Source organism: Mustelus asterias, chromosome 3 (genome assembly GCF_964213995.1).
Source record: "Mustelus asterias chromosome 3, sMusAst1.hap1.1, whole genome shotgun sequence".
NCBI classification, from domain to species: domain Eukaryota; kingdom Metazoa; phylum Chordata; class Chondrichthyes; order Carcharhiniformes; family Triakidae; genus Mustelus; species Mustelus asterias.
The window spans coordinates 52,393,875-52,538,053 of NC_135803.1; the positions used below are offsets into that span (position 1 = coordinate 52,393,875).

A 144,179-nucleotide genomic window follows, 5' to 3' on the forward strand; every position below is an offset into this window, starting at 1 on the left:
ATGGGGCCTAACCAGTGCTTTATAAAGCCTCAGAAGTACATCCCTGCTTTTGTATTCCAAGCCTCTTGAGATAAATGACAACATTACATTTGCTTTCTTAATTACGGACTCAACCTGCAAGTTTACCTTTAGAAAATCCTGGACTAGGACTCCCAAGTCCCTTTGCACTTTAGCATTATGAATTTTGTCACCGTTTAGAAAATAGTCCATGCCTCTATTCTTTTTTCCAAAGTGTACGACCTCGCACTTGCCCACGTTGAATTTCATCAGCCACTTCTTGGACCACTCTCCTAAACTGTCTAAATCTTTCTGCAGCCTCCCCACCTCCTCAATACTACCTGCCCCTCCACCTATCTTTGTATCATCGGCAAACTTGGCCAGAATGCTCCCAGTCCCGTCATCTAGATCGTTAATATATAAAGAGAACAGCTGTGGCCCCAACACTGAACCCTGCGGGACACCACTTGTCACCGGTTGCCATTCTGAGAAAGAACCTTTTATCCCAACTCTCTGCCTTCTGTCTGACAGCCAATCGTCAATCCATGTTAGTACCTTGCCTCGAATACCATGGGCCCTTATTTTACTCAGCAGTCTCCCGTGAGGCACCTTGTCAAAGGCCTTTTGGAAGTCAAGATAGATAACATCCATTGGCTCTCCTTGGTCTAACCTATTTGTTATCTCTTCAAAGAACTCTAACAGGTTTGTCAGGCACGACCTCCCCTTACTAAGTCCATGCTGACTTGTCTTAATCCGACCCTGCACTTCCTTTAACCTATCTCATTCACAAAACTAGAACTAAAACAGCCTGTTGCCCTCAACATTATTATTCTAGAAATCAGTCTTGAATGCATCTTATGAAATTGTTTACCAAACTACTTTTGTCAATTTGGGTTGCCTGATCTTTATGAAGACTAAAGTCTGCCATAATTATTGGTAAAGACTTATAAACTGAACAGTGGTATTCAGCAGGGTAATAACCAAATGTGTATTTGTGGTCCCCCTACGTAGAGGAGATTGTACCATGAACAATGAATACAGTATAGTAAATTGGGAAAAGTGAAAGTAAATTACTGTTTCACTTGAAAAAAGCATTTAGGAGCCTGGATGTTGGGAAGGGGACAGGTGGTTTGGCGAGTGTTGCCGTATTTCCAGCATTTTCTGGTTTTATTTCAGGTCAGCAGCATCTGCAGTATTTTACTTTGTTTTGTATGAGTTGAAAGAGGGGAACTGCAATGGATAGCTAGCAGGAGGATTTAGGATAAGAAGATTAAATGTCAGATTAAGCTGAAGCATTGAGCCGGTGTTTTCACACTGGTTATGTATTAGGATGAATAATAAGTCAGTACGTGATACCAGGCAGGGTTTCTCATGACAATACATGAAATTTAATACTTGGTAGAATACCACAAGTAAGTAATTTTCAGTTGATAAGCACGCCCTCAAATACAAAAGTTTCTAAAATCTGGCATTAATCTATCACAAGACATGCATATTTGTGAATGGGATGCATATTGTTGTGAAAAAAAGCTTTTGCCTGAAGTTCCTCCTCTGTGTGAGAAGTGTGATGACTTTTAAACTGTGTAAAGAATTCTTGACAAAGAGTTGGTCATATCATGTGAGGAGCTGCCACAGCTTCAGCATTGGTTTATAAGAGTTGAATCTCTAATGCAGTCTGGGGTCTATTATGTCCCCTTTCCTCTCACGTACTACCCGTACCACCCAATAATCCCCACAAGAAATTTGCCACTCTATTATTGAACTTCATTTGTGACCATTGGCACAGGGAGGGAATGAATATGACCCACAATGCAAAATGAGTGAGTAGTCTTGACCTATCTACACAATAAATAATTACATTTTCTTTTAATTTTAATTCAAAAATATGGGGGATGGAATCGAATATTCCCATGGAGGTGGGCTGGGAGACGGGGTGGTCCACATAATCGAGTTGCCCTTCTTCAGAGGCAGTTGAGAATCAACCACATTGTTGTGGCTCTGGAATCATATGTAGGCCAGACCAGGTAAGGAAGGCAGTTTTCCTAAATGAAGGACATTAGTGAACCAGATGGTTTTTTCCAACAATCGACAATGGTTTCACGGTCATTAGTCGATTCTTAATTCCAGATAATTTTTGTTGAATTCAAATTCCACCAACTGCCATGGTGGGATTTGAACCCAGGTCCTCAGAACAATCGCTGAGTTTCTGGATTAATAGCCTAACGATAATACCACTAGGTCATCACCTCCCCTTCTTAGTTTAGTATAATCTGTAAATGTAACTAAGTTAGTTTCTGAAGGCAAAATAGGATCAGCAGTGGTTACATGCAGCACTTTGCCCACTATTCTATCTCACATTGACCTGATTATTCTAACAGGTATTTGTGGTTTTCTATCCTTCAGCCAATTTTGTATTCATTCCCAGGGTTTATCATGTCTCTTTAGCAATGTGAGATAACTAACCTATCATGCGGAGCTTTGTCAAATGCCTTACAGAAACGCAGACAAACTATACTGTCGGATTTCCCAGCTGGGTGTCACTTTCTCAGAAGTCAAGGAGATTGATCATACAGGATCTATTCCTCTAATGCCTTGCAGTTGCTGCTTACTAGATCATTGTTGTACAGTTAAATCTTAAATTTACGACTGGGGAACAATTCTAATATTTTACATGGAATCTAAGAAAGACGAATTGATTTGTGGTTGCCTATGCCTATTTTGTCACCTTGGTTGTATTTGAGTCCCACCTTAGCCTGTTTCCAATCTAATATTTCCCCAGTGTCCAGCAATTCTCTCATAATCATTAATAACGTTCCTGTCTTATTTCTCTCAACACTGGAATAAATATCATCTGTCCCTGGGAATTTGTTTTGAGCCCTTTTAGTCTGTCAAGAGCTTCCATTTAATTTATATCAAGGTTATTCATTTTGCTTTGGATATCACTTGTTAGAGACAGAGTGTTATTCAGATCTTCCCTAGTGAATACTCGGAGGAAGGAATCATTCAGAATATGGGCTACTTTGTGCTCACTCCTCACTTTTGATCCTAGTAATTTTATGTTCTCACCTTGGCCAGGGTTTTCAGTTGCCCATGGGGGCAAAGCAGATGCCCTCTGAAAATAACACCCTGGGATGGCATTTCAGTCTCTGACACTTCCATGACATGCTTGAGTTTTTAAAGAGAGGAAAGAGATGAGAGAGCCAGCAAGACACACGCTTCTAATTAACTTGGTATTAAGCTCATTGAAGAACTTGTTAACAGACTGGAAAAGGACAGAATCAAACTTTCAATGTTAACAAGGGGAAGAAGGAATGGTCTGGGACATGTTAGCGCACAGCTGTCAGGAGTAAATTGGGGAACCATCATTCATTATAGCCGCAGATGAAATATCTTGTATTAGAAAGGGATAGTCTAACTGAGGTGATCGTGCAGTGGTACAAAGAACTGGATTTCACGGGAACGGGGGTGGTGGGGATGGGTGGGAGTGGAAATAGACTGTGTTCCCTTCTAGAAGGAAATTCAGTCCTTTTAAAAAGCCTTTTCCCCACAGTGACAACATGCTGCGAGTGGACTAAACAGGCTGAGGGTCAGACTTCTGCCCATCAGTGGACACGAAGTCTCATCCTTGACAGCTGCTGGCCAATCTGCATGGCTAGCAGCTCTAGAAGTCCCAGCAGTGCCAGAACTCAGGAGTGGACACTGCTAGGACTGAAAGGAGGCCCTTTGAGAAAAGGATCATGGCAACCAGAGGCTGGCAAATCCCTGGTTTCTATGGTGGGGAAGGATCAGAAAACATAGGACAAGGGGAGAGGAGGTGGGGGGGGAGGGGGGGGCTGGGTATTGGAGGAGAGGCATGGAGGAACGAGAGGGTGGCATGTTGGGTGGGGGTGTTGCCACTGATGCGCACTGGGCACTCCTCAGTTGATGAGCCCTCGCATTCTTCCCACCTTTTCGAAGAAGCCTCTTCCAAAGCAACCGCTGCACACTGGCCCACTTGCCATTGCCCAGCATTGCCCAGAGAGGCAGATTCAAGCCCTCAACTGCCACTTGACTGGGCATCTAACAGCTTCAATAGGCCTAAGAGTAGGCAGCCTATGGGCATCGTACCCTGCTCCCGAATTATGGAGAATAGGTTGGGGACTGGGCAGGAAGGAGTTGAACATGTTTTATGAGGCCTACCTTCTGAAAACAAACGCGATGCCCAACAATGCCATCACTTGGGCAGAGAGGCTTGACTCCCTGATGAGTGAGTTGGCACTTAAGTAGACCGTGAGGCTGCCAGCCCTCTGTGCTCCTGCCTGTTCCATTCCTCTAGGCAGCAGAAATGACGGCCGTTTGCCTTTTAAATTCATCCTCCAGAATTAACTCCCACCTCTTCCCTGCACCCACTGCCCTTAATTTGGGCACCAAATAGGGCTGCATACAAATTAGAGTCTTTTTCATTGAAAATTGCATCACATGACAGATGCTGACTGAGTATAGGATCGGGACATGGAAATGGACCCAATGTTGAGTAGTGCAAATTCTGACCCTCCTCTCTGACTGTCCTCCTATTTTTACACCACTGAAAATAATTTTGCTGTTATTTTATTTGCCTTCCAGTTTTTTATTCTCTAGATCTTCCTTTGCTCATCTGATGATCATTTTATTGAGGCCAATTTTATTTTGTTGCCGTAATTGAGTGGACAGCAGGCTTTGCACAGGAGAAGCACAAACCATGTTGGTGACCACTTCTCATTAATTTATGACCAACAACCTGAGAGCGACAAACGACTGCTCCAAGTGAGCTCCCTTGCCAGGAAATGTGGGAAGTCAGCAATGCAGATATTGAGAGGGGAGTGTGGGTCTGTGCAGATACTAGCCACAAAACCCCAGAGGAGTCAGCTTTTTTACCCTAGAAAAATAAGAGACAAAAGTAAATGGTCCATTTACAGATTGGCTTGTGTTAGTCCCTTTAAGCATTGCTGGGAAGGCCAGTTGGTGCCAGGGGCCAATGGGCAAGGCACACACAGTGAACCTTACACCCAGTTCAGGTAGAAGTTGAAGATTAGTCTCCTTGTTTCCTTCAGCAGTGTTGTTGTACCTGTATCTATTGGTTGCTGTTTTGTGTTGGAATTCTTTACCTAGTGTCACAAATTTTCTTCCCGTTCTTGCTTCTTTTACCAACCTTAGTCTGTCCATTATCTCCAAAGCTTTGGCTTTTTTCAGTGCTTGGCTCCATATCTTGATTGCCTTGTCTCTGGTTGTATTGACTTTCAGTTCCAATAATAATTGTCTGATCAGTCTAATGTTAGCTGATAATGTTTGACTTCACTCTGGCCGTTTCACTTTGTTGTCTGACCCTCACCAGTGTTCCTTTTCACTTCTGCTTTCCTTCACTGGTCCTCTTTAACAACAACTAAAAGAATAATGTCCCAAGGGGCTTCATAGGAGCAATTTCAAATGAGGTTCGACTTATAAGGACAGCTTAGGGAAAATAACCAAGAGCATGGTCAAAGGGGAATGCTTTAGTTAGTATCTCAAAGGAGAAAAGAAAGATAGAGAGACGGCAAGGTTAAGGGTGAGAATTCTAGAATTTAGGACCTAGCAGCTGAAAGCCCAGGAACCAATGAGTGCAGAAGGGACATGAACTAGAGGAGCACAGATATCGTGGAGGATTGTAGATCTGGAGATAATTACAGAGATAGCCAGGGTGAGTCAATGGAGGGAAAGGATCTTCAATCCTCCATTGGGTGCACTGTATGGTTTTCACAGACCATAATCTCCATTGCAATCGCGATTTGATGAAAATCTCAAACTCTGCACTATTAGTCTCACTGTGAAACCCCTGTGAAAAAGTTACACATTGTTGAATGAGATGCAGTATAATTGAGTTTTTAATGGCATGCTACCTTCATAATCACTGCTAAACACACTCACTGAAAGCGAAAAACAATTTTATATTTGTGGAGTTTTGAATTTATCCACAAGCATTAAAACAAATTCCACGTATTTTTAAGAGCAATTTAAAATAAAAAGTGAATTGCCTATCTTTACTTTAGCTTCTATCCTAATCTGATTGTGATCCTTTATTTCACCATCTGAAGATTTAAATTAAATGTGAAGGAATTCCATGCTTTTTGATTCCTTGATGTGGAGATGCCGGCGTTGGATTGGGGTGGACACAGTAAGAAGTCTCACAACAGCAGGTTAAAGTCCAACATGTTTATTTGGTAGCACAAGCTTTCAGAGCACTGCTCCTTCATCAGGTGAGTGGAGCGTTGGGTTCACAAACAAGGCATATATAGACACAGACTCAATTGCAAGATAATGGTTGGAATGTGAGTCTTAACAGGTAATCAAGCATTTGCAGGTACAGACAATGTGAGTGGAGAGAAGGATAATGACAGGTTAAAGAGGTGTGCATTGTCTCCTCTTCACACCTCTTAAACCTGTCATTATCCCTCTCTCCACCTCGTATTGTCTGTACCTGTAAAGACTTGATTACCTGTTAAGACTTGTATTCCAACCATTATCTTGCAATTGAGTCTATATGCCTTGTTTGTGAACCCAATGCTCCACTCACCTGATGAAGGAGCAGCTTTCTGAAAGCTCGTGCTACCAAATAAACCTGTTGGACTTTAACCTGGTGTTGTGTGACTTCTTGCTTTTGATTCCTTGTTTGCTGTCTGAGAGAGTGTCATTGATTCCTTGCCTGCTTACAGACATTACTGCTGTTGTATGCCAAGACATGCCCTTGGTCTGGCATCAGATTTAAATTGCCATCTGCAAAGTAGAAAACCCACTACAGAGATTGCGACACCTTTATGGGCAGTTTCTTCCCAGTCAGCGGCAAGCACGCTTGTTGGAGCTGACTGCAAAATATAGGCCCATATGTTTGCAAGCTATTTTATATCAGCACTTCTATATACCTTGTTTGTGCACAAATGTAACATAGCCCATATAGTAGCAATACCTGAATGGATGTGTACTTAAGTAGTTATTATCATATTTCTACTATCTACTGCTATGGGTACAAATTAAATAGGCTCTCGTGTTGTTCTATTTTTCTACATTTTTGAAGTCATTGTTCTCTTCCCCAGAGAACAAGAATTTATAAGAGTCCAGTGATGTTAAGGGGGAAATGTTTTTTAAAGTTAATGGTGTATTTAGTTTTGATACTGTTGTTGCATTTTATGATATTTCTAAAGTCATCGTCCTCTTCCCGAGAGAACAAGAATTTTTAAAAGTCCAGTGAAGTTAAGGGAGAAATGTTTAAGGTTCATGCTGTATTTACTTTTAATAACTTTTGCTAAAATTCCCAGTGCATAAAACAGGGCTCCCCAAACTGTGGATCGAGGCCTCCAGTGGGGGGGTGGGGCTGGGGGGGTGCGGTCACAGGACGAGCAAGTGGGGTCGCAAGGTCTGAGGCAGCAATAACAACTGTGAAGTGGAGACCCAGATTCTACAGCCCAGCGATCGATTGCAAGGTTCCTTTTTTTTTTATTCATCCGTGGGACATGGGCTGGCCAACATTTATTGCCCATCCCTAGTTGCCCTTGAGAAGGAGATGATGAGCTGCCTTCTTGAATCGCTGCAGTCAATATGCTGTGGTTTGACCCGCAATGCTGTTAAGGAGGGAATTCCAGGATTTTGACCCAGCGATTGCGAAGGAAAGCGATATATTTCCAAGTCAGGATGGTGAGTGGCTGGAGAGGAACTTGCAGGTGGTGGTGTTTCCATGTATCCTTCGATATGAAAATGGTCATGAGTTTGGAAGGTGCTGTCTCAGGATCTTTGGTGAACTGCTGCAGTGCATCTTGTAGATAGTACACACTGCTGCCACTGAGCGTCAGTGGTGGAGGGAGTGGATGTGGTGCCAATCAAGTGGGCTTTTTGTCCTGGATGGTGTCAAGCTTCTTGAGTGTTGTTGGAGCTACACCCATCCAGGCAGGCAAAGAGTATTCCATCACACTCCTGACTTGTGCCTTGTAGATGGTGGACAGGCTTTGGGGAGTCAGGAAATGAGTTATTTGCTGCAGTATTCCTAACCTCTGACCTGCTCTTGTAGCCACTGTGTTTATGTGGCAAGTCCAGTTGAGTTTCTGGTCAATGGTAAACCCAAGATATTGACAACATGCACAATTTTATTTTGCCTGGCCTAAACCAATGAGCTCTGAGGCGCAATCACTGACACCAACAGAGACTCAGTTGTGCCTGTAACCCTGTTTGTACCTCCACCCCACTCAACAATTCTTCTCCTGCACCCTCCCCCTCTGCAACTTTCATGCTGGGGTGGCACCAAGTGTGAACATTAAAATGGGGTCACAACGGAAAAAAGTTTGAAAGCATAAAATGATGCATAGTCCTTTCCTTGGCAATGCATTTAATCCCAGATCACCCTTATCAACCCAGAGGTTAACTACATCTCCATCCCATTTGCATTTCTAAGATAGTACCCAGATTTTGCTGTAAGTGATGAAGGAATGGCTTGCCGTTCATCTTGTGTATGGTTGCTCAAAGACAACAGCAGGCTTGCAGGCCTCCAGTCACTTGGTCGCTTTTTGAATGTGGCATCCTCCACAGAATGCTCTGTAAGCAAGGCAAGGAGCAAGGAGGCTCCATAACCCAAACAGATTGAAGAATACTTACTGTGACACACAGACTGCAAAGCAGGAAGTAACAAAAGGCAGGGTGAGTAAGGAGCCATAGAAATGAACCATAGAGGAGAAGCATGAGATAAAGAAAATATCGTTGACCATGTTCAAAGGTACAGAGAGGTTAAGGATGACACAGAATGCTGTTTTTGACTTTGAACAGGACATTCTCATTGCTATAGTGTGGATGGAATCCAGACTGAAGGGATTCAAACAAGGAATAACTAAAGAGGTGAGGATGGAAATAGATAATCATGACATGTTCCACAATTGTAGAAAGGAAGGGGAAACTGGAACTGGCGTTGTGGTTTTCAACAATAGAGTGGCTAAGAGAAGGAGTATGGTGATTACAGTAAAGAGGCCTTGAAGTAACTGAAGAAAGAAAATTGACAAAAGCAACACTCCGGTGGTGGGTCAGATAGGGGAAGTTCAGTAGCTCAGATTTATGTTGTCAGAGACTCAAAGGTGCATCAAATGAGCTCTTGTTGGAGATGAGTTTGGTGAGGAATGAGATAGGAATAGTTGAAAAACCATTGAATATTGTGAGGCCTGATCTGTGGAAGGAGGTGATCTAAGAGTGATTGAGGTAATTGGAGCATGCGAACAGAAATCCACAAGTGTGTTGCATCGTATGTCTTGTCTAAGGACAGAGCTGACAGAGGGGAGGGCTCAAAGGAAGTGGTTCAGAGTGGAAAAGAAGAGGTTGAATTTGTTGCATACAGAAACACAGGAACCTACCAAAAGTGCTAAGTAGAGTCTAACCAGCTACAATAGTTTCTTCAATGATGTAGAAAGGGTATTTCAGAACAGGACAGTGTTGGTAGTGTGAGAAAGATGATTCATTTTGTAAAACACTTATCTATGCTTCCTTACTATTCACTGGTGATCATTAGCTCTGATTATGAAAATTGTTTCTATGTAATGCAGTGTGATAGATTTTCAGCTTGCACCTTGAGCATAATACTAGCATTGCAGATAAGATGCCATTACAGAAACCAGCTGAATTTTACCCCCAATTCATTCACTAATATGTTGTTTTCTCCATAGCATTATGACAATTGCACTGGAATAAGGCAGTTCAACAGGTCAAATATTATTAATACTTCATTGTATTTTATGTCAAACCCATTAAAATGTTAAAACAAGAGATGAATGCACAGGACAAGCAATCATCACTAGGATAGCTTGATCACCTCTAGTAATTGACTGAAGAGTAGAAAGTTTTATAACCATCACAGAAGGGATGACTAGAAACAGAAAATGGAGGAGTGGAATCAAAGTATTATAGAAGGAGCAAAACATAACAATATAGAGATCGCCAAGTGCTGGATTGCACTAGGTATTGATATCCATTTGAAAAACAATTTTCTGAAAATATGATAAATTTATATGTGATGTTATTTAGGCAGTCCTCTGCAATCATCTACTGAGGCTAAGGCGGAGTGTGGCAACTAAGGAATTTTCACAATAACTTCATTGCAGTGTTAATGTAGGCCTACTTGATGACAATAATAAATAAATAAAATTTAGAATAGTAGGGCTGGGATTTTATCTGATAGGTTTCTGACAGGGATGTAATGCTTTTTGTGATATTCCTGCACTGCATTACATAGAAACAAAATAACCGTCAGGGTGTCATTAACCATGATTTACATATTTAAGTAAGGACTTTGTGGACTGCAGACAGGTTTATAGCTACCTGCTCAGACTAACAAGATCAAAGACAACAGCATCCAGGCAGAACATTAGCAGGTCAATCATCGAGTAGATTTTAACTGCCTACCCACCCGGTTTCCCAGCAGGTAGGATTAAAAGTTACCCTGAAATACCAGTTTATATTTAAGCCAAATCAAGACCAGATGCACTCTGGTGAATTTTGAAACCCCGCGTTCAGATCAGCTCCCACACACACACATACAAACGGGAATAGAACTTGAAAGCTTCCTGGTCTGTTTGCTCAGTTCAACAGTATGTCATGAACTTACCTAACAAGTCTTTGGAGAAGTCCAATTTCCTATTTTACCTTGAAGTGGCTGCAACCACCTTTATATTCCTAAAAGCACACCAAATGCCCTTCCCCTCTCCCTGTTTAAAAGCCCACCGCAAGTCAATGAGACCTCCATTCATTGCTGAGCATAAAACCAGCGTCAATATTATTTGACATCCATTGCTCTAACATTGTATAATAAATGGGACTCACATTCTGTTGATTGATTTTCTTAGCTGTTTATTTTTTTATTATAAATAGTAAATATTCACTGTGTTTGTACAGGAAAGAGAATCTTTACATCAAGGCTGTATTTTGCAGTCAAATGTCAAACAGAAGGTTGGATGACAGACACCACAAAACATTCAGTTCCATCACCCTTTAAACCAACATATGACAGAAGAGGTCATATTATCTAGATCATTGTACTTAATGGCAGTAATTATCTAATTTGTTACTACATGCTAAGCAAAAATGTACATATCATGAGATACATGCTAAATTCTAAAATAGTTGGATATATAGGAATAAATAATAGCCTCTCTATGAATATCTATGTCGCAATGCAACAACTTAACAGGTTGATATCATAATCATAATTAAGTTTATGGACAAAGTCATGAAAAATGTTACCATAAACTCCTACAAGGATATAAACATCAAGCTACCAATCTTTCTGTGTGATTCTGGAACCATATTTGTAAAAGGTTATATGGAAATGTCCAAATTGCCACTATATTTTAAGCACTTAGCAGAAAGGTAGTAACAGTCCATTATGAACAATTTCTGAGCCTTCTGCTTTCTACACATACCATTCCTCTAGTCTTACTAAAATAAGATATGGTTTTCAGTTTGTGATATAAACATTACAATGTTGTTCTTTCTACACATCAGATTTTACAGTTAAGAATTTATGTACAATATGAATGTATATTTTGTTCAGCTCTTGTATATCCTTAGCAATACCCAAAGCACCTGCCAGTAAACATATGGTCAACCAATTAAATTACAATGATGTCAAGAAAAATAGAATACAGTACAATACTTTCAACAAATACCATGGTAACGCAGAAGTACTTAATATTGCACATTGCTGTTTCATCACTAAAGGTGGAGTTAATTTGTTGCTTTTGTTCTTTCTGCACTGAGGATATTTGATAGTGGGGTGTACCTAATTATGGAACTTTAAACAGCTCCATTTATTTCTGAAAAGAAAAACCCTTTCTTCATATTACTTGGTCCTTTATTTGAATAATGTTGATCTATTCATCAGCAGAGAGATAGAAACCAGAATGGCTCTTACGGTAAGCGTGTAGATTTTATGAAGAAAAGCTGATTGTTTAGATGTTGTTTTGGCATTGACTACTATTTCAAAATACTTCAGTTGTAACAGTTTAATCTATTTACATGACAAACAACCCTTCAGTAAATCGGTGAAGTATGCCCTTAAAGTTAATTTTGGAACTAAGCCACATAGGGATGTCACAATGTAATGAGAATCAATGAGGCATTGTTGACTAAGTGAGTATTGTTTGGTACACTGGTAATCAGCAAATAGAAATTAATACAGTAAATGGCTACCACAAAGTAGATAGGATTCCACTAGCCAGGTGGTTCACACTTAAAGGAATAGGATGTTTTAAAGAAAAATTGTTTTTCTTCTTTGAGAGTTGTCCGTATGAAGACTTACTTGAACGAACTAACGTTCACTAGTAGAGTTGGTTGTAAATCAGTCTTCAACTATAATCAAGTTACACAGAAATGATTAATATTGAATGCTTGAGAAATGCACAATATTTCATTATTGTGGCAAGAACTTGGAAAAAGCTCTTACTCATCATCATTTACTGAATGTTTGCCACAAATCCTGTGTGGGCCCCAAATGGGAATTAACTTTCTCCTTCTTCTCTGAATAGAAAAGCCAATGTCTAAAGGCAACAGAAGTAATATTTATACCAAAACTTAGAACAAAGGACTCTTCCTTTGATCACAAATGAAAACCATTATCAGAGAAAGACAAGAGTTGGCTTGTTTCTGGGGAACAGATCCAACCGTTGTGGGTACCATAGTCCCATTATGTTTGTGGGTCCAGAACAAGGGTCGTTTCAACTTTTTATGGACATTTTCATTCATGCTATATCTGGCTTCAGATAATGAAAGGCACCTGTAATGGAAGTAAAAGAAACTTAGGAATGCTTCTTGTGACAACATCGTAGCAAGGGGCCATGTCAAATGCAGGTACAATGTTGTCAGGGCTAATCATGACCTGCCAAAACTACGAGGGTTACTTTGTTTATATTAGGACAAGTTTGACAGTACCACACGGATCCAGGAATATTGTCCAAGATGATGCCTGATTTGGTTTTTATCGGAACATGTGTTTTTAATAGTGACATTCCAGTGGCTGTTTTATTTTTTGACAGACCTTGGCCTTAGGTTCTATATAAATGGCAAGCATATATTAGGTCTCGGCAATTAATCATATCAAGATGCTGCTGGCTGCACTGAAGATAATTACATATAGTGCTTTAACTCAGCCTGTCAACAAAATTGTTTTATTAGAAATAGGCAGAACTTTTAAGTGCGTGGCAATTTTTTTTTGTGGATATTTTGTACCCATTATCTGAACAATCTAACTCAATTTGTGGACTTTCCAGAGAGCACATTATGTTGAGGCTTCTTCATTCTAACATGAACTTTTATTCCATTCGTGCAAACTCTCTTTTTTACACCAAGAGTCGCACTGTAATCGCAACCACAGATCTATTCGGCTTCTCAGTTGTGGAGGAAGGGAAGTTTAAGAGGAAGGATTTACCAATTAATGTGAACGTATCATCTGCAGCAACTTCATAAGTATAAAATAAGCATAATGTGCAAAAATCGTTAACCAGTTGAAATGCCACTCTGCGCACTGGTTAATGTGTCCTCGTCAATTTCTTCTGCATGTTTTCTTAATGGAGTTGTAAACCTGTTGATTTTAAAGGAGTTGGTGACTGATCAAGTAGAATTTGACTGAATGCATTAACCAGTGCATTAACCAGTGCATTAATAAAAAAAGGCAGAGAGATTTCGATTCCATCACTGAATTACTGAATAAAACGTAAAATAAGTTGCCATTTATTAAATTCCATTCCAGTGAAAATTAGAATTAAAAAAATAATGGGGTGAAGTTTCCGATTGCACATCAGCTAAAACAAATATTATGTCATGTAGTTTTTAAGTCTTGACAGGGTGGATGTGGAGTGAATGTTTCCTCTTGTGGGAGAATCTAGAATTAAGGGTCGCCGATAAAAAATAAGGGGTCACCCATTTAAGACAGAGATGAGGAGAATTGTTTTCTCTGTGGGTCATGAGTCTCTGGAACTCTCTTCTTCAAAAGGCGGTGAAAGCAGAGACTTTGAACGTTTTTAAGGCAGAGCTGGACAAATTCTTGATTAACCAAAGGGTGAAAGGTTATCGGGGGTAGGCAAGAAAGTGGGGTTGAGGTTACAATCAGCCATGATCTTATTGAATATCATGGGCAGGCTCGAAGGGTTGAGTGGACTACTCCTGCTCCTAGTTTGTATGTTCATATGAAAGGAATACAACACGCGCTGCCTGGATTGTCCAGTCCCACCAAAATTCAATAGACTTTTGGCTGGCTGTTGGGTCATACGCCGCAACAGGGCTGGAAAATCTCAGCCGATGTTGACTAAGCTGTATTTAGCATAGTTCAAAGTAAGCATTTGTATGAAAAAAAACTGGCTTAAAAATATGATAGGGCAGCCTTTAAATAATTAAACAGCAATGTTCTTCATTCATTAATTAAAACTATACCCCAGCTAATATAAGAAATAAAGTATCATCTGGCTGCATGCTATAAAAGACAGATGTTTACAGCCATGAGATTAAAGTATTTTCTTGGTAACAGATTTTTGGCAACCTAATAGAACTAGAGGGGGGGAAAGCTGAATGTAGTCTGGCCAGAATGTGGTAGCTTCCAATGTCTAGAGAATACTATCCTAACACAGGGCAAAACGTTACATTTTCAGATACCACAACAGCGCAGTATAGAAAAATGTCAGCTTTTCTTTTGTTTTTCAAATTCAATACAATTTAATACTGAAATCTCTCTACGGTGATATTGGTCCCTCCCCTCATCATAGCCTCTCTGAATCAAACTAAGATATTGACCGAATACTAACTATTTTCCTGTTAACGTTTGCATGCTCTGCTTGTGCATATGGCTGGGATGTTGCACTATGTGCCAAAACATACTAAGTCAGCAATATATTTTGCAATTATTTCAAAACATATTTGTACACATGACTAATAAGCCACTCTGAATTTCACATTCATCATCAAAGTTTGTACACTGAATCACACATTTTAATACAAATCGAAGAAGGATGGGGTGGGTAGGCATTTTTATAGCTAAAGCTATTGCTTAGATTTACATGGCACTTACTTTGCCCATATTGTCCATACTGGTAGCCTGCCACTGATTCCATGCTGTAACCTGAGGAGCTGTAAGTTGATGGGCAGTATGACTGGGTGGTGGGCAAGCTGTCAAGAGGTTTCATAGGGTCCAGCCGCTGACTGCAGCTGGCAGAAACTGAAGTGGAAGGTTCCAGACCTCCAGTTAATGGTGACAGAGCATAGTCAGTTTGTGGTTGATGCGGAACACCACCAGGATTTGCCAGGAGTCCCATTACCTGAAAATATAAAACAAAGGCACCGTTAATAATATAACAAGATCAAACCTATATTTTATTTGGGTCATGCATCACTCTTTGCTATTTGTACAGTATTTTGGAACCTCTTCTCACTCATGCATTGAGATTGTAATGTTGGTAATGTAATCTTGCGCAGCACTGCAATGAAGTTCCCACAATACAAGCACAATAAGAATCACAGCACATATCCACAGGTGGGTTTTCAATCCTATATTTCATTTTCACTTCAAACCAGGAGAAAAGAACAATGCGATCTGATTTCTAATACGAGGAAATGGTGCAGGAAACAGGATCAGTGAAAGAAGAGCAGATTTGATTCTGATGGAGGATGAAGCTGACATTGAGGTCTGGATTTTCCTACACTATCCCACCTCACATCAGGCAAGCCAGGCATCGAAACAGTGAGGAAAAATTAGGTGGTACGGCCGAACATTGCCTTCTTGCTCCAACATGATTTCCTTCCATCACCAATCTTTGCCAAGTCAACTGTTGGTCGTCTTTCTCCTGCACCTTGTATATAAAAGCCAATGGAGATTGTCCTTTTTCCTCTTGCCAACCACTCTTGCCACTTTTCCCCCACATCTCCATTTGAAATTTCTGCAGTAACAGAGGAAAAGCCGCAAAATCCCCTGACGGAGGAAAAGGGACTAGGAAGACCTTTTTACCCTCCACTTTCATTTAATCTCCTGCCCTTCGAAGGTCTCAGCCCCAGTCTTCTGTAAGCGATTAGTTGCAATCTTGCCCTTTAAAATTACCATCCATTTCGTTTGGTGCTACGCAGGTTATCGGACTGCAGTATTATCTGGATTTTCCGGGTGGCCTCTCCTGAGCTGAGCCTTTCCCACCATTAGTGGATAATAATACCTGACCCATAATATTGGACTATGATACACTGGGACAGCAGGTAGAAGTCCTGCCCCAATCTATTAGAGACATATCAAAAAAAATCCAGCACAGCACAATGCCAGAACCTGAATCAACACCAAAGGAGTAAGCTGAGTAGTATACATGATAATTTTTTCTTCATGTTCTCTTATGGAGCATGTAGAAAAATGAGACTGGTTGCTCATGAGTGCAGCATTGGAGTGTTCAAAACTGTAAGGGATAATATAGGACTGGGGAAATAGTACCACCCACATCACAATGTAGAGAGTCACAAGGGAGTAGTATAGTGTAGCAGTGAGTCTGGTAGAAGTTAGCCTGGAGATAGCACCTAGTTGGGACTGTACCGTGTGTACATATGTATATATAGTTATGTGTTATTAATAAACAGTTATTGTTCAACCATACAAGCCCCTAGACCACTTCATGAGACAGCATACAATTTTACAACAGGATGGCAATAGGTGAAGGACCCCAAAACCCCAAAAGAATGAAGAAGTAAAAAACTACAGTCCAGCCTAAAGAGAAGTGTGCCTAACTTGAACACACAACTGGAGATCGCATCCGAAGCTTCATTACAGGTGTGGAGGCTGAAGGGCAGAGAATATCTGCTGTGCAGTTTAAGAGGACACCACCAAAGCACATGGAAGTCCATTTCGTGGTCCAATCAAAAGTAGAGTCAAAGGACTCGGCCAGATCGGAAAACGGTGAGCAACATCCAAAAAAAGGCTGACATAAGCTTTTAAATTTTCCCCAAAAATCAGGCAGCACTGGTAGACCAATTGCTTTAATAAGCGTGGCTTGAGGAATGCTGTAGCTTGGACCACACACAAACAAAAAAAGTTTTAAAAGAAGTCAGTGCAAAAGAGTTTCATTTTGATTTTCCAAGTTTAGGAAAGCAACCCACTGGCCAAAATAATCAGTTCAAATATTTTCTGCATAATTGCTGCAGTTCAAAATAGCTCTGTAACCACGATGGGAGCCCAGCAAATCCTGACAAGCGCAGAAAGAGAAAAAAATGAGTGCCATTAAAAAAAATTAAACCTGTATTCCCCTCTGCTGAAAATAGCCTTGGATGGTAATTCAACACTGCCAGACTAATTAAGGCAGATGGAAGGGCTAGACCTGGCACAAAATTGGGTGTTACGGAGAAGATTTTAAGATATACTATATCATCAGGTTTGAATACAAAAGCAGAGGGTGAACAAGTGAATACATTATTATATTCAATAGGTCCAATAGCCAATGACATAATTGCCAGATGAGGAATAAATTAATCTTCCAATAACTTTGAAGAGGTCATGAAGTCCTTTGACACCTACTTTAAACTAAGAAGTAAAAAAGGTTTGGAGCAAGCAAAATTTAACAAGAGACTCCAAAAACCAGGGAACCAGTAGACTCTTTTATAAATGAGTTATAAAGATTGTTTTAAGACTGTGACATAGTGACCTTTAGCTGGAGCTCATAAGAGCTCGAATAATAATGGGAATGGATGATGATACTCTTCGGATGTACTTCAATCTAAGGAAGTTCTGACTTTGGAAAAAGTCATCCAAATGGCCAGACAATCAGAAGTCTGCCAGCAAAACCGATCCATTTTGCATGGTGAAGTTAAACCATAGTACAGAGCAACGCCAACAATCCAGCTCATAAAACAAAAGGACAGGGAGACTCCAGTGCAAGGAAAGCAATAGTGAAGCAAAACACAAGATGGTGGCAGAGCATGTCAGCACTTTTGGCACCAAAAGACCTCACAGGAGCGAACATTGTCCAGCATTCACTGTGCAATGCTTTCACTGCAACCGCCTGGGATATTTTTGGAAAGATGTGCCAATCCAAAATTTCAAAATGTTCAGGGGATCCCAAACAAGTCCGTGAGCCACACCAAGAAGCCATCCAACTATACTTCACGGGAGAAGCTAAGGACCCAGATTCACATTTTGAAATGTTGACGTATCTGTAAATTTCAATGACAAATTTCAAGTTAGACACAGGAGCCAGTATGATGGTCCTGTCAGGTCAGGAACCATGACTAAAAGACCTCTGACTAGAGATGACAGACACACCACTGTATGGTTCTGGAGGAATTCAACTACCTGTCATTGGCATGATTCAAGAGCCACTCTGGTATAGCAATAAGCAATTAGTTTAAAATTCTTTATGTCATCCACAATCAATCCTTTTCTCTTCAGAGCAGAGATGCTTGTGTTCCCTCAACCTCCTCAAAACAGCAGAAGACACCAAAACAGCCATGTGGTCAACAGCACTGAATTGGAGACTCCTCATAGGCCCACTAGTGTGGATGATCTCAACTGGGACTTCAGTTCAAAACTGGACTCACTCTTGGCAATTATTCCAACTCCTTTGCACTTGGCAGAAAATATTTTTCTTTGGTTAGACCAGCCAAACCTCCAGATGAGCACCAAAATGCTTAAAACAGAAGATACAGAGGAGAAGGAGGAGCATCAGAAGGTTGAGTCTCAATTGCAAAGTCAAACAGTTGCTGTCACAGAACAAGGAAAAATTAAAGCAACAAAGCTGAAGCTTCAAGCTGGCAGGTCCCATAAGACCATAAGATGCAGGAGTAGAAGGAGGCCATTTGGCCCACTGAGTCTGTTCCGCCAGTCAATCAGATCATGACTGATCGGATGGGACTCTCCTCAACTCCACTTTCCTGCCTTATCCCAATAACTCTTGATTCCCTTACTGATTAAAAATCTGTCCACAACATGATGTCGATCCTGGAGCAGGAGAGAAGCAACCATCAACACACCAAAACAAAACTCAAGGAGGCACAAGTGTACATGGAGAAACAGAGCACAGCATTAGAACCTAAATTGCAGTTTGAGGAACATACAAAGGAAAATGAGGTAAACCTTCAATTTCCAGGAAGAACATGGTGGACCCCACTGAATACCTGTGCCACTCCATGAATGAACAGAGTGGAACATTCCTTCTGGAAGGAGAGGATTAAATCCAAGGTATCCAACCAAGGAAGACAGAAAAATACAACACTAAGGAGCGCAAGAAGATACAAATCACATATTGACACCTGAAACACCAAGAACTACAACTTCAACTCGAGACCAACAGAATCAGCCCAAAACAGTTGAGACAACCACACCTCCAAACTTGAAAAGAACAAGATCTGGAAGAGCCATAAAGCCTCCAGACTTTCTGAACCTGTAAAATCCGAGACTTTGAAAGGGAAGGGGTTGTATGTAAATATTATTGTAAATACATTTGGGTAAAGACTTGAGGGAAAGGTGTAGTATTAAAGTGCACGGGTGTTCGCATTATGATGTAGAAAGCCATAAGGAAGTGGTAGAGTGTAATGGAGAGTCTGGCAGAAACTAGCATGGAGATAACACCTAGTCAGGACTATATAGTTGCGCTTTTAATAAACAGTTATTGTTCAATCATACAAGCCTCCAGACCTCTTCGTGAGGCAACATACAACTTTACAGCAATGAGTGACTTGGAATTTTGGCAGGTATCCATGTCATCGTGCCAGGATGTTGAAGCCAGGAGTACACACAAAAGTAAAGAAAAAGACTAGCTGATCCATCAAACTTGTTCGTTTGACTTTGACACACATCACCCTATCAACCCTCCCCCCACCTCCATCCCAAACTCACCAATAACAAGGAAGAATCGCCACTTGAACTAAACTAATGTTTCTATATTTTCCAGATGTTGATAATTTAAGAAAGACTGTTGGATAATACATGATTGGTTTGTATTCAAGGTCAACTTCTGTGGTTCAAATTGCTGACTTTCGAAAACACTTTTCAAATTGCATTTTTTTTTAAAGAAATCCTAGTTTCAGGTGAAACTTTCAGACACAAAAGTAAAAGAGAACTCCTGCAGTTTTCCATCAATTTTTGAACAATTACAGTGGATTTTTTTTGCTTTAACTTTGCACAGTATCATCTTGCATTAACATAAAAAGCAGCACTCAAAAATAAAATTTCTACCAGTTTATAGACAGGTACAGGGCAGTCTGCTGAAGACTAATTCCTTGTCAAAGGCAATTTACATCTGTGGACCAATTTTGGGATCAAATAACAGTGAAAAGGTGAAATCTTCATAAGAATAACTTTAATTGAGAGTAAGTTTTTTGCTCCAGAAGGAACAATGCTACTTTTTCTGAACAGGAACTCGATACACTCCACTTAATATTTCTATAACCTAAGGCGTTGGTAGTATTCTTTCAATTGTATGAATCTACCCACAGGCAAAACCTTAATATGTTTGGAGGAATGCCAGTGAAAGGATTAAATATTTTAAAGTTTCCTGTTGCTTAAAAAAATCAGTTTGTGGCCCTGAATGTCCACCAGTGCAATTTATTAAGTGCTAATTGTTCTTTGGCATCGTTCGAGCAGGGAAAACTTGCAAGGAAGATTTTGCAACCTCCATTTCTGTGCAAGTTGTTAAATGCTGCTGCATAAACGACCAACCTTGCGGCCTGGATATTTAGGTGACTTATTGTAAAATCAACACATTCAATTTTAAACCTGTCTCTGTTTCCTAATCAGTGCAGTTAGACCAAAATATGTGCACTTGGCTTTCTATAAACTAAAAATTCAATTTAAAAAAAAATTCAGAATCTTTGTACTACAATCAGATCATTCAATTGAAGTGAATGTTAAACAAAATTACATATTTACACAAAATTGTTTGAACTTTTAAATTGAACCACTCCCTCCAGGCACAGTTTTGATAGTGGATTAAACATATTTAGTTTGCTGAGGATTAAAATGAGATAAAATGGGAAACTTTGATGCTCAGAGGAGGATTGTATATTTAAGTGTCGCGTTTGGAGTCCAGATACCAAATTAAGCAGTCAATGGGAGCTGACTTCCTATGTTGAAATTCAACGTTTGAATGAGGATTTTACTCATAAGGTGAGATGAATCTCCCTGAAGCTGATTTTGTACTCTTAATTTTTAATACTTTTAGCAATTGATGTTTTTACACCCCCTTGGGCTCAATTGTTAAATACACTACCCAGTACAGATCAGCAAGATCGCAGATTTGATCTTTGGTGTTTATTTGGTTAACTGATCTCAGCAGGGAAGTTGTGCATTATAATTGTCCACTGTGCCACTGGAATAGATAAGAGATTAGGGGTGGCTGGTATGATCAAGAGGAGATACTTTGATCCTATCATTTCTCATTGGTCCTTTTGTATATTCATTCACAGCATGTGGGCAGCGCTGGAAAGGTCAACACTTATTTGCAATCCCTAATTGCCCTCCAGAAGGTGGTGGTAAGTTGCCATCTTAAACTGTCAAAGACAGTGAACCTGCTCCCATAGATGTGTTAGAATCAGAGAGTGGAAGCATTGATTTCCTACTGTGCGGAAAGAAGCCATTGAGCCCATCAAGCCTGCACCGACAACAATCCCACGCAGACCCTATTCCCATAACCCCATGTATTTACTCTGCTAATCTCCCTGATACTAAGGGCCAATTTAGCCTGGCCAATCAACCTAACCCGTACATCTTTGGTCTGTGGAAGGAAACCGGAGCACCCGGAGGAAACCCAAGCAGATATGAGGAGAATGTATAAACTCCAGACCGACAGTCAGCTGAGGCCGGAATTGAACCCGGGTCCCTCGCGTTGTGAGGCAGCAGTGCTAACCACTGTGCCACCCGGATTAGTTAGGTAGGGACTTCCAGGATTTTGATTCAGCAACGATGAAGGAACAGTAATATATTTGCAAGTTATGATGGATCATGACTTGAGGGGGAGCTTGAAGGTAGTAGCACTCCCATGCACCTGTTCTTGTCCCTCTTGGAGGTAAAGTGTATCTTTCAATTGCTGGAGGAGGAGCCTTGGTGAGTTGCTGCAGGACATTTCATAGATGATACACTATGCAGACGTGGGCCAAGACTTTCCAGCTTAGCCCACCTTGGAATCATCTGGTCCTTCAGAAAGTCCGCTGCATCCCCCACAGCGGGTCCCGCCACAGTGGGGGGGGGGGCAGCAAATTCCAGCCATGGTCCGATGGTAGTGGAGTCAGTGAATAAATAAGATGATGGATAAGTTACTGGTCAAATAGACTGCTTTATCCTGGATGGTGTTGAGATCTTGAGTGTTGTTGGGCTTGCATTCATCCAGGCATGTAGAGAGTATTCCATCACACACTTGTGTCTTGTAAATGTTAAAAAGATTTGGAGAGGCAGAAGGTTAGTTGCTCAGTGCAGAACTCCCAACCTCTGACTTGCTCTTGGAGGCTCAGTTTTGATGTTGGAGACCTAGTTAGGTTTCTAGTCAATGGTGGCCTTCTGGATGTAGTGATTTGGGGATTAGGTGATGGTAGTGGCATTGAAAATCAAAAGGAGACGAGGCTCTCTCTGGTGAGAGGTAGTCATTGCCTGACCCTTGTGTTACATGTCTACAGGTGTACGGTGGAGTACAATGTGAAACTCAGCTCTAATACTACCAAAAGTTAAATAACTTGTTAACACACAGTGTAAACTCACACTTAGAATGCCATTTCGGACAAGGTTCTGAAGAGTGATTAGTCCCTGAGGAACTACAGTCAAGTTTGAGTCAGCACCTTCAGGAGGAGAACATAGTTTATGGGTAGGTGGAAAATGTTTGAAAACTTCTAGAAACAAGTAGCATCTTTTATGTTTGGCTTTTGTTGAATAAGTTTGGTAACTTCATTCGCTGAATTTGTCACAGGGCTATTTTTTTTCTGAAAACATAACTCAGATTAATTTCCACAATTTAATGCAGAATTTTATACAATCGGATCATAAAAGTTTTTTTCAGGATTAAATGCACCTATTGTGTGTTTTAAGATAGTGGTTGCGCCTGGGCCATATTATCACAAGTTAACCATCTACCAGTGATAGCCATTTCAAATGCATGTTGACCATGGAGTCCATTAACTGTTTACATTGATTTCCAATAATATTTTAGCATAAAAATTCAGAAAAATCAATTCTTTTGGAACAATTTGTGATAAACTCATACATGTCTATTGAGTAACGTTTTCTGCCCTGAGTGGTTTACTGTTGATAAGAATGCTCCAGGAATCAACCTGCAGTTGATTAACAGCAAAATAATTAGATTTTAGTAATTTCTGCATGGTTCTTTGAGAACAAGAAAAAGAAAGTAGCCTCGAGGCACAGTGTGTCAGTTAAGGTATTTCAATGTGACCTTCTCACTTAAAGCATGGAGTTACAGGAAGGGCAGAACTAGTCTGCAGAAAATCATACTGCAAGTTCTGAATGAAAGCAGGACTAGTGGAGAGCATCCACCCCCTGCCTGTGGTACCAGGGTGTTTCCATCCATAAAGAGATGATTCTCATATGCCCGAGAGTAAAAGTTGGATTTCCTGAAGAATTGACAATTTTCAGTTTTGAAATTTGCAAAAGCTTTATGAGACAGGGTACAGACAAAATAACTAAGTATGTATGTTGGCATTCAATCAACAGTGCAGTCATTACTGCTTCTCTCTGAAAAAAGAACCTTTCCAACATTTTCAACCTCTGGCCTCTCTCAGATGAGATTACTAAGAAAGCACCATTTTATTCCGTAGACTAATGTCCACTGGGAACAAAGTTAAGACGGCAAAAACTAATTTAACTTGGTATTAAGTGCTGAGATGAATTCATAAATTCATGGTGAAATTTATAGTGAATGGGAAAGAAACTAAAACCTTCTGAATAGTTGAAAGACTGTATTGGTTTTCAATTTTATGGCAATTTAACCTCAGATCTTTTTAAAAACACTAATAATTTCATAATCTGCTTGTATAACATTCTGAAAGAAATCCTGGAAATGCATTATCTACTTATTAAATTGTATTAATGAGAAAAGAATGAGATATGTACTTTTATTATGATATGGAATGAATTGCATTGATCTTTGGTACATTATAAAATGGCAAGCTTCAATGCACATTCCAATTGCAAAGGAATTTGCATTTCTGACAAAAATAGCCTATGATTTGCCTTCTTTAAAATGTGATATTAGAGTCTGTTCATTATTGTTTAACTGTGACTACAAGGGAAATTTGAGATCTATACTAGAAAGCATTAGCAAAACAATGTTTCCTATCTGTAAGTGCTGTAACTTGTGTGCAAGGAAAATGCTGTCGGAATCAGTTGAAATGCTTTTGCAAAAGCTAAATCTTCGTTTACTCATTGTGTCACGTTAAATGTATCTTCTAGCGAAAGGCTAGAGGTTCTTGTTCCAAGAGAACCCTTGTTTACATGAATCTATACAGTGTTTCATATCAGGAAGTGACTGATCATTGCTTCAACTGAAGGCAGGAACAAATTCATGTTCAGTTATGGTTAACATCTCAGCTTGAGATTGAGCAAAACTATACCTTAATGCTGCAACTTTGGCAACTGTACCTTGTTCAGAATTTGAGTGTGTAAATAAAAAAGTTATTGCTCACACAGCTTGATTTCTATCCTATTTTTAGTATTCGAGAGCGACTACCTGCTTGGCTTGTCTCAACAAGTAAAAATTGCATGAGCAATCAGAGGTCAGTCTAATAGTGACTTATTTGCTCACTCCACAAATGTTCTAAAGCACAGCATTAAAGAACATTGGCCCCAAAAACATGCAGGTCTTTTGGCAAATTCTTTCATAACTTCAGCTTGAGTTCGGCAAGAGGTCCCACAAAATATGCCGGCCACAGCCTTCCCTGTAGACTTTGGGAAACCCTCCTGAGTTCCCTACATGTGGTCTCTTGCAAAGCAGAGGGAAGGCAAGGAATGGGAATTTCTGCTTCTCCTGTCTGCTAACCCAATGTTAATTTGGTGCTCTTCCACTGACCTAAGTCATTTTGGCAGCACTCATTGGGTAACTGCTGGGATGGTGGCCTGTGACAACTCGGAATCAAGTGTGTCAGCTTGGAATAATCTAAGCTTAACCTGAAATTGACTGCATCTGTAGCCCGTATATACAACCGTGAAAGCATTTCCTGTGGCTGGAATAGAATCAAAATGTTTTAAAATGTGTCACAAATACCATAAATATACTTTAGGACCTACATCACAGCTGATCTGTAGAAATTATTCCAGAAATCTAGAGTTCTGGTCATGTTTAGCATGTGCGACAATGCTTGTAAAAGATTATGCTGCATCACGGCATGCTTTTAAAAGATCTCCACTAGCTTCCTGTCGTGATTTCATTTCTAAGATTCACTATCTTGTCAACTTTTTCTAATCACTTCGAAGTCTTTCTGGTAGCCAGAGGTCAGTACCTAACAACTTGTGCATATGTGTTTGTGCATTTAAGGCATTTCCGCTACTCTGCCACAGTAGAACTGCACAACTTAACTTTACCTCCCTGAACACATTACTGTTCAAAATGCAACAAATTGTAGATTGCTTGCTACAGTATATCTTCAATATAAGATTCAGTGAGAGTTCAGATTACATGCTTTAAGATTCAAGACACTAGTGTCCATTGAGCTGTGCGATACATCAACTCCACTTTATAGGCTAACAGTGGAGGATTAGCTCTACCATGGTAGGTAGTCACTTCATTATATTAAGAGCTGTATTTCCAAATTCATTTAAATGATAAGTGAATTGAAAGACTGGAATTGTTTCACTCTAAATGGAAATTCACTATATTGAGTTCACTTTAAGCAAGTTCCACTGGATAAGCCTTAATGCTGCAAGTGTACTGATTGCTGGAAGGTGAAGCAGTAAAAGCTGAAATGATACGAGTATTAAATTTAGTCATTTGACTTAATTATATCCAAACCTCCATTATAACAAGGGAAAAACACCTGAAAACTGAACTATGGAACTCTTCAAATAAGCGTTATAAATTCTCCCTAATTAACAATTGACCCAGAACTGAATGGGGACTGACAACACCAAAGAAGAAGTATACAATTTCTCTTTTCCTGGCCAATATTTTGGACTGGCCCTACAGCTGGCTTAAAGTAAATAAGCAAATAAACTTGAAAACATCACAAACTGCTCCCGGTGCATGAACTGTAATATTTGTCGTCATGGTTCACAAAATTGCTCATCTATGCAAACTTATTCCAGCTGCTACTGGCTAGGACAATAACCAGAAAACAAATCCACACTTAAATTCCAAAAATTAGACAAAGATCAGTATGTTAAACTTAAACAATCTGAATCTATATAACAAATGTGTAACCTTCAAGTGTAGTTGGCCAACAAGGATCAACTCTCACCAAACCTAGGTAACATTCTCATCATCATTGGTACAGTAATAAAATACTTTGATGTTAACAGCGCCTTAGGTGCATTTACTATCAACTCACATAGCATAAACTTCTTTGCGATTCTGTGAAACAGTGCTTTTGTCAACTACAAGTTTTATGTGTATTTTTTTTAAGTATCTGATACCATATTATTTTGTCTCCAGTTTGTAACAGAACTTCTAAGGGCTTGAGTTATATGTAAATCTGAGGATTGAAATGAAATCTGTTCTGTGACCCTTTGTAACTTTAAATTTAGAGTGTACATATCTGATTGTGCATGAGTACACCCAAATGAGTTACTGGTAAATTGAAGTTTTTCATTTTCTTATCAGTGGCATTTAAATATTTTTCTCTCTTCTGCTCATATGTTCTCAATCATCAACCTTCATAATATTTTCATATGAAAAAAAATTACAATGAACTATGACTATACAACGTAGGAAAATGATTTTTTTTAACCATTGTATCATTTTACATTTTTAATATATCCATTATGGCCTTTACATAACTTGAATGCGTACCTGTTTGGAATAAGTCAAAATATGTCTACATAAAAAATTGTATCAATTCTACGTCAAAGAAAGCTAAAGAGGGAAATTGTTAGTATGAAATTTAGATCAATGTAGGCATAAATTCCAATTCAAAATCAGATGGAATTACATAAATAAAAATTAACACTATAATGCATTGCAATCACTAAATTTTGAAAAATAATGATTAAACTTGATAATCTTACCAAAAAAGTATATAACATGCTGGATTTCTTTTGTATGCTATATTTTACATAATATAGTTGCAAAATACACTTTTACTTTAGATAGTTTTCTCATTATTAGTTTGTATTCCATATCAAAGTGTATCAATTTAATATGCTAACAAATCACCTGATTGTGGTATTGATAAATGAGCAAAACAGATATGAACATTTGGATAAATTAGATTTTAGTTATCCTAAGACAGACTGGGATAAGACAAAAGTTCAGACTAAAAGAAGGAGGTGCTCTTGGAATTCATCCAGGATTGTTACCTTAATTACTATATTATGCATTCAGTAAAGAAAGATGCAGTCCTGGATCGAGTTCCAGGTAATGCAGCAGATAATAAATGGGATAGATTCTATAAGTGGTATGGAAGCCATTCTTCTTCAGCAATATTTAACCAGACAATAAAGGCTAAAACCTAACTAAAATGTAACAAAGGAGACTGACTGTTTCAACTAGCTGATGAATTAGTAACAAGTGGGTATAGACTGCATAGTTCCTTGCAGAATAAAAGGAGAAGTTAAAGCATTATTTTCACAAAGACGCTTAATAGAACATGAAACACTTTATCAAATGAGGCTATTACCAAGAGACTTTGTGCCAATTTTTTTCCAAGCAGACATGCATACAACAGGGAGGGCGGTAGCAGGCTGGAAACTTGTTTGTGCTGTCAGTCTGTTTTGCTTTGCCTCTTTAACCCTATCCACAGCAAAGAATCATACTTCTGGGTTTCGCCAACAATCAGAGGGCATGCAGGATGATAAAGGGATTTTTATAGTTAAAGGAACCCTGGCAAGACCAGAATGGCTGATCTGTTCACTGACACCTGAGGCTTCAGTGGCTACCACAATGGAAAGGAGGCTTAGGATGTCAGCTCCCTAGTCTCCCACTCTTACCTGGAGGTCCTGCTGCAGGATTTGTAGAACTGAATGAGCTAATGTTTACTACGGATGGGAAGAACAGGCCACCCTGTCCAATTTACGGTCTTTTGACTAAGATCAAGCATTAGATCAAGCCCAAGATGTGGTGAAATGCCTTATCTTGCCAGCTTGAATCTTGCTTGTCTCTCTTATGGGGACCATGAATTGGATTCAATTAGATTGTGAATTTGATTTATGGAGCAAGTGAGGAATGGATTTGGGTCTCGGTCCACTCTGAGCATTGGCTTTGTAACTTTAAGGATGGAGTAGAAAAAAATGGAATTGATTGAGGAAGTGACCATTGGTCCCTCCAACCTGGAGACACTGCGTTCAGAGGGTTCAGGAGGCCAAAAAAGGTAAGTGCAGTAACAAATTTCAGGTGTCAAGCTCCACACCCTGACTTTCCCACCATTCTCCTACACAGTACTCCTCAAACCATCACATATCACAGCTCCACTCATTCCTGTCTGCCAAGGCAGCTCCATACAGCCCCATCTGTGCAGTCAATGGGCAGATTTACCTTCAGATTTGTGTCATTTCATATTCATGCCTCACTCATGCTCCGCAAATGTTGTTCTTCCCCAAAGCCATTCTGAACATCCCTTGGAAGAAAAGAGAGCACACAGAGGCAGAGGCCAAGAATGGGAGGGCAAGACCCTTCAATAATGGCTATCTTGGCAGCCATCAACAGTGCTTCCCCATCTAGTCCAGTCCAGTAGGAAGGAGGTCTTGTTCCAAGATGCTGGAGATGTCAGAAATGATCTGCCTTGAGATCCTGAGCTGATATGTTGAAAAGCATGTTCCACAGCCTTTAGATCTTGCGTTGAGCGTCTGGCCTCCTTATAGCCATATCTCAGTGCCCATCCCCACTGCCCTGTGTAACAACAAGTGGCTACATAAGCTGCTCCCACGCCACAGTGAAGGCTGATAACAGGGAAGTGAAGATAAAGGTAAGTGAAGTCCCAGACAGGTGAACTGACATCCAAGAAATTGGAAATCACCTGTCAAGTACTGAGAGCACACTCTGAGGAGGAATGTAGTGTGCAGTAGCCATTCACCGAGGCATGGCTGCAGCTACTCACTTTCACTGTTTGTAGGCTTCCCAGACTATCAACTTCACATTGTGGCCCTGACACAGCTCAGGAAACCCGAGTGCTGGTTGGTAAAGGCAGAATGCTGGGTTAAGTCATAAGGAGTTGACTGACTTGGATTTTCACAATAACATAGAGCATTTGGAAGCAGTGGCAGCAGCTGAAATCTAGATCTCCTGCTCCCAAAAATGGCACCGACCATTTTCACATGACAGGAATGGATCTGGGTTGGGAATTGCACATGCACATTTCACAGAGACAGCTGCATTTATAAATTGCCAGTGCGTCCACTCATGTCTAACTTTGGTGACCCAGGTGTATGAAACACCATGTGCACAGATTAGACTGAGTAGCAGCATGTCTAAAATTTGTGGAGTTCTTTGGAGAGGTGGGCTACCATTTTGAGGAGATAGGATGCCCATTTTGATTTGGTCCCAGGACACCTTTCACGGAGGTCAGGTCCCTCTTGGGAGAGGTAAGGTGCCTCTTGGGATTGTTAAATGTAGATTTGAAAGTGTATTTCAAGTGCATAAGCCCATTAACTGTCAAGATCCTTGGAACTGTCACATGTGTTGAAATGAACTGTTAAAGGAAAATGTCAAAAGCAACTAGCAAACTGTCAAGGTATTTACAACTTCTGCCTTTTAAATCTTTGAAAAAATGTCTGGAGTGTTTTTTAAAAATGCTTGCCTTTTCAGTTTGTTGACATAAGCCTGAGGTTTGCCTTTACTATATTAGTGCTGCATGAGGAATTTCACAACCTTCCATATCACAGTAGGGTGCCTGCCATTTCACAGTTTGATTGATAGATCCAAGTGTTGGTATGAGTTGCTATTAAGTTGGCATAGGGGCTATAAAGTGCTATTGGAGTAAGAAGGGCATTTGGGGTAACATAGGAGCCATAAAGAGCTATGGCATGTGTGGGGAGACTGGGTTTGCATGGATGGAGTATGGGAAGTGTGTGGGGATGAGGAGTGAGGTTGGAAAGACATTTAATGTTCTACTTTTTTTAAAAATTTCAATACAATGCTGGAACCCAGAGGCAGGCCTTTTGCCTCTATACCCAGCAGACTCCACACTCATTCTGGGGCCACTCAGCCCCACCCCCAGAGAACTCCACCAGCCCAGAACCAAAATTCCAACTTCCGGGGCACTCTCTTGCAATGTCAGGTTTGGGGATCAGAAAATGACTTAACTCCGTGTTCCCAACCTGGGAGCAAAATCCAGATGTGTTATATTGTAATTGCCTATTCCATAGCTCCACAGGGATTTCCCACTCACCTGCAACCCACCCAGGGCTGGAATTCTTCAACTGATCACACCGGCAGGATCTTCTGGTCCCGCCGATGGTGCATCCCAGTTGCGGGTTTCCCAGCGGTGTGGGGTGCAGTCAATGGGAAATCCTATTGACGGTGGCAGGACCAGAAGATCTAGCCACCAGTGAATGGCGCCCTGCCTCCTGCCATGAGAAACACGCGGAGGGGAGGCCAGAGAATTCCCCCCTAGGTTAAATCCATCTTGGATTCATGACTGAACACCATTCTTTGGAGCTTTAACCCACTCCGCTGTCTACACCCAACTACATCCCCCCTTGACAATTAAATCTCTGTCCTGTGGCACCATTTAAAAAAAATAATTGTTTAAACATTTTTCAAGGACAGAATAAAATGTAGGATAATGGAATTGCAGTAGTGAGCTCCAGTTCATCAGTTCACACTAGCTGAACACAACAGAACAACTGGCCTCCTTCCATGCTGTAATTTCTATAAAAATCAACAATCTTGTTTTAAGTCACCACACACTACAATAATTACCCTGACATATTTTCCAATATTTAAAGTCTATGTTGAACATCATCAACAAACCTGCCTTGAATGACTTCAACTCCGTGGAAAATGTAATCAACAACTACACAACTTGCCACCAAGTGTTAAAATTAATCTCAAATACGATGTGCCTATCAGATCTGTGTCATTCAACTGGCCTATGGTAAGTGGCTCAGTAATAGTTCAATACTATAATGAGATGGTTGTAGCTTTGAATGAGAACTATAATTTGGACACACTCCACGGCTATGTTAATCATTTTTGGAATATTATAAGAATACTGTACTATCAACAGATGCAGAATATCTTAACTTTAGCCAAATAACTTAAATATCAATTCATAGCAATTTGAGCAATTTATTCTCTGAAAATTCCATTTTCTTCACCAAATTCTCTGGCAAAGATAAATAATTAAAAGGTGTTGAAATTTTTTCTCGTTTTTCACTTGGTTCCTTTTAACATGATAAAAGAATGCTGTAAAATATTTGTTTTTGATGGATTGAAGACATTCATTACAGATTTTACAGCATTTTGTTTACCTATAAGTTTAAAGAACGACTTGCACAGTAGTCAGCCACATTATAGAAAAACTTAAAGCTTGATAAATGGGAAACATTGTCCAGGGGGTTGTGGGTTGTGGACTGCTCCACTCCTGCCCCGCCAGGTGGTGCAATAAGAAAGGGGGGGCTGACATCTAGAGGGTTGCCATGATGCACGCAGGTCAGCCCCCCAAATGAGGTTCCCTCATTCTTTCCTGACCTTTATCATTTAGGCCATTAGAAACAGTCTGCCCACTCTCGCCTGCCTGCCCATGCCAGCCATACTATGGCATGAGCAGCATAATATCCAGATCAATAGACTTGCTAGCAAGCCTATTGTTGGATGGGTGGGCTGCCAATTATTGCGCCCACCTGCCTACTGTTGAAGGTGGGCAGAAAAGTGTTGGGCTTCCTGACCTATTTTATACGCTTTCTCCTACCCTATCCTATCAAAAACATGCCCAGCGGAAGCATGTAAAATCCAGCCCTGGGTAAGAAAGCAGCTATCTGTACTTCTAGTTTTAACTGCGTTTTAATAAGTGAACTTGAAACAAAGCAGCATAAATATTTTACTATGGGGCCATTCATGCCACACTCTGCTGCAGCCAAGTTGGAGAATTTGACGGCCAGCCAAATCTCTGTTCACTGCGGCAGGATGGGAAAATCCCGTTGGCTGTGAACGGTGGTATGATTTCCAAGACTTTCATTTAAAAAGTTATACACCAGAATTTTCCCATCCCACCTACCAAGAGAATTGTAGCAGGCAAGTCACGGACTATGCAAAGGTCTGTTGACCTCAGGAGAGATTTTCCAGACTTTGGGTGAGCGTAGCTGGAAAATCCCACCCATATTCTTTTTAACCTTGAACATCAAAAGGAGGAAGTAAAATAACTTTTTTTATTTTTAAATCCGTGATCTTTAAATCCTATATTAAAATATTTCCATATTTTTTGAAAATCCAGGAAATAAAGATGGTACAATGGCAAAAAATAGCTGGAAACAAAGGCCCTTACATTATGCTGTGAGGTACTGATACATGACTGATTAACTCTGAAATTCTCCTGCTAATTTAGCACAGGCACTAACACAGTTAAAATAAATGGATTAGGTTTTTCCCTAAAAGAGCAGGGGGAGGAATTTCAGACAAACTCTGTGTCTTGGGCCTCATGGCCTGCAGTATAATTTCAGAGCAAATTAAATTGTTAACCTGGCTACTTGAATTACTGTCAGGCAAGTGGCATTCAATAGATACAAACAGAAGCTGGAAAATCAGTAAGCAAGGATACTAACAATTTTTATTAGCATAACTACGGAAAAAGATCCAGCGAAGTGTCACTCATTTCCTCCAAGCCAAATTAGTATCCTTTACATTTACATTTGAAAACTAGGGCAATTCAGACTTCTGCAAAAGAGATGGTGTTGATCTGAATAGGCAGGCATGAGCAATAAATGTACCTCTTCTAAACTTAATTAAATGAAAATAAAAATGGAAATCCTTGGCTCTCACCCTCAAAAACACACAAGGATTTCTCATGCACACTTTCCAATTGCCATCAGCTGATGCTAGAATACAAGCTAATATTTGATGACCTAAGGATTTTGTTCATTTCCTGGAATTAAAATTTCATAAATATCATAAATCAGAAAATTCTTCAGAAGTAACGAGAAATCATTAAAAGATCTAGGGTGTGAAATTGGGTCTTTGGCAATAATTTTCAAAACAGGTGATTAAGAATCAGTAGCACATTTTGCACTTTGCCTGATTCTTTCACCCTGATTATTTTATCTTTTCCTACTAGCAACTAGTAATTGACAGTTAGAATCAATACCAAATAAGCAAACTAAAAACAACTAGTAGTAGAATAACTTGAATTTAATACACCAACAGGAATGTAAACTAAAGAATCACTATGTTATTTGATTCAAATAAATGCTCTTTTGTTTTCTACTGCTAATATTTTGTACATTGGCGATTTGTAGAAAAGTGCTTTGAAGATGGTGAGGCTAAGGTACTTTCTTTATATTTAGATTTGGTGTCTAGATATATATCTAAGTAAAATGCACAACCATCACATAATTCACTTCTGGTGGTGCCAATTTAACAATATTCAGGGTTGAGACTGAGCAGCATTTTAATAGTGACAGAGAAACAAAGGGCTCTTAGCATAAAATTTGTGAAATCAAGTTCTAATTTGAAGTAAATGAAACAGTATTGCAATGCCCGCACAGATTCTGTGAGGGAGTGTTGAATTAAATTGCTCCTGACATCATTAAAATCGCAGCCGTTAAGAGTAATTTGATGTGAATAAACAGTAAAATATTTCACAGCGAGATATCACACAAAAAGCCCATGGTACTGGTAAAGTCAGTGAAGGAATGCTGCCTTTAATACCAAAGCCCATCTGTGAAAACCATAGACCATGTTAAGTGAATCAAATTTTCTGATGGACGATTATATTTCATTTCTCTTTCCTCTGAACCAGAAAACTGCACTGTATTAAAAAAAATACATTTTATTCACAGATTAATAATCCATCTTTTGCCACTGTGGTGCATCATCTCGAGAATCAAATTGCTAGCAAAAGCTATACCGTATTTCATTATTCTCAACCTAAATAAGGTCTTCCTCATACATATTTTCTTGCAGCGAATTAACATTCTTGTTTCAAACTCCACTGACAGTTTTTAGATTCAGAAATGTATTATACAGGAGCCGACGACATACTCCTTTCTGACCCTTACACATTTGCTTTCTGTCATTTACAGAACATGCTGTCAGTGGAATCCTGATAAATGCTCTTGAAGATGTCACAGCAAAGCTTGGCCTTAATGCGAAACACATGCGGGTCAGTAACCCTCCATTCATCATCAAGAAGAGGGTCAAGCTACTGCTGGATCATTGATGGTCAAAAGCAATTAACCCTTTCATTTACTATTTCTGACAGGAGTATTCGGAGTGGGATTCTCCATTGCCGTGGATTAATCACCAATGTGGGTAGTTTCATCTTTTTTTATTACTTTACAAGCTGTTAATGTCAGACCAAACTTTGACAAGTCAAAATAATAGGAGGAAAGAAAGCACAACTGATTTCCAAAACTGCACTTTGTATATGGTTTAAGGCCATTTCCTCTTTAAAGATCTGTTAAATAGTTTGACATTTATCTTGTTTTTTTTTCATCTTGTATAATCTCAGCACTTCCATTGAAGCCACTGGAAAATAAAATCGGTCGACATGTAAAACAGGCAGCCGACCCAATCCTGTCAATTTCTTGTTGGTCGGGTTAGGTTAAAAATATCCCCAGAGAGTTTTCTTTCTGTGGGTGTCCTTGTGGACTAGTCATCTATGTGGCACTTTATCAAAAGCTTTGCTGCAAGCTGATTAAACAACATCCACTGTGTTCCCCCTTCCAAGGAGTTTGTTATCTCCTCAAAGAACTCTAACAGATTCGTCAGGCATGATCTCCCTCTTATAAAGCCATACTGGCTCCCTATTATAACGCTGTGTTTCTCAAGGCTCCTTCAGGATGCTATCCACTGCTTTCCTGATCATCTTTTTCTCAGTTTTTTTTAATGGATTGTGTGATTACACCAAAGATATTTTTAGATTTAACTTCTCTATGGTCGTTGAATGTTTCAGCAAGGTCTCTGGTGTTCACATTCCCACTTTCCATCACTTTTCCATATAGCTCTGGTGCCTAAGGTGTTGGTCAGTCTTTTTTCCCTTATTGACCTCTCTTCGCTGCAAAATGTTCAGTTGATACAATGATCGGAACTTTACGCTACTTGTATATTGGAAGGGGAATAGTTTTGAACAAGTTCATTGTCACTTTCTCTGGCTTTTAAACTCAACCCTCCATCTATGCAGTTCAAAAATCTTGTTTTTCCCTTTTTTAAAACTGCCACACACTGTGCTAATGTGTTCAGCGAGTACCCCCAAACAGTTCTTCTGTGCTCTATCTTGTAGATAAATCCCTTTTACTTTGTCGGGTTATTTCAATGTTCCCACTTTTGGACAAATTTATTGAGCAGCAACATATAATATTGATTTTCTAACCAGTGCTCCCTTTCAGAGTGGGCCAGTGAATTTAGTCTCCGAATTCAACTTTCCCCAATCTGATTATTTGTATTAATCCATTATATTAAATGGCATTTGCCACTTGCCAGACTAGCTACTTAATTTAACAAAATAAATTACCCATAGTTTTGCATGAAGTTTCAGAAATATTCTGATTTTTTTATACAGTATTGCTGATGTTATTTATCAGGTTCTTTGCCGTTCTTTGCCGTTACCTGTCTTTGGGGTTTAATTTACAGTGTAAGTGGTATTGCATCAATGCTTTTTGAGATTAAAATTAAACATTATAAAAGTCACAAAACCAAGAAATGAAAAGATGAGACAAGCAGTTTACAAAACTTTGTAGTGTTAGTTCTGCCTATATTGCATTTTGCTTTCGACGGACATATTCTCAGATGTCTATGACTCCTTTCCTTATCCACTGACATATGGCTAAATGATATGTAAATTAGAAAAAAAGTGCATGAAATAATGTGTCTCAATTGCATTGTTACTCAATCAGAAGTGAAAAATTGGTTTAGTCCAGTACCTGGGACTAACTATTTAGTTAAAAAAAACTGAACTCTTGATTTGATAAATAAATTTCCAATAAGAAACAGCACATATTGAATAACTATTTTGTTTTTCCTACCGGTTGAAAATACTTCCATTTGAATTCAGAATGTACAAAGCTACAAATACTACATTCTGTGGTGTAATGTTCTCTCCTGCACATCCAGTTGAAACTTTACACTGATATTGCATTGAACTTTTTAATTTTAAGAACATGCATTACATTTTAATGAAAGGCAGCCAGAAAGGGAGAAGAAACTTGTTACCTGCAATCTTTCAAAAATTGAGGTCTTAACAATTATTAAACAGTGGAATCAAATAACAAACGGTTGAGTTGATGTTTCGATGCATTCTGACACAAAGGCAGGATAGGGTTTTGCAATATTGTCTGTACCTTCAGGAGAGGTACCAGTTGAACAATATTTGCAGCATTGTTGGGAAAGGAGAATCATTGGGAAAGTACTCCAGGCAGATTTTATATATCTCCTTATTACAAGCTTTTACATTACAGTAGGGACATGTGTTAGATGTGTTTTAATACGCCAACCAGTCTCTTGTGATATTAGTCAAGGTAATCTGCAGTCTGGCATTAATATTTCACTGATAAGGTAGCATTGTATTTAAACTATCATGTCCCTTTAAGACTATTTCTCAGGTATTCCCTGTGGTATAGCCTAAATAAGCTCATTTACAGGGTAATTATTGGAGATTGGTAACTCCTGCAGTTGTGAAGAGGCAGGATGTCAGGTCAGAAAGAATTGATAGGAAATAACTTTTTTCTCTTTGACTTATACTTTTAATGAATAAAAGCTTGAAGTAAGTGTTTAAATATTAATACATGTTCATAAAGAAACTATTGAGATTTTCCATAATGTATTAATCTTGTAGCATATTCTGGATAATCAAATACATAACAGTGGCTCCTTACTAAAGAAAATGTACAACGTTCTTCTACCAAGTTTTGCCATTTTGTATCATGCGTTGCAATATTTTTGTCACAATGGCTTGAAATATGCATTCATTCAAAACACAGATCAGAAGGCAACAGATCAGCAACAACAAACTCCAGGGACTCCAAGACTGGGAAGTCATTGAGAGTCTTAACCTTTCACACATAAAAACTGCATTCACATGACACTCTCAACAAGGCGGTCTTTGGAAGCTACACAAAAAGTACGTTAGTCAGGGATGAAGTACAAAGAAGTTATTTTACTTGTTCTTATATTAAGAGTCATAAACAATGAGATATTGCAGAGGTAATGATTTTTGAGTTTATGAAAGTATATAGTGATGTATACTTTAAACCTATTTTTAAAATACTTTAAAGAGGCCTCTAACAAAGTTAAATACATTAGCATAACTTTGAATTTCAGATGATGCAGATAAATTGTTCCAGCTTTGGTCTTGTGGTTTACGACATGATCTAAATGCTTCGATACTGTGTGTGCTTTGTAACTCATTCCTGTGTATCCATGATTCTTTATGCATCACATGGAGTTGAACTAGATCTTATTACCTATAATATCACTGCTCAGAATGAAAGGGCACTTAGTTCCCACACCAATATGGACATAAATTCTAGATTCCTTCATGGTTTCAAAACAGTGAAAGACATTTAATCCATACAGTAATAAAACTGAACTTGATGGATTACACACCAGAAGAGGATTTTGATCAAAGACTTCTGCAATATTACTGCAGTATACATATTTTAACAACTGCTTATATTATTATCAATGGGGAAATACAGCTTGCAGAACAATACTCAAAAGTTAAACTAATTTGGAAAGAAAATGCATTATAGCACCTCGTGGAATGATCAAGTAATGTTTTTTAATTGTAATTGAAATGTCGGGATTCGCTGAAAGTATCGAATGACGGAGTAGTAAACATGAGAAAAAATGAAAAGTTCCAAGGCATAGAATGGTCTTTTTAAAAATTCCTTCAACAAAGCTATTAGCTTGCACCTATTAAATTTATTCCAAGAAAGCACCATTTGAAAGAAAATGATTAGCACGTGTAAATGATATATTAAAATGAAGAATGGGGCCTACTGCGATTACACAATTTATATACTACATTCGTCCCATGAGTCAGTGATGCTGTAACAACCCTGGTTTCACTCATCCTTCCTGTGTTCTAAAGCCCTGGGTCATAAAAACAAAGGTCTTTCCTCAGAAGCTAAGGATGAAAGTAGATCAGAGACTTTCAGCCTGTCACCTTTGAGTAGACACTGGCTGATAACATCTACAGATGTGCAACTGAGTTAATTCTTTCTTTATTTATTCTCCATCTAAAACCACGCTAATATTTATTGATTTTTGATACAGACGTTGTAATAAATGGTGAATAAAATTATTAGGGGAAAAGATGTTTCAGATGCTAGTATTTTGAATGTGGAGGTGACAGGCCAAATGGCCATTTCTCATCTTATATATTCCTATGTTCTTATAAAATTAGTAAGAGTTGAAAGAGCAGCTTGGCGCAGAAACCATTTTTTTTCTAACCGATTCCCTGGTGATATTTGTGACACTGATGAGTTCTTTTGAAATACGATGACTTGGGTTCACAACATTTATGGAATTACCAGTATCGTTCTGGCATAACAGGTCTATTGGCATAGAAAGTCTCCTAGATTTGAAATTTGTATTGATTGTGACTGTGTTGGTGTATGACTCAATATTCCCATCACACTTGATTTTGGCTTGACCATGACATTCACATGTGCTGGACTGTACCCCAAGCTGCACTCTCAGCTGGTTAAATGTATGCCAGAGCGAAAGGGAGTGCAAAATACAAAATAAAAAATAAACAGCCAAAGAAAAGTCAGAACTGAAATATCGCAAGTTTTTTGAAAACAGATCTGGATTTTTTTCTCACACGGGCTGGAACACAAAGGACTTAGGCTTCAGCCATAGCCTTGGTCAGACCAAATCTGGAGAACTGTATTAGTTTGGGCCACCACACCTCTGGAAGGATATATCAGCTTTGGGAAAGGGTGGGGTGTAAAATTTCCAGAGTTATAGCAGGGCTTAAAGGATTAAATTGTGTGAACAGGTTGCACAAATTTATCTTATATTTCCTTTCATATAGAGAGGAGTGGGGGGAGAACGTAATCTAATTGAGGTGCTTAAAACGATAAAAGGATTTGATGGGGCAGACAAAAACAATCATCTATTTACTCTAGGTGGGGAATTCAGAACAAGAGGGCAAAATCTTAAAATGAGATAAATCTTTCCTGGGTGTGATTATCAAGGAATATGAGTAAATGGGGAGGAAATGCAGATCAGCCTTGATCTAATTGAATGATGCAACATGATTGAGGGGCAGAATATTCTATTCCTGTTCCCTTATGCTATAATTTTACATAACTTGTGAGCCTGATTTTAACCCATTCAAAACCATTCCACTTGCAAAGAGTTAAAATCAACCTGTGAGTACACTTTCTCATTCCTGGATTATGCAGTGTCAAGATAGGCGCAAGGCAAAAGTGCACAAATATAAATAATTTCTGAATGCTGAACCGCAGCTTGTCAAGAATTATTCTTCATCGCAAACCAACAGTTTCCTCAACAGAACTGAAAGATAGCAATAGATGATGGTGCCGCTGTCCAAAGATGTGCGGGTTACGTGGATTGGCCATGCTAAATTGTCCCTTAGTGTCCCCTTAGGGGGATTAGTGGGATAAATGTGAGGTTACGGAGCTGGGGCCAGCGGTGGGCTTGGATAAGATGCTCTGTCAGAGAGTCGGTGCAGACTCAATGGGCCGAATGGCCTTCTTCTCCATTGTAGGGATTGTATGATTATTTTACTTCAAGGGCGATCTTCTCAGGAAATGACAGTATCAAAGCACCTCCATTGCAATGACATATTTGTCGCATACAGAGGTCACAATATTCATGACAACAGAACCAATAAATGAGATGGCAATGTGAAGAGCTTTTGAGTATTTTCAACACAAGACATTTAGAATTTCTCATTCCATAGTGTTTGATGCAGCTACACGCTTAATCAATTTCTTGTGGAAAAAGAAAATAAGATGTCAATTAATTGTGTGCTCAACGTGAAAATAAACCAGGAAGGTTCCTATTTGCCTTAAGGGGAAATTTGTTTATTCAGTCTTTATAGTTTTACAATACTCTGAACTGTTGGGTCTCTGAGTTATCAGTGCGCTGCAGAAAGCAGAAACAACATTGTGTGATGCAACTGCACATTAAATAAAGAATAAAAAGCCACAGATGCAAGGAGTCATTTTGGCCACCCTTTGTGCCATTAGAATCTAATTTTCTGCCTATTAAAATGTCCCTTACTATTCAGGCGGTAGCAGTAGCCAATGATTGGTGTGTAATTGACTATAATTGTCTTTTCACTTTTCATTTATGTCATTCCGTGCTTCCTTCTGTTCTTCAATTTATAGAAAGATTTTCAAGAAAATCCTACCTTTAACACTCTATCTCCTAGCTTTGAAATGACTCACTTTTAATTATAGATTCCGGTCCCTTGTGACCAATATTAAAAATTAACTGGTGTACATATCAGATGACACCTGTGTCCAACTTACGCTGACAAATGGAGACAGTATATTTTAATAAAACGATAATGTCAACTTTCCACCAGCTGGTAATACATTTAAAAAGTTTAAGGCCTTTCCAATGCTATCTGCAATCATTCCATCTGAGGATAATTTACTGACCCACTGGTAACAAAATGGATGTTCTGCAGAGTAGCAACATTCCGATATTAAATGTTAAAATCGCTTAACAAAGCATTGAAAGATAACCCATACATTTTAATCAAAAGGGCAAGTCAACATTGACAGTTCCTATTTGTGCACCTAATATTATTTCCTGAGCTACATTCAGCAAATAGAGTGGCTATTAATCATGTAGAATCAGTACAATCTCATCTAAAAGAGGTCCTTGTAGAAACAGCTCACTGGGCATACTGTTTGTCAATTACTCTTATGCTTTTTATCAATTCTCTCTTGAAATTCGCTGTTCAGTCTATAGATTTACTATATATAAAGTAGCACTTTTGAATCACACCCCAAACATTGTATGTTGCATATATCAGTCAGTGCCTGAATCAAAATGAAGAATGGTAAAATATACTTGTTAGGCACAATAACAGAAAAAAAACAAAGCATGCATGAAGCAACTGAAATAAAGATGTGAATTGCAAGGTCGGGAACATTTATCAATACTGCTGTTACAGTAACTTTGAATTTCACATTGGATAATAGTTTTAGTTCCATTTGTCAATACTTCTTAGTAGCTATTCTAAATATCATGTTTCAATTATTTTTCCACTGTGTGACTGAATTTTATTTTTTTTCTAAAAAATGATAGATGCAGCAAAATGTTTATCTTCTGAAGTGTCAAGGGAAGCAAGTATCTGAAAGATTAGTTTGAACAATGAGTAGCCACAAACTCACAGTCACATGAGCTGCACAGACAGATTTGTGCAATGATTTAAGTTTAGAAAATGCTTCTTCAGTTTTGCCTTGGGTAGTAAACTATTTGGTTCACAGATACAGTAGACACCCTGTTTTGAATCACAAAACTGACCTGAGGTGAGAGGCCGTTGCTAACTGTTGGGTTCATGGGATTGGTAGAGCCTGTAGGAGACACAAAGCTGTCTGTGTACCCTGAAAATCCATGCCTGCTGGTGGATAAGCAGTAAGCTGAACTGCTGTCTGGAGTAGAAGGGAGGCTGCTCTGGTGAACTGATGTCGGAGGCAGAGGCTGTGGCCTGTGAACTGTGTTGCTTGGATCTGAGATTGCTGAAAGCACAATAACATTTATTGTATCATTAATGCTGCATCATTTTCATTTCGTAAGAAACAATTCAATTGGGTCCAAAGGCAATGTGCGCATGTAACTGTTAAATTGTCAAAAAATACTTTAAAATGGTGATTACGAAAACATTTAAAATTTCAGAATTAATATTATAGTTTGATAATGCACTGTCTGCAGGAAAAAGTGACTGGAAAGTCTTTTTTTATTTGTTTATAAACACACATTGTGGTAATGTAAATGCCATCATTGCCAAGTGGCCCTTACATTTCATGTTACAGTGAACAAAATGATTTGAAGGCAAAGTATAGTGTTGGCATGGAGCCTCACTAGACAGAAAAGCAGGTCAGAGGATCTGATTCATCACCATACCTGATTAGCAACCCTCCAAATTTCCAGTGATTGATTTAAAAGCTGGAAAACCTAGAGTGCTACAAATTGGACACACTGGTCTAGATTTTCCCTGAACAGAGTAAATCCTGATGTCAGGACCATATGTGGGTCCCAAGCGCATAATGTAGGCAGCCGGACTGCAGTGGCAGGAGGCAGCTTCTAATCAGCCACCGCAGGGCTTGCAGTTAAGGATGGCAGAATGTTTCTCCACTGCCAATCCGATCAGTGCCTCTCATGGCAGCACCAAGAGAGATGGCCAACACTGAGGTTGCAGGGAGAATGAAAGGCCACCTCCATTTTGAGGCACCCTTACTGGGGAGTAAGAATTTTTTTTTCTTCTCGTCAGAGTCAGGCAATTAGACTACAACAGTTAGAGTGGTAATTTCTCTAAACCCATTGGCCATGGAGGTGGCCTTTGCAACGAGGCTTGGAGCCTCTGGCTCTGATGCCCGCCACCTCCTCACCCTTCTTGTACCTGGCTTATCCGACAGAGCCCATTCACCACTGGCAAAATGCCAGCAGCCCCTCTCAAAATGCCCCCCCCCCCCCCAAGAGGTCATTAATTATTTCAATTCACTGACCATCTCCAGGTGGGCAGCAGGTTGGCAACATGGCCCAGCAGTGGGACTGCAAGAGGATCCCTCTTGCCATGGCTCCGCAGCATTTTAGGAGGAACCCACCTCCTAGCTTGCCACCTGCTAATTCTGCTCAATGTAGCCTATCCCAAGTCTTCAACCTGTGTTCAATCAAGTAAGGGTGCATTTTGGGAGCATAATCTTACAAAACCTATCTTTTGTTTAGCTTTTTTCCTCTCGAGCAAAAATAGTATTTGCTAAATGTTCTCTCAGAAAGACAACAAACACTCATCCTTCTTACTAGTACAATAGCAATTGCACCTCATTTAACATACCAAATACATGTTACATTAAAGACAGCCTCAATATGATTAAAAGAGATGCATTATAATGTCTTGCATTATATATTGTTGGATTGATCACTCCACACTATAAACAGAACAATATTTAGTACCATAAATGTTCTCTTAAATATTTATGAATAATATTGGACTTCACCTGTACTGAGAAATGTATGCATATATTTTACATCCCCTTGTCATTTTCTATTTGCATGAAGAGTGCAGGTGTAGAAAGGTTCAAAAAGCCTGACTTTTGACCATTCAAAATCCATTCACTTGCATAGCATTAAAATTGAGCCCTTGCATCATGTCTGCCTCGAAATTCTAGAGATTGGAGGGCAATTTCATTCTTTTCCACCATTATGCATCGCTACCTATTTTAGCATCAGTTCCTCTTAACGTGCATTAGCTCTCAGTTCTTTCCACTCTGGGGCCTGGTTTTATATCCTGCCCATGTTGATGGGATGAAAGTCTCCAGTGTCTGCTGGCTGCAAGGGTCCCATATAATAATGGTGAGCCTTCCTGTAATCAGTCCCTAGTGAATGTGGATCCATTCACTAATTTGAGCTAAATTGGACATTTCAAGGTGGAAATAGGTTTTCGGTTGTGGTTTGGAATGAGCAACTTCAATGGAAGAAAAATATGATCGCAGTGTAAAATGGGCTGCTGATTTGCTGTCACTCATTTTACACTCCAACCAAAGAAGAATTTCACTCCACCCTTCATTTCTTATTTAAGATGGAAAAGATAAATGAGAGCAGTAGAGAGGTACAATTACGTAAGCATCTATGAGTGGAAATATTTCCTCCATGGACTATGCTATAATGAAATGCTCAGCATTGTTTATGCAAAAGTTTATGATTTTGTTACACACGGATTGTGGAGGCAATCTTTTACCATGTGGGGAAGTGTAAAGTGAGTTTAACTTCACATTGAATGTGATTGATAGCACTAGGTCCCAAACTGGTAAGTTTTCCATTTCCTTGTGCCAACATCTTGAGGATAAAAATTCACCCCAAAATGTTTCCTTAAATCTACACACTAAACTTGTTTGATAGCTATTTAGCATAACTGGAGGTTATTTCAATGCCATGCAACATCTGGAAAAAATGACTGCAGCAGAAATGTCAAACCGCTTTTAGGAACCGTACAGAAAAGCCTCGTAGGCACAGAGATCAAAACAAATGGAAAAACTTCATTACTGGGGGGTAGAAAACAAATTAATAACAATTATTAAAATTTTGTTTAGTTGCCCCACAATTTTAAAAATGATTGAGCTATTCTTAAATAATTTTGCAGAATAACCACCTTTACCATCAGAATAGGGGATCTCCAATATTTAAATAGCATTGGAGAAAAAATTGTCTTGAGGCATTAGCACTGGATGAGCCAATTGTTATGTCCCACTTGATATTTTTATTTAGTTCTACTGAACTCAATGGGATGAAGCATCAGATTGTAATATTACAGGCAGCCTAAACCATAATAACCATTAACACCACCACTCAAGAAGAATTTCTACCCCTATCTTTATTCTCCCAAGCTAGGGTAATACAGAATGTAGCTGAAGGAAATATCACATCAGATGCTGTAGCTATTGTGAAATTATTTCCTTTTTCTTTCCTTCTGGAACAGTTCACTTTTCTTACTGCACCATTATAATCATAAGCAATAAAGACAAAAGCCAATGCTAAATTCTGGGGCTTTTTTCTGAAAGTTTCTTGGCTTATTCTAAATAATTCAGGAGCACACAGATCTGGGCAGATGCTTTGAATTGACAATTCCGAAATCTTGTGCTGTAAGAGATACAGACATCAAATGTTCACATAGCTTAAATAGGAGGATTTGTTTTACCCTGTGGTATGGATGTAGGAGGATAACTGGCATCAGACAGCTGATAAGGAGACAACGCTGGCATTGCTGTAGGTGGGAATCCTCCAGGGATCAGGTGATTAAATGCCAATAGTTGATTGGCTCCTGCTTGTTTCCTCCAACGAGCACGGCGATTGCTGAACCAAACCTAATAAATTAAACAGGATCACTTCCAGGACAGTTTTAATTGAATTGAATTTATTTTAGCACAATTATCACTATAATTAAAGTGTGAATAATAAAATGAAAATAAACGAGGATGAGCAGAGTAATTCACAGCTCGTGTGCAAAATAAAACGCCCACTAAATGTGAAGTGAAATATTCCAATATACTGATTCAATTTTGAAATATGTTTACTTAAGACTGCATTGGGACTATTGAAAATTAGCATGATGTAACTCAAAATATTCTAATTGAGCCAAATATATATCTATATACCAGTATTAATGATGCATTGAAGATTTACATGATTAGGCAATTATTTGCAGCAATCCTGATGGAATGATTTTGGAAATTAAGCTATTACAAATCTCAAACTCTCCAGGACGATGCCAAAGTAAATGCCAAATGCAAAAGTCTCCTCTATCTTTACCCAAATATTGCTGCAATCAGTGACCTTTAGGCTAACTCAATAGGGCATGCTCAGACTCACTAGGAATAAGGAATTTTCAAGGAAATAAGACTTTCAATAATCTGGTATAAATCTGGGCACGTTCCAGTTCATGTGAAGGTGTCTGTACAGAACCTGAACACTTCCTGAACAAATCCAACATCTATTCCTTTTATTTTCAAAAACATGTACAGCTCCTAATTTATTTCTGTGCAAATGATAATTGTGTGGAATTAAACATGTCGAAGTTCTTAAGCAGTTAACTGTCATCAGGTGTTTTATTGCAGTGCAGATGTTTTGGGATAACGGTCTCGATTTAAAAGGAGCAAAGAACCGTCATATGGCTGTCATTTTTTTTTTAAGTGTTAAAATTTATTACAAGAAATAAAAGTTGGCAGACTTAGTATTCCTACTGTTTGAGAAAAGTTAAATTCCCAACACTGAACCATCGTGAAGAAGTCACTGATTGACTTAAATCTGTCATTCATGCTGGGTTTAGTAAAAGATCCATATGTTAGTTGTTCTGGGGAATTTAGCAGGGAAGTAGATCACAGCAAGCCACATAAAAGATGATAGGCCTCATGAGACCAAATGAAGCTGTGAGGAATGCAGAGAAGTCACAGGGTTAAAGCTACATTGTGGCAGCTGCTGCATTAATGTGGCTCCTGCATGCACTGAAGGGCAAGTACTTAGAAAGTGTTAGTACTCGTACTTCACTCACAATCACTCCTGGAGCTCTGAAAGTTGAATGTTTGTGTAGATAATAAAGATTTTGATGGTGAACGGCAATTACATTATGTGTTGCAGCTCTTGTTATTTTCCAGCACTCCTTTGTGATGTTAGACAAATGCCCCAACATGTGTGAGATAATACATCTATAGAGAGAGGCAACTACCCTAAATTACTTTAACCAGCCCCATAACCACAGCACTTTTCCTTCCTTGTCATGTGATCCCACAGGTGTCGATAGCCCTCTAGTGTCTCAACAGAGCAGCCAGTGTGTTGGATATTGCTTGAGTGTTGGAATTGGTGGACTATTCAATATGGGATTATTGCAGTTGAGTCTGACAGAGTTCTTATGTGATGGCCATTCATGCACATTTTCTAACTGAGTGCCAGGATAATGATTGAGAGTAGAAGCCTGGTTAATTGCTCCTCCTTTTAACCATGCGGCTTTGAGGTCCATTTGTAGTTCCTAACCAAGATCAACAAAATATGGGGATCGAACCTGACACCATTCTGGTCCATCTTACTTAGGATCCTCTTAGGTAGTGCACGACAAGCCATCAGGGCAGCTATCCAAAATTATTAATGCTTAATGTCATAGTGGTGATGAGGTGCAGTCCAAGAAGAAACAAGCCATTGACTCTTGTTCATTATTACTGACTTGCTTAATTTTCGAGATCAGCCATGCTATCAGGGAGAAATAGTGATGCCTATTTTGATATGGAGCATAGGTTCAGCAGGCAGCGAGTGGAAGGCACTGACCATTTTGATGGTCAGGATGCACTTAAAAATATTTGATAGAAGCGCTGTCCATGCTTTTCCAGATCTGATACACAACTTACTGATTGGGCATGGTGGACTCGTGAGAAATCCAACAACTCAGTCACTAAGACAGATCTGGGGAATTCTGCATTATAGGTGAGATCCAGGCAAGGAGTGATGGTAATTGAGTAAGTAAGCAGGCAAGAGAATTTTTGTTGTACAGCTAAATGTACATTTAGGCTAGTCTTGAAAAATGCACCTGAAAGAATGCAGCAGCCATTTCATCTCCAGAAATCCCTTCAAGGCTGCATTCCTAATCTTGCAACTGGATGGTGGTTGCACAGTGCAAATGCAATGTAATTACCCTTCAAAATTGTTGTAGGGTGTTATGTACGTCATATGACACCAGTTTACAGATAGCAGTGAGATAGCCTCAATGCCTTAAATTTGTGCTTTGGGTGGGGAAATATTCTTACTGCTCCCAGCTTTCTACTCCTGGGCCCCTGCAGACATACTGTTCTGAAAAGGTTCCAGCACAATCCCCACGTCTAACTTGCTTGGGTCACCCCTCCACTGGTGGATCCATCAAGAGGCCAGAAATGGTCTCCCACCTCATTTGGAGGCTAATGCTGGGCTTGTGCTTAAGAGAATGCAAGTCCAGTGATGCTGAATTTGAGAAGCACTAAGAATCCTGGAGGCCTGGGAACACATAACTGCCACTGCAGTTTCTGCCTCCACTTTCTCTTCCCTAGGCAAAATGAACAGGAAAATCTTTGATATTTTCAGGGAAAGAGACAGTGAGTGGAAATAGAGCAAAGGGCTCTAGAGGAGGAAATTGGCAATGACACAGACAGAGACACCATGACATTGTTCTCCTATAGTACTGAAGTTCTAATTGTAATGGGGTCATTTCCAACTCACTGCTGGAGCAATGTGGAAAGCAAAATTGGATGATTTCTACAATGATAGTTGTAGCTTATGAGTTTTGAGCAATATGAGTGAACAACTTTCATTCTACATTAATATATTGTGATATAATGCTCTGATTCTTCAAATTTGTTCCCAAGCAAAAGGATAGTTAATGACAATAATCCATAACACATATTATCTGCACGCAAGTTAAATCTGTGCTATAACGAGTATGTATTAATGTGTAGTAATTTCTCCCGTTCAGGTCGTAACCCACATTATTAGTATAAATAAAACTCTTCTGGTGTAGAGCAGTTTCATTTATGTCATTGATAAGGCCTAATGATAAATGCTCTTGGCTATGTTTATCAGCAGCAAAGAAGCCACTCTATGATTACTTTGTTCTCATCTACACTCAGTCACACGCTTAACGTCATTTCATTTTAGGTACTGTGTGCATCTGAGCACAGGTGTATATATCAGATCAATCTGCTTTAAGATGCTTGAAAGCTCCAAACTTATTACATCGCATCCAAAAACTCTTAATAAACAGGGGATTGGTTTATCACAGAGCACTGTGTTCAGTAATGCAATAAATCAGAGTGTATTTATTAAATCAGCCTGAGATTTTTGAAATCCAACAAAAGTACTTCAAAATACATTCAACGAACTAAACTGACTAAACTCAATTTTTCACGTAATGAACAAATCAAATTCGTTTTGAAATAATGCCTTCTATGAAATTTCACAAATGATTAATGTTTAGAATTTAGTATTGCTCTTTGGCGCATAATACACAGACAATGTACAATTTCAGCTGACAAATCATTGTGTTACCTGTACTCGTGCCTCTGTGAGCTTAGCTCTCTGTGCAAGTTCCTCTCGAGTGTAAATGTCCGGATAGTGAGTTCTCTCAAATGCTCTTTCTAATTCCTCCAGCTGCTCTGCTGTAAATGTTGTGCGGCTACGACGCTGTTTCCTCTTTAGAGGGAGGTCAGGCTCCGAGTCGATATCTGATGCCTCGTCTGAATTATTTGCTGTGAGAAACAAGTTAAATTAATGATCTGTAGTACAGAGACATGTGACAACAATTTCACAGTTGGGTTAATTCACAAAAGCAAATGTTTATAACCTGATTTGTGTTTACATGCAAGCCCTTCACAAGATGTCCATTCACAAATGAATTTGTACATCATGTACGCTTCGAGTTGCAGCAGAAAGGAAGTGTGCCACCAATGGCAAAACATCCATGAGCAAGAATTTTGCTTTAGGTTTCTGTTCATTGCTTTATGTACAGTTAAAAAGAAACGAGGACTTGCATTCATATTGTGCCTCTCATAATCTCAGTATATTCCAAAATGCTTTACGACTAATGAAATAATGTAGTCATTATTGTAATGTAGAAAAGGCAGTAGCCAATTCATTCACAGCAAGATTCCAAAATCTGCTTTTTAAGTTTACTTATTAGTGTCACAAGTAGACTTACATTAACACTGCAATGAAGCCACTGTGAAAAACCCCTAGACGCCACACTCCGGTACCTGTGCAGGTACACTGAGGGAGAATTTAGCATGGCGAATGCATCTAACCAACACGTCTTTGGACTGTGGGAGGAAACCAGAGCACCCGGAGGAAACCCATGCAGACACGGGGAGAACATGCAAACTCTGCACAGACAGTGACCCAAGCCAGGAATCGAACCTGGGTCCTTGGCGCTGTGAGGCAGCAGCGCTAACCCTGTGCCACCGTGCCATCCTATTGATTGAGGAATAAATATTTGTTGGGACACAGGGAAGAAATCTCATTTTCTTAAAAAAATGCCATGAGATCTTATACATCTACTTGAGAATGTAGACAAAGCTTTCCTTTGATGTCAATCTGAAAAATGGCATCTTCTCTCCATACAGCTATCCCTCATTTTGCACGCCTGATGTGTTCCAAAAAAGTATGCTAAGGGAAAACGTGCTAAATGAAAATAACTTTCCCATAAGAAAAGGTTACATTTTTGATACCCTGGGGGGAATTCTCCAGCCGTTCACGCCAGCGAGATTCTCCGGTCCCGGGTTTCACGATGGCATTGGGTGACATCAATCGGAAATCCCATTGATAGCGACAGGACCAGAGAATCCCACCGCCAGTGAACAGCACGCCACCTCCCACCACCAAGTAGTACGCAGCTGGGAGGCGGGTGAATTTCCCGCCTCACATAATATTTTATGTATTGACTTAATGTATTTTACAACTATGAGGTTTGTGAGATTATTATATGTTGGAACTGTAGCTTTAAATTTAAGGTAATTGAAGGAGTCATCTGTTCTGAAGTCTGCCTGACTGTAAGCCTGGATGGTTTGATTAACAGAAATCAAAGGAAGGCTTAGATTGTTCCACTGAGAAGAAGGTGCAATGTAGTTATATTTGCAGGCAATGGCAGCTGTCTCTGGGTTTGCAATGAGTACACTCAATCTCCCAAAGTTTCAGAACGGCGAGGAAGGTACCAGTTTGTGCTATAGACGGCCCATTCACTTCTAAAAGGAAATGGAGTTGGGATTAAGGATAGCTAATTAGCATTTCTTAATGTGTTTCGCATTGTCATGGGGAAGAGGGCAGAGGAAGCTATTTTAGAGATCAGATTACAGGCTCCCCTACAAATCAATGAAAATCTCAGCCATCAGAAGTTCTGCATGGTCAGCAGAGGGACTGCTTGGCTTTGTGAGCTGCCACAGCTGGATGTGGGAGGGAGACGGTCATTAGTCAAAGAGGTGATTCCAGCAGCCTTCTACAGAGTCCAGGAGATTTTGTTCTGGCATGGCCGGTGGTGGGGTGGGAAGGAGAATCATCAGAACAGGCTTTACTGTTGGAGATGGATTTAAGAAACTCTGAAAACTGAGAAAGGTACTTGGAGATGGTCACTCAGAGTGGGGATGCGGGAACCCATTGGAAGTTGGGAGCGACTGTGGACCATTTGTTATGATGACCAAATGCAATTCCTGACCCATGCAGAACAACCAATGATAAACTGAAATCTGAGGTCAGGTGGGGTGGCAGCACTATTCAGGAGAGTTCCCGAAAAGCTCAGAACAGAGAATGTTCATATTGCACAGGAGTGCCAGCCTAGATTATCTGATAAAATGTTTGCAGTAGCCTTGATTCCATAACCTACTAGCTCAAAGGCACGAGTGCCATTGCTGACATTCTCTGTACTCTGTAATTAAAGGAAAATATCAATCCCAGAATTGCTGAAGTAGTCTGATGCAAGCAAAAGCCTCTGTAAACCCAGAAGCATGTTTTATGTGAGTGTTGAATACTTAAAGTGTTAACAGTAATTTTATATCAGCAAGCTTTAGAAAACTTGCTTTATGCAAAGATTATTTTTGTTCCCTGTATACTATACCTTCGGTAAAATTTGGGTCCTTTGTGTAAACAGGGACTGAGCAGTCCAACACTAATGCCACCTGTCAATGAAAATAGTTTAACAGCGATGGTCAATTCCAGGAAGGTGTGGTTTGTAACTCTCACCAACTGACCTCTGCTCTTTGACCCCTGGCTCTAGGAACTACAGTTTTAGTGGAGTAAGGATGCAAATTAAATCTTCACAGAATTGACTTCCATAGTAGCATTCGGAACTCATTTTACAGTCACTCAGTCTGGGCACTTCTTCTGCCTGTATACAATAACACTTCAGCATTATGTATGAACAATAAAATGAACTATGATTTTATGCTGAACATCTTTCTTAGCTGATGGTAATTCCAATGAGATTTAATTTTAATTAATGCAATGAAAAATAAAGATGACATTTTGTGCCAATAGTGGAAGCACATTATTCGAAATGAAATTTTAAAGGACCCTGCAGAAGATTAAATTCAAGCCACAGCAATGGCTTTAACTAAGACTCCCAACAGCTTCATTTTAGCAGTTGCTGAAGGGCTGTTGTATGATTGTACCTGTTCTACAAATTCAATTTCAGTTGAACTATCTTCACAAGTGTGTACTAACCTGTTTGCACAGACTTACATGGGAGGAAGTAACAAGATCTTTTGGAGTCAATTGAGCAGCAGTTCTCCTGAATTAGAATTATAAACTTTTCAAGCTGCTTTATCAAAGTTCTGCCGGGTCACCAGGCTTTATGCCGTGTGGGTTACCCAGTGCCAAATTATCACTGACACTGTGTAAGTGGTCGTATAAGGGTGAATGTTACTGAGATGGTGCATGGAAATAACTGCGTTGCAAAGAAATGGAGAAATTTGTGGCAGGGAATGTGGGGTCAGATCTTACAGTTGGTACTCCTGTTCAGTCAAGCTCTCAACACCCTTGTCCTTATCATCATCATCAAAGTACCCCAGCAAGGATTTTCTTCCCTCCTGATCCTCCTCCTCACCATTATCATCACTGTCCTTCTCTTCTTCATCTTCTGCCCCCTGTTGCTTTGATGGACCTAGAGGCAATTAAGGGTATAAACTAAGAATATATGAGCATAACCTCCTTGGGAAAAGGAAAACAGAGAAGGGTAGGGAAGCATTTGCCTATGCGCTGTTCCATAAATTGCCATGGCTACTCTGCAAATGTTCACGCACTTACCTGACACCTGCGCTATATGACCACTCTCACCATGTTTCACAATGAGAGCAGAGTGCTCTTAGATGGAGATAGCTTGCATTTGTACAGTGTCATTTATGACCTCAGGACATCACAAAGCCCTTCAAAGCCAATGATGTACTTTTAAAGTCTCTATTGTAATGTAAGGAAATACGGCAGATACTTCCCACAAAGCAAGGTCCCACTAACATCCAAAATATATATAATTAGATAAGCTATTTTAGTAATAGTATTTGAAGATATATATTGACCAGAATGTTGCTCCCTCAGTACCATGCTAAATATAATGGCTCATCTGCTTTCGGGTGAAAAAACCTATGGCCAGGATGTGACGAGCCATTCAAATGTCTGTTGACTTTGGGTGAACCAGAAGATCCTACTGACGGAAGGGGCCAGTGAATCCCAGCCTATAATTTATTGTTGGGATGCTCATAGATTTCACGAAGGGTTGATTTCTAATAAAGCATCTAGTTTTCAATAAAGGATCAGGTGACCAAGTTGCCTGGGAGATAAGTAATAGAATAGCAAAGGGTCAACAAGAAGTTAACTATAGAGTTGAGTAGATTATGAGTGACTCTGGTCTTGAGCAGTATTTTTAGAACAATCTGGCTGCACAGCAAGGAACATATCTTTCCTGCAGAATTCACTTGAAATTTGGTGCACTGGCTTAAAGAGTTTAAACCTCTTGTTAACTAAAGGATTTCTGACAATGATTTGGACATCTAGGAATATATGTAATAGAACAGAGAATATAGAAGGTGGCAAGCATCTAACCTCAGGCAGAGCAGAAAAGGTGATAAGTATGAGAAAGGAGGTAGTCATTCAGGACTGAGGGTGTTGTACCTAAATGTGCGAACAAGGTAAATGAGCTTGTTGCGCACATTGAAATTGGCCGGTATGATGTTTTGGACATTACAGAGACATGGCTGCAAAGGGATCAAGGCACGGATCTAAATTCCAAGGACAGGCAGATAGGCAAAGGGGGCGGTGTTGCATTGTTAGTAAGGAATGAGGGTAAATCAATAGCAAGAAGCGATATAGGATCAGAAAGCATAGAATCCCTGTGGGTAGAGTTGAGGAATCACAAAGGTAAAAAGACCTTGATGGGAGTTATGTACAGGCCCCCTAGCAGTAGTCAGGATGTGGGGCAGAAAATAAATCAGGAGATATAAAAAAGGCAATATTACAATAATCATGGGGGACTTCAATATGCAGGTGGACTGGGAAAATCAGGTAGGTAGTGGATCCCAAGAAAAGGAATTTGTGGAATGTCTAAGAGATGGTTTTTTGGAGCAGCTTGTGACAGAGCCTACTAGGGCACAGGCAATTCTGGATTTGGTGATGTGTAATGAGGCAGACTTGATTAGGGAACTTAAGGTGAAAGAACCCTTAGGGAGCAGTGACCACAATATGATAGTATTTGCCCTGGAGTTTGAGAGGGAAAAGCTGGAATCAGATTTAACGGATTACAATTAAATAAGGGTAACTACAAAGACATGAGGGAGGAGCTGGCCAGAGTTGATTGGAAAGAGAGCCTAGCAGGGAAGACAGCGGAACAGCAATGGCAGGAGTTTTTTGAGAGTTATTTGGGAGGCATAACAAAAATTCATCCCAAGGATGAGAAAACATGCTAAGGGGAGGACGAGGCATCCATGGCTGCTGAGGGAAGTCTCGGACAGCATAAAAGCAAAAGAAAAAGCATACAAAGTGGCAAGGATTAGTGGGAAGCGAGAGGATTGGGAAGCCTTTAAAAGCGAGCAGAGGACAACTAAAAAAGCAATAAGGTGGGAGAATATGAAATATGAGTATAAGCTAGCTAATAATATAAAAGAAGATAGAAAGAGTTTTTTTCAATATATGAAAGGTAAGAGATTGGACCACTGGAAAATGAGGCTGGAGAAGTAATAATAGGAAACAAAGCAATGGCAGAGGAACTGAATAGTTACTTTGCATCAGTCTTCACAGTGAAAGTCACCAGTGGGATGCCAGAGCTCCAGGATAGTCAGGGGGCACAAGTGAGTGTAGTGGCCATCACTAAGGAGAAAATCCGGGGGAATCTGAAAGGCCTGAAGGTGGATAAATCACCTGGACCAGATGGACTACACTCTAGGGTTCTAAAAGAGATAGCTGAGGAAATTGTGGAGGCATTGGTGGTGATCTTTCAGGAATCACTGGAGGCAGGGAGGGTACCAGAGGACTAGAAAGTACCTAATGTAACATCGCTGTTTAAGAAGGGTGGGAGGCAGCAGACGGGAAATTATAGGCTAGTTAGCCTGACTTCGGTCATTGGCAAGATTTTAGAGTCCATTATTAAAGATGAGATTGCAAAGTACTTGGAAGTGCATGAGAAAGTAGGACTGAGTCAGCATGGCTTTGTCAAGGGGAAGTCATGTCTGACAAATCTGTTAGAGTTCTTTGAGGAAATAACAAGGAAGTTAGATAAAGGAGAGCCAATGGACGTGATTTATTTAGATTTCCAGAAGGCCTTTGACAAGGTGCCGCGTAGCAGACTGTTAAATAAGTTAAGTACCCATGGTGTTAAGGGTAAGATCCTGGCACGGATAGAGGATTGGCTGACTGGAAAAAGGCAGAGAGTGGGGATAAAGGAGTCTTTTTCAGGATGGCAGCCAGTGACTAGTGGTGTGCCTCAGGGGTCAGTGCTGGGATCACAACTTTTCACAATATACATGAACGATTTGGAGAAAGGAACTGAAGACGCTGTTGCTAAGTTTGCAGATGATACAAAGATATGTAGAGGGACAGCTGGTATTGAGGAAGCAGGGGGGCTGCAGAAGGACTTGGACAGGTTAGGAGAGTGGGCAAAGAAGTGGCAGATGGAATACAATGTGGAAAACTGTGAGGTTATGCACTTTGGAAGGAGAAATGGAGGCATAGACTATTTTCTAAATGGGAAAATGCTTAGGAAATCAGAAACGCAAAGGGACTTGGGGGTCATTGTTCAAGATTCTCTTAGGGTTAATGTGCAGGTTCAGTCGGCAGTTAGGAAGGCAAATGCAATGTTAGCATTCATGTCGCGAGGACTAGAATACAAGAGCAGGGAAGTATTCTGAGGCTGTATGAGGCTCTGGTCAGACCCCATTTGGAGTATTGTGAGCAGTTTTGGGCCCCGTAAGTAAGGAAGGATATGCTGGCCTTGGAAAGGGTCCAGAGGAGGTTCACAAGAATGATCCCTGGAATGAAGAGCTTGTCGTATGAGGAATGGTTGAGGACTCTGGGTCTGTACTTGTTAGAGTTAAGAAGGATGAGAGGGGATCTTATTGAAACTTACAGGATACTGCGAGGCCTGAATAGAGTGGACATGGAGAGGATGTTTCCACTAGTAGGAAAAACGAGAACCAGAGGGCACAACCTCACGTTAAAGCGACGATCCTTTAAAACAGAGATAAGAAGGAATTTCTTCAGCCAGAGAGTGGTGAATCTGTGGGACTCGTTGCCACAGAAGGCTGTGGAGGCCAGGTCATTGAGTGTCTTTAAGACAGAGATAGATGGGTTCTTGATTAATAAGGGGATCAGGGGTTATGGGGAAAAGGCAGGAGAATGGGGATGAGAAAAATATCAGCCATGATTGAATGGCGGAGCAGACTCGATGGGCCAAGTGGCCTAATTCTGCTCCTATTTCCTATGGGAAAGCAAAGCTGAGAAGACAGACTGAGATGTAGATGGAGGAGATTTAAAGGGAAAACTTTGCTGGAAATAAGCAGAAGACCTAAGAAATCTCAATCCTCACTCAAATCTTTGAAATAGTACTCAGACAAAGTGGTTAACCCCTCAAATTTTGGTAAGTGTCTTGGGTTCTGAGGGTGCAAATCAAATGGTTGTGGAAGGGAAATTGAGTAAAGTTCAGTTAGAAAATAAATAACTGTTCATTGTGCTTTTAATATCTTTGAGCGGAATTTTGCCATCCCGCCTCCACGGAAATCATAGCAGGCGGGACATGGGCCATGAAGAAGGCCGTTGACCTTGAGTGGAATTTTACGGAGTTGGGGTGAGCACGGCCAAAAAATACCGTCCTTTTTTGTAACTGATCATTTGAAATATGGCATGGTGGCACAATGGTTAGCACTGCTGCCTCACAGCGCCAGGAACCTGGGTTCGATTCTGGCTTGGGTCACTGTCTGTGCGGTATCTGCACATTCTCCCCGTGTCTGCGTGGGTTTCCTCCGGGTGCTCTGGTTTCCTCCCACACAGTCCGAAAGGTGTGCTGGTTAGGTGCACTGACCCGAGCAGGCGCCGGAATGTGACAACTAGGGGAATTTCACAGTAACTTCATTGCAGTGTCAATGTAAGCTTTACTTGTGACTAATAAATAAACTTTTTTTTTAAATGTGGCGTCGTTGTGAATGTTCATGTTCCTCAATATTTTTGGCTAGCAAATTTATTTTAATTTAACCTGTGACTCCTGTCGCTTCATTCTTTCAGTAAACACAGGGTTTTCAGACTCTTAAAAATAGATAAACACATTACAGGTCTCTTCTGAGATCATAACAGCATTATTATGTGTTCAAGTCTCTTAAAGTGGGCTTGAATCCACAACCTATTGACTTGGGTTGTGGTCTTGAAAGTGCTATATAAATGCAAGTCTTTTTTTAAGAGTGTGCTACCACTGAACAAAAGCTGACATCATTCTTTTCACTGACCTGCTCCCTCCTTTTGTGTGACCTCTGCATCTTCCACTTGAAGACATACTTTAAAAATGTCATATAATTACATATGAACCATCCATTACAGCTACCTGAAAGTTAACTGAACTGTGTCAAACACTTTCCTGCTTATCTGCTGTTCCTCCAGCCAGCTGTTTAAAATCTCCCTTATTTATTGCCTTTTTGAAGGTGATGCTCCTAATTTGCAAGCCACCTCCCCATAGGTTACACTTCTGAACTGAAAATGGATATTTAAATTAACTGACCCCACAATTTATGGCAGGGTCAATGCTGGAGAGGATCAGTGAACAAAATGTTTGCCTCCAGGCACAACAGCAATATAAATGGCCCTATTGATTTTCAAGGCCTGTAACTTTACTGAACATGAAGCACACTTATGGGGCTGGATTTCACAAGGGTGGGCATATTATCTGACCACTCTCCCCATCCCCTTGCAAGAGACAGCCGGCAGCTGACACACCTTTCTTTAAATAAAAAGCCCGCCCTGCAACCGTAACACACCGCCAGTGGACTAACCAGGCAGTGAGTGGAACTTCAGCCTCTCAGTGGGAGAAGGTCCTGCCCACAAGAGCTGCCAACCAAGGGCAGTGCCAGATCTCAGTGGCAGAAGCTGCTGGGACTGCAAGCAGGTCCACATAGAACGTTGATCCTGGAACCAGGTAGGTTCCTTGTTTTATAGGGCGGGGAGAAATTGAGCAACTGCTGGAAGGGGGGCAATGGGGGAGCAGGTCTTGGAAGCCAGGAAAGGAGGAACAAAGGTGGGCTAGCATTTTAAGGGCGAGGAGGCTACTCCAACTCACAGCACATCCCATGAAGGATGCTCCCCAAACCCCCAGCTCCCACATACATGGCCTACCTTTTTTAAACAGACTGCCCATACTAACTGTTCTATGGCATGGGCAGCATATTATTCCGGTCTATTGGCCTGGTAACGTTCCATTAACCGTTAATTTTTTTTTTTTTTAAATGCCCAGGTGGGCTGCCTATTTCCAGCACCTCCCCAATCTCCCACCTATCATATCATTGGGGGGAGCTCGGAAAGGGGTACAAAGGTAGTGAGCTTGCTATCCTTCAGATTTTACATGCCCCCACACACTCCCCCAGCAGAGAACATGCCACTAAAATCCAGCCTGTGGTGTGCAATTTTAAAATAGAGCAAATACGTTCCTTTCAAACCTACATACTGTGGATGACATTTAACATGTGCAATTTTGCACATTGGAATTCACAGCAAATGGACAATTTATAAAGGGAAACTTTTTGGAAAAGGATATTTAATACAGCAGAAGGATTTACTGTGAGCAGGCAGTTTACATTAAAGAATATCAATAAGTGTATACTTAATTACATAAGATTACATTGGATATTGGGCTTTTAGCTCAGCCCCAGTCCATGTCATTGTTTATGCTCCAATTAAGTCTCTTCTCATCTAAATCTACTATTGGAACCTTCAATTCCCTACTCCATTACTTGCTTGTCTGCCTTCCCCTTAAATGCTTCTATTCGTTGCAACCACTTTGTGTGCTGGAAGTTCCACAGTCTTATTACTCTTTTCATGAAGAAGTTTCTTCTGAATTCCCTGTTGGATCTGTTGGTGACTATCCTGAATTGATGTCCTCCAGTAACGCTCTTCTCCACAAGAGGATACAAGCAAGGAGGGAAAATCACTGTAAATAGTAACTTTACGAGGAGGAGTTTCAACAAAACTGCACTCTTCATTTACAGTTTCCCTCTCTGCCTAAAGTGTGCATTCGTTGTAAAACTTCCCTACATAAAATGCTCATTTATAGAGAGTGTATCCCTTGGCATAAAGTGTCAGTTTACAGCAAATCTCCTGGCATGGACACTTAATACCCCATGCAAATTATTGTATGTGGGCAAGTTATACAGGCAATTTATTATAAATTGACAATTTCCACAGGAGGTTTGCTGCAAATAGACCACTTATACAGGAGCAATTCACTTTACTGGGGTGCTTATGGGAAGAAGGTTTTATAAATGGACACTCAATATAAAGTGAACTCACTGTGAACAGATACTTTATATGGCATGGAGATTCACTTATTCAGTATATTATACGGGGGCACACAGAGATATTTTATTGAAGGAAGCCTCACAGTCAGCAGATACACCCTATCTGAGTTAAGCAGGGAAGCTCAATATAAACATGTTATTTTATGCAGGGAGATATACTGTAAAGATGCATTTTAAGAAAATGTTTCATTGAGAGGAGGTTTACTGTAAATAAACAGTCAGTGTAAATCAAACTCACTGCTAAGTGGGCACTGAATAGGGAGATTCAATAATTCAACATTTTCAATAGGGATTCACCCATAGTGAGCCTTTACATGGGAAATTCACATAAACAGGGACTTAACACAGAAGAAAAGCTCAGTGTAAATGAATACTTACACATGGGATTTCCAATTTACATTCTGTTGCCAGAAGATTCAATGTGGCATTGGGATTCGCAGTTAACACAGCAGAGAATCAACTGTAGCGGACTGTATGGACAGCTGTTTTCTTTAGTTATATGGGAGAGAGGGAATCAGTTTATTGTACATGGGTTGCCAACTTCATTGTAAATGGACTCTTCTGTATAACAGGCAGATTCACTGAATTGGCACATTATTTAAGGGGGATTTACTATGAATAAGCTTTATACAAGGAGCTGACCTTTAATAGAATATTTTGCAGTCGGGGATTACTGTAAACACAGAATGTGGAAGAGACTCCCTGTAAGTAGGCACTTTATGCCGAAGGATTTACTTTAGTCCAGGATGTCCCAGATATGCCACCTGAACTTCAGCAAATTGACGCATAAAAGCCTGCTGACCTGCTCTCCTCTAACAGTTATCCATCCACTTCTGTTTCCAGTTATAAATTGCATGCTGCTTGTCTGAATTTGGAGAGGCCGGGATTCTGAAAAATCTGTTCCCTGATCTGCCAAGTTTAAACAAGTGCATTCTGCAGTATTAAAATATATAAAGAAAGCAAATTAATTTAACAGACCTGCCAAATTCGACAGCTTAAATTGATAAGGGATACCTTTATACATTCTAAGCTTAAAAAAGTGTAATTAAATTTAAATCAGAATCTTAACTTGAGATAAGCTTTTGTGAGTCCATTTAACTACACAAGATTTTAATTTAGTCGAGATTATCAGTTCGGACAATGGTTTTGCATCAGCCAAAACATCTCCCCCGCTCAGTCTGCAAACATGACCCCGAGCTTCCTGTCGCCTGTCAAAGGTGATAGCGTTGCCATTTTTACACATGGTTCAAAGAAACAAAGTAATAAACCAAGACAGAATGTTTGGATTCCACTCCTTTTATGGAGAGCTCATTGTAAATGGACATGTTTTATACAGATTATACATATTGACTAAAAATGAGTGGAAGCTTCATTCCAACCAAAGAATTTGTAGAGGGAGAATCACCATGAATGAACAATTTACATTGGACTAAAATCAGAAAACCCTGGAAACACTCGGCAGGTCATACCCCAGAGGATGCACTGCCAGCGTCCTCGGAAGTCCCAATGCAAGAACTCTGTGTGAATTGCCTGGAAGTTTCAACTTCTGATGGGCAATTCTCCTGCTTCTCTGGGAACCTCCGAAAAAGTTTTCTACCCTTGAGTTAGAGTTGAAGATTTCAGAGGGTTCTGACTTACTTACCTGGATAGTTATCCAGGAAATATTAGACAGGAAAAAATCGTGTCTAATCTCTGGGAAACTGGACAGCTGGCCCCAAACCCCAAATGCCCTTCACTGCTCCCTCCCCCCCGACCCTCCAACTCACCTTGACCTGACCTAACAACCATGCTGCCACCCTACCCACCCTGCCACCTGACCCACTTAACTTCATTCACACTCATTCACTAACACACTGAAAGGTTATTTAAATGTCCCAATGTTTTTCAACTAGTGCTATTAAAGAGGGGCATGGCTTGGCTTCCCCTGATTACCCTGTACCATGAGGAAGGGCTCCAAGAACAAGTACGCTTCACATTTCTGAAGAGGTCCAGTTTGGAAGTCCAGGCTAGAAATGCGCAGTTCCATTTTAGTGCAAAAAAAACAGGAGTGGAGTAGCAAACTGACAGTGAATGCCACTCCTCAGAAGATTTGGCCCAAGGTTTCAGGTCTGTGATCTCTCATCAGAACTGGCAGTTGTTAAAAAATATAATAGGTCTTGAGCAAATGGAAGAGGTTGAAGGGAGATGCAAGTGGGAAGAAGAACAGAAGGGAAAGTTTGTAATAGGATGGAAGGCAAGAGAGATTCAGTGACACAAGGTTTTATGGTGCAAGATCTAAAGGAATGGTAACAGATCAAGTAATGTCCTTTGGAGGAGGTGTGAATGGCAACAACTTGAATAGCTGTTGGTTGAAAGGAAATTAACGAAAATCAGAGAGAATCAAGCAAAACAAAAACAACAAAGAAAATTAAAAGACAAAAGGTATGCTGACATTATAATCTAATAATGTTGAAATGAACATTGAGACCAGAAGGCTGCAAACTGCCCAAAGGATGAGATACTGTTCATTGAACTTGTGCTGAGCTTCATTGCAACAATACAGCAGGCCAAGGAAAAAAAGATTAAAGTGGGAGCAAGGTGGAGAATTAAAATGACAGGCAACAGGAAGCTCAGTGTCATGATGGTGGACTGAACAGAGGTGATCTGTGGAGCAGTCATCCAATCTATGTTGGTGTCCCCAAAGTAAAGGAGACCACTTCATGATCAATGAATACTGTAGACTAAATTGAAAGAAGCACAAGTGAATCGCTCTTTCACCTGGAAGGATTGTATGGGGCCTTGGAAAGTGAGAAGGGAGGAGGTAAAGTGATAGATGTTGCATCTCCTGCAGTTGTGTAGAAATATATTTAAGAAGAAGACATGCATCTATATCCCTGCTGTTTTCAAACATCCATTCTAACTCCTTGTCCATAAGATTTATTAACAATGCAATAAATATTTTACTCACAGAGGGGACACACAAGTAAATAACTGGTTGTCCCGTAATGGATAGTTTAAAAATCCTGGAACTCATTATTGACCAGAGGCAGGACTTGAGATTTTGTATTGGGGTCTCAATGTCAGAGTTAAATGGGGGTCTCAACCTGACACAGGGTGGAGATAAGTAACCCAGCAGTGGCTTTCCCAGAATTGGCCATCTAGTCCAATTAAGGATGGTGGGTGGATCCTCAAAGCTGGAGGACCAATTGGACACCCTCCTGCAATGAATAATGGGAGACTGTGGGGTAATGGAAATGTCACTGGGCTAGTAATCCAGAAGGTCAGGATGGGAACATGGGTCCACCATGGCAACTGTTGGAATTTAAATTTAATCAATATATCTAGAATTGAAAGCTGGCCTGAGAAATAATGACCATGAAGGTATCATTGATATTTCACTGATGTCCTCTGGGGAGGAAATCTGCCATCTGTACCCAACCAGGTCGACATGTGACTCCAGATCCATAGGTCGACTGTAAACTGCCCTCTGAAATGGCCCAGCAAGCCATTTATTTCAAGTGCAAATAGGGTTGGGCAATAAATGCTGGCCTTGAAAGAATAAAGTAAGTAAAATAGTAGTAGGTTGCCTCTTCAGCTAAGATGGAGAGAGGGGGGCTCAGAATGGAAGAAAGAATGTCTCAAAATGGAGGTTCTCCCTAATTTTTTAAACTTTTACATTAAAAAATAGGCACAGCAGCTGGGCCACCATTGTAGAGGAAGGCTTAGGGCTGCAGCTGGACAAATGGGGCGTCAAAGCCTACCTGAAAAGTTGTCCCTCCCCCCACCCCCAGTCTAGCACCAGGAGGATGTCAATAGGCAACTGACCTAGTATCCAGTGCCTTGGGTGGCTGGGGTGGATGTCGGGAACCAACCTCTGTCAACAGCCTTAATTGGACTTTCGTTCCCATTAATTATCTACCTACCACTTGCCTACAGGTAGCCTCGCCATTTCCCACCCCAGCTAATCTCCAAGAAAATAGCCCAGGGACAGGATGATGCTGGCAAGCTGAAATGCCAACCAGCAGCGCAAATCTGCGTGCCCAATCAGGGGCTAAAAATACTACCCAGGTTCCCTTTGAGGCAAGTCTCAATATGGAAACATGAAAAAATCTAGCCCTTCAGTTTCAAGTTAGTAAATCTGGAATAAGGATTCCTAAACTCTATTTGATTATTGATGCAGGGTGAACATAAGTGGAAATGATTCTTGCTTTCTTTAGGAAAATAATTATCAGTTGTTTAGATTGACAGGCATTTCTTTGAATCATGACGAATTTTCACTAGTTTATAACTGGAATCACTGGCAGTCTTCAAAATTCTAAATAATTATAGAATGATTACACACTTTTAGCCATGTGCCTATGCCAGCTTTTTAGCAAGGCTATCCAATTAATCCCACATCCATGCTTTTTCCCTGTATCCCATAACTTTTTCTTTTCTACTGAGTATTTATCAATCTGTTTTGAATGTTACTATTAAAGCTCTCTACACCACCGTTCGGGCAATGCATTCCAGATTACAGCAACTCACTGTGTAAAAATTATTTCCTTATGCCGCCTCTGGTTCCTTTGCCAATCTCTTTAAATCTTTGTCCTCCGCTTCTGAGTCTTCTGTCATGCGGAAACAGCTTCACCTTATTTATTGTCTCAAAACCATTCATGATTTTAAACACTTCCGTTAAATTTCCCCCTTAGGCTTCCCTGCTCTCAAGAAAACAATCCCAGCTTCTCCAATCTCTCCGCATAACTGATATCTCTCATGCCTGGTACTGTCCTAGTAAGTCTCTTCTATTCCCTTTCCAAGGCTTTGACATCCTTCCTGCCCAAAATTAACATAATGACCCCAGCTCACACTTTCACTGCAGTACGTAACTGTGATGATTTTCAAATTGTTGCTCAATATAGTTTAATTAATTGACACGTACAAATGTTATAAAATTCCAGTATACTGTGCCAGATCACGGAGGGGGGGTGTAATTTAAACTATAAATATAAATACTAGACAAAAATAACTATCTTTCTGGACATTGAAGAGAGTGCAACCAAATGGATACCTAGCTTGAAAACATCTAAGCTGTGAGACGACACTAAAAATCCTGGGATTGTTGAACATGGAGTCAAGAAGACTTGGGAAGATGTTCAAGTGTTCAGAATTCTGTATGGGGTTAAATAATAGGGTAATTGTCAACACTTATGGGGGCACAAAACTTGTCAGCAGCAGGTAGTCCATCTATTATACACCGGTCTGCTTTTCCTTTCTAATAAAGTCAAAGGAAACCAGGCGGGATTATAATGGTGGTAGAGGCTGCTGCTTTGGAAGGTGCTGTTGAAGGACTCTTGCTGACTTTTTATTTATTTATTAGTGTCACAAGTAGGCTTACATTAACACTGCAATGAAGTTACTGTGAAACTCCCCTCATCGCCACATTCCTGCACCTGTTCAGGTACACCGAGGGAGAATTTAGCATGGCCAATGCACCTAACCAGCACGTCTTTTGGACTTTGGGAGGAAACCGGAGCACCCAGAGGAAACCCACGGACACATGGGGAGAACATGCAGATTCTGCACAGACAGTGATCCAAGCCAGAAATTGAACCCGGGTCCCTGGCACTGTGAGGTCAACCATTGTGCCACCCTTGTTGCTGCAACAATTAGATTCTGGTATTTGCATGGCACTTGTTTGGTGTGATAGTTACTAGCCATTTATCAACTGAAGCCTGAATGATGTCCAGATCTTGCTGCATACAGAAACTGACTACTCCAATGTCTGAGGTGTCATGAACGATACTGAACATTGTGCAATTATCCACAAACATCCCCAATTCTGATCTTAGGATAGAGGGAAGGCTATCGATGAAGCAGCTGAAGATGATTTGGCCTTGGACACTACCCTGAGGGAATCCTAGGACTGTGATGACACCTCCAACAACAACAACTATCTGCCTTTATGCTCGAAATGATTCCAACCAGTGAAGAGTTTTCCACACAATTGTCATTGACAAATTTTGCTCGAGCTCTTTGATGCCATACTCGATCAAATGCTGCCTTGATGTCCAGGGCAGTCACTCTGACTTCACCTTGAGTTCAGTTCTTTTGTCCATTTTTGAATCAAGGCTGTAATGAGGTCAGGAGCTGAGCGACACTGGCAGAACCCAAACTGAGCATCAGCGAACAGGTTATTGTAGTAAGTGTCATTTGAAATTGCTGTCAATGACACCTACCATCATGTTACTGATGATCGAGGGTAAACTGATCGGGCAGTAATTAGCCGCATGGGATTTGACCTGCTTTTTGTGGACAAGAAATAGTGGGAAAATGTCCACATTGCTGGGTAGATGCTAGTGTTGTGGCTGTACTGGAACAGTTGACTCATGGTACAGCTAATAATCTTGAACACAGTCTTCAGTATATGGCTTGAATGTTTTCAGGGCCTATAACCTTTGCAGTATACAGTGCCTTCAGTCATTTCTTGATATCACGTGGAGTGAATCAAATTGGCTGAAAACCAGCATCTGTGACCTCAAGAGGATTCCCAGAATTCTCCTGCACATCACTCCTCAGAACAACTCACTTCACAATTCCATTCATTCCCCTCTCTCCAGGTACCTCTCATTCCCATCAACAGCCAATATTCCACTCACCCTCCTCCTATCCCCCTCTCACATCCAAGTCTCACAGTCACCCTCAGCAAATATTGTTCTTCCCTCCTATCTACACAAGTCATTTCTAACACTCAATTCTCCTATTTCTCTCCTTACAGAGGAAGAGAGCACAGAACTAGGAAATCTTGTTCCAGGAGGCTGCAGATGTCAGCAACAACCTACAGTGAAAACCTGAGCCTCCTATGGCACTGATGCTCATGTATGTCAGGACAGCTGATCCCCCTGTGCTGGGGGTCTTGCCTCCTTTGAGCTAAATCTGTGTCCACTCCCTTCTTCCTGTGGCAGGTGAGAAGGAGGTTGACATGACTGTTGCTGGTGTTCTTCTTGTTCCTCACCAGAGGTGGAAGGTAGAACTGCGGAAGTTGTTCCTATTCCATGACGAGGGCTGGCAACAGAGAAGTGCAGCTGAAGGCGGTGAAATACAAGATGGGTAAATTGACTTCTGAGAATCACCTGTCGAGCACTGAAGTCACTCACTGAGCAGGACTGCTATGAGCAGCAGCCACACATCTGGCCATGGATGGAACTTTTCAGCTTGTTTAATAAAAGGCTTACCAGCCTGTCAATTTCACTGAAGTAGCGGTCCCCACATGCATTCACTTCAGTAACCCTGCCAAATTGTTGACAGTTCTAGAAACAGGTATACTGGCTGTTAAAGCCAGAATCCATAATTAAAATAGTACTATTTGTCTATTGAATAATTAAACATATTACCCAAAAGCTGCAAGGGGATTCCATGCTCACTTGCAAGGTGAAAACTGGAAGAGAGCAGGATGATGTTGGGATCCCAAGTTAAGGTCACTTTTAGGAGACTTAACTACTTGCATGCACCCAAACACTTGGAATACTGTGTGCAATTCTGGTCACCCTATTATAGAAAGGATATTATTAAACTAGAAAGAGTGCAGAAAAGATTTACTAGGATGCTACCGGGACTTGATGGATTGAGTTATAAGGAGAGGCTGGATAGACTGGGACTTTTTTCTCTGGAGCGTAGGAGGCTGAGGGGTGACCTTATAGAGGTCTATAAAATAATGAGGGGCACAGATCAGCTAGATAGTCAATATCTTTTCCCAAAGGAGGGGAGTCTAAAACTAGAGGGCATAGGTTTAAGGTGAGAGGGGAGAGATACACAAGTGTCCAGAGGGGCAATTTTTTCACACAGAGGGTGGTGAGTGTCTGGAACAAGCTGCCAGAGGTAGTAGTAGAGGTGGGTACAATTTTGTCTTTTAAAAAGCATTTAGATAGTTACATGGGTACAATGGGTATAGAGGGATATGGGCCAAATGCGGGCAATTGGGATTAGCTTAGGGGTTTTAAAAAAAAAGGGCGGCATGGACAAGTTGGGCCAAAGGGCCTGTTTCCATGCTGTAAACCTCTATGACTCTATGACTCTAAACCTGTCTCCCCATGTCTGTTACAATTCTCACTAGTCCAAAAGACATGCTGGTTAGGTGTATTGGCCATGTTAAATTCTCCCTCAGTGTACCTGAACAGGTGCCGGAGTGTGCCGACTAGGGGATTTTCACAGTAACTTCATTGCAGTGTTAATGTAAGTCTACTTGTGACACTAATAAATAAACTTAAACTTATGTCTTTCTGCTGCTGTATGTGTTAGTTTGCATTGCTATGGTTGCAGGGCAGCACGGTGGCACATTGGTTAGCACTGCTGCCTCGCAGCGCCAGGGGCTCAGGTTCAATTCTGGCCTCGGGTCACTGTCTGAGTGGAATTTGCACATTCTCTCCGTGTCTGCGTGAGTTTCCTCCAGGTGCTCTGGTTTCCTCCCACAGTCCAAAGATGTGCAGGTTAGGTGGATTGGCCATGCTAAATTGACCCTAGTGTCAAGGGGATTAGCAGGGTGAATATGTGGGGTTACGGGAATAGGGCCTAGGTGGGATTATGGTCGGTGCAGACTCGATGGGCCAAATGGCCTCCTTGTGTATTGTGGGGATTCTATGATTCTATGAACATGTAATACCTTCTGATAACATAATAGTAAAAGGGTCCTTCAAATCACTGTTAAATTCTTGATTTATGATATTTAAGATGCCATTCTCTGATTTGAAAGGCTATTGATAGTGATGTGGGAATCCTGCATACATGTGTATTTGTATGTGTACATTTTTGCGAAATCAATAAAAAGGTAAAGCAATACTGTCTGGTTTTTTTTCTTTTAAAATGCAGCTACAAAAGTTTTTTATTAATGTCCTGTACTTTCCACCTATTTTGTTGAGATGATAGTTACTGATTTCAAGATCTGGCAAATTGCCAATGCATAGTCATTCAGCAGCAATACTCAAATGTATACATGTTGCACTGGCACTCAGTTAAAATGTGATTATATTCACAGATATTAATGCAACTGTCAAGTTTAGTTCCTCTAGTGGAGGTGGTGGAGTAATAGTATTGTCACTAGACTAGGAATCCAAACACTGGGTTTTGAATCCCACCAAATGTGAATTCCGCCAAAGAAAATCAAGAATTGAAACTCCAGTGATGACATGAAAACACAACAATGGATCTTAAATGTCTCCTGAAATGGCTGAGCCAGCCACCCAGTTCAAGGGCAATCAGAGATTAGCAATAAATGCTGACCCAGCCAGCGATGCCCACATCCCATAAATGAATAAAAAAAGTTCTCAATGTTGTATCAACACTTTCAGAACAAAAATATTATAAATGTCAACAAAAATTGATACACCAAAATGGTACATTCAACAATTAGATTTTTGCATGATTACCACTGTATTTGCTTCAAAATACTTTCAAACTAAAACAAATTCGAAGCAGTTTAGATGTCTCGTTTTCACCGCCATGGTTATTGCATCAAGCATTTACTATAGCGTGCATGTATTATTTTGTTCCTGGCCCTTGGTAACTCCTAAAAAGAGCCAGCATTCAATCTGATGAAATACAAATTCAACACACTTAACTGATGAGTATGCAAGTTACATTAATCCTGGAATTACTTTACTGGATTTATTCTACTTGATTATCAGATTTCAGAAGTTTTGACCAGTGGCACTGGCCTTGTGATTTTTTTTTACAAAGTTACTGCAAAGTTATGGATTGCTACAGAATGCATCAGCAAACCTTAGAATGCTATCATGTACATCACTACATTATTCATTCTCAGGTGTACACAGTCCAGACCCAAACTGATTTGCAGTTATACAACACTCAGACAGTATCTGGCAACAACTGGCAAACTATAATCAGCACTTCTCCTGCTTAGAAACAAATCATTTGTATTTTAATTTTGGAAGAGGATTTTGACTAATTATATTTCTTCTTTGTTGCAGTACAACTATAATGTAACTCACAATTACTTCTCCTCAGCATATTCTTGCACAAGCATGCCATCGTCTACAAATTAGAAAGTGAACATATTTCTTCTGATCATAATTTTAGTAAATGGTGCAGCCAATTGTTAAAGTTCAATACTGCAGTCATTTCTACTTTGTTTAAGAAAATAAGTCAAACCTATTTGAACATCAATTGGAAAATTCCTATGAAATATATTCCTTTTTAAAGTCACTGAACATTATTAACAGAACATTATAAACATGAAGTATTAGAAGTAACTTCGTCAAATTTAGCCATCAAAAGAACACTAACAAGCTCATTTATGTATCCATGATATTACTCCATAGTAAGGCTTGCTGAAGCTCCTTTTTGTGGAGAGAACCCTGCTTCAGAGTAATGAAACTGGGAGAAAGTAGGAAAGACAGCAATTAGCAAAGGGATCAAGAACAGGGAAGCAATAACACTCCATGGGATTACAAATTCCTCACTATAGGAACAAATAAAAAAGGGAGGGGAACCATAAGTACCACCACTGGACAAACCGTGAAGTTTAATTAAACAAGGAATTATGGAATTAGAAGCAGTTCTTTCTACTCTGACCTTTACTGTGACTTCAGGAAATATTTGCCTTTGTTCGGACTGTGATATATGAACACTTCAGGCCAATATCACAGGGAACTAAACACAGCGTGGCATTCAGGTACATAGCACTTCATCGAGATTTCTTTCACTTCACACAAATTGGCTGATTATGGAAGTGCAGCAATTGATATGAACACAAATATGAGTTAGCAACTACATAAGCAGTGGGCTTTCAAATTATAATTTAAGGGTTGCCTCAAATTTTGAATATTTAACCCTTCACCTAGAAACCACACTATTCCTGAGCAAAGTTCAGAGAAGTCGAAGGGATCAATGGTTCTCAGTGAAAGAAAAGGACACCAATCTTGATCAAACTATCATTTTTGTGTGTTTAGTTTACTTTAGTTTATATACTAGTCACAAGTAGGTTTACATTGACACTGCAATGAAGTTATTCTGAAAGTCCCCTAGTCGCCACACTCCAGCACCTGTTCGGGTACACTGAGGGAGGATTTAGTATGGCCAATGCACCTAACCAGCACGTCTTTTGGGGGGAAAACTGAAACACCCAGAAGAAACCCACACAGACACGAGGAGAATGTGCAGACTCCGCACAGTCACCCAAGCTGGGAATCGAACCTGCGTCCCTGGTGCTGTGAGGTAGCAGTGCTAACCACTGCGCATTCTTCCTCCACCTCACACTGTTTCTTCCACAATCATTATTGGGGCTGATGATACTTGCAGTAAATGAATCTTGACAACAGAAAAAAATTTTTAAAATACAATGAATTCTATTTGTTGCATCCTTTCAATTATTAAAGGCTGAATAAATAAAACAAGGGAAGCACCGTCTAATCATATTGCATTATCACCTGGCTACAGTATCCCACTATTAAATTGCCTCAATAAAATACATTAATCTACTAGTAGAATGAGCTATGATATTAAACAATTATCCCATGACAAAATCACTTGCCAAAATCTTTAGGTATTGATGATCATTACATAGTTCCCATTGAAATCAATGATGATACCAAATATCCTGGGTTTACACTTACAATCTACACACTTTGAGCAATATTGGTAGAGGTGAGCCTTTGATCTCCTGGTATTTGCATGATTTATGCTTCGCATGTGTTCTCAGCTGAAGAGGGCCAGAGAAGCTGTGGAACTTCAGCCCTGCAATCTGGAATCATGTGAACAGAATTTGGCATTTCACTATCAAAACTAGGTGCCCGCTTGCTCATTCGGAAGTAGAGCTCTTGGGCCACAAAATAATTCAATCCATTTATTTGTTCTGTGAATGCCTTTGAATTTCTGTACAAAATGACTGCTATTTCTAGACATATTTAATTCTGATCTAAAACTCATTCAAGCCCTTCTTTGTCGGTGCATGCTGGATTTAGTAGATATTACCATTCCTGTGCCTATAGGTCCTTTGATGAAAGTGAGGATTTCATCTTAATCAGAGACCTTTTTAGCTAACTTAAATTACTAATGTTATCTTCTGAATAAATGGTACAAATAAAAAAAACCTCCAAATTTGAATATTCTTGAAAACTGAATACAGCAGCTGGTAACTCAGATAATTTTCAGCTGGTGATCAAGATCAGCATAGTGAAAGAATTTCAAATTCAGAATTCTATGACTCAAGTTATGCCAATAAAGATTTGTTTATGTAGTTCATTGACACAGATGATGAAAGGATTGGCTGCACCATGTTTTAAAGTTTAAAGTTTATTTATTAGTGTCACAAGTAGGCTTATATTACCACTGCAATGAAGTTACTATGAAAATCCCCTAGTCGCCACACTCCAGTACCTGTTCAGGTACACTGAGTGAGAATTTAGCATGGCCAATGCACCTAACCAGCAAGTCTTTCGGACTGTGGGGGGAAACTGGAGGAAATTCACACAGACACGGGGAGAACGTGCAGATTCTGCACAGACAGTGACCCAAGCCGAGAATCGAACCCGGGTCTCAGTATCTTCACTATTATGCTCCACCATCACATTGCCTTTCCAGGAAATTTCAGTATAAATTCTCAACGGGATGTTAGATACACAAACAACAAAATTTGCCACGCATAATACGAGTATGCCATTCCAGGAAATTCTGAACCATTGCAGTTAAAATGTTTCAACCACACTCATTTGTGTTTGAAGCTACAGAAAGGTTAACCACATGGAGTAAGCCTTTGGCTTTGTGGTAGCAATCTGCTTCTGAGTCAGAAGGTGAAAGGTTCAAAACCCATTTCAGGCTGGAGGCAGAGTTCTGGGTTAACGTCCAGTGCCATCCAATGGGTGCCGGTAGTTCCCCTTTACCACCGTATGGAATCCCAACCACTACCTGCTGATGTAAAGATGAGTTATGGCCGAGCATTCACACTGTGGCTTGTCAGACTGTTTATCAATCAGCCTGCAAATCCTTCCATTACTCCACACTATTGTCCAAGGGAAGCAAGTTAAGATTTTTTAAAAGCGACATCTTCTGTACTTCCACAGCTGCTACAGCTTTCAGTTACTTGTGCCTTTCTTAAAATAACAAAACAAACTTCAGACAAGATACTCAGTGCCTCCTAATGAAATATGATTTAATCTTACTCGTGGATCTGATTCTTCCCCTTTGATAGGCAAGACTAACCCAGTCAGGCGCATTGTGGGGACTAAAATTTATATTTTGTGGCTTTCCATTGGGCTGTCTGCTTTATCACAATCATTGTGCTTTGTGAATATTTTTGTCCAGTTTTTGTTACTTGTGAATGATTATCAAATATAAATTTAAAACCTAGACGGCTTTGCTCACTAACAATAAATTTAATTTAATAAATATATTTTTTTAAATCCAACAAACACAAGGTAGTACAATATTTGCAGCTGAAAATCCTGCAAATAAATTGCAGCGCACCACCAGCCACCTGTTCTCTAAACTAAACCAAACTTCTCATTCTAAAGAACCAGAACTATCATTTTTACTTGCTTGAAAACTAGGCATGCTTTAGTAACTCTGATACCCCATCACTGGATCAGAGTTAATGACAAATGACACTTTCCTCTTTGTGGTTCTCAGGATTTTTTGTTGACATATTTGGCTCCTTTTGTTGGGGCCTAAGAAGTGGCCTATGGCAGAAGCCTATTCTGCCAATTTCCACGCTCCATCTGTGGTATACATCAACAGGCCCTTCCTCACAGTCAGCATTCTGACACCTGCCTGGCACAAAGAGACACTTAAGAGGAATGGAGTAGAGCAGTTGAGGGCTGGAGAAGGAAACTCGGCAGGGGTTAATCCAGCTCTCTGTTTTAGGAGCCTGTAGCACCTGGAGGTACTCCTGTCATACAATGTTTCTATACATTAAGCAACTTATTGTATTAAACCTGATCGGCAGTAAATGTTAGTTTAATATGTTACTGGAAACAACATGTATGCACTGCAAAAGGTCTTTTTAAGAAGTTGAAATAATCTTTTAACTTGTAACATAGCAAAGGTTTAATTTTTTTATTGTCTATTATTTGGTCCGCTGTTATTTTGCGAGGGGGAAGAGCAGCAGCTTGATATAATCTATTGGTGCGCTTTCAAGCTTTTTTAGGCGAGTTTCTCTTCCATGAAGATGCATTTAATTCCTGCCATCCCCCCAACCAACTTTCCCCTCCTCCATTTTCCTGACTCTCAGCTCCACAGCAAGGGGTCATTGATAACAAAATAAGCCCCTGACAGCTCTGTGCTAACCAAAATGGTACAAATAAACTCTGACATGCAACAACTCCCACAGTGGTTTTGCTGTGGGTGGAGAATACAGATTAAATATGAATATAGTAAACAGCAGGAGACAAGTTCAGAAGGTCTAAAGTCAGCCAGGAGCTCCCCTCAAGCTTTTTGCCTTATTACTGCATACAGGTTGATGGTTAACTGAGAACAAACATTTTTTAAACCAATTTCAATGATTAAATCCAAGTGCATGTTACTAAAGAGTGCCTTCATCTTTAACCTATGTCTGTGAAAGACCTTTTTGGTGCTGTCTGTTTCATGCTGACTGCTATTTGGAAGTGTACATGATTAAAAGCACCCACATATTTTATTTCAAGAGAATTCACTTCCAATCAGATAATTTTAACAAATTACTTTACAGCCCAGTTGCATTTCTTTGGGAAACTCAAAATATTGCAGAATTGTATGTGATGTTACTGCGGCTATATTTTGACGGACATGCAGTTTCTTTTTAAAAGTCCATCCAATTGGGCATATGTAAAAAGATATCAGCCAAAAAACTACCTAGGTTTACCATCTTCAGCTGTCTTTTTGACATTCTGTTCAAATGTAAATACATTCCTATCTATTGAATTAAGGTGCTCAAGATGTAAGGGTTTTTCAGAAAAAGATTCAGGAGGAATAGAAAATCACCATTTCAAAGTTTGTATTACATCAAACGAAAAAATTTCAAATTACATCTTCATTTATCGATGTGTAACACCCCAAAAAGCAAACTTTTAAAATCATTTTAACCAAATATAGTAACCCTAGCAAACATAGTTAAACAAGTATGCTTAGAATATGGCACTTGTATCTTTGTGAAGAAAATCCAACCCGATCAATACAATTAGAAACAGTTGCTTGCATTGTGAGGTGTAGTGCTGGCAAAGGAAACATTGAAGATAAAGGCAGCAGTCATTTTCGTTTATATAACTATCAAGCGAAGGGCCTTTACAGACCATATGTGCTCCAAGCAGTGTTCCTATCATAGGCCGGCCACAAAGTCTTTTGGGAGCTGTTAATGAACTGGGTAATTGAGCTGTCGACATGTGTTACCAAAACAAAACAAAAGGGAAAAAAGACAAATGAACAATTTATTTGCAGATCAGACCAGTTTAGCTTCTCAGCAAATGGGACAAAGTGATTGACTGAGTACATATAACAGTACATTGAAGTAAAGCAGATGTACTCATGGCAATGATGGGATGACAGCTTCTGGCCCATCTGTGCCTATCGTTCTGCTGGTATGACTACGTGATCTACTAAAGAGATTCATTTTACACCTGCCTAAATTGTCTGTAAAATAGATAAATCATTAGCAAAATTACTTTATATAGACCACAATAAAGACCATCAACGATTAACTGAAGATCTATCGGTTCCACTGTCCAATACATGCAAAATAATTAAAATCGGACTTCTTAGGATCATTGCACTTTATGTCATGCATCCAGTTCCTAATCATATGTTAGTTTAGAGTTAAACTCATTAAGATTAATTCAAGTGTAAACAAACATCAGTGGGGGGGAATAGCATTTTGGCCAGGGATAAAATTTGTCAATTCTTCACGCCTTCATCACTGAAAGAAACTCATCCTCCAATATATGGAGAATGGCTATTTAAAAGGAAGGTGTATCAGAGAAGTGTATATACCAAACTCTAAATTTAAGGTACTAAACATTTTTTTTAACAGAGCTGTCTTATCATAAACCATTTTGTTCAAATACCTGCTTTTAAATTTAAACTATTTCTGTAGGAAGTTGAAAAAGTGTGTTGGGTTTCAGAATTTGTAAATTTAAGTAAGTTCATCGCTACAGTGGACAGAGAGGATTTGATTGTTGACCCTTTATCCTTAACCAAGTTACTCCTCTCCATTAGGAACCAGCTTACTTTTGAAACTATTGAGCCACTGTTACCAAAATGTTTTAAATTAAAACAGTAGTATAAAGCTTATTCAACTGCATCTAATTGTTACCTTTTATGGTCCACTTTTAAAAAAGTGAATCAATTGGTAAGCACAATTCCTAATGGATACGATCACAACAATAATCATAGTCACATGTGGAGTTGGGACACATGTTTCACTAGTGTGAAACCAGGAACAAATTTCCAATTGGCATCACCCCAGGAAAGTTTGTTTTTGTCATGCCAGAAAACAGAACAATTAGAAAAAGCCATGTTGAAAAGCATAAAATGGGCACTTTTATGGCCACTAGGGGCCATATGAATGTTGAATTTTAATTACTTAAAACATGCAAAACTGATCCCTCTAATGACACCATAGAATTCTGTTTCATTATGACACTGATTCCAACCTTTTCCCCTTGTTCTTTGATTTTGTATTCTGATGTGAATTAATGAACCGTGAAAACATTTACTTTTTAAACGTAGGAACACTGAATATTTCTCTTGCTGTGGAAACTGCAAATCTACCATGAAAGTTCTGTATGCTGGCCTGGGGTGCTAACATCAAAAACAGCTTCCCCACAGTTTGTACGCTCTAACTATGGAAGTAATTGCGTTGTTATCCACACTCTTCACACAAAGAATCTGCTTATTACAGTGTTATAACTGTTGATTGTAATTACAGAAATCTCATAGAGTACATTTCAAGGATTAAATTCTGGCAGGCCCTGATTTACACTGTCAGTTTAAAGTAAATGATCAGCTAATTAAAACTCAAACAGGGAAACACTAGTAGACATTGACCTTATGATAAACTTTGACCTGGCAGTATGTTACAAATGTGCCTTCCTAAGTTGTGCTGAAAGATTTCCTGCCTTCAATTTGGATGAGCAAGTTGCCTCCATTTCACCCTGGAATTAAAATTGATTTTTTACATTTTAATGCTGTTTCTTATCATATGTAAGAATTTAATAATTCTTTGCTCATAATTCTTTGTGAGAGCATCAGAAGATTAAGAGCTATCTAAATTAACGAGTTTCATTATATTTTGTGTTAAGGTGGAACAATTTAAAACTTAGCAATATTACTCTTAGGGCACTGCATAAGTACCTTTAAAAAATGTTAATGTGACTAAGTAATTTCTTTTTTCTACTCCCTATTCCTTCTTTGCTTTTGTTTACTTTACTTGAAAGGAAGAATAAACAAGGGAAAACATTTGACCCTTTAACCCAATTTCTTCACCTTTGACTTCTAAACATTTCAGACTCCAAATTCTCACTTTCAGACCGAGGTTTTAGTTGGTAGGTTTTTAAACGCTTTTAAGCATCTGTAGACATATAAGTGTCGCAGAACCTGCTTCCAAGTTATTCTCAAAGGTGAACAGCCTGAAGTAACCATGTCACATGACCACAAGAGGGCAATGGTCAAGAACCTTCTTTCACTCACTCAGTCAGTGCTTCTTTTCTCGTATACGTCCAACAGGTCAACAATCGCTGACTATAGACAAAGAGCTCCTTCAGACATTTAGCTTCAGAGTTTATGTTAAAGCACTCATGCAACCCTACATAGTTCATTTAATATCCATATTTCAGTAATGGGGTAAAAGGACAGGTCACAACTGTTGGGATTCTTTGTGCAACAAATACATGTGGAAATTAACATGCACATCAAACACCAGGCAAGGACCTGACATCTGGCTAGAGTTGTCCTGTTGTAACACTGCAGCTTTCATTCAATAATTGTCAATTTCTGTATAACAGAAAATTATATAATAGATATGCGCGGAATCCTCTTGCCAGAAGTAAGTATTTTTCCTGGATGCCAAGTGCAATAATGAAATTCTTTGGCGAGCACGTGTTGTAAAAATACAAATCACACGCTGGAGATGTTAATGGAATGCAATAGAAAAACCGGAGCTTTACACCAGCAAATATCATTATTCACGAGACATAACAACTCTTGGCTACCTCCTTGAAATATTCTCAGATGCATTTATCTGCTTTAACCACAATAACACCATCTGGGTTTTACAGTCAATGGTTCTGGATATAAATAAGAGAAAAAATATTATAAGTATCTTCTAATCCAGTTACTGTGCAGGTGAGATCAGCTTAGTTTGTTAATATTGTACTTAAAGGCCAGCTCTTAGTACTGATAAATTTTATTCTAGTCACTGTATTTCTATTCATCACCCATCCAATCTTACTGGGGTGAATTGACTGTATCGTTCTAAATCTAATACAAACTGGCCCAAATCAGATCAATTTGAATCTTTCAGTGTTAATCCAGTTAAAACAATTCAATCTCCAGATGCCACTTCTACCCACTCAGTTGGTGCTACATTGATAGTTTATAGCTAAGAAATCCAAATCTAGTCTTTGCTTTCAGAGATCTAAGTACTTCAGATCCTGGCACAAACAGAAAAGTTCATGTAGTTGAACAGTTCATACGTGTATATTTGTTTAGGGCATTCGGAAAACTGTCTCTGTACTGATCACTTCAGTGGTACTAATGTTCCTCTTAGCCTTCCATGGAGCATGATCACAAGATTCAATTCATTACCTTGAACATGCGGTGGCTTATTACTGAAAAAGGTCCAAGTTAGCAAACCAAAATATTATAAACTAATTGTGCCTTAGATGGGTATGTATTGACTAGTTTTTGTTGATGGTACATCGTAGTTATTACATAAGGGCACGCACGCATGGGTCCGTGTGTGTAGTTCTATGCAAATAGATGTAATTTTACTTTATTGTATGGTTACCAGGGAAACCACAAAGGCTGGTAGGATCCTACAGCAGTTTCTCAGAGTATTTTACTCCCAAGAGATAATAGTGTGAAGGCAGCTTGAAGCTCATAAACCTGGCAGTGAGCTTTAATCCAGTCCTTTGCTAGTATTGAAACATTAGTAAGACTTAAATTACAGCTTTGTAGAAAACAGGATCTGCGTCACTCTCATAATTATAAACAACTGAGATTAAAACTCTCAAGATGTGATTTACTCTATCGTGTGAAAAAGTTACAAAGTTGAACACGCACTGCTTCACTTAAACATTCTGGGGGGGGGGAAAGAAATCAATGAATATGAGAAGAAAATGTTTATATATCGGCAGGAAGATGTTGATAGCTCACTGGATATTATCCTTGTAATTAATTAACAAACTCAGCAATCTGGAATGAGCACATTATCATCACAGATGCTGAGTTTACCAAGCTAATTGGATAAAACAGTGGGCTACAGTCTATTGCTTTCCAAGATTAGTGATTGACATGCCTCTGTCTGGCTTGTCTATTAACTGTGGTCATATTGTTGCTATTTGGAGTTTTGCTTGGCTAATACTTCTAACAAATAGAGTGCTTCTTTAGCCCTTTCTCCTTGACCTTCTCTTGTCCATTTTCTTTTAGTCAATTCAAACTGCCTTATGAAGGATTTGGTCACAGTAGAGTGAATCCCAATTCAGTGCATATAGTTAACTGAGTGCAGCCAAATTAGTGCTTATTCCGCTTAGAAACTCCCAATGTTTAATGCAATTTGAGCACAGTCAATGCAGTGCAATAAGTTATGAAATATAAATAAATCACTTTGCAACCTGGTCTGTAAACCTAGAAATAGGTGGAGATGTTTAAATAAATCTCTAGATGCAACTGGCTGCAAGCAACACTGCCAGTACTCAACGCCAATATAACGCAATTAACAAACACAGAATCAGCTGCGCTACATTAACCACAAGCTGAAACAAAACTCCCTGAACTGGATGTACCCCTTATGAAGGGCTACTGAATGAATATAGTCCATTGCAGCCTCAGGTTCATCCTATTCCCTGCCCTGAATACCTCACTTCAAAGACAAGCCGCATTCATTAATTGCCCTTTGAATTAATATCAAAGGGTCACAATGCGAGTGCCAAAAGAGAAAGAAGCTTTAATGAAGCATAGAGCTGCCATTCATTTGCAGATAAGCATGTTTTTATGCTTGGATGGTCACCATGCTGAAGGCCTCATGAAGGGGGAGGCAGAAAGAGTTGAAGAAGCTTTGCTCTAATGGTAATTTGTACTGTAAACAAACAAGAGAAAACCAACATAAATATACTACTACGAAATAGTGCTATTCAGTTCAAGTCACAATGGCACAACAACTTTCTGTCACTATGAGGTGCAGGAGAACAATAGACTTGCTTAAGTTAGGTGTTTCTTAGTTCTGTACTTTATTTAAATTAATATGTTATCTTAATAAATGCAATAATGCTGTACTACTTTCATTGGTCTTGGCATTTAAGTATAGTACAGAATTCTTACCATAAGCTAAATTAAACATTACTGTTTCTACCAAAAAAGTGGTAAAGGCTTCATTTTAAGTACAAGCTCCTTCTTACAACTTAAAATGCACTTGGCTTTAAAATTCATTTTCCTTATACCTGCTGCTGTTTCTTTTTTGTTTCCAATTCTGTCCACCCTTTTATAGTAATTTATTTTCCATAATATTAAACCTGCACACATTATAAAACGGTTGCACATCAGTTTGCAAGGTTACTTCTTTCACATAAGCGAACTTATTTTTCATTTTTCCTTTCAAAAACAAATAGTTTAACTTAGAAACATTGAATAGTAAGTAGCTTTAGTAAAGCACCTGTAGATTGGTGCAATCGGTTTCATAAAATCATATACAACTACTGCCTCTCATCCTGAGATCTAATAAATTAGTTATAAAGTTGCTATACTGTTTGTACTGATCTGCTCATTGATTTAACTTTTAAAAAGACAGTTGTTAAGTCTTGCTAAAAGTTTGACCAAGTTTTTTATATGTCAACTGTATATTGCACTGAAAAACGGCAATTGCTGAAATATTGATGGCAAGTTATTCACTTTATTTACACAAAGTCCTTCTCAGTTTCTTTGATAAAAGCAGTTAAATCTTTTTACTCTTTCATGTTTTGTCAGAACTTGATTTCTTTTGTCCTCTGGCTATTTGCCTAGCTGCGGACAATGATGCAAGAAGAATAGAAGCAGATTGTTGGAATGGTCTTCAGTGAAACTAATTATGACATGTTGACTGCACTCACCATGACATATTTCAGAGATCCAAGCTTATTCAATTACCCTTTCCAGATTTCCCTTTGAGAAATATTTTATCCTTTTGAGTGTTTGTATTTCTGAAGTGCATTTATGTTCAATCTGCAAGCACAATCCCCTGATCTGTGAGGGATCGTATTGTTACCGTTATTATACCCATTTCCAAATTAAGTAAACACCAATGGGATATTGAAGACATAATTTTGTTTGAAAGGCTTAGTGGTGAAGAAAAAGATTTTTCTTTCTCCTTGTATTTTTATAGCAACTGTGATATTTTGTAGTTCCCTCCTTAGGATGTGGCGCAAATCAAGGGGCATGATGCTACGGGCTGATTTTTTTTTCGAGAGCTCATTTCTTGTTGAAATAAAAAACATTACGCTTCACGTTACTAATCACAACAGGCATTGACAGTTAGGTGAACACTGGACTTGTAATGTCTGACGATCATGGTGTGGGTTTTGCAGATGCCAACTAACAGCAGCTGCTCAGCGAGAGTACATTAGAATAGGAGCAATGAAAGAAAGCAAAAACATCTCAGTTATATAAGTTCTGAAAGTATGAGTGCTTAAGAACTTGGGAAATTAATTGAGACACTTTTTATGATTTGCACATAAATCTTAATGTTGCTTGAAAATTCCATGTCATCTTGCAATGCTAAATAACTCTCTTGTTTATGCCTATATTTATTTTAATAGCACTCCTTCCTCCTTTAAGTCCCTATGCACTATGCATCATTAACTAATTTAGAAGATGGTGTTGATCTGTTCCCAGGTCTCTGCCAGTACTGTTCTTTTAATAGCTGGTAAGAAGTGCATAAAATTGCTTCAAGTTAACTCAGCCCCTGATTATCTTTATTGCACTGAAAGGCAGTGCCTCATATCCACTCATCGCCCCCTGCCCTCTCCCCCGCACCCGCCTCCCCCACAACCGATGTCCAAATGTAGTGGAAAGCTTACAGCATGAGGAATACCAGATTCCAACATTCACCCTACCACTCAGAGTTGCAGTTTGTTTGAGGACAACATTTAGAAATTGTTACAGCTTTGCTGCACAAATATACACCCTGCCAGTATAGGAAATATTGTGCTTGAGAAATTTGCAATTGAAAGCAACATATTTTTCCAGTTTATAAAATGAAATGCAGCAGCACTCTCATAGGATCCCTACAATGCAGAAGGAGGCCATTTGGCCCATTGAGTCTTCACCGACCACAATCCCAGCCAGGCCCTATCCCCATAACCCCACATATTTACCCTGCTAGTCCCTCTGACACTAAGGGAGAATTTAGTATGGCAAATGCAAGTAACCCGCACATCTTTGGACAATGGGAGGAAATGGGAACACATGGGGGAAACTCACACAGACATGGGGAGAAGGTGCAGACTCCACACAGTCCCCCAAGGCTGGAATTAAGTCCAGGTCCCTGATGCTATAAGGCAGCAGTGCTAACCACTGGGCCACAGTGCCACCCTAACATAAGGCAAATGATAGCAAGTGATACTTTTCCAGTGATAGATTATGTACACAATCAAATTAAATATATTTTCCTGTTATAACTCTCTAGTTTCTTTCACTTAAGATTGCACCTAATTAATAAGGACGGCCTTGAGATGTTTTTTGCAGAGGACAAAATTCTAAATTCGTTCTAATAAATTAAGGGATATCATGAGATGAGAGGAGCATAAAAGCATTCATTGATATGGGAGGTTGATCCAACCATGAACTGTACTCAAACCATGAACTGTACACCAGTGCCCAACCAATGAATTATTGGCCCCAGATTAGCTACAGTTGAGAAAAACTGATCAGCTGTCTCTGAGATTTCCCTACTTTCCCTCGCCCATCAAAGTCACAAATTAGTTCCTATGCAATTGTAATGAAGGAAACTATCCCTACTCTCCCTTCTGCAGCCTTTGACATCGCTGATCATTCCATCCTCCTCCAACATTTTTCCGCTATCATTCAACTGGGTAAAATTGCACTCAGTTCCATTCTAATCTATCTCATCAAAGCCAGAGAATCACCTGCAATGGCTTCTCTTCCTACTCCTGCACTATTACCTCTGATGTCATAAGGATCTATCCTTGGCCCCCTCCTATTACTCATCTATATGCTGCCTCTTGTGATAGAATCTGAAACCATGCCAGTATTTGGCATGACACGTGGCTCTACCTCACCACCCCCTCTCTCAACCCATCATCGGACTCTGAATTTTATCAGACTACTCGTCAGACACCCCAATACTGGATGAGTAGAAATTTCTTCAAACTAAATGCTGAGAAGATCAAAGCCATTGAACCCTGGCCACCAACTCCATCCCTCTTGGTACCAACTTTCTGAGACTGAACTAGACTATTCACAACCTTTGTGTCATTTTTGACTCTGAGAGAGATTCCAAACACATATGTTTGCTATCACTAAGAGTGCGTATTTCAACCTCCATAATATTGCCTGACTCCACCCCTGGCTCAACTCATCCTCTGCTGAAACGCTTATCCATGCCTTCATTACACCTGGACTAAGGTATTCCAATACATTCTACCTTTCATTAACCTAAGGTCATTCAAATCTCTGCTGCCCCTAACCCAACTCATAGCAAGTCCCATTCACCCATCACCCCTGTGCTTACTGACCTGCAGTGGTTCCCAGTTATGCCATGTCTCTATTATAATATTCTCATCCCTGTTTTCAAATCCTTGAATGGCCTTGTCCATCCCTATCTCTGTAATCTCCACAACACCACAACCTTCTAAGAGATCTTAGAAGGGCGGCACGGTAGCACAGTGGTTAGCTCTGCTGCTTCACAGCTCCAGAGACCTGGGTTCGATTCCCGGCTTGGGTCACTGTCTGTGTGGAGTTTACACATTCTCCTCGTGTCTGCGTGGGTTTCCTCCGGGTGCTCCGGTTTCCTCCCACACTCCAAAGATGTGCGGGTTAGGTTGATTGGCCATGCTAAAATTGCCCTTAGTGTCTTGAAATGCGTAGGTTAAAGGGATTAGTGGGTAAAATATATGGGGGTAGGCCCTGGGTGGGATTGTGGTCGGTGCAGACTCGATGGGCCGAATGGCCTCTTTCTGTGTTGTAGCGTTTCTATGATTTCTATGATCTGTGCTCCTCAATTCTGAATTTTACAGCATCCCAATTTTAATTGCTCCAGGATTGGCAGCTCAGCCTTCAGCTGTCTAAGCGTTAAATTCTGTAATTTCCTCAGCTTCTCTGTCTCTCGCCCCCTTTAAAACATTCCTTAAAACCTACCTCTTTGACAAAGCATTTGATAGGCTGCCCTTAAACCTCCTTAAGTAGCTTGATGCCAAATGTTGTTTGATACTATGCCTGTGAAACACTTGGGATGTTTTACTATGCTAAAGGTGCGATATAAATCCACATTATAGGTGTTGGGATAATGGTGGAAGACAGAGATGTAGGACATCCTTGCAGATCTGAGGTCAAGTCAATCTAGGTCTCTCCAGCATATACACTTCGACTGATAAGATGTGGACAAGCCTGCTATCAGCTCACCTTCTCAACATATTGGTGGTGGGGAGGAATTTAATGGAGGAATGCTTAATTAGTTATCTACAGGTGGAAGTAACATTAAAGATATGCTTTGCAACTATTATGAAAATTATTTGTTATTTATCTGGTGTTTTAGAAGGGATGGAGCCTTGTTCATTTTAACTAGATTAGCTTTTGTTAAAGTTACAGGAAGAGGAATTTCATGCAGAATTGTTGACTGAACGATGATCTTCCTCTAATTGAATTCTAAGGCCTTAAAATCTTCTGGTGCATACAGCTTCCAGCCTCTCAACTTGTATGTTTAACTGCCCCAACAAGTATTTCAATACTGTATTCTTTATGGATTATCCATTTCAGAATCGCTCATAAAATGAATTCTCAGTGTACACACATTGCTACTTCACAGAGCCAGGAACCCGGGTTCAATTCCTCGCTTGGGTCGCTGTCTGTGCGGAGTCTGCACGGTCTTCCCATGTCTGCATGGTTTTCCTCCGGGTGCTCCAGTTTCCTCCCACAATCCAAAAGTTATGCTGGTTAGGTGCATTTGCCACGCTAAATTCTCCCTCAGTGTACCCGAACAGGTGCCGGAGTTTGGCGCTTCGGGGATTTTCACAGTAACTTCATTGCAGTGTGAATGTAAGCCTACCTGTGACACTAATAAATAAACTTAAGTAAATTAAACACACAAAAATGACAGTCTGACCAAGATTGGTGTCCTTTTCTTTCACTGAGAACTATTGATCCTTTCTCCTTCTCTGAACTTTGCTCAAGAATAGCCTAGTTTCTAGGTGAAGGGTTAACCTAGAACTGTCTATGTTAAGCAGAAGCACCAGGCACTTGGTATTTATGTGAAGCACCTGTGTCCCACATCAGTGATTTAGCTCATTGCACAATAACACATGGTGCAGACTGTTACACCACTCTTGAGTGCCGCTGCCTTCGATAGTTATTTAATTAGAATCTGTAGATCATCCTTTAGTGCATTCATTTCCAAAATATGGAGTGAGTCAGTATGAAATAGGCAATTACTATAAAGTTAATTGAAGTATATGAGCCATTGAAAATTGAGTGCATTTCCCACTCAAAAATGCAAGGGCCTGCTTTCAAAATTTGGCTTCTCTATACACAATTTATACCGACTTTTGTAGATGTTTTTCAAACTGCACACTTTGACTGGATTAATTAACTGTACTGTGTAAATTACATTTTTATATTTGCTACAGTCAGATGCTAAGGTATCTTGTGCACCTATAATCCATCACACAAAAAAAGAAACAAATTGCATTTTATCCTTGGCAAATAGTGTAAGATGGAATCCAGCAGCAACCCTGCACCCATTCCAAGTCATAGCACCAGGAGCAATCCCCATATCACTCCTTCAGGGAAGAAGTGAATCTTCTAATAGGTGCTTCATTTACCAGATCAATTCTATCAGTTATAACTATTTTATTTAGCCACAACATCTGTTGATACCTTCTCACATTTTCTTTGTAAAATATTTGGTTCACAACATATTCCTGTTTACAACATATTCTTGGCTCGTACTTAAAATATGTTACTCTGATATTTTGTGGCATGACATTTCCCCGTATCAATTGAACGTAAACCATAATGAAATGATTATCAAAATATGGCAGGTTGTATGTAGTTTGTCAGGGGTATTCTGTTGTCTTCCTGAACTAAATCTAAATGAATGTCAAGTCTCAGTGAGCAATGTGTTACACTGCATGATCAATCAAAGAATCTTTAACCACAGAAATCAAGAACATGCAGTGAATATATTTCCTTTACAAGAATAATGACAAATCTGAAGAAGTAGTAAATGTCCAGCATTTAGGTATTTAAATATATATATAATATATATATATATGGGTTCCCACTCAATTCACAATAAGTTAAAATGAATGCAATTCACTTTCCTACAGATTGATGATCTATCACGATTCAAGATTTTGAAAATCACTCACAAATGCTGATATTCCACCAGATTACTTCCAGAAGTTGTGTTGGGCCTTTACTTTATGCAACTACAACACTAGTAATTAAATTGAAATTTTAAAAAAATAAAACAGAAACAAATGTAAGTATAATTTTCAGATCAACAAAAATGCTACAAACTGTGGAGCTGTATGCATTTGGAAACCAGAGCTGCATTCCTCAAAATTAGAATTCTGAAAGTTTGAATGATTGTGGCAGTAGTTTTATTTCTTGCAAAATATATTTCCCAAGTTCCATGAGAAGATAATCAACCCCATACCTTAATTTGGTGAAAATCAAACTACAGCATTGTCTAATGTGCAATCTAAAGCAGAGTTCATTGCATTTTGTAAAGCATAATTGGCAGATTTTTGCAGGCCATTTTGCAATGGGCCGTTTTGAATTTGCAAAACAATTGGTAGTGACATTATCATAGAAAGGGTAATAGTCAAAAAGTCCTGAAGAAGTCATCTGTTATGGCGCGAAGTTATTCAAAGGAGAACACAACAACCTACCTTTGGGATAACTGATGATTTATCCCAATCATTCATCTAACTTGTTATTAGTGTACAGTGTACTTAAGTACATTGATCTTTCCTTCCCTGTACCCTTTTACCATATCATTTTACAAGGGGAATGATGAGAATAATTAAAGCTGAAAAGGCTTCTTGCTCCTTTATAATTATTTTCTGGATTTTCTCTTGGTTCAAAGACAGTTCAGGAATGGTTTAAATGCATGGTCGTGAATGCCTTCTTAGTAATTTCCCAAATCTGGTGTTGATTTTAGGTAGAAGGTTTAGAGAAAGTGAAGAAAGAGAAAATGCCCCACAGATGGGATTTATACCAAACAATTTAGATCACAATGATTTTGGTGAGAACTAGTTCTAATCAGATGTTTACGTTAAATCATAAATAAGGCACTTCTATTCTGAATTTCAATGAACCAGTCATATGAAACCATAAATCATACTACTGAAGTTACCATTCAAATACAACTTAACAGTTAAATTAATTCACTGTAAAACTAATTCACTGTAAACTGTGATCAATATAATGTGCAAACCACATATTTAGTTTCACCATTTTCACTCAACTATTTCATTGTCCAATTAAGTTAATGATTAAATTGAGAAGACTTATGTTAATGACGTTTTCCACTTACAATATCCTACATTAGACACAATCAAGATTCCCTCTCTGTAATCAGTGTAAGCCTAAAAGATAGAGCTTTGATCCCTGTTGTTAAAAGGCAATGACAATAGAAGTTGAGCAACGAGGGGCAGAGCTACTGGCCCCTCTTCACACAACAATAGCATCAACAAACAAGTACTTGATCAATATTTGGCCAGGACAACTGAAAAGTTTCCTTTCAGATTTTAATTCCAGGTTGTAAAACAGCTGTAGGGCAAAGAGGGACATAAACCTCCAATGAATTCACTTGTGAAGTACCTTTTCTGCCTTCTTAGCTGTAAATATCTGCATGAAGTAGCTGTATGATCACTGCCATCATCAGCATATTTTGCTCTGCAGGATTTCAATGGGGTATAATCAGCGGCCATGCCTAAGCATCTTGTTGCGCTTTGCGTTGATTCATACAGATTTCATAAACATGGTATGATTTGACAAAGAAGTTAATACTGTTATCTTACCTCACTTGACCAAATCTATACCATGTGCTATAGGTACCCTGAATAAAAGCAACAAGACTTTCACATCACAATCATTAGTTGGATTCATTTATGTTCAGAATAGGTTCCTTCAAATAAAATCTTACCTCATATTGGCGTTCATTTGCTTACTTAAGCTAAAGTGAAATTCTGGTTGGTAAAATGGAACGTAATTAAGCTAAATTAATATTTAAATATAATGAATTAACTTCATTTAACAATTCAGTGTGATGTAAGGCATTAATTTGATACCCATAATACCATTCAAGATATATTGTGGAACAGAGAAATATAGAATTTCTTAGGTCAATGGTCATTTGTTGTCTTTATGTTGATGCATCTTAGTGAAAAAGGAAGTGTAAACTGTTATTCCTTTTAAGTGATTCAGTTTACTGCATTTCAGTGTGTAACTTACGAGCCTATACAAAAAAAAATCATCTTAGGAACAAGTGCACTGAAAGAGCAATTGTATATTCTTTGGAATCAACCTATTGAAATTGTTTGGTTGATTTTGATCATATCACGAAAGTATGTCAAGGTTTAAAATTCAGGGAAACAATTGCAATTGGTTTGTTTATCAGCAACATAACATTTAATGGCAGCAAAAGCCGACAAAGAAGAATTTCCCCACTGTCCCTTAAAATAATCTAAATCCTTCTACCTTTGCATATGTATCCAATTATAGCATTAAAGAGTAAACACAGTACAATCACTTTCTTTCTAATATTATAATCCCAAATGCTATTCTTTATGCCTTTATATCCAATTTATATTTGTACCTGAAGTAAAATTATGTGATTTATACTGCCTCTTAAGATAGGATAATGCCTGTTAGTGATAAGTCTAGCTACAGGTGCAATGGACCAACTTGTGTTGTGCATATGAGGCAGCCATTCACCTCAGTAAGCCATGCGTTGCTCTTTATTTCTGTTGAATTAAAAGTCCATGAAATTAAAAGGAAAATTCTGTATCATCCTTTGTTCATTGTCATTGGGTCCAAATCCTGGAATTCCCTCCCAAACAGTACTGTGGGCATACCGGCACCACATGAATCACAGCGATTCAAGAAGGCAGTTCACTACAATCTTCTCAAGGGCAATTAGGGATGGGCAATATTAGCCAGTGGCGCCCATGTCCGTGAAAGAATAAAAAGCGAAATTCAACATTCAACTCAGTTGAGTTGCTTGTTATGATTACTTTGTCCTTACTTACTAATAAATAGTAATCCAACAAACTTGTGTTACCTTAAGAAAGTTATACAATTAGCAAAGTTTAATTTATAACCTTTAATGTGGTGTTTCCTGGTATTTCAAAGTATTCTTACTGCAACAAATAAAGCAGAAAATGGAAGAAAATTTTGTGTATTCAAATTGCAAAACCTGAAAAAGATCTGATTTGAAAAATGGTGGTGTGAGCCATGAACACAGATATACAAAGCCTTGCTAATGCTCCCTAGCAGTGAAATGCCTGCTGGCATAAAGATACTGATGCCATCACCATGTGGCATTGCACTATAGTGTCTCTTGAGTGATAGCTCTACCTCTGGAGGGGTGAGATTTCACGCTGGTAATTAGACAAGGTTATGTGACCAATTCCACTCCAGAATAGAATCCACACCAGGTTTCATCCTACTTAACATGGTACAATAAAAACAATTACCGCAGGCTTTGTTTTGCCCCCAGAATTTCAGAATATTTGATAACTTCTCATCATGCCGGAGCCTGCACCGAAAAGTTTGTTTCTTCAGTTTATGAATGAACAATATTCAAATGAACTGTACTCATAAAATCCAGAATAAGGAGGGGGGATGCTTTGGAGCACCGAGATCAGGGCCTGAAACAGATTGTATGTATATTCACTCTTACTTAAATATATTTTCCTTCTCTCCTCCTCCTCTGCTGAAAATGTCATATTCTAGTAGTTCTGTTCACCAACTGGGTCTCACTTCGTGTCAAGACAGTGAGTGTTGGCAACCTACACAACTGCGTGGAGCATTTCGACTTAGTCAAGTCCTGTCATCTCCTGGCTTTCATACACACACTCACAGACTCTAGAATCATAGGATCCCTAGAGTGCAGAAGGAGGCCATTTGGCCCATCAAACCTTCACCATCGACAATCCCACCTGGGCCCTGTCCCCATAACCCCCCGTATTTACCCTGCTAGTCCCCTGACACTAAGGGGCAAGTTAGCATAGCCAATCAACCTAACTGCACATCTTTGGGCTGTGGGAGGAAACGGGAGCATCCAGAGGAAACCCACACAGACACAGGGAGAATGTGCAAACTCCACACAGTGACCCAAGACCAGAATTGAACCCGGGTCCCTGGCGCTGTGAGGCAGCAGTGCTAACCACCGTGCCACCCCAGTGACTCTAGTCAGTGCTACTAGATTGCCACCTGGACTGGTAAACTGAGCTAATCTTTGGTGCAATTTAGAGGTGCTGATATTGATTATTTCATCCCTTTCTCTAAGCCAGCTGAGGTCAAGTAGCGAGACTTCCTGGTCTGTATGGCTTGCCTTCCTCAACGGAATCATCAATAAATCTTAATTATATTCTTCTCTCCACAGATGCTGCCAGACCTGCTGAGTTCAACCAGCATTTTCTGTTTTTATTTCAGATTTCCAGCATTGGCAGTATTTTGCTTTGAATTATATTCTTACTGGGTGGGCTAATTCTTAATGATTATGTAAATAAAAGTGTCACACGTTTGTAATTATTTTCCAGGGCAAAATACAGCTCTTTCTCGACAAGTTACAATAACGTTGCAACTAGCTGATGTGTGGGAGGTTAAAATTACCTCTCGTTTTTATCCAAACCATGGATCCGTATAGCATTCCTCGCCCTGTGAGTTAAAGCGCAGCCGCTAACTTGCACAGAACGAGGAGAGAAAAATGACCATCTGATTTGGGGGTTGATTGAGGAGGCAAAAATCAGGAATTTCCTCGGGGCTTCCGCCAAATGACCGCCAGAATCACCGAGGAAATTCCAGGAGCGAAGGGATCAATCCTGCGGTGCGACCTCCAGCTCCTGGGGAAACGGCACCGGCAGCAACGAAGCACGCGCACAGCACTGCAACCCAATTCGGGTCGAGAATCAAACCACGTTGTGGACCGTCCGTTTCCTGATACAAATGCTTTAATTTTACAACATGTACAACATACAATGAGGGGAAGGTGTATTTAATCTGTACCAGTACGGTGACTTCCCAAAACGTTCTCCTGTTTTCTGTAAGAATGACTGGCTTGATGCAAATAAATTACAAATTCTGCAGTAGGTTATCAAACTGTAATCATTTTTTTTATAAATGAAGAGACATTTTGCGCCGGAGAGCTAAATGAGAACATGTGTTGGGAGGACTGTTTATATATTTTTTTATCTTACCACCACAGATATGGTTCGTTTGTTTAATGCTGTGATTTCTGCGATTAACTGATTAGCAACCAGATGTGATTAAACCTGATGGAAGGAACACTGCCCGAGGAGTGGTAACAAGCTTGTCATTTTTGTATCTACGAAATCTACCAGAGTTAAAAATCATTTATTTGAAACGAATTGCTTGTGAAAGTGAAAATGTGAGAACTGGATGGGTTTCAGTTTACTGTAACCCGGGGTTTATTTTTTTGTTATGACCTCCTTTTGGGTTAGGGCTCTGGCCCTCGCGTCTTGGCGTCTCCGTTTTGTCTTAATGGGCCATTTAATATCGTGTAGTGGAGGGGGGGGTGGAGGTGGTGATAGTCACAAGGGTCTTTCTCCACACGCGAGTACAGATCACCATTTATCGCCTCAAACTTGTAGCTCGCCACACTTAGCTTGTCTCGAGATCTGGAGTATATTCTTACAAAAGAAGTCTTATCTGGACGCTATCGCACTTTTCATCTAATTGCCTTCTCTTTCGTTCGCCCTTCCAGCCTCTATCTCTGTTCCTCCGCAGAAAAGCCACTCCGCATCAAGCCAAAGTCAATGAAACACAACTGTAATTGTAACTTTACATCTAAATATTAAGATAGAGCGAGGGGAGTCGCGTGTCTGCAGTACACAGTTATCAGCTGTCAGGAATTCCATTACTACATGGACCAAAAATGCTTCCGCTTCATCAAAACTTCCCGCATTCCGCAAAACTTATTTCATCTTGTCTCTTCAACAGCATCCACCCCCCCCCCCCCCCCCCAATCTCTCACAGCTTTACTTGTTAGCTGAATAGAATCGCAGTCCCAGCCAGAAAGAGGGAGAGAGAAAAAAAGGGGACAGCAATTTCACCAATTTTTGCTCCGGGCGAATTGGGGGCGGGTCGGGGAAAGATGAAAGTGAGAAGAAAATAAAAGGCTCGATTTAATCAGCTTTAAAAAAAAAGGCTTGGGTCCGGGGTTTCCGATTGAATTTTGGACCTGCGCATGATTGCGGATAAATCGAGCCTGACCACGCCTGGAGCTCCGCGAAAACACTGTGTCCCATTCAAACAGGCGCTGGCAACCACAGTCAATTCAACCCACTCTTCAATCATTACATTGCACAGAAATATTTATAGCGCCCCAGTTATTTTTTTTAAAAAGGGAGCTACCAGAAAGAAGTAACCACGAGGCATTTTCCAGCACGAGCGACTTATTTTATTTTAATAGTTCCTAATTGCGCAAGTTCATTTTTAAAAAGCAAGCTGGAAACTTGCAGCATCACCGGCAAGATCTCAGCTTTCTATATTCGTAGAAAAAAAAATCCCCTCCCCCCCAACCTTCGCAAATGTAAGCAAGAGTTTGCAACTTTTATTTTTAAATGTTTTTTTTTCAAAATAAATTGCAATTATCTTTTGTTCCCATCTTGTGAGTAGTGTGTCAGTCACTACATTGCACAAGACGTGCTTCGATGCAAATAGGTGGGGAGGGGGGGGGGGGCTTCTCACACTATTTAGAAGTTATAATCAGCAAATTGGCGCACCCCTTGGTCCAGTGCCTGATATTTCACTCGCTGGTACAACTCTGCAGTGTTGGCGGGGGCGAGGGACAGAAATCTCCGCTGGAATGACAGTTTATTTACTTATGAACTTTAGGTTAATTACAACCTAAACTGTTTGCTGAAATGATTAGCATGGAAAGTTGGTATCCCCCCCACCATCCCAACCAAAAACGTTTTCTCCCTCTTTAAACTAATGACACTGTAATAGCCAGACTGACCCAGCTTTCACACGTCCCGAACTGCAATCTTTTGCAAACATAATATATAGCGATTTGCAAAGGTTGGGCTTTATTTAGCCTGTTTGCTATAGGAAATCGCCGGCATTCTTTGCAATTTTCTCTCCTGGCCTTCCAGCCGAACGCCACGGCCCCTAAATCAAAGCCTTCGCTCAATCGAATGGTGCCAATTGTATTTTTCTTTTTTGAATGACAGTCGGCATCTAACGCGTCTAAAAAGATGGCAAAAGAAACATTTTGTAGGTGAAAATGGCTAGTTTTCCACGGTGGAGCGAGAGTCCATAAAACTGCAAGGACTGGCTGCTACTGGCGATCACTGAATAATTCATCCCTCATTGCAAGCCCATAATGTCTTTTCTCAGCCTTTTGTTTGGACGGTTTCTGTTCTTTTTTTCCCTGAATTACAAAAAGGTTGCCTTCTTTTGTTGCGACCAAGCTGTCACTGGCATAGGCTTTGTCCCTCCAAGCCTAAAGTGTAACTTTCAATGGACTCACGCTTCTTTGTTTTCCAAGTTCATCTCCAAGTGTGGATTGTGTATTCAAGAACTTCTTTGTATAGCTGGAAAAGTTGTACAAATGTTTGACCAGCTCATTTGGTCGTTTTTGTCTACTCAAGATCCTATTTGCAGCGAAATTCGGGCATGTCTATGGACTTCAGCAACAAGCGACACTTTGTGCCAAAGCTTGTGCGCAAGGCTAATGTTAAAAAGGACTTAAATTTATACACTCTTTCCAAGAGTTTTCTAGCCTTTTTTTTATATAGATTCGATGTTTTGATTAACAAAACATGTCTTTGCGAAAAGGTACTTTGTTAGCGGGAAAAAAAGATAATCGAATCGCAACAATGCCCAACAAGTTAAAACGAGGCACTGCGATACCTTTGCTTGATGGTGCTGTGATCCAGAGGGGAGCTCACCAAATACACACCAGAGCAATTCAGATAGCAAATATGGTATATTAATCAGATCAATAAACAATGCCGACTACAAACGAGCTCTCACGCTTCATGAACCTGGTCACAGGCAACTTCGCCGACTCCTCCAGCCCCCTACCCAATTCCTGTGGAGACTGCGCCACTCATTGGGAGCCACTTTCCTGAGGCGAGTCGAGAAAATACTCAGAGAATCATCATTTCCACATTGCACACACATTTTACCAAGCTACTGCGGATTAGAACAGCAAGCAATCTAAGGGACAATTTGTTTTACTCAAGTTGTGATGAATATCTTGCTGCTGAAGTCTACATATCTCAAAGCATGTTACAGATTGCCATTGCAAGATGGGGGGGGGGGGGGGATGTTAGATTCTGTTTAATTTTACCAATTTAGTTTTGCACTATTGGTTATGCAAGAGCCCCACAGCTAAATCTGTCGAAATGTCATCTCACGTTCAAATATTAGACATCGTTTGACAACCCTTCAATCACAATTAGTTTGAATCTGTTAAAAGGGATAATTGCGTTTTTAAAAGCAACTGAACTCAGTGTAAAACACGTATAAATGTTACCAAAGTGTATTCGCCAACTTTACCAGACCTGAATAACCTTCGAGGATTTTTTTAAGGACTAATCTAGTTGTATGTATATCTATAAATTATTCACGTATTTATTTTTGGCATCTTCTTTAAAAAAATAATCAAGAGTCGCTCATGTGGCACAGAAATGATAGCGCAGATAGTTTGCAAATGGTTAACCATAACTCCCCCACCACCCACCCCAACTTCCAAGAAAGAAAGGTCCGTTAATGCTGCCTGTCCCTGCTTTCTAAAGTGCTTTGTGGTACTTGGCTGAAGATGTGTAGAAGGGAAATATTGGGTGGATTTCACAGATATTTCATGAAATTCAATCTCTGGAAACGACCCAATACTGTGCATTTCTAATGTCAGTGTTTGTGGCATCGATGTAACAGTCACTATAACTGTGATTTTAGATTTAGCTTTGAATTGATTCAAACATTGAAGGGCATTTAAAAATTCCCTTTCCTTCTGCTGCTTATAGCAGATGCATTTAGAACCCACTTCACATTAAATTACGTCTGGACTTCGATGTTCTTTAAAAATTCTCATGTTTCTCATCATTTGTCATTTCATGTTTTCCCAGTATTAGTAAATTAAACGTTTAATTCGAATCAAAGCAATACTGGATCATCTCCATTTGTCAGCGTCTCATTGAAACAGAATAAAGTAATTTAGCAAGGTTCTGATCTAAAATCGGGGGAGGCCTGATAAAGTTAGCCCGGATGTACGCAGATGGCAAAGAGTGCCTTCTTATCTAACGCATTTCTCGCTAGGAATGATGCAGCAAGTTTCTATTTGTATGATTGTCTCTTTCATAGAATAAAATATAATGTTAGTCGATTCAAATTTTGGTAAAGTTTTTGGCAATGATTTGGTTTGGCTGTCTATATCTGCGTTCATTATCCGTCCCGAATTAATGTTTATTTATTAGTGACAAGTGCATTAACACTGCAATGAAGTTACTGTGAAATTCCATCTTGGAAAACCGGTTCGAAGCTTCTTAACGGGAAGAGGGATTTAAAATCACAGATTCTGCAAAATGCTGTAATTCCAGGAGTTTGGGGAATGGTTGAGTAAAAAGTAACGATTGGACTTGGAAATCGATACTGAAATCGCTTTCTCTTCCTCAGAATTGCTTGGGGTTATTATTAATGTCATTTGATTGAGGCTCGTTTCCAAATGCTCCTCGTGCTCTGGGAAATGTACTTACATGTTTACATATTATACCTGCGGTCTGAGTTTGATTTCTGCGCCTTTCGGATTGAACAGGAAATCGGTAAGCATGGACCGACCTGCCCCAAACTGTTGATTTTCCTGCTGGAATTGACTCAGTGGCTGCTATTGCTTTGCCATAGTCGTTGCAAACGGTCTACAATGCGCTGAAAACCCACACAACAAAATTAAACTCATTCCTCTGGGCAACATCCCGGGACCGTAAATGAAATTGCAGTCAGCTGGTAAAGGTTGAAAAGTGCCTCTTTATCTGTGCGCACAATTAGCAGCGGCGAACTAGCAACAGGTTGCTGCTGTGCTGATAAGGTTGGTCCAGGCTGGCTCTCCAGCTTTGATATCGCCGCCCTTTGCTACACTTTTTCGAATTGTTTTCACACCTTGGCGTAAACTTTACCACCCGAACAAGCTCAATAAAACTCCCAGGACAAAACAAGAGTAGTACTTCCGGCCAATTCCCTTCACCTCGGCAAATACCCAGAGCCACAAAACAAAAGCAGAGGGCATTGAGGCATTTACTGCTGAAGGCGACTATGTGCTCGTGGTTAATTCTAGTGAAACCGTCCAAGGGAGCAGGCGGCGTAATTATCACTCCCTTCAGTGGGTTATATGAACTTTCATCCGTATATTCCACGTTAGTTCGAGTCTTTTTTGGTTCTAACCCTGTAACTCAATCAAAGCTGCCTTTACCCCATCAAAACGTGTAAGACATACAATATTTAATCGCTCTGGGATTCCCTAATGCATGCCTATAAAAACAACTATTGATATAAATATTTAATTAAAACTTTTGTTTCGCTAAAAATACACAAGTGATCAGACAAATTCCACCTCTTACCCTTGTTTGCCAGAATGCCGTCTATGCTGTGTTTGGTCTTTTTATCTCCCTCTTCATATTCCTTTCTTTCACATTCCTCCTCTTCGTCTTCTTTCTTACCGAATCTACTCCTTAGAATACGGCTTATTGAGCTCACTTTTTTGAAGGAAAATGTGTTTTTTTTCCCAAAAAAAGATCAAATATAATATCAATTTTTAATACCAACGCAATTTTACCTTTGTGTCACAAAACATCAAATAATGTAAGATTCAGTCATTGGTTTAGAATTTCAAATAAATAATATTAATAATATAAATAAAATTTTATACTCTCCTCGATAGCTTTTTTCCAAAAAAAGAAAATAGCATAGGGAGAACATTATATTTCATGATCAATATCTTCGGGAAAAGCATAATTAAATGTCTGGAATGAATTATTTTATCTGTGAAATATGCAGGATATAATTCAAGCCTGCCAAAGTGTAAATTATTCTCGTCATATATTGTTTCCTGATAGTCCTAATAAATAATAATAGCATTTAACTTAAGATAGTTTTTTTTTAATTGGAGGACTGAAGTCCGGAATCGACTTGGATTCATTTGTTAACACCATGAGGTATTTATGCCTTCTTTATTAGTCTGAGCAGCTGGACACATTTTACATTTACAGGCGATTCTGGGCTCAGATGAAACAAGAGTAGTTATTTTTCTATGTTAATTAAATTGTTCCTGGATTATTTCCCACTTCGCGCAAATTCACACTTGGAACTAACCTGAGGGAATGGTGTTCCGATCGCACATGCCGTCTTTCAGTAATTTATCCCGGATTTCCCAACTAAACATTCCAGGATTCTCTTTCTTGTACTCTTCGATCTTTTTTTCCACATCTGGTATTGCCATTTGCTTTATTAAATGTGTGGGGGGGTTTTGTTTGCAAGAGAGAAAATAAGAAGGTTGTTTACAACCGTGTTTCATTACGACTTGCAAACGAAGCTGACCTGTTTCTTATTTGCAGTCATATTCCGATATGCAAATTTGAAATAAGTAAGCATGCACCCTCAAGTCCCAATTATTCCCGACATAACATTGCTGCTCTTGCAATATCTTATACAAATCCTGGAAACATTCGGTTGCATACAACGTCATCTGAAACAAAACTAAAAGCATGATAGACTTTTCAGATTTAATATGTAATGTGTTTTTATTTGGCCACGGTGCCCCTCTCTCAGGTACACACAAAATTGTTTGCTGACCTGGACTATTTATGAAGTTGGTTTAGAGTGAACGAAAAGTCAAACTGGACAAAAAAAAACGGGTGCAAAGTGTAGATCACTACTTGACCTTTATTGAAAATGCGGTGTAGCTGTGGTACAATTTCTGTGTTTAATGGACTATATTACGATGATCGCTGGTCATTATAGCCTGCGTGTTTAATTGTCTGTGACAAAACCATCCACATTACAGATTAAACTGCGAATCAAGAGCTAGCGTGCGTTTTTGGCAATGTAAACGAGCTTTGTACAATTTTGTCCATCCTACTCAACAGTGGTGAAGCAGAGTTTTACCCTATAAGGAAATGCTGAAAGGCATTTAAATTATCCGAGATTTCTTGTGATTTCACACGTTCCAGTGTAACTTACTCCACCAAAATTCTAAGTTTGTGGACGCACCCAATAACATATCAAAAAAGCTTTCACTAGATATGTACTGCATATCAGGAAAAAGATGGAAATTAAACTGATTACAATTCAGATTTTTCATAAATCCAGTTAAAATACGTTACCAAAATGGACATTAAATTTTCTGTTATTCTATTTGCAATAAATTGAGTTTGATATATAAACATGCAGCATCCTTGTAAGTTCTTCATTTTAGTTAACGAATTTCCATTGTTACGCACACCGTCAGTATTTTTTAAAGATCATGTTATTCCCTCAAAACGCCTAACCTGTTCCCAGTTTCGGATGATCAAACTGTAATGCACCTTTCAATAAAACACGTTTGAATAAATGGAATTGAAGGACAGGGGGTCACAAAATACGGCTCTATCAAATTGTCGTATTCCAGGAACTTTGAATTATATTCAAGTAGCGATAATGTAATAAGTAAAACTCAGAAATTATTTACAACACCTCAACTGTGACAAGCATTTGTGAGTATTACACTTGTATGCACAGATACAGATAGGGCATGTTTTGCAAACGCACAATTTGATTTACAGTTTTATTAAAAACATGATACTCCACTCCTCAGGTGGTTTTTAGTCGATCGAACTTGCTTGTATTAAGAATGCCTTTGATAGGCACGCACAGATAGTAGCGCCATCCACACACTTTGAAGGTGAACCATAACAACGTCTTTCCTGGCGCTGGAACTTGTCTCAACTAAGTTCCGATACTTCATAAAGCATTTTATCGACTGACTGAAGACTTTAGTCCGACTTACCCTGGGTTTGCTGCCAGTCGCCCCCGGTCTGATGGAGCCTGTCTCCTGGTATCTGCAGAGGATTTTCGAGACACAGCCGTGGGAGACTCTCAGCTGGCGAGAGATGACACACGGTCTGATGCCGTGATGGGCCATTTCCACTATCTTGTGCCTGATGTGATTTGGCAAAGGCCGGCCATTTATAAAAACTCCTCCGAGCTGGTTCACTCTCCCTTGACCTAGAGGCGTTGACACTATTTGCAGTAAAAACAGCAGCATTAATAAACCGTTTTAAACGGGACCTCGCAGATAAGAGAGGAAATCGAAAGACATCACACCAATGCTTAAGAGCACATCCGTCAACAAGAGGTGTTTATATATTGTTACACAATTCACTAGCAGGAAACATGCTCAAATCAGACAGATCCTTATTCCTAGCTGTCACTTGACAATAATATTTGAAATGTGACGATAAAGTTTGGACTTGATAGTTCGGAGATATTAATGCATATCCTTGGAATGATTGCCGCTCAAGCTCTGTCATCGTAATACTTAAATATATCTTCGGCTCGCCCCCTTCACAAACATTTTGGGTATTAGAAGAAAATCTCCCAGATGCCTTCAAACATGCTTTTAAAACAGCAATTCACTCATCGGGCGTAGCCCGGTATTTACAATGAACTGTCTTACTCAGCAAGCGGGCGCACCAGCGTTCACCATCTAGGCAATGAATAACACTTTATAACAACAAGCTAAAGAGATATTTGAAACAACAAAGGAGTTTTGTTTCTGATCGATTTCACCTCAAACTTCGAAGATGCACCTATCGCGCCAATAAATGTTGAAACGGGAGTAAAATCTACTCACTGCATATATTGAACATGATACTTGGAGAATGTACGTTAAAGAAACTTTTTTTTAAATGCTGTCCGCGGGGGGAGAAAAGACCAATGCAGTTACACATTTAAAAGAAAACATTATTGAGAGTCCGAAAACTCATAATGTCTTGCCGTTGGCCTCGCACAGAAGAGTTAGGGTTCTGTGTGTGTGCGCGTTTCACCCCCGTCCCGTCCTTTCCCTCCTCCCTAAAGCACTGGACTAGAAAACTAAAAGTCAGCCAAAGCTCACCTTCCAGTGGGAACCCGCTGCTCCGAGGATAGCTCTGTCCCGGGGCTGGACGCATCATTCTTGGGACCGGTCCAGCCAACGTGCTCATTTTTAAACACGTTCAGTCCCAGATTTTCCTGTGGATTGTCGAAGGGGAGGGTGGTGGGGAGGGGAGGGGAGGGGGGCGGGGAGGGAAAGGGGGTGGGGTGGTGTTGTCGGGGGGGGGGGGGGGAGGTGGTGGTGGTTGAAGTAAAACAAATAACAAAAAAAAACAATTGAATGACCACTTTTAGGTAAATCCACGTTGGCCAGCCGACTTCAGAGAAGCTGAATAGTAATTTCAATCCTACACTAAACCGGCGGAGGTGGGGGGTGGGGGGTTGAATTGGCAGAGTTTTTTTTCTGAAGTTTCGGAAGTCGGTGCTGATGTTTCGTGTGTTGCTCTGGTATGTGTGACAGGTATAACTGTGGTCCAAGGGTTAGGAATTGTAGTCACAGCCAGCAGTCGATGGGACGGTGACCTGGAGCATTTATCAGTTCTCCCACCCCTGGCTCCATCGAGACCCCTGTTTTCTGATTGGCGAACAGGCGAGATTCTTCTCTATGGAAACGTGCACTTTGATTGGCCAATCCCTGCAATCTCCCTTTCCCATCACTGGGAATATGATTTTTTTTTGCTTCTCTCTCTAAGTAAACGTACGGCTGCAGCAGTTAAAGCAACCTGTCCTACTTTGCCTATCTTAACACAGGACAGCTTGCATTCATTATCAACCACAAATCTAAAAATATGTCCCTTTTTTCTCTCTCTCTCTCTCTTTCGAGCAGATTGCCTCCGGGGCAAACTTTTGTGTTTGGAGTCAAATCAAAAACGTCTCTGAAGGCAGCACATCATTCCTCGATATTCTAAACTGTTATTAGTAATACAATTCGCCAACAATTAGCCCAACTGCTCTCTAAAACCGAGCTCTACTCTGGAAAATTAAATTGCTGTGGGGGGGTGGTGGGGGTGCGATTTGTGGGACACTTCCTAGTGGACGAGAGCTGAGAATAAAAAAGCTCTCAGGTATAAGGCAGGGCACTGTGATGAACACAGACTAATCAAGCCCTCGCATATTCTGGGGGTTTATATGTGTAAGTATTAAGAACCAAAAAAAAGGGAAGAGAAAGAAATGGTCTGACTGAGAGCAGAAGCGCCACAGCAGGATATGACGCCAGGACTGTTGTAAAGCCCGTCTGTCCTCAGAGAAGGTACTATTGTCTGAGTCCTCTATTTATAACTTGCTAACTGCCGGTAAACTCATCCTTTACACTCTGATCTTCAAGCACAGCCATCCAAGTGGGCTTTATTTGGAAGCGGCTATTCAAAAAACCCTGTCAGTCTGGCGCGGAACTTTATTCAAAGCCTTAATCAATCAAACGATGAGATAGTTAAGACTACGCTTTGTTTGAGAGACGCTTGCAAAAGAGAAACAACCTCCTTTTGGCAAAAAAAAGTCATCGCTTTCACTTTACTGATTCTTAATCTCAACAATTGTTCTCTTCTACCAGAAACACAATGATTATCCAATGACGTAACACAAAGAAAGATTAAAAAGAGTCATTGGCTATTATATTAATTCTCCCCCCCTTTTTTAAAAAGTTGTTTAAAAGCAGCACTTAAAACAGCATCACCCCGTTTACAGTGATCACCCTGCCTTGCTCAGGACCAGAGTTAACCCAGAGTACAGAGTGGTCTCTGCATTTTTTGGGATTCAATCAGAAACCAATGACCGTAACCAAGTTCCCCAATCAAACTCTTCCTCGACGCTTTATTTCACCACTGTTTACGGGCATTTAGATTTCTTTTTCGCTCTTCAACGGAGGATTCGTTGCTTTTGACTTGTGTAAATGGACTCACGTAACGTGCAAATCCTTCCCAGTCATTTACTTTACAAAACTACTGTCAGAAGTGTACAGGTTTGATTGCGCCCCGTTTACACACATTTTACAGCTCAAGTTTGCGAGTTATTCAAGGAAGGAAAATCGCATTCCCATGCGACGTGACACATATTACATATAATAAAACTGGCTAGTTTTAAGGGAAAGAGTAAATTAGGTGACGAGACTGGTGGGTAGGGGTTGAAATGCCAGAATTGTCATTAAAGTAACCAGGGATTATAAATTACAAAATAGACAAGCGAATATACCCCAGATCAGGTGCCATTTAATTGGATCAGGATTTGAGATGAATACGGTCAGTGACTGTGGGTTATACCAATCAAATGTATACGGTTAAAAAACGAGCATATCTTGAAATAGCATTCTGCCACTCCTTTCAGCTGGGAGGTTTTTTGTTGCAAATACGTGTCGATTGGGTTTTTATTGAAACTAGATCTGTTTAAACGAGGGACCATGGGCCGAACAAGCAATCGGAATTTTAAGAGTTATGCATTACGTTCAACAAAACTTCGATGTCTACAGTCATTTTTCACGCTGTTTGATGGCTGTGTGGGCATGTGAGACTTTGGAGAAAGCACACTTCACAAATTAAACGTCCAGACATCCGCTATTCCCAATCGAGGGACTGCAAAGTTTCAACATCTCGTGTTTAAAGCTACGATTCTAATTTTACTAATAAATAACATTGGATCTGTTACATTTCGTTTTATCTCATCCCTTGCACATATTGGCATTCAGATCGTTCCTTTAGTGACACATTTGCAAACCCAGTTGCTTTATTTTCGTTTCGCACGACATTTGCCTCGGTAACCTATTAACAATTAATTTCAAGCATCGTTCTAACTTCTTGCTCTCATCCAATAACGATTCGAGTATTGTTATGCGAAATGCACAGGGATCTTTTAAAACCCCTCTAAGTTTAATTGTACTCATTTCTTATCATCGCGTATCTATCTCAAAAACATTAGGAAAATATCCATTGAACAATGCTCAGAATAATTAAAAACATTAACTAATTACCAGTTAATACATGATACAATATCAATATGTTAAATTAATATATGAATGTGATACTGTACATGGCATTTAAGGAATTATCATGCAAGAAGTAAGATATAAAATAGCAATTTTATGGAATTGAAGAATTTAATTTATAACCAAGCATGAGAAAATATCATAAACAATCAAAAGAGGCACTTCCTTCAAAATAACCAATAATAATTACTGACAGACTTAGCACATATCAGATCTTTTAAGACACATGATTAACCTTCTCTGTTATTGAATTGTTTTCTTTATAACAAAGGGAAATAATTATCGCTATTGACAGTTAAGAGTTGCATATCAACAACGTAACTAATGCGTTCTAATGATGTTCTCACCTGGCCTCCAAGATTGCATTGTGTGCTGTTTCTAGAGCCATTCTAAGTCTCTTTATTTCTAACTGCTTTCCCTCACTCGGCATGACAGGAAAATTTGGACTGCAAACTTCACCAGATTGTCATGACTGGTATACCTCTGTTTGGAAGGGGTGGGGATTATTGACATTGTTTTATATTCAACAAAGTAAGAAGGTTTGGTGCTAGGGAATTAAAATTTATCCATGATCAGAAACCCAATGTCAACAGCAAGCTCTCCCAGGCTACACTCAGCACAACTAGGTGGAGAATAAAACTCCCTCTCCTTTGCCTTAAGAATGTACTTTAATTCCAATCTTTGACGAGCACTTCCTATTCTACCAGGTTGGCATTGTTTTCATTTCCCACTCTAATCATCCTTGGCTCGCTCTAGTTGAATTGTCAATTAGTGTTAAATTAGGGATAGTTTTGTGTCAAGAGGCCCATGCTCTTCTGGAACTGGATTAAAGACCTTTACAAATAGGAAGCAGAAAAGATATTTATCCCAACATTTGAATTGGATTGAAAGGGGTCCCATTAGGGAAATGTAGGTGTCTATCCCCATGCACTATCTAGTTCCCTATACAGAGTTTTTTTTAAAAAAACAACTTAACTGTGCAGTTGTATGAGGATCTGATGAGTTTTTGTAAATGACTCTGCAAATTACAAAACCAAACGAGCTGAAATCTTTGTAGTGGGATAAACTAAGAATATTACGCTGTATAAAGGGTGGCATACTGGTATTGTCACTGGACTAGTAATCCAGAGCACTGCTCTGAGGACCCAGGGTTAAATCCCGTCACTGCAGGTGGTGAAATTTGAATTCACTAAAAATCTGTAATTTAAAATCTAATGATGACAATGAAATTATTGTCAATTGTTGTAAAAACCCATCTGGTTCACTAATGTCCTTTAGAGAAGGAAATCTACCATCCTTACTCAGTCTGACCTACATGTGACTCCAGATCCACAGCAATGTGGTTTATTCATAACTGCTCACTCAAGGGGCAATTAGGGATGGCAATAAATGCTGGCTCAGCCAGTGACATGAACAGATAAAAAAATGTTCATCATTGTTTATTCAGACCATGCACAATCCTTTCTTTCAAGATTTCTTTCCAAGGTATTCTGCAACTATGATCCCCATTTCTCAAGTCCCTTTCGCAAAAGGTCAATCAAGTGAACATCAAGTTTAATGGTCAAGGAATCAATGCAGATAAAGCATTAAGAATATCAATATTTTACAAAGGAAGGTACATCAATGGTTTGTTTAAATTATATTTAAATATTGTAAAGCAATTGCTGAGCTTTAAATCCTGAGCCTGGGCTCAAACTAACTCCAGCTTTTGGCAATGTGAGAATCTCTGGAGGAGATAGCTTGAATTGCTGGTAGTGAAATTCTATGCATACATGGAGAAATGCATGTTTTAAACCCATTCTGCAGCAATAATTAGCACTGGATTCAAGAAGCCGGCCAACTACTGGATTCAATAGTCTCACATGTCACATTGCATCATTATCCAAATGGTTTACCCAAGCATTAGAAATACATTTTTTCACAGTATATTACTGAACACACAGCAAATTTGAATCCTGGTTGCCATTTATGTGGATGCAAAACAATCAATGAGTTTGCAAAGAATTATATCATCCAAAATTATTAATTTATTAATAATCAATTTATTATTAATTAATTATTTTAGCACTTAGAACTGTAAATGTATTTGTTTCCAATCTGCCATCAGAATGTTTCTAATACAAAGAAAAACAAATATTAATATTGTACAGCAAAATGAAATGGAGCAAATAACTCAACTGACAGCAGAGCAATTGAGAAATAGTGACCACAACATCACTACACTCAGGATGAAAACAAAAAAGGATAATGAAGAGTGAGAAATAAGGGTGCTGGACTTTTGGAGAAAGAATCAATGAGATAAGGATGAGGTCCAAATTAACTGAACAGGTGGATTGGTAAATACAACAACTGGTCATCAGTAAAGATCTTCAAATATAAAAAGTTTTTTATTTATTAGTGTCACAAGTAGGCTTACATCAACACTGCAATGAAGTTACTGTGAGAATCCCCTAGTCGCCACATTCCAGCACCTATTCAGATACACTGAGGGAGAATTTATCATGGCCAATGCACCTAACTAGTATGTCTTTCAGACTGTGTGAGGAAACAGGAGCACCCGGAGGAAACCCACACAGACATGGGGGAGAATGCACTGACAGTGACCGAAGCTGGGAATCGAACCAAAGTCCCTGGCGCTGTGAGGCAGCAGTGCTAACTATTGTGCCACCATGCCACCCCTAGGTGATAGAAGATGATAAGAGTATGGCATATATAGATAAGGTGAAATAGGGCATATCAAATTATAGAATATTAAAGTTAAACAATGAGATTACAAATTAACAGTTAAAATGAGACATTAAAACCAACGTTCACATTATCATAGGAAATTGTGAAGACTATAAAGGACCAACTGGTAATATTAAAGGAAATAATAAGGACCTTTTATAGTTTAAATAAAAGATTGATTCCAAAGGAGGCAGGATTTAGGGATGAATAGAAAATGTAATTGAGGAGGATGAAAATATTATATAAATGTGTGAAAATGCTAAGTAACTGTGAGTAAGCGTTTACAAATGATAACTGTTGGTGTATTATAGAATTAAGTGGAACACCACTGTGGGAAAGGAAGTAAAAGTGAGCAGAACTCAAAATGGTTAAGTCACTGGTCCCTAATGATATGGATAGTGCTTTCAAGGAAGTCTGAGAGAGTTTAGCTGGATTCTGACCACAATTTTTCAATCATCCTTAGCTATGTAAATTATGAAGAGTAGACAATGTTCATGAAGGAAGAAGGGGATTTGTTGCGTAATTATAGAACAGTTTTGGTATGCCATTTATGGGCAAACTCTTCGAATCTAAAATGTGATATCAAAAGACATCTGGAGAATTATGGGGTGATCAAGGACAGCCAGCAGAAAAGTCATATTTAACAAATTTATTTTATTTAACTGACTGCACAGATAGAGGAAATGTGGCACAGTTTAGATGTATTTTCTGAGAGAATTTAATAAGGTGTCTCAAAGGAATCTTATCAGAAAAATTCAGGTGAATGATATAAAAGATGAGCAGCCTAGATAGAAATTTAATTGATGGACAGGAGACAAGGAGTTAGGATAAATGGATATTGCTTGCATTCAAAAAAGACTGGAAGATGTGTACCCCCAAGATTCTGTCCAATTTCATCTTGTTACATTTAGATCATTTGGATATAAGCATGGGCAGCATTCTTTGCTGATGACACCAAAGTAGAGGTTTGAGGGGGAGGTGGGACACGGTGGGAAGGGCTGATATAAGCTTCAAAAGCGAATAGGCAGGTTAGCAGAATGGGCAGAGAGGTGATAATTGCAAATAATTGTGGAGGAGTGTCCAATTATTTATTCTGGGATGAACAAAAGAGGATGGAAGTATGCATTTGAAGGAGAAAATATGAAAATAAAGACATAATGCAATAAAACGAGAACAAGAGACCAATGTATTTTATAAGTAAGGAAAGGATACAAGAATAAAGAAGTAATTGCAAGTTTATGGTTAGGAAACAGATAGAGTGCTTTGTGTAGTTTTGAGCACTCCATTATTGAAAGGAGATGAAAGATTATTGAGACAGTATGACATAGATTGCTTTGAATGGTACTGGCAGTGGGAAGCTGTAGTTCTGAGGGGTGCCTATTTCCAACAGTACACAGAAAGCTACAAAGAAATGTAATAAATTTTTAAAATTCGCAGAGGTTTGAATAGAGCGATTGGGGAAATCCTTCCCTCTGGTCGAAAATTCAGTGTTCAGGAGTCATCAGTATGGAATTGTCACCAAAATAACAAGGAGAGAGGTGAAAATAAATTTCTTTACTCAGAGGACAGATTTTTCTGCCATAGGGTGTGGTTGAGGCTTTCACAGGATAAGTAGATACATATTTAAAGCAGAGGAAGATACAGAACTGCGGAGTTATAGCTAAAGGATTAGTATTGAATTACTCAAGTAAAGAGCTGTCAAAGATACAATGAGCCAAATGGACTCCTTCTGTGCTGTAAATTTCTGTGTCTCCACGAATATAAAAATCAAAAAAGCATTGATTCCATCTGGGCTATTCCTTTCGTTGGGTTGATGTGCAGGGCCAGATAAATGGTTTTAATTTCTGCCTTGCTTCAGTGTCAAGGCCACTCCCCATCCAATCAAGAGTTCTGTTTAATTCTTCAACCAAGACTAGTAGCTGTACTCAGTGGCAGGGAGTCGCATACAATAGTAATTCTGGTGAAAGGCCTAAATTATATTTAGTTCATAATTTTCTTAGTTTATTATCTTGGATCTTATTTCACTTCTGGTTCTTTATAAAGAATTTCTCCAAACAGGTGCACCATCTCCTTGTACAGTATGAACCAATGGATCATGTCTCTCTTTAACCTTTGTTACAAATTAAATTCTAGTGTAGAATTCTGAATAGTGCTTCCGAAAAGAAGCTTGCAAAAAAATCATGTGAGCCGTACACGTTAGCAGGATAATTGCTATGGCTATAATAGCGTATGGAAAAATATGCTAGTTATCACATGAGCAATATAATTTCATACATCTGCCAGTTTTCATGATTTATTTAATCCAAAGATGCATGGTACTGAAGGTGCCAATTGCTGTTATCACTTTCAAGTTCCTAATTTACATTCGCATGGCCTTTCTCTGCTCTCCTGAAGCTCTAATTTCATTCTTGAAGCTCTGATCTCATATCCTCTGTTCCACACCCTATGCCTGAACCCTTCTTGCATTTTTCACCAGTCATCAGAAAGCGAGGAAATCAGAACACAGCTGTAAAAATTATAATGTAGCAATTCTGGCTGGGGATGTGAGACCATCACTTTCATTTCCACTTTATTTCACCCCCCCCCCCTCTACCACCGCCCGCCCCCCGCCCCAACCCCCCCCCCAACCCCCAGCAAATTGTTGCATAAAATTCCTCTGTTGTTATTTTAACAAATGCCGAAAACCTCCATCCTTGTTCGTGACTGGGATTTTCTGGTGCCGCTGATTATGGCTGGAATGCCAAATTCTCCAGTTCAGGGGTGAGGACACGGACTCAGGGGTGACTCTCCCATACCAAGGCGCCAAAAAACGTGCGCGTCGGGATGGGAGAATCGCGTGTCAGCCATTTTGCGGGATTCGCGCATGCATTCCCGCCGCATGTGCGCAGTTGGGACCGCACTGGAAACCAGCGGGAAGAGAGGTAAGTGATTTTAATCTGTTTTAAATGTATTTTAAATGTCATTATTGGGCCCGGCACGGAACTTGTCGGGCCCGATAGCATCTCCCACTCCACCAGGAGTACTTCACTCCTGCAGGGTTTAGAGTAGCTCCCCACATTCGGGGAGCTACTAGTGGGAGACCCTGCCGGAGTGAGGGGGGGGACAATCATGGTCCCCCAGGGGGTTGGGCGGCCATAGGTGGTGCCCCCTGGGCATGGACACCCTGGCAGTGCCAGTCTGTGCTCCCTGGCACTATCCAAGGGGCAAAGTGCCCATGCCCAGGGGGTACCTTGGCACTGCCCACCAGGCATCGGACAATGCCAAGGGGTAGGGCCTATTGTAGGCGGGATCTAGGGGGCGATCGGTGGGGGTGAGGGGTCCTGCTGCCACTCTGCATGGGGATCAGTCTGGGCTGGAAGGACGCCAGCGATCGGGGTGGGTGGTCTGCTGAGGGTATCTGCTTCCTATCGGGGGTCTGCCTCTTGGGGGGGGGCAGGGGTTGGTCTGCCGGGAGGGTCAGCGGAGGGCGGGGGAGGGGGGGGGAATCACCACTGCTGGGTGGGGGCGGGCTGGACTTTGGGGCGCTCCTGGATGGGGAGGTGGTCGGGGCTGGCCTGGGAATTGTCATGGAGGCTGCGATCGGGCTGTGGGGGGGAGGGGGGGGGGGTGTTGCTGGAGGGGTAGCACTGTGGGGGTCCTGAGCTGGCCAACGGGGAGACTGACAGATAGGGGCCACTACGCATGCGCAGACCTCCAAAGCTGTCAGCCTCTGGTGTGAATACGCTCCGCCCCCTGAGCTTTTAATGATATTCACTACTGTGACCTCTGCATTGCACAGAATGGGGAGATTCAAGTCTGAAGTTGCACTGAAAAAACAGTCATGATCTAGACCAGTTTTCTCGCCAATTCAGCACTTTTGGGAGAATCACCCCCGAGATTGGTGAATCCCACTCAAAGTCATTAATCTATTTATTTTAAAATGTTTCATGTTTCTCTTAAAACAATGAACAAAGGTAACGAAAATGCACTAAACATTAGTACATTACTGTTACACAGCATGATTCAAAATTGGACATTGTTATTGCTCAGATATTATATGTATAACGTTATAAAATGAGCAAGTAAGTGATGAAATGTGCATAAATCTCAATCTAGCATAATAATATTGTGTTGTCCAAAAATATTTTAATATTAGAGAAAATTGCATCTTATTTCCAAATTCACTTACCGCATAAATACCATTCTACTTCAGTCAGAAAGGCACTTTTTAACCAAAGAAATACAATGAGTGAGATGAGGTGAAAGTCTGCAATTCAAAGCGTATTCACCCAGTGGGCTCACATAATGCACTACTTTAAGGATGGGATGGAAATCAGGGTTATCTGGAGATAAGTCCAGGGATAAATAAGGGTTATCTAGAAAAAGGTCCAGAGATAAATAAGGGTTATCTAAAGTTAAGTCACAAGGTTATTTGCAGCTAATTTGTTTTTTAACTAACAAAAGCTCTAGGGGCAGAATTTTCCCATGACTTGGGAGGTGGGTTTGGGGGTGAGTGGGATGTGAAAGTCCCAGAAATTGATATTGGGTTGTGATTCCAATGTGATCCCAAATGTCTTCTGGGTTTCCCAGGTCAGCATTGAAGGCAAGCAGGGAACCCTTTGGATTTGCTCGGCAAGTAACAAAGAAGTTTCTCAACTTGTGAAGAGGTTATTTTTGAGTTGGTTTAGCTCACAATCCTGGATTACCCAGCCAGGGAAATTGTTTCTGGACCTGTCAGTAACTTGCCAGGCTCACCAAGGCAAATGCCAAGTAAGAAGAACTTCCTTAGTGAAACTGACAAGCTGGATCAATTACATTGAAGAGCCTCAGCCTTGGCCAACGAGAGGCTGTTATTTAAAGCATGTTTTGCCTCAGGGAGAATTTTCACAATTTGACAACTTCTTGGAAGGCACTTTGCATCTTGAATGCTTCACTCACCATCAGCTGCCCTTTCAGGCTGCCAGCTTTCTTCAGTACAACATAGGAGCAACTTATACAGCTTCACCTTCCACCTGTGATGATGGTCAAGAGCAAAAGCCACATTACTGTCAACACCAGCACTAGCTGCCTTCTCCATGGCTGCAGATTTCTCCACAGGGCAGATAGGATGGACACCAAGATCCAGCTGAAAGGAGGTGAGACCCCAACACGGAGTTGACAAGCAGAGGATCGGTTCTCTCAACATGTCTGAGAACCAGTGGTAGCTTAGGCTCTCATGGTAGGTCATTGCCAATATCTGTAACCTCCTGGAGCAAGACCTACTCCCCAGTGGAACAGCTGGTCACATATTGGCAATGGTCAATAAAGTGCCTGACACTGGAGGGCAACACACCCGTCCCTTGGCCCCTTTCCACGTTGTGCGCTCTCTTCCCCTGCAAGGAGACAAATGCAGGGACATTTGAATGGTTGTAATCATAGAAATCATAGAAACCCTACAGTGCAGAAGGAGGTCATTCGGCCCATCGAGTCTGCACCGACCACAATCCCACCCAGGCCCTACCCCCATATCCCTACATATTTACCCGCTAATCCCTCTAACCTACACATCTCAGGACACTAAGGGGCAATTTTAGCATGGCCAATCAACCTAACCCTGCTACGAGAGGACACAGGTTTAAGGTGCTGGGGGGTAGGTACAGAGGAGATGTCAGGGGTAAGTTTTTCACTCAGAGGGTGGTGGGTGAGTGGAATCGGCTGACGTCGGTGGTGGTGGAGGCAAACTCGTTGGGGTCTTTTAAGAGACTTCTGGATGAGTACATGGGATTTAATGGGATTGAGGGCGATAGATAGGCCTAGAGGTGGGGATGTGATCGGCGCAACTTGTGGGCCGAAGGGCCTGTTTGTGCTGTGGCTTTCTATGTTCTATGTTCTATGTTCTAACCCAAAATGGCTTGTGTGCAAAGGGGAGAAGGATAATATTTGTGGAGAGTGACTGTGCAACATCAGAGTGAGGTGTCAATAAGTTGAGGGTGAGTGTTGGCTGCTCAGATGGCTATGTGAGATGCCTGCGGAGGGAGGAATGAGTGGAGTTGCACAGTATGTTGACCTGAGCTGTGCTATATAGGAGAATGCTGGGCAAATCAGAGCGTGGGGCTTGGCTCCTACAAGGGTTCTGTTACTCACTTGCCTTGCACTCCCAAGGTACTGGATGCTCTTGCTGCACTCCCTCAAGATTCGAGGGAGCAAACTCTGGCTGCTGACTTCCTCGTCCACTTCCATCCACGTCTCCTCCTGTCCTTGGTAAAAGCTCACCTCCCTGCAGCCGCTCAGGTTCTGTTGGGGTAACTCCAAGTAAGAGTGAGAGCTCTGAGGAGCACCTTTCCCTGGTCTCCTCTCCATTCCTGTGGGTTGCTGCAATCTGAAAAATCCAAGTGCTGCCGAGCTTTCGTTAACCATGATGTGGCCCCTTTAATTAGAAATCCTCCCTTTGGCAGAACGGGTGCATCATCTTCCTCGCCTTTCTGAATCAGTTGGCGAACCCAGAGGTCGGATGGCAGCTATTTTTCTCTGGCAAAGAGCAACTGGCATGTGCACCGTTCAGAGATTTAGGTTTGATACCCAAAGAAAGGTCCTACCATTGTTGTAGAGACACAGGTGAGAAGATTCTGAGGACCCTGATATGCCGATTACTGCCAGCAGGTGGCATATGAGCAGTGGGAAAAAGGTTTTTTGTGCATTCTCATTTTGATTTGCGGTCAATAATCAGTTCAATTTGCCTCTCTCCTAGTCCAGTGACACAGAGGTTGTTGCACCTCTCTCGCTGCTGCCACAACTTAGATCAGATAATATTAAAACTCACCCATTCATATCCCCTTCGTCTTAATTCTCAGAAATACTAAAGGGTGGAAAATGGATTGAATTGAATTGATTTATTATTGCCACATGAATTGGGATATGCACTATATAGACAAAACATACCGTTCATAGAGTACATAAGGGAGAAGGAAAGGACAGGGTGCAGAATATAATGTTGCATTAACTGAGAGGGTGAAGAGAAAGGTCAGCCTGATATGTGATAGAGCCATTCAAAGGTTTGATGGCAGCAGGGAGGAAGCGTTCTTGAAATGGTATGCGGATGTTTGTGTTTTGTGTGTAAGATGGGCATAAAGCAAGACAGTTTAGCAGTGGGACGCCCTGTGCCCAATCTGCACAGGCTTCACTCCTACTGCTAAACTTGAGTGTGTGCCTTTTCATAGTTATCCGAGACGGACACCTAAAACAAGTACTAGGCTCCCTTAGTAATAATTTAGGGGACTGAGTCTTGCTGAAGAAACCCATTAATTAACCAGTCAGTGATAAGTGGGGCAGGGTTGGGCCTGCCCTGCTTAGGATTATCCAGCAGCACCCACAGCCACCAACTCCACATCTGTCACAAAAAATGTTGTTTGAAAAGGAAAATCCTGTGGCGATTCCCCCCACAAAGCTCTTCAATCCTTTCTTCCTGGAATTTACCTGAGGGCTGTTGCCTACGATGGAGGCAGCCTGACATTGATGTCTTTGCTTGGATGAGATGCCTGTGAAGGCACGATCGGAGGCAACAAATTGAGGCAAGTCTGTTGATGAGGCCCAAGAACCGGTTTGCATCAATCCCCAGGCCTCTACGTGCTGGTCGTGCAGCATCAGGTCTCAGCTCAATTATTTTTTTGGCCTTCTATTTTTAGCAGACATCTTTCAAAATGTTTTGGCATATATCGTTATCTTATGTCATTTAAATTCCTGTAGACCAAAAGGTTAGAATCCCCTCAATGTCAACAAAACAAAGGAGATAGTCATCGACTTCAGGAAGCGTAATGGAGAAAATGTCCTTGTCTACATCAATGGTGATGAAGTAGAAATGGTCAAAAAGCTTCAAGTTTTTAGGTGTCCAGGTCACTAACAGCCTGTCCTGGTCCGCCCATGCTGGCACTATGGTTAAGAAAGCCCACCAACTTTTACAGATGCACCATAGAAAGCATTTGTTCTGGTTGTATCACAACTTGTTATGACTCCTGCTCTGCCCAAGATAGCAAGGAACTGCAAAAGGTCATAAATGTAGCCCAATCCATTACGCAAACCAGCCTCCCATCCATTGACTCTGTCTACACTTCCCGCTGCCTCAGCAAAGCAGCCAGCATAATTGAGGACTCCATGCACCCCGGACATTCTCTCTTCCACCTTCTTCCTTCGGGAAAAAGATACAAAAGTCTGAGGTCACGTACCAACCGACTCAAGAACAGCTTCTTCCCTGCTGCTTTTAGACTTTTGAATGGACCTACCTTGCATTCAGTTGATCTTTCTCTGCACCCTAGCTATGACTGTAACACTACATTCTGCACTCTGTCATTTCCTTCTCTATGAACGGTATGTTTTGTCTGTATAGCGCACAAGAAACAATACTTTTCACTGTATAATAATACATGTGACAATAATAAATCAAATCAAATCAAAGCAGCCAGCATAATTAAGGACCCCATGCACCCAGGACATTCTCTCTTCCACCATCTTCCATTGGGAAAAAGATACAAAAGTCTGAGGTCACGTATCAACTAACTCAAGAATAATTTCTTTCCTGCTGCCATCAGACTTTTGAATGGACCTACCTTGCATTAAGTTGATCTTTCTCTACACCCTAGCTATGCTGTAACACTACATTCTGCACTCTCTCGTTTCCTTCTCTGTGAACGGTATGCTCTGTCTGTATAGTGCACAAGAAACAATACTTTTCACTGTATGCTAATACATTTGACAATAATAAATCAAATCAAATCAAAATCAAATCAACACCTCTACTTTCTTAGAAGACTAAGGAAATTTGGTCTGCCTGTTATGACTCTCACCAACTTTTACAGATGCACCATAGAAAGCATTCTTTCTGGTTGTATCGCAGCTTGGTATGGCTCCTGCTCTGTCCAAGACCACAAGAAACTACAATGGGTTATGAACGAAGCCCAGTCCATCATTCAAACCGATCTCCCATCCATTGACTCTGTCTACACTTCCCGTTGCCTTGGCAAAGCAGCCAGCATAATTAAGGACCCCACGCACCCAGACATACTCTCTTCTACCTTCTTCCGTTGGGAAAAAAATACAAAAATCTGAGGACACGTACCAACCGACTCAAGAACAGCTTCTTCCCTGCTGCCATCAGAATTTTGAATGGACCTAACTTGCATTAAGTTGATCTTTCTCTACACCTTAGCTATAACTGTAACACTACATTCTACACTCTCTCCTTTCCTTCTTTATGAATGGTATGCTTTCTCTGTATAGAGCGCAAGAAATAATACTTTTCACTGTATACCAATACATGTGACAATAATAAATCAAATTAAAATGCTGGAAACTCTCAGCAGGTCTGACAGCATCTGTGGAGAGAGAACAGAGTTAACACTTGGGGCCGGATGACTCTTTATCAGAGCTGAAGGCAATAGAAAATAGGATGAGATTTATACTGTTGTGGTGAGAAGGAGGGGAGCATGGGTTCCTGTTTGAGGGCCAGTGGTTGCTGGAGATGGGAGAGATTAACAAAGATGTTATAGACAAAAAGACAGAGGGAATGTAAATGGTGGTGATCATGGCTGGGAAGGGTGCTCATGGCGGCCATTAAGAGATCAGAACGTGTAAATGGTTGAACAAAAGTCAGCAGTATGACAACCTGAAACATGTAACAGATAGCCCGAATGGGGTGGGAGGAGGGAAGACAGTGGTGGGGACAACAGATGGGAAGCAAGATTTTTTTTAAAGTTGGAAGAAATGAAATGAATTTTTTTAAGTAAATAAATAAATTGATGGAAACGGGGTGAAGGTGGAGGCGAGAGTTCATAATCTGAAGTTGTTGAACTCAATGTTCAGTCCAAAAGGTTGTAAGATACCCAATTAGAAGATGAGGTGCTGTTCCTCCAGTCTGCATTGAGGTTCGCTCGAGCATTGCAAAAGGCTAAGGACAGAAATGTGGACAGGAGAGCAGGGTGGTGTCATTCTGGGCCCCTGGAGCTGTGAGGCAGCAGTGCTAACCACTGTGCCCCCATGCCGCCCAGGAGGAGGTAAAGGGGCAGGTGTTGTACCTTCCGCGATTGCATGATAAGGTGTGATCGCAGGGAATGAGGTTTTGGCTGTGATGGAAGAGTGGTAACTCTTATCAGTCTCGTCTCAGCCTTTTGGCTAAGATCAAGTGTAGTATCTGTTCTTATATCGCTTCTCGGCCTTTTGGCTAAGATCAAGTGTAGTATGGATAGGATGCTGCACTCGGTTGAGGTCATTAGGTTACACTGAAGCTTCATATGTTTCATATGAAACAATTTTTAAAAGCGGCATCTCAGCCTTTTGGCTAAGATGCAAATGAGCTCAAGTCTTGGAGGAGGTATTACTTTCCCTTCTCCAATCAGCTTGGCGCAGGACAGGGTGATTTGGTCGCTCGCCCTGTCTTGTCAGCCTGGATCGGAAATGTCTCAACTTGTTGAGACTCTGAATTGGATTTGATTTGATTGAATTGGAAAAGTATTTAAAAAAAACTCTTATCAGTCTCATTATCAGTAACCCCCACAGCTTGCCTCCTGGACTTGCAGGCTGTCCTTTCTGGAGACAATACACATCTCTTTAACCTGTGCTTAATGCTCCCTCCACCCACATTATCTGTATCTTTAAGATCTGGCTGGCTGTAGGGATTCACATTCTAATCAGTATTCTGTAACTTGATTTTTGTGTCTCTGTGCCCTGTTTGAGAGTACATTTCCACTCCATCTGACTAAGGAGCAGTGCTCTGAAAGCTAATGGTGTTTGCTACCAAATAAACCTGTTGGATTTTAACCTGGTGTTGTTAAAACTCTTACTGTGTTCATCCCAGTCCAACGCCGGCATCTCCACATCATGGAAGAGTGGACCAGGGTGTCCCAGAGGAAACATTCCCTGTGGGGTACTGACAGGGGAAGTGAGGGGAAGATATGTTTGGTGGTGGCATCATGCTGGAGTTGGCAGAAATAACAGAGGATGGTCTTTTGAATGAGGCTAATTGGATGAAAAGTGAGGACAAGTGGAACCCTATCGTGGTTCTGGGAGGGAGGGGAGGGGTTGAGAGCAGTGGCTCGGGGGATACAGATGAGAACCCTCTCAACCACTCAGTGGGCGGGAAACCACGATTAAGGAAGAAGGAAGACATAGCAGCTGCGCCATTTTGGAAAGTGGCATCATTAGAACCCAGGAAGCAAAGGAACTGAGAGAATGGGATGAAGTTCTTACAGAATGTGAGGTCTAAAGAGCTGTTGGTAGCTGTGGAGTCGGTGGGGTTGTATTGGATATTAGTAGGACAGTCTACCGTCAGAAATGGAGACAGCGAGGTCAAGGAAGGGAAGGGAAGTGTTGGAGGTGGACCATGTGAAGACGATAGAGGGGTGGAAATTGGGAACAAAATTGATAAAGTTTTCCAGGTCCAGATGAGAGCATGGAGTGGCATTAAAATAGTTGTCAATGTACTGATGAAAGAGTTGTGGGAGGGGGCTAGAGTAGCACTGGAAAAAGGAATGTTCTACATACCCCATAAGAGACAGGCATAGCTGGGACCCAAGCAGGAACCAATAGTTACACCTTTATTTGGAGGAAACCAGACAAGTTCAAGGAGAAATTGTTGAGTGAGAGAACAAGTTCAGCCAGATGGAGGATAGTAGTGGTGGATGGGGATTGTTCAGAAATGAAGAGCTCTCAGGCCACTGTGGTGGGGAATGGAGGTATAGAGGGATTGGAGATCCATGGTAAAGAGGAAGCTATTTGGACCAGGAAACTGGAAGTTGATGATATGATGTAGGGCATCAGAGGAATAGTGGATGTAGGTGGGAAGGGACTGGACAAGAGGAGAGAGGTTGGAGTCAAGATAGGAAGAAATGAGTTCAGTGGGGCAGGAATAGACTGACATGATGGGACTACTGGGACAGTCGTGTTTGTGGATTTTGGGAAGAGGTAGAAGCAGTCTGAGTGGAGTTAGGAGTCTTTGAGGTTGGAAGCTGTGGAGTGAAGATCTCCAAAGGAGATGAGTTCAATGACAGTCCTGGAAACAATGCCTTGATGATCGGGTCATGGACCTAGGGGAGGTAGGAAGCATCTGAGAGATGGTGTCAGCCTCTGAATTTGTTTAGTAGCCTCAATGGGAGATGGTGACGCAATGGTATTGTCACTGAGACCCAGGCTAATGCTTTGGGCCTGGGTTCAAATACCACCATAGCAGATGGTGAAATTTGAATTTAACAAAAATTTGGAATTAAAAGCAAACATCCATCTGTTCTCACCTGGTCTGGCCTACATGTGACTCCAGACCTGACCCACTTGCAAACCATTCAGTTGTGTCAAAACTCCTAAAAAGGCCTAAAAGGAATGAAACCAGATGGGCCCCAAGTACTAGAAATGACGACTGTGCAGAGTCCTTACTAACACCTGGGGGCTTGTGCTAAGTTTGGGAGAGCTGTCACACAGACTCATCAAGCAAGCGACGGATATCATCATACTCACAGTATCATACCTTACAGGCAATGACCCAGGTACCACCATCACCATCCCTGGTGCAACTCGCAGGGTAGTGGGGTTAGATAGCCTGTGCACCCCTCCCATCCTGGTCGTAACAATACCATTTTCAATGGTTCCATGATAAAAGTACAAATAAATAGAGCAATATTAAACTTACATGTACTTAACACGAGTCTTAGGAAAAGTGGAGCTCAGCTCATACTTGTCTAAATATGTGTTCTGTGGTTCTTCATTGATATTAACGGGTGAAGAAGGTCCATTGAATAAGCATCAATAAGCTGTCAGCTGTGCTTCAGCTAATAGTGATCCTGCCTCTGAGTGAGGAAGTTGTGGTTTCAACATCCCACTTCAGGATTTGAACACAAAAATCAAGGCTGACACTCCAGTGGCATACTGTGGGGATGCTGCACGGTTGAAGGTGCTTCCTTTCAGAGGAGATGTTAAACCAAGGCACCGTCTTCCCTCTCAGGTGGGATTAAAAGATTCCATGGTACTGTTTTGACAAAGAGCAGGAGGGTATCCCTGGTGCGCTGGTTAATATTTATCCCTCATTCAACATAGCAAGAACAGACTATCTGATCATTAGCACAATGCTGTGTGCAAACTGACTACCGTGTTTCCTACATTATGACAGTGACAATACTTCAAAAGTACTCCATTGCTGTAAAGTGCTTTGAGACATCTGGTGTATTATTTTACTGCGAAATATAAGTGAAATGTCATGGCACATAGCATAGGACATGATCTAGAAGCATCTGGTATTGACACAGGAACTGTCAGACAGGGTATAAGTGACTTATTAGTACTATAGGCTGCAGTCCAAAGTTGTCATAAAATATTGCAAATGACAAGGTTTTACAGCTAGGGCCCGATTTTACCAAAACTTCATGCCCGTTTTTGGGCGTGAAATCGCGGTAAAGAATCGGGCGGCCAGATGATTTAAATGAATTAGCATGCATTTAAATCGACTTAATGAATCGCGTGCCCAACCCTATCGCCAAATCCCACTTTACCGTCTTCTGGCCCGTTCCGAATCCGCGCTTTTAGCGACCTGCAGAATAAAAGTCCGAAGCGGATTTCTATTCTGCAGGGGAACCTCCGAAGCCCTCTCTGCCCTTGTGAAGTCACCATCCTCCTCGACCGTCCTTCGTGGACCCCCCCCTGCTAACCACCCCGGCAGACCCCCCCCACCCCCCCCCCCACCCCCCCCCCCCAGGATCGAACACCCCTGGGAGGCAGGCCCCCCCGGAAGACCCCGGCAGACCCCCCCTCCCCGGGATCAGACTCCCCTGGGAGACAGGCCCCCTTCGGCAGACACCCCCCCCCCCGGGATCAGTCCCCCCTGGGAGGTAGGCCCCCCTCGGCAGAGCACACCCCCAACCTACCTCGATCGCTGGTCTCCTTCCACCATCCTTCTGTTAGCAAGATAAGCCGTGCGTTCCTCAGCTAGATCCACTTTGGTCAACACAAAGATGGTCCTTCTGCCTTGTGGGTCCATCTGGCTCACCAAGTCAGTCACAATACTGCGTTCAGCATCTACTGAACCATCTTGGATAGAAAGGATAATGAATGGTACTGGTCGATCTTCCTGGTGATATCAGTACTGTAGCATCAGGAATGGCTGCCGACACCAAGGATATAATTTTTAGCATAAGCAAGGCTTACATGCAGAACCCTAATGCCATTATCCTTTGTATCCAAGATGGTTCAGTAGATGCTGAACGCAGTATTGTAACTGACTTGGTGAGCCAGATGGACCCATCACACCCCCTCTCCTCCTCCCCCCTGCCCCCTCTCCTCCTTCCACCCCCCTCCCTCCCCAGAGGGTGATCTGGGTCCCGCCCCCTCTCCCCCTCTCCCCCCAACCCCCCCCCCCACCAGATGATGTGGGTCAAAGAGCCGCTCTCTCTGCTTTTTTCTCCCCGCCCGGGCGCGCTGCTTCGCATTTTTTTTTGAACTGCGCATGCGCAGTTCAGAGCTCCAATCGTTCCGGCACCACTAAGCCCCGCCCACAACGCGAATCGGACTGGACCCGGCAAAACGCGTATGGGCGCGCTGGGAAGAGGATTCCAGGCTTGGATCTATTTGACGCCCAGATTCGGCACTTAGACTCAAAATGGTAAAATCAGGCCCCTCATGTGATTTTTGTCTGCTTCCTCAATAAAAGTTCCCTGGACTTGGCCCTAACCCTCTGAAATATATTTTAACCCCTCTGTCTGTTTCCCCTCCCAACCTTTAAGTAGTTTTCTCAAAGCATATTTAATATCCAGGTTTTCAGCCACCTAGCTCTCCTAGTTACTTATTTTTCTCACCCCCTGAAGCATCTTGGGGCGACTTTTGCATGCTTAATAAAGGCACATTGTTCCTGTCAAACACACAGACTTGCTGCATCAATATCTATTACTGCTACAACAAAATGATAAAATACCAATAACCTGTTCTATGGATCAGAAGGTTAATTTCCAAGAACTTTCCAAACAGTCTTTAAGCCATCAGTGGAATATTCTAAACTCTGTGGACAAGGTTGTTAAGATTTAGCTTTTGTAGATCTTTTAACTGTAAGTTGTTTCATATAATTATTATAATTATAAACGGGAGATAATTAGGGAAGGTAAAGTCAATGCTAACATAATCAGACTGAACTAGAAGCAAACAGAATTTTTACCAAATCGGCACATAATTAATTAGCATTGGTTAACTTATTCTTGCACATGAACAAACATTTCCGTGGAAATTATTTTTGTGTTTCTGTTGCTCCATGACTCTGCTCTTTCTCCATATTTATGTAATATTGGAATATTATTCAGAAATTTTGGAACTAGTCATTGAAAATTAGGGTTCATTTAAAAAAACAACATTGGAGTATATAAAAAGTAACAAAATGGAATCTGTGGAGGAGAGCCTGTTCAATGTTAAATTGGGGCTTCCTCCTCTGCGACACATCCATTTCCCCCACATTGAGATACTTTCCAACCCCTCCACGGAGGTTTATTTTAATACTTCTACCATGACTGAAGAATGTTTTCCACCCCATTTCCCCACCCATTCAGTTCTATCTGAGGTCATTTTCCAGCCTGCCAAATTAAGGAGCTTTTTCAGATCCCTCTCCTTCAAATTTCCCCACAGTGATAGTTTCCCTCATCCCCCTGTCCTATCCCCTCACTCTCCTTTCCTCTCCCTTATGCCGCCTTCTTGCTTCCCTTACCCCCAAACCCTCAATCCATCCTTCATCTGCTTTGAGCATTTTCCCCACCTTCTCATCCTGCTTGACCTGAAGGTAGCACTTGACTTTGCCAGCTCATGTGCCACAGGAGATTGACCGGTTATGCTGAAAAAGAATGACTAGGAGGCAGAGTGGAACCACAATGGGCAGAATTTAATGTGAGCAATAGGAATGTTACCCATCAGCTTTCCAGCCAGCAGGAACCTTACATCACATCTTTTTGTGAAGGCTTGCCACGTTACATGCCCGATTGTGTTTGCTTTTTGGGCTCTTGGCATGGTGACTCCCCCGTCTGCCTCTTGTTGAATACCAGTGACTGCAGGATGCAGCCTTTAATTAGTCATTAATTGCCCACGTATTTGGTGGTTGGGTAGGAAAACTATCCATGAATCTTCCTGCCACAGATATAATTGGGACAGAGGCAGGAAGGCGGCTGTGTCCTCACCCATCACCGTCCGTCCTGATTAAATGCCCTCTGCGAACAAACTCACCAGGTGGGAGGGCATTAAATTCCACGATTTTTCAACAGGTATAAAACTTTCTAACAATCATTGCTTTCATACCACAAGCAACATGTCCTCAGTATATGAGGTAAAGAACATAAGAACATGAAGAACTAGGAGCGTGAGTAGGCAATCCAGCCCCTTAAGCCTGTTCCGCCATTCAGTACGATCATGGCTGATCCCATCTCAACCTCAACTCCACTTTTCTGCCCATTCTCCAAATTCTTTCGCCCATTACTAATTAAAAATCTGTATATCTCCTCCTTAAATTTACTCAATGTCCCGGCATCCACTGTAATCCGGGATAGTGAATTCCACAGACTCATGACTGTTTGAGAGAAGTAGTTTCTCCTCATCTCTGTTTTAAATGTACTACCCCTTATCCTAAAACTATGACCTCTTGTTCTAGATTGTCCCATAAGAGGAAGCATCCGCTCTACATCTACTTTTTCTATACCTTTTAGCATCTTATATACCTCAATTAGATCTCCTCTCTTTCTTCTAAACTCTAGAGAGTAGAGGCCTAAACTGCTCAATGTCTCTTCCCCTCCAATTCGATTTTCAAGTTTGCTGACGACACCACCGTAGTGGGTCGGATCTCAAACAATGACGAGATAAAGTACAGGAATGAGATAGAGAATCTGGTGAACTGGTGAGGCAACAATAATCTCTCCCTCAATGTCAACAAAATAAAGGAGATTGTCATCGACTTCAGGAAGCGTAAAGGAGAACATGCCCCTGTCTACATCAATGGGGATGAAGTGGAAAGAATCGAGAGCTTCAAGTTTTTAGGTGTCCAGATCACCAACAACTGTCCTGGTCCCCCCCATGCCGACACTATAGTTAAGAAAGCTCACCAACGCCTCTACTTTCTCAGAAACCGAAGGAAATTTGGCATGTCAGCTACGATTCTCACCAACGTTTACAGATGCACCATTTTAAGCATTCTTTCTGATTGTATCACAGCTTGGTATAGTTCCTACTCTTCCCAAGACCGCAAGAAACTACAAAAGATTGTGAATGTAGTCCAATCCATCATCAAACCAACCTCCCATCCATTGACACTGTCTACACTTCCTGCTGCCTTGGCAAAGCAGTCAGCATAATTAAGGACCCCGCGCACCCCAGACATTCTCTCTTCCACCTTCTTCCTTCGGGAAAAAGATACAAAACTCTGAGGTCACATACCAACCGACTCAAGAACAGCTTCTTCCCTGCTGCTGTCAGACTTTTGAATAGACCTACCTTGCATTAAGTTGACCTTTCTCTACAACCTAGCTATGACTGTAACACTACATTCTGCACTCTCTCGTTTCCTTCTCTGTGAACGGTATGTTTTGTCTGTATAGCGCGCAAGAAACAATACTTTTCACTGTATGTTAATACGTGTGACAATAATAAATCAAATCAAATCAAACCCCTCATCTCGGGAATCAACCTAGTGAACTTCTTCTGAACTGCCTCTAATGCCTTCCTCAAATAAGAGGACCAAATCGGGCGGCATGGTGGCACAGTGGTTAGCACTGCTGCCTCACAGTGCCAGGGACCCGGGTTCAATTCCCAGCTTGGGTCACTGTCTGCGTGGAGTTTGCATGTTCTTCCTGTGTCTGTGTGGGTTCCTCTGAGTGCTCCGGTTTCCTCCCACAATCCAAAGATGTGAGGATTAGGTGGACTGGCCATGCTAAAATTACCCCTTGGTGTCAGCTGGGGTAAATGCATGGGATTATAGGGACAGGCCCTTGGTGGGATTGTTGTCGGTGCAGACTCAATAGGCCGAATGGCCTTCTTCTACACTGTAGAAATTCTATCATTCTATTCTATGATTCAGAACTGTGCACAATACTCCAGGTGTGGTCTCACCAATGCCTTGTATAGTTGCAGCAACACTTCCTTATTTTTATACTCTATTTCTTTAGCTATAGTTGCCAAAATTCCATTTCCTTTCCTTATTACCTCCTGTAGCTGCATACTAGTTTTCTGTAACTCATGCACGAGGACACCCTCTGCACCGAAGCACCCCAAAGTCTCTCTCCATTTAGATAATAACGTACCTTTCCATTTTTCCAACCAAAATGGTAACCTGACACTTATCCACATTAAACATCTGTCACATTTTGGCCTACTCACCTAAGCTATCTATATCCATTTGTAAATTTCTTATTTCCTTATTGCAACTTACTATCCCACCTATCTTAGTCTCATCTGCAAATTTGATTATAGCACCTCTATCCTCGTACCTAAGTCATTAATATAGATTGTAAATAGTTGGGGTCGATAGGCATAAAGAAGCTGGACTCACTAGATTTAAGTCGCTGGAACTAAATACTGCTATAGTTAGGGAAGTTATCACTGTTTACATACAATAAGAAGTAGAGGCAGAACAATTCAACTCTTTGAATAATGCCCTGCCCATCTTATTTCCTGCAGGAGAAATGTTATGTCTTTAAACTTAAGTGCATCCAGATAAGTGCACTTTTTAAATAACACAGTCATGTGTATTCTCAAGTGGGAGAATTTCATGTTTCACATCTGACAACATAATTACGGTGTAACGCACCAAAGGTGTTCAATAATTGAGTGACCTAAACAAGTTGTACAACACAGTAGACAATTTTTTCTTGCGTATGACCTCTTTGTGCTCAGCAGAGTAAGAAGCAGAAGAGTAGTTGTTGTTTTCAGACCCGGGAGAGGAGCTACTGCAGCCCCTGAGTGCTACTGGTGAATTGCAAACATTTGAAACTTACCTCATCACTAGCAGACGTGTCCAAATCTTTGTCATCATGATCTCAATTTAGCTGTGTACAAATGATTCCTGCAAGCCACCAGTGAATTTAATGACTCGAGATAAATCTACTGCCACATCTCAAAAACTGAGCTACATATTTACATTTAATATACATAAAAGGACTGAACAACCTCCAAGCTAAGTTACAAATGTTGAATTTGCTGGTCTGTTTTATCTCCCGTTGTCTTTTTTTAATGTGCCATACGATTGGCCTGTTTCACTTTGATAGATGCTTATTCCTCAATACATTTGGATTTATTTACCAATGAAGGACTAGCACTGAGAATAAAACTTTCCAAATCGTCATGCTTGCCAAATTGAAACAGATGAAGACAATAATCAGAAGTAGAACCAGAGCTGGCAGCAAGAAAGGATTGCAGGAGGCTAAGACATCAGGATTTTTTTTTTGCAATCCAGCTTAATCATCTGCATGGGCTATAAGAGGCCTGAAGGCCATAATATGAACATCTCCAACCTGTGGAATGGTATTCATGGGGTCTCTTCAAACCTTGACAAACGCCTTTCATTAATAGATAGGCCTCAAATATTCACAAACTCACTCGACCCCAGTAACCATTTTGGAGCGAGAATTTTGCTCCTTCTCTAAAAAATGAGTTTGACCATTTGCATAAATTAAGCTGACTCTGGCCAGTGAGAGTCAGGAGGGTTTGCAGGGAACGTACCTCTGGCCTGTCATTTTCATGAAACACTTCGGTTGAATCAGCCGTCAAAAGTTGAAAAATCCTTTGCCTCCCATCACCCTTCATTCACCAAGTTGAGGGCATGTAATTGGAAATGCATTTTGAGATAGATAAAGTTATCAAAATTACCTAAATGTTATTAAACATATCTAAACAATAATATTTTCTGTGGTTAAAGTATGTCCAACAATGTTTTCATTAGAGGCAAAAGTAAAAGTAAAGTTTATTTATTAGTCACAATTAGGCTTACATTCACACTGCAGTGAAGTGAAGTTAAGTTACTGTGAAAATCCCCTAGTCACCACACTCCGGCACCTATTCGGGTACACTAAGGGAGAATTTAGTACAGCCAATTCACCTAACCTGTGCATCTTTGGACTGTGGGAGGAAAGCAGAGCATCCCCACGCAGATGCACGAAGAACATGCAAACTCCGCACTGACAGTGACCCAAGCCGGGAATCAAACCCAGATCCCTAGCGCTGTGAGGCAGCAGTGCTAACCACTGTGCCAGAGGCTTGCAGATGACCGAGGGCTGAACTGCACTTATGCCTGGAATTCCAAATTATTTGAATTGTGAAGATTGGCCATTTGCAAAATTGCCAACCTGACATTTCTCTGGGGTTATGAGGTAGGGATAATAACACAGACAAGCAACAAAGTTTGGCTCATTTTCAGTGGCTGGTATGCTGCCAAACATTAAAAAAATAATTTCTGGGCAGTTTTCCAAAGATTACTACAAATAAAGCAGGAAAACATTTTAAACCGAAATTTGCATTTTTGTACAAAACATTAACACAAGGACGGAAGACTTCCTTCCCTAAAGGACATTAATGAACCAGATGGGTTTCTTCAACAATCGACAATTGTTTCATGGTCATTACGACGAATGTGGTGATTGTCCCTTTAAGGGCAGCACGATTAATGAGGGTAACCTGCCATGAGGGACTAATTGGCACTGAGATTGGGTAATAATCCCAGGAGGCAGAGCTCTCTCTTAGGCAGAAGACAGTCCGAAGCCATGTAGTAGACATGTGGGGACTGGAGCTGCTGGTAAGCTGATCTAGAGTGGCCAGAGAGGCTTCGAGCCTCTGTATTGTCTTTCCTTTTAATAAATATTCTTTGTGTTGCTGACAAAGTCTGCGGCGTGCATTGTTACATTGGTGACAAGGATAAGATGGATTTTGATGACACAGCCGACCTGTGAGTGCCCGGTTTTAATTGACGTCTGAAGAAAAAAAGATACTCACCCGAATGCGTGTTTTTGAGCAAATAGGCCCAGTGAGATGTCAAAATATTGCCAGACCCTGAGGGACAGGTGCAGAGCAAACCTGAATTGGCCAGTGCAGTCAGCGGTTCGGAAGTGTATGGCAAGAAATAAGAGAGAAAAGAAAGTAAGAGCTGTGACTTTAATTTTTAAAAATAGTAAAACTTTAGTAAAAAAAAGAAGAAAGGGAGTTGCTGCAGGATTTTTTTAATAAAAAGAAAGGAGACCGCAAAGTAGCGTTTGAAATGAAGAGGAAAAACTGTCCAGGGAGCCTCAGGACCTGTCCCAGAAGCACAATTGCAGTAAAAACACAGGGAGAGAACCGGTAGCTGCTAACAATTTTTTTAAAAAAGTTGACAGTCTCAAAGCAGTAATGCATTTAAGAGGTAATGCATTTTGTAGTAGTAATGCATTTAATGCAGCAAACGCAAAATGGAACAGAGGGCAATGGACAGGAAAATTAGAGGGCAACTTTCAAAAATGGTCGTTAAGTAACGGAAGACCTCAGAGAAGGAAATGAAGACCTCAGAAAAGTGGCCACTGAAAGACCCCAGGAGGCAATGAAAGACCCCTGAAGGAGGGCAACAAAAGACAATAAATGACTGGATAAAAGGAAATTTGTAGAATAGAAACAATACAATACTTCATCAGAGACAAATCCAGCCAAGAGTGAAGCCAAAAATGGTTTAGCTGAAGTTAAGACCAGTAGAAATTAAGGGGGGGTGGGGGCGATTCGCCCCAAAAAATTCTAAGTGCTGAATTGGCGAGAAAACTGGTGTAAATCACGACTGTTTTTTCAGTTCAGCTTCAGACTCGAATCTCCCACACTTTGTGCAATGCAGAGGTCACAATCGTGAATATCATTAAAAGCTCACGGGGCTGAAAGCCAAAGAGCCTGAAATCAGTGGGATGAGCAGGAACCTGCACATATGCACATCGCTGGGAGATCGCTGAAAAGACCTCCCAGCATCCAAATCACTGCCCTTCAACCCCCACAGACATCGCTGGCCTTATCGCTGGCACCCCACCCTCGCAGACATTACTGGCCCCCACAACGCCTCCCCCACGCAGACTTCACCGGCCTCATCACTGGCCCCCACAACCCCAACACAGACATCGCTGGCCTTATCGCTGACCCCCGCAACCCCACCCCCCCCCCTCCCCCCCACAAGACATCACTGGCCCCCTGCCCTCGCAGACATTGCTGGCCTCATCGCTGCTTCCCCCCCCCACCCCCAAACATCACTGGCCTCATCGCTGCTTCCCCCCCCACCCCACCCCCAAACATCACTGGCCTCATCGCTGCTTCCCCCCCCACCCCACCCCCAAACATCGCTGGCCACATCGCTGACCCCCGCAAACCACCCCCCCCCCACCAAGATATCACTGGTCACATCGTTGGCCCCCCACCCTCACGGACATCACTGGCCCCATCACTGCCCGCCCCCCTCCCAGACATCACTGGCCACATCGCTGCCACCCCCTCCCCTACAGATATTGCTGCTCCCCTCCTCCACACAGACATCGCTGTCCCCCCACCCACACAGACATCGTTCGTCTCTCCCCTCCTCCACACGCACATTGCTGGCCCCCTTACCCACACAGGCATCACTGCCCGCCCCCCACACACACATCGCTGCCCCCCCCCCACACACACATCACTACCCCCTCCCCCCACACACATCACTACCCCCTCCCCCCCACACAGACATCGCTGCCCCCCCCACACAGACATCGCTGCTCCCCCCCCACACACACATCGCTGCCCCCTCACACACACACACATCACTACCCCCTCCCCCCACACACATCACTACCCCCTCCCCCCCACACAGACATCGCTGCCCCCCCCACACACACATCACTACCCCCTCCCCCCCACACATATCACTCCCCCTCCCCCCCACACATATCACTCCCCCTCCCCCCCACACACATCGCTGCCCCCCCCACACACACATCACTACCCCCTCCCCCCCACACACATCACTACCCCCTCCCCCCCACACACATCGCTGCCCCCTCCCCCACACAGACAGCACTACACCTCCCCCATACGGACATCACTGCCCCCTCCCCTCCCCCACACAGACATCGCTGCCCCCTCCCCACACAGACATCGCTGCCCCCTCTCCCACACAGACATCGCTGCCCCCCTCCCCACAGACATCACAGGCTCCTGCCCCTCCCCCCACACACACATCGCTGCCCCCCTCCCCCACACAGACATCAGTGGCCTCTCCCCCTCCCCCACACAGACATCGCTGACCCCCCTCCCACACACAGATATCGCTGACCCCCCCTCCCACACAGATATCGCTGACCCCCTCCCACACACAGATATCGCTGACCCCCCCCTCCCACACAGACATCGCTGCCCCCCCCCCCCACACAGACATCACTGCCCCCCCCCACACAGACATTGTTGGCCCCTCACCAGACAGACATCGCTGTCCACCCCTCCCTCCCTCCCTCACACAGACAAGGCTGCCCGCTCACCCCATGCCCCCACGGATCCAGATAACGCGGATACCCCATCTCTCTATCTTTGAACATAATGACCTCACTGCTGACCTGCAGAGAACTCATGCTGTGCTGCCATGCACACCCCCAGCTTGCGAGCATTCCCTCTAATGAATGGGAGCCCACAGCGGGGCACGGTGGCACAGTGGTTAGCACTGCTGCCTCACAGCACCAGGGACCTGGGTTTGATTCCCAGCTTGGGTCACTTCTGTGTAGAGTTTGCACATTCTCCCCGTATCTATGTGGGTTTCCTCCGGGTGCTCCAGTTTCCCCCCACAGTCCAAAGACATGCTGGTTAAGTGCATTGGCCATGCTAAATTCTCGCTCAGTGTATCCGAACAGGCGCCGGAGTGTGGCAACCAGGGGATTTTCACAGTAACTTTATTGCAGTGTAAATGTAAGTCTACTTGTGACTGACAAATAAACTTTAAACTTTAAGTGTTGCACCCCCCTGGACACAGCAGCTTATTGAATGGCAGCCAATCAGCACCCTAAAGGATGCATGAAACTCAATTGAAAGCAGCCTTCAAAATTTCTCACGAGGGATTGTTGCCAAAGTCACTGAACCTGCACTCCCCTAATAAGAAGTCTCACAACACCAGGTTAAAGTCCAACAGGTTTATTTGGTAGCAAATACCATAAGCTTTCGGAGCGCTGCTCCTTCGTCAGATGGAGTGGAAATGTGCTCTCAAACAGTGCACAGACACAGAAATCAAGTTACAGAATACTAATTAGAATGCGAATCCCTAAAGCCAGCCAGGTCTTGAAGGTACAGACAATGTGGGTGGAGGGAGCATTAAACACAGGTTAAAGAGATGTGTATTGTCTCCAGACAGAACAGCTAGTGAGATTCTGCAAGCCCAGGAGGCAAGCTGTGGGGGTTACTGATAATGTGACATAAATCCAACATCCCGGTTTAGGCCGTCCTCATGTGTGCGGAACTTGATTCTGTAACTTGATTTTGTGTCTCTGTGCACTGTTTGAGAGCACATTTCCACTCCATCTGACGAAGGAGCAGCGCTCCGAAAGCTTATGGTATTTGCTACCAAATAAACCTGTTGGACTTTAACCTGGTGTTGTTAAAACTCTTACTGTGTTCACCCCAGTCCAACGCCGGCATCTCCACATCATGTCTCCCCTAATAAGCCTGAGGTGTATATAAGCTGCAGGAATGGCCACACAGCCAGTCATGTCATAAAGATGTATTCCAGGAAACCTGCCCCAAGATTCGCTCAGGCCGACTAGGACCACCTGCTTGATGCTGTGGAGGAGAGGCGTCAGTGTCTCTTCCCTGGCCAGGGCCCTCACCCAAGGGGTGCAGCCGCCACGGCATTGTGGGAGGAGGTGGCAGAGGCGGTGAATGCCAGGAGCCTGGCACCTCGGTTTGGCCGGCAGTGTTGGAAAAAATGTATGACCTTCTTCGAGCAGCAAGGGGAGTGAGTGTCCTACTTGGAACCCCGCACGTGCTTGGCACGGATTTCAAACCATGCTTAGGCACCTGAAGGGCATGCAACAAGACACCCATCCTCCAGGAACAAAATCTAACCCCTTCCCCTCACTCCTCAACGAGCACTCTTCAGTGGTGACCCTTTTCCCCGAAACTGCCAGCACAACGCCCGAGACACAGGCATGCATTGCACACCATGCACTTCGATATATTAATGCTTGCGATCCACCTTATGTTCCCACGGGAGAAAAGCATACAGAACATGCACAAAACTGCACTGACTGGTGGTGGTGTGCCTGACCTGCAGCAGCTGACCAGCATTGAAGAGCATGCCATGGAACTGGCAGGGGGTGATAGGTCAATCAGAATGGTGATGGACAGCCAGGCTGGTGTCAGAATGCAAGTGAGTAGAAGTGCACCCTCAACCTAGGTCCTCCTCGAAGTAAATGCAATGCTACATAGAATGTTTTACCTCCCTTCCCCTAATGTGTGTTTTTTATTGCAGCTCTGGACCCAGAGGGTCCTGGCGCTTCAGGTGTTGGTACCACCCCCCCAACTGCTCTTGAGCAAACTCCCCACAATCCTCTGGATGACACCTTGGAGGGAGGCTCTGAAGAATCCTCCGAGGGCAGCACTAGTGAAGCAGCACCGGCATCTACCACACAACCCACCAACACAGAGACTATCACCATGGTGAGTACTTTTAGTGTGAGGCTTCTGGGTCACTTACTGGTCAGCACATCACAGACACTGATGCACTTCGGCTGGAGGCGGGCACATCCAAGGGCTCGGGCACACGGAGGTCTGCCGGAAGCGAGGATTCAGCTGTCCCCAAACCAAGGCTGGTGGAGATGCATCAACAAACTCGGAGAGTTGTGGAAAGGTTGTCAGCAACCATGCTGCGACTGCAAGGCTGTTTAGGGGAGTCCAACAGAATGCTGCTGCAGGAGGTGGTGCCGACACAGCGTGCAAACCAGGCCAACGCTGTAAGGATGGCGACCACAGTGGAAAGTCTGGCTCAGGGGTCTGTCCTCATGGGTGACAGGGTCCAGGCCATCCTGGAGACACAGCGGGCCATGGGAGAGGGTGGTTGCCGGCATCCAGGAGGCATATCATTCCATGGCCATGGTTTTTGGGGGAATGTGGGAGACACTGCTGGCCATGGCTGAGACTCTGTCTGGCATTCTGGAGACACAGCAGGCCTCAGCAACTTTGCCCAGTCTCAGAGTGCTACTGCTGAGAGGCTCCAGAGCCTGGCTTGCCCAAAGAATGCTGTAACGGAGAGGCTCCAGAGCTTGGCCCAGTCTCAGAGGGCCAGGGCTGAGGGATCACAGACCATGGGGCAGACACATCTGGGCCTCCAGGGGACGGCACGGTGGCACGGTAGTTAGCACTGCTGCCTCACAGCGCCAGGGACCTGGGTTCGATTCCCGGCTTGGGTCACTGTCTGTGTGGACTTTGCACATTCTCCCTATGTCTGCATGGGTTTCCTCCGGGTGCTCCGGTTTCCACCCACAGTCCAAAGATGTGCAGGTTAGGTGCATTGGCCATGTTAAATTCTCCCTTGCTGTACCCGAACAGACACCGAGTGGCGACTCGAGGATTTTCACAGTAGCTTCACTACTATGTGAATGTAAGTCTACTTGTGACTAATAAATAAACTTCAAGGACTGGCAGAGCCAGGTGACGCCAGAGCTTCTGGAGCTCAGTCCAGCTACCCTGGCATCCCATGGAGTGTCCAAAGAGCCTTTAGGCACCCCAAGGGAGGAGGAAGGTCTCGAGCCCATGCCAGGGCCTTCCAGCCAGGAGATCCTGGATGTCCTGAAGCCTTCCAATTCCCTCCTTCCTCACACCGGGGTATCTCAGGGCCAGCTAGATGAACAGTGGAGCTTGCACATTCTTCCCTTGTCTGCATGGCTTTCCTTCGGGTGCTCCGGCTTCCTCCCACAGTCTGAAAGACTGGTTAGTGCATTGACATGAACAGGCGCTGGAGTGTGGCGACTAGGGAATTTCACAGTAACTTCATTGCAGTGTTAATGTAAGCCTTACTTGTGTAATAAATAAACTAAACTTTAAGAGTGGCACTGAAACAGTGCCATCCACAAGTCAGCTGGAGCCCTCCAGGTCACGGCCACCCAGGGGACGTCCGCCAGGGCATCACAGGCAACAGGGCGTGTATCACAGCTGGACACCTCCACCTCCGATGTGCATCCTGGGGAAGCACCTAGAAGAAGCAGTAGACTGCACAAAGTTAGAAAGTTGTAATTCACTAAGAGAGCAGGGGTGAAGGTTACCAGTAGTCAGAGTTTATTCATCACTAATGTTAAGAACACAAACTTTTATTTGCACCTCACAGCTGTGACTAATGTGTCTCTGATTCCCCCCCCCACCATACAGAGCTGAGTGGTCCCCATTCCCATGCATAGAGGTGCTGTCTGTTGTGCCTTGCAAGACTCAGCCACACGTTAGAGTGCCTGCCCTACCTCCCCAACATCCACCAGACCCTTGGTGCAAGTGCCCCCGTCCCCCCATCCCCCACCAATTGCCCAACAAACATGTGTCCCTAACCCTTACAGTTACGTGGGCCAGGGTGGCAGCGTGCATTCGGAGTACAGGTAGGAGTCAGACTTGAGTGGCACTAGGGGTAGGACCCCAGTCTGCACAACAGCGAGTCGTCATCATCCTCCAGCCTTCAACCAAGACTCGCAACCACTGCCAGCCCAGGCCCATTAACAGGTTTGGATGTTTCTGGGGGATAGGGTGGTGGGGTGAGAGCGGCTGGGAAGGGTGATGTGGTAGTTTGAGGGCCCAGGTTGGTTTGGGGAACAGAGGCTGCACTTGCTCCTGGGGTGTGGTGGATATGTGGTGGTTGCAGCTCCCTCACTGCACAGCACCAGCGAGGTGAAGTGGGCTGCAATTAAGGCGTCCCTCACTGCCCTTCCCTGCTGGACACCTGCCATCACCACCCATCCTCTTTCCTTCGGCTCTTCATATGGCAGGACATCCACCTCGCCCCATCGCCGCTCCTCCTCCTCCTCCCCCTCCTCCTTCTGCTCCAGCTGGTCTCCCCGCTGCTGGGTGATGTTGTGAAGAGTGCAGCAAACGATCACGATGCGTGAAGCACGCACAGGGCAATAATGGAGGGCCCCCCCAGAGCGGTCCAAGCAGCGGAACCACATCTTCAGCAGGCCGATGCATCACACAACAACGGACCGGGTGGCTGCATGGGCCTCATTGTAGCGGGTCTCCGCCTCAGTCTCGGGCCTCTGCACAGGCGCCATTAGCCATGACATTAGCGGGTAACCCTTGATGCCCAGTAGCCATCTCGGGAGCCTGGGCTGGTCTTCAAAGAGCCCAGGGATGTCCGACTGCCTGAGGACAAAGCTGTCATGGACACTCCCTGGATGGTGTGCATCGACCTGCATGATCCTCATTAGATGGTCACATATGATCTGCACATTGAGGGAGTGGAACCCTTTCCTGTTCACAAATTGCTGCGGTCCTGCATGTGGGTCCCGCAAGGTGGTGTGTGCCCTGTCCACTGCTCCCTGGACAATGGGAATCCCATCAATAGCAGCAAAGCCGGGAGCCTGGGCCTCCTGCTATGCACGGCCCACATTAAATTTTATTTACTGCCCGCCCCGGGCATACAGGGCATCTGTGACCTGCCGCACACATCTGTGCACGGAGGCCTGGGAGATCTCAACGAGGTCACCACTGGAAGACTGAAATGATCCAGATGCGTAAATATTCAGGGTAGCTGTCACCTTCACATCCACAGGAAGCTGGTGGCTGCCCCTCCCCTGAGGTGCCAGGTGTGCAAGCACCCTCTGTGGTGAACCATTGTTGGTTACCACTGTGGGGTTATTCCAATGTTGCTGTTGGGTTAGGGTGTTGACACTGTGGGGTTGTTATAATGTTGTTGTTGGGCTAGGGTGTTTACACTGTGGGATTAATATACCTGTGGTGGATGCTGTTATGGCACATCCCGGTCGGGCCCCGCCTCCTGGGAGAGGTATAAGACCCTCTGCTCAGGCGGGACCCCTCCAGTCTGGAATGGTGTACTCGTGTTTAGATAGTTCCATTGTTTGTCAATAAAAGCCTTCAATTGCTGAAGCCTTGTACCTCGTGCTTGATTGTCGCGCATCAATTTTATTGACAAACACGAAACTCTCGACAGTAAAGAGAGTATGGAGCAAATGCTGAAACCAGAGCGTCTGACGCTGGACCCACGTGCGGTCGGCGCCTCTAACACCTTCGACCACTGGCTGAAGTGTTTCGAGGACTACCTGGCAGCCTCTGCAGCAGTTACTACGGACAACGACAGACTCCAGGTCCTCCATGCGAGGGTAAGCGACACGGTCTACCTCGCGATTCGTGCGGCCACCACTTACCCGAGGGCCATCGAGCTCTTGAAAAAGCGATACACGAGACCACCCAATGAGATTCACGCTCGTTACCTCCTCGCTACACGACGTCGGCAGTCGGGCGAAACCATGGAGGACTACGCCAATGAGCTCTTGCAGCTTGCCAGGGGCTGCGACTGCAAAGCTGTATCGGCTGAGCAGTACATGTACGACCTCGCCCGAGATGCGTTTGTGGCAGGGGTAGGGTCTTCGTACATCCGGCTCAAGCTGTTGGAGAAAGGGAATCTCAACCTGACCCAAGCGATGGAGATGGCTGAGATGCTGGAGGCTGCGTCGAAAAGCTTGGCTCTGTACCCAGAAGACCACGTGGAGACAACGTGGCAGGAGCAGGCACAAATCCCTCCTCGCCCCATGGGCTCGCGCTCCCATATCGACCCGACGACGGCGGCAGCTCCAGGCGGCCCGCGGTGCTATTTTTGCGGAGGAGCCAAGCATCCACGGCAACAGTGTCCAGCTAAAACGGTGGTCTGCAGTCAGTGCGGTAAAAAGGGGCACTACGCGAAAGTCTGCAGATCGAAGCCCAAGAACGGCAGTGCAGCCTGTGACCCTCCAGAACGGAGACAATCTCCATCGGCGTCGCAGTACCCACGAGGTCCGACCACGTGCGAACCCAGGACGACGCCATTGTGGCTGGCGGAGGAGGAGGATGACCACCCGGAGTCGCTACGCTTGGCGCCCTCACCCACGTGCGATTCATGGGGGCGGCCATCTTGGTCGACGACGACCAGGAGCGACCAGCAGGGGTCCTCAGTATCAACCTCGGCTGCCTGCAGTGACGTCCAAGGGCCAACGGTGGCGTCGATCACTCTGGACCAGGCTAAGCATCACAGGCTTGACTGTTCAATGATGAACATCAAGGTAAATGGTCGTACTGTGTATTGTCTGTTTGACAGTGGGAGCACTGAGAGTTTTATTCACCCTGACACTGCAAAGAGGTGTGGACTCCAGGTTCTACCTGCCAAACAGACAATTTCTATGGCATCACGGTCCCGGTCTGTACCGATCCAAGGACGTTGTGTGGTAACTCTGGAGGTGCAGGGCACAATTTACGAGCGATACAGGCTCCTCGTGTTGCCGCATCTTTGCGCGCCAATTCTCCTCGGACTAAACTTTATGGTCCACATGAAGAGTGTGATCCTACAGTACGGTGGGCCACTCCCTTCGCTGGCAGTAGGGAATCAGCCGCAGCCTCCAAATCGTCCAAAGCGCCCCGCATGCAATCTTTCCACACTAAAGATCACCACACCCTCTTTATTTAAGAATCTGGTACCAGGCTGCAAGCCCATCGCTACTAAAAGTAGGCGTTACAGCGCTGAAGACCGGATCTTCATCAGATCTGAGGTTCAGCGGCTCCTCAAAGAAGGGATCATACAGCCCAGTGCTAGTCCGTGGAGAGCACAGGTCGTGGTGGTTAAAAGCGGGAACAAACCCCGGATGGTCATCGACTACAGTCAGACCATTAATCGTTATACGCAGCTGGATGCGTATCCTCTCCCGCGCATATCTGATATGGTCAATCAGATTGCGCAGTACCGGGTGTTCTCCACCATAGACCTTAAGTCCGCCTACCACCAACTCCCCATCCGCCCAGAGGACCGACAATACACGGCTTTTGAGGCGGATGGTCGTCTGTATCAGTTTCTTAGGGTTCCATTTGGTGTCACCAATGGGGTCTCGGTCTTCCAGCGTGCTATGGACCGAATGGTGGACCAGAACGGGTTGCGGGCTACCTTCCCATACCTGGATAATGTCACCATCTGCGGCCATGACCAGCAGGACCATGACACAAACCTCCAGAACTTTTTGCGCACTGCGTCTCGCCTGAATCTGACCTATAACAGGGAGAAGTGTGTATTCCGTACGCGCAGGTTAGCTATCCTGGGATACATGGTGGAAAACGGGGTCATCGGCCCTGATCCAGACCGTATGCGCCCCCTTACCGAACTTCCCTTGCCCGCTAGCGCAAAAGCACTGAGGAGATGCCTCGGCTTCTTCTCTTATTATGCGCAGTGGGTCCCCAACTACGCGGACAAAGCCCGTCCGCTCATCAAGTCCACGACTTTCCCACTCACGCCGGAGGCCCAATTGGCCTTCAAGGCTTTGAAAAGCGACATTGCGAAAGCCACGATGCACGCGGTGGATGAATCCATCCCTTTTCAGGTGGAAAGTGATGCATCGGATTTCGCCCTGGCCGCCACACTAAACCAGGCAGGCAGGCCCGTCGCGTTTTTTTCCCGCACCCTTCAAGGTCCCGAAATTCGGCATTCAGCGGTGGAGAAGGAGGCCCAGGCTATTGTGGAGGCCATCAGACACTGGCGCCATTACCTGGCGGGGAAGCGGTTCACCCTGATCACGGATCAGCGATCCGTGGCGTTTATGTTCAGTAATACGCAGAGGGGCAAGATCAAGAATGACAAGATCTTGCGGTGGAGAATTGAGCTCTCCACCTATAATTACGATATTATGTATCGTCCAGGGAAACTCAATGAGCCCTCGGATGCCCTCTCGCGCGGAACATGCGCTACCATGCAGGAGGACCGCTTGAACGCCCTCCATAATGACCTGTGCCATCCTGGGGTCACTCGGCTCTACCACTTCATAAAAGCCCGCAACCTGCCCTACTCGGTGGAGGATGTCAGGTCAGTAACGAGAAGCTGTCGGATTTGCGCGGAATGCAAACCGCACTTTTATCGACCTGACCGGGCACAATTGGTCAAGGCCACTCGCCCCTTCGAGAGGCTGAGTGTGGATTTTAAGGGCCCCCTTCCCTCAACGGACCGGAATGTGTACTTTCTCAATATCATAGATGAATACTCCCGGTTCCCGTTTGTTGTCCCCTGTGCGGACACGTCGACTGTCACGGTGATCAAGGCATTCCGTGATCTTTTTACCCTGTTCGGGTACCCCTGCTACATACATAGCGACAGGGGCTCGTCGTTCATGAGTAACGACTTGAGGCAATTCCTGCTCTCATACGGGATTGCCTCTAGTAGAACCACGAGTTACAACCCTAGGGGCAACGGACAGGTGGAGAGAGAGAATGCTACAGTCTGGAAGGCTGTCCTATTGGCGCTGAAGTCCAGGGGCCTTCCAGTCTCCCGTTGGCAGGAGGTCCTTCCAAATGCGCTTCATTCCATTCGCTCCCTCCTGTGTACGGCAACCAATGCTACTCCCCACGAGAGGATGTTCTCATTCCCTCGGAAGTCGTCCTCGGGGATATCTTTACCAGCCTGGTTGACGTACCCAGGACCCGTCCTTCTGCGGCGACATGTAAGGGCCCGCAAGTCCGACCCCTTGGTCGAACCGGTCCAACTCCTCCACGCCAACCCTCAGTATGCCTATGTGGCATATCCTGACGGGCGAGAGGACACAGTCTCGATTCGAGACCTGGCGCCCGCAGGGGACGTAGCAACTCCTGTCGCTCCCATACCCCCTGTCACGAATCCCCTATCACTTATTTCTTCCCCGGACGTGGCGCGGTCAGCACCGGGACCAGTGCATAACAGTTATACTCCCATGTACAGCTTGCCTGAGACTCGGAGATCGGCGCCACCACAGAAGGTACCGGGATCCCCTGCACCACCGCTTCACCAGGGTCAACCGGCCCGTGAGTCCTCGAGGGGACAGCCGGACGCTGTTTTGGAGAGAACGCCACCGCAAGCACCTGCTCCGGTGTCACAACCGGTGTTGAGGAGATCACAGCGACGGTGCGGTCCTCCAGACCGTCTGGACTTGTAGATTTTTTTGTATATATGTAATCTGTTTTCGCACCCCGCCGGCCTTTGTTTTCAAAGGAGGGGTGAATGTGGTGAACCATCGTTGGTTACCACTGTGGGGTTATTCCAATGTTGCTGTTGGGTTAGGGTGTTGACACTGTGGGGTTGTTATAATGTTGTTGTTGGGCTAGGGTGTTTACACTGTGGGATTAATATACCTGTGGTGGATGCTGTTATGGCACATCCCGGTCGGGCCCCGCCTCCTGGGAGAGGTATAAGACCCTCTGCTCAGGCGGGACCCCTCCAGTCTGGAATGGTGTACTCGTGTTTAGATAGTTCCATTGTTTGTCAATAAAAGCCTTCAATTGCTGAAGCCTTGTACCTCGTGCTTGATTGTCGCGCATCACCCTCACAAAGGTGCCGCACCGTGGTCTGAGAGCCGCAGCCGGCGATGGCACATCTCCTCCGAGAGGGCCTTGAATGAATTCCGGGGCCTGTACCTTCTTGTCCTCGGCACCCTTCGCCTTCAGTGCACCCTCTTGGGAGCCTGCGCACCCACCTCCTGGCCCTCAGCAGCAGACCCCTGCCCTCCTTCCTGAGGGACTGGTAGTGGCTGCTCCTGTGGTGGTCACTCCACACCCGCCACCTCCTGAGCCGCCACTTTCTCCGCCGCCGCCACCATAATGGCTAGTTCCAAATCAATCAGTCTGTTATCCATCTTCACAGTGGGGTTTGGAAAGAGCATAGAATGACAGATTAATGTCATTGGCTGCATAGACCCAGCACCACCTCAGTCACTCACTTGGGCCAGTACCCCCACTTGTGGGTGCTGGCAACACCACACAATCCATGGTGCCATGTGTGACCAGATTAAGTTGTGCGAAATTCCCATCATGACAAATGCTGGCACAGATTATGCAGGCTGGTGTGCAGCCTTGGGAACTGTGCCACCCTTGAGCCATTGCCATATGTGCAACTGCAGCATCCGTTACACGCATGTGTTGCTGGTTCATGTCACAGGGCAGGGACAGACTGCAAATCAGCACCAGATGTGCGCCCAGTGACAGCAGATTCCATGCAGTCTGTATCTGAACCTCTGCACCCCAGCCTGGAGCAGCAGCTGCTTCATCTGGATAGGCTTCAGTCAGCACATGATACACTCCTCTCCCACCCCGGAACACCAGCACTCAGTGGAGTCCCTGACCACACCCACGGCAAGACAATGCCGCTGTACAGTGCCCTCAAGGGGAAGGCTGAGCAGGATTCCTTCATGGACTCTCACCCCTAGAGCTCTGAGAAAATAGAAACCCCCCACCCCAGATATAGCTGGTGCACAGGCCAGCACCTGAAGACAGCAGGGAGAAGCCCACCAAGCATCTCCAGGGCCTATCTGAAACATCCCCCACACCTGCTCACAGCACTTACCTCCTCATGCCAGTTCAAGGCTGCCACGCCAGCTTGAGACTTTTTTATACCTACTCTGATTTGAGCCAAAGTGACATCACACTTGTCACTTTGAGACGCTAACGTGGGCGGAGTTTGCCGTGTCGATCCCGATAATGGCATGTTAAAGTATGGTAAGTCATGCTAATCAGCAGCACGCCGGTTTTCAGCGCGGGTCCTAGTGGCGCCATTTGTTTCTGGTTGGGAGATGCGCGCGGGTCGTAGATGCTTGCAGGGATCCCGCTAAATGCCCAACATGCGCATCTCCCAACCCAATGCGCCAAAAAACATGCGCGTAGCGATGGGAGAATCAGGACCCAAGTTTCTATTTGTGAAATAAACTGAGAAAGTGCTGCACTGTTAGAAGTGGCATTGTTCAGGTGTGACATTAAATCTAAGAGGAAGGCCTGCGCAGGTGGATTGAAAAGATTACATGACAAATTATGAGATATCATAGATAAAAAAACATTCAGATATGATAATCTATGTGATCTATGTGAGACAGAGGTTACTGTGGTAATATAAACTGGGCCTAGTTTTAAGGCTGATAAAATTGGATATCCTAAATTAAAGAATTGGGCATATTAAAATCAAACACAGTCAAACCTCAGGCAGGCCAATTGTACAAATACACAAACGTGTCTGGGCCTGACCCATCAACCACCCATCAAAGGTCGTTACACTCTACTGATATTTAGCAGGAGATCATTGCACCTCGTTGAAATGCACCGGCCTATTGTTAGAAGCCCAGATCGGGCCAGACTTTCCGTCACCGAAAGTTCCTGCAGTTACATGCCAGCAACAGCATGGGGATGGGACACCTGGGGGCGGACCCTGGTGTCCTGTCAGGCAGACATCAAGAAACCCACTGGGTATTGGAACCCCCTCCTGGGACCGCATTGGCCGGAAGCCAGAGAAGTTTCTGGAAAGGCAAGCAGGCTGGGGGATAAAGGGACACACTTTCAGACACACAGGAGCGAAGACTCGATGAGGGAGACGACCTTGACCATTCGGAAGACTGACCAGAGAAGGACGGAAGGAAGGAAGGAAGAAGCTGCCATCGAAACTCACCTTCGTGACGACGGACCAGAGGGACTCAGAGAATCGGGCCTGCAGTTTAACTAAACCATCTTTGCGGGTAGTATACTTGAATCTGGGGTATCCTCTTGTTTTATGTGGGTAATTTAAGGGTTAATAGTGTTGTTATTAATAAACTTGTTGAACCTTTTACTTGTGTTTGTCCTTTGTCCACCTTGCAAATAAGGGCACCGGGGTAAAACCTTGTAGTAAGCAAACTGGTCGAAGGTATCTGAGAATTAACAGGTACAACATTACCCCAACCCATCTCACTCAGGATCCTTGACTAATTGTGACTTACAAGGCAAGGACTCATATTCCTAAATCAAATCGGAAAGTTTTTAAGTATTAGAAAGAAATACAAAGTGAATACTTAAAAACAGCACCAGATATACAGTGTGACTCAACTCCAATGGTTCCTGTTTCCAAGCTCCTTGGGGCAAAGTCTTCTCTTTTTCTCCTCCTGTGTTCTGTTGACTGTAGTCTGCCTGCCATCTTCTAAATGTGTCAATTTTGCTCTGTAGCCCCTTTTTTTAAGCCTCATTGAGGGACCCCTACCATTCCATATTCAACCATAGTTTGGTGTGGCCAATATGATTGAATCAGTTTGAGGTCATTGGAGTCTACAAACTCCATATGTCCCAAAACGTAGATATTTGCAGGTGTTTCCTGTTTTTTCAAAGGTCCTAGCGTTTCTGTTATTACCTCAATTTTTGCAATTATGCAGTTTCAAATTCGCTGTATCCTTCATTTTCGACAAGCAAATGCTAAGGTCTTAAGGTCTCCCTCCATCTTGTCTCTTCCATTGTTATTACGCAAATGCTTTTAAGAGAGTATAAACTTGAGAAATGTCATAAGAAAACAAGCATGAACTCAAATAGAATTCAATATATTAGTGCACATAACATAAATAATTATATTAGTTTAGCTGGTATATTCGCAAGATGAAATATATGAATCATTGCATGAAGCCCCTCCAGTTGCTTAACTTCCCCTTTTTCAAGGTAAGCTAGGTGTAGTTTTACAGATACACATATTCCAATATGGACAAATTGATGTTTTTCAGTAAATTAACCATCGTGCTTTGCCATTGTTATGGATGGGATGTGTGGGGGGGAGGTGTTAATTTAAACAGCCCTGATTTCTCTTTTCACTATCTGTCCGTAAACATAAAGGTGTTTCTGTTTGTTGATTCCCCCTGTAGAAGTGGCAGGGGGAATCAAAAAACAGAAACACCTTTATATTTACGGACATATTACTGCATATTTTCCTTTAACTTTATTTTGGAGTTTTCCAATCTTCTCTAAATAACTCACACAGCAAACTTGAGATGAGATAAAGTAAAAGGGTTGTTTTATTTTACACACACACAAAGCAGGAAAAGGGGTTTTGGAATGTCCACCCCTTTAACACTCATACAATAAAAGAGGGCTAGGGGTACACAGCCAGGTCACAATAACAATACAAGTTATGGTTTTACGTGAGTCCAGAATCCAGAATCAAAAGTCTAATGGAATGTTTATTCAGAGGGTAGGTTGGTTGACTGTTGCTGGGTGATCTGTCTTTCCAGAAGTGAGAATTCCGAGAGGAGAAGATACATAGAATTGAATTAATCTTGAAAGCACTGGTTCCAATGTTCTAATGGTTCACAATATAGATGAGGGCCAGGTGCTAATACGTAGACTGAGTTCATTCTGCTGCTATCTGTTTGACAGTAAGAAGGAGACAGGAGTTACTGTTCTCTGGAGGTCATACAGAAAACTTACAATGCGATCCAACATCTTATTAATCAAAGAAATTCAGACAGCTAAGGTCTCAGTCATGTGATATTGTGATTTCAGGTTGACTAATGAGGCCCCTGGTTGAAACCCATTGCGTTTTAGAGCAGGTAACAGTTGGACTATTGATACCACATTGGATATAAGGAGACATAAACAGAAGCCTGTGGCCATAGCTGGCATTGATATGGAGATGCTGACATTAGACTGGGGTGGGCACGGTAAGAAGTCTCAACACTAGGTTAAAGTCCAACAGGTTTATTTGGAATCTCGAGCTTCTGGAGGGTTGCTCCTTCTTCAGGAATAAGCCTGTTGGACTTTAATCTGGTGTTGTGAGACTTCTTACATAGCTGGCTGGGGCAGACATTCTCTGTGCTAAACCATTGTGTTGGCTTGGCTGGAATGTTTCTGTAATGCAAGAAGTGTTACATTCCAGGAGGTGTGAGGTGTTAACCTTTCTTCACTTTTAAACTGCTCAGAGACTTCCAGATGCTGGCATGTGATTAGCTGGAGCCATTTATCAGCCCAGCAATTGTCCATTTTGAAAAACGGAGAAAAAAATAATTTTATAAAGTAGCCAGCTGTCAGAGAAACACATTTATTTTTCTTCTTATTGTCTCAACCAGGACATAATCCAAATTTGACATCACAATTTCATAGGAAGAATATTACATAATTAACAATCCATAAAAATCAATAAAACCAATAATGATTCTACTTTGAAGAAGCGCAGTTATCCCCAGTGTCCTGGCCAATATTTATTCCCCAGTCAGCATCATAAATAACAGATTATCTAGTCACTATAATGTTGCTGTTTGTAGGCGTTCACTTTGCTGTCACATCTCTACATTCCAACAATGACTATACTTCAAAAGTCCTTCATTGGTTGTAAAGCATTGTGAGATGTCATGAACAATACTCTCTAAATGCAAGTCT

At 41.8% G+C, this 144,179-nt stretch overlaps 1 protein-coding gene and 1 pseudogene across 4 annotated transcripts; one reads left to right on the forward strand and one right to left on the reverse strand.

Annotated features, from left to right (window-relative positions):
* Positions 1 to 12,749: 12,749 nt before the first annotated feature.
* Positions 12,750 to 100,296, reverse strand: LOC144483837 (paired box protein Pax-3-like). 4 transcript variants are annotated; one of them, XM_078202424.1, is made up of 10 exons: positions 100,209 to 100,296; positions 99,102 to 99,334; positions 97,430 to 97,559; positions 96,689 to 96,813; positions 71,897 to 71,912; positions 49,026 to 49,225; positions 45,163 to 45,328; positions 41,772 to 41,986; positions 15,068 to 15,314; positions 12,750 to 12,784 (listed from the first exon to the last, which is right to left on the reverse strand). In XM_078202424.1, exons 1-10 carry the CDS (start codon positions 100,294 to 100,296, stop codon positions 12,750 to 12,752), a joined length of 1,455 nt encoding a protein of 484 aa, XP_078058550.1. The 4 variants fall into 4 exon arrangements, with proteins under 4 accessions (XP_078058550.1, XP_078058544.1, XP_078058534.1 ...); XM_078202418.1 differs by lacking the exon at positions 71,897 to 71,912 and adding an exon at positions 78,249 to 78,257 and having other exon boundaries at positions 96,679 to 96,813; XM_078202408.1 differs by lacking the exon at positions 71,897 to 71,912 and adding an exon at positions 89,841 to 89,849 and having other exon boundaries at positions 96,679 to 96,813.
* A 15,690-nt stretch (positions 100,297 to 115,986) lies between these two features.
* LOC144491990 (U2 spliceosomal RNA) lies at positions 115,987 to 116,239 on the forward strand (annotated as a pseudogene).
* Positions 116,240 to 144,179: the final 27,940 nt, after the last annotated feature.

Excerpts from the sequence above, each read along its gene's own strand:
- LOC144483837 (XM_078202418.1), bottom strand. The coding sequence starts at position 100,296 with ATGAGCACGTTGGCTGGACCGGTCCCAAGAATGATGCGTCCAGCCCCG. Across the intron at positions 99,335-100,208 it reads CAGCGGGTTCCCACTGGAAG|TGTCAACGCCTCTAGGTCAA; the intron begins GTGAGCTTTGGC and ends TACTGCAAATAG. Across the intron at positions 96,814-97,429 it reads TCGGAACACCATTCCCTCAG|TGAGCTCAATAAGCCGTATT; the intron begins GTTAGTTCCAAG and ends CCTTCAAAAAAG.